The sequence below is a fragment of the Pituophis catenifer genome, unplaced genomic scaffold (assembly GCF_029215685.1).
Source record: "Pituophis catenifer annectens isolate HBS135680 unplaced genomic scaffold, rPitCat1.0.hap2 SCAF_1, whole genome shotgun sequence".
NCBI classification, from domain to species: Eukaryota; Metazoa; Chordata; class Lepidosauria; order Squamata; family Colubridae; genus Pituophis; species Pituophis catenifer.
In genome coordinates this window covers 325,077,063-325,221,241 of record NW_027256881.1, presented here as the reverse complement: position 1 = coordinate 325,221,241, position 144,179 = coordinate 325,077,063, and the positions used below count along the sequence as shown (strand labels likewise).

General features: G+C 40.9%; 2 protein-coding genes across 4 annotated transcripts in view; both read right to left on the bottom strand.

The window, feature by feature from the left end:
- The window catches only part of PYGL (glycogen phosphorylase L), a 45,396-nt gene extending 13,507 nt beyond the window's left edge, over positions 1–31,889 (bottom strand). The window contains exons 1-14 of one of the 2 annotated variants that reach the window (XM_070942999.1): positions 31,822–31,889; positions 23,821–24,081; positions 21,192–21,293; positions 18,017–18,095; positions 16,920–17,023; positions 14,559–14,690; positions 12,478–12,589; positions 11,289–11,371; positions 8,085–8,228; positions 6,573–6,665; positions 3,346–3,492; positions 2,551–2,714; positions 1,580–1,694; positions 11–112 (exon numbers count right to left, since the gene is read on the bottom strand). In XM_070942999.1, coding sequence (XP_070799100.1) covers positions 11–112; positions 1,580–1,694; positions 2,551–2,714; positions 3,346–3,492; positions 6,573–6,665; positions 8,085–8,228; positions 11,289–11,371; positions 12,478–12,589; positions 14,559–14,690; positions 16,920–17,023; positions 18,017–18,095; positions 21,192–21,293; positions 23,821–24,063 — 1,620 coding nt within the window. In that variant the 5' untranslated portion in view covers positions 24,064–24,081; positions 31,822–31,889. Of the gene's footprint in view, positions 1–10; positions 113–1,579; positions 1,695–2,550; positions 2,715–3,345; positions 3,493–6,572; positions 6,666–8,084; positions 8,229–11,288; positions 11,372–12,477; positions 12,590–14,558; positions 14,691–16,919; positions 17,024–18,016; positions 18,096–19,838; positions 19,942–21,191; positions 21,294–23,820; positions 24,082–31,821 lie in introns of those variants that run through there. The other variant, XM_070943008.1, reaches the window with a different exon arrangement.
- A 14,267-nt stretch (positions 31,890–46,156) lies between these two features.
- TRIM9 (tripartite motif containing 9) lies at positions 46,157–111,879 on the bottom strand. Of its 2 annotated transcripts, XM_070931682.1 has the most exons (13): positions 111,040–111,879; positions 89,780–89,875; positions 83,107–83,229; positions 68,326–68,436; positions 65,945–66,098; positions 63,633–63,790; positions 63,132–63,270; positions 59,381–59,569; positions 53,046–53,081; positions 51,695–51,718; positions 49,561–49,864; positions 47,602–47,764; positions 46,157–46,219 (listed from the first exon to the last, which is right to left on the bottom strand). In XM_070931682.1, exons 1-13 carry the CDS (start codon positions 111,877–111,879, stop codon positions 46,157–46,159), a joined length of 2,400 nt encoding a protein of 799 aa, XP_070787783.1. The 2 variants fall into 2 exon arrangements, with proteins under 2 accessions (XP_070787783.1, XP_070787784.1); XM_070931683.1 differs by lacking the exons at positions 51,695–51,718; positions 53,046–53,081; positions 59,381–59,569.
- Positions 111,880–144,179: the final 32,300 nt, after the last annotated feature.

The following is a 144,179-nucleotide window of genomic DNA, read 5'->3' as shown; positions in this document are numbered from 1 at the left end:
TTCCCCTTACCTGCTTGACTTTGGCCACCTCTCTGATGAAAACATCATCATTCACAAACCGATGCAGCTTTGTTAGCTGACTCAAATCTTTCACGTATTCTTCCCCTATTTTCTGTACAAAGGAGAAAGAGATTTCACATATGCATCATCTCAAAAGACAGAAATCTTGAAGAATCCCCTTGTCATCGCCCACGGATACTCATTGCGGCACCTACTGCATCTAAGCATATTGATCTCTCAAAAAATACTTTAGGCTCAATATATGTGGCTCAGGGTTGAACTGTGAAGTCCTTCATTCTCTCCGAGGTTACTTTTTTACTTGCCCAAGGAGCTGCTGAACCAATTCTACAGAGGAATTAATGAGTCTGTCATCTGTAGCCAGTGGTGGGATTCAGCCAGTTCGCACCTATTCGGGAGAACCGGTTGTTAACTTTCTAAGCAGTTTGGAGAACCGGTTGTTGGAAGAAATCTTTTTTTCCCCCCACTTTACAGGGCTAATCCTGTAAGGAAGGCAGGAAGGAAACATTCTGGTGTTGTTTCTAGCCTAATCTTTGTTGCCCTGCTTACAGAAACGGCCTCTCTGGTTAACCCTTATTACATTGTAACAGCTAAGGTGAAATGCCCGTCAACGTGAGTGACGTTGAGTTGGGCACGCCCACACGGTCACATGACCACCGAGCCACACCTACCTAGCTGGTCATTAGGACAGAGAACCTGTTATTAAATTATTTGAATCCCACCTCTGTCTGTACCTCTATGTCTGGTTTGGTTCTGCAACTCAACAAGGCAGACACAGACTTCAGCGGATAATTAGAACTGCAGAAAAAAAATTGCTACCAACCTGCCTTCCATTGAAGATCTGTATACTGCATGAGTCAAAAATAGGGCTGTGAAAATATTTACAGACCCCTCACATCCTGGACATAAACTGTTTCAACTCCTACCCTCAAAACAACATTATAGAGCACTGCACACCAGAACAACTAGACACAAGAACAGTTTTTCCCCGAACGCCATCACTCTGCTAAACAAATAATTCCCTCAACACTGTCAAACTAGTTACTAAGTCTGCACTACTATTAATCTTCTCATCGTTCCTGTCACCCATCTCCTTCCACTAATGACTGTATTACTGTAACTTTGTTGCTTGTATTCTTATGATTTATATTAACTGTTTCCTAATATGATTTGATTGCTTATTTGTACCCTATGACTATCATTAAGTGTTGTACTTTATGATTCTTGATGAACGTATCTTTTCTTTTATGTACACTTAGAGCATATGCACCAAGACAAAGTTCAGTTGACTTTTGAAAAAGCACCTTTGGGACACCCATGACTTCTATGACTGAGAATCTCCATAGATGCCTACAAAGACTATTTAACCAGAATGATAGTGGATGAGTAGACAGCAGAAGCAGATATCCTACTTATAAAGTGTTTTCAGAGCTTTGAAAGGAGATGGAAATTGCCTGATTATACATCAGGATTTTTTTTTAAAAAAAAAGTATTTAAGGTGCATATACAAATTATTACAATAATTATTTTGCTAAGCAGAGAAACTGAACATTTTTTTTACCTCCGCAATTAATTCTGCAAGTCCTGGGTTGCAAAGCAGGAGCCAGCGACGAGGAGTGATCCCATTTGTTTTATTCTGAAACTTTTCTGGCTCCAACTCTGCAAAGTCCTTGAACCTGAACAAAAAACAAGGACGTGTGTTCATGGAAAACCCTCAAGATTGACTAGTTAAACAGATGTGACAGAAGACATTGGCCATCCAATTTTTTAAATTTTCAATTAATACTAATTGCATAATTACCCTACACTTTTTTAAAATAAACTTATTTTTTGAATAAGTAGATTGAAAGCTCATAACAAGACTGGTAGCAACAGCATCATGTTTTGGTGTTATATGTAGTACAAAATTATTTCACAAACCATTACTGTATTGACAATTTATTTGCTCACATAAGGTTTACGTTCACATGATCTGCTTAATTAGGTCATTTAAAGAACTAGCAGATTTAATGGGACTACTTGCACAGAGTCTTAAGTTTTTAACCTTGAATAGAATACGATTCAGTATATTGTAGGTAGTTTGAAAATGGGTCAATTCAGTAACTATGTAAAGTATGTTGAATATCCAGTTCATTACAGAAGAACAAAAGTGGCCCACGTCTGAATCTTAATGTAGCATAAATGCCTACCCAATTATTCATACGGGTCATTGAAGGTGTCAAAATACTAGAGATGAGGTAACTTTGGGAAAATTTGTCCTGCAGTCTGTCACCAAAGAATGCATATGGCAACAGACAAGAATTTAATTATAGAATACAAAGTTTGGGAGGGCAGAAAATTATCAAAACAACAGACAAAATTATATATTAGCACAGACTCAGTGGCACCCAGAGTTCATCCCTAAATCTCAAAATTGATCCCATAGTAGAACATTCAGAAGTCTAAATCAAATCAAAAACTTTTCTGTTGGCAAAAGTAAAAGTAAATTGTCCCAGGTTGCTTTACATAAACAAAATGCACACCACTACTCACACTTGAGATTTGACGATATCTGAGTGAATCTTTGCAACTCCATTCACAGCGTGAGAGCCAACAATGCAAAGGTGGGCCATGTTAATACGCTTGACCCCTTCCTCTTCAATCAAGGACATCCGCCTGAGACGGTCAACATCCGTGGGAAACAGGGCTCTGATTTTCTGAGTATGTGTGAAGGTGAAAAGCAACATCAGTTAATTCTGTTCAAGTGCATTTCCAACTATCCAATTCAGTCTGGATTTTAGTAAGAAAGGATCTTTGGACTAACCACATTTTATTTATTTATTTATTTATTTATTTATTGATTTATTGATTGATTGATTGATTTGATTTGATTTGATTTGTATGCCGCCCTATCTCCATAGGACTCAGGGCGGCTCACAACAATTAAGAAATACAATCCCAATCCAAATAAAAACACGTTAAAAATACATATTAAACACATAAAACACATTAAAAATAATCAAAACCCCATCAGTCCAGGCTGGGCAATTTGAACAGCCATGTTTTTAGTTCGCGGCGGAAAGTGCGAAGGTCAGGGGCCAACCGGAGCCCCAGGCAAACGCCCATTTTAAAGGCAAATGCTATGCAACTGGCATAACTTTTTTCCATTTCAACATGGCTATCAGAACCGAGATTTATTGACTGAATCAAAAACTCAATCCAACTTTTCCCGCTTGAAAAGGGACTTGGGGGAGGAGTCAGTTTTCATAAAGCCGTTCCTTTATCTTTTCTTAAATTCATCCAGAAAATTAAGAGCTGTTAGAGAAGGTTTAATGAAACCCTACTTACATCCAAATGCCTCTGATTGATTTCATAGATAATCTGCAAGTGTCTTGGAAGCAGCTTCTCCACCAGCTCGACTGGCCAGCGTTCAAGAGCTTCAGGAAGAACTGTGTGGTTTGTATAAGCAAAGGTCCTTGTAGTGATATCCCAGGCCTTGTGTTTTTGAAGAGAAAGATAATAAAGCAAACTGAGAAAAACAATTTATGTGCTTATTCTTGTGCATCCTCTCCCAACACCTACACCTAAGCCATGTACTTTGTATCTGAGGATATAGTTTTCTTACCAAAATGCAGAAATCTTACATTGCATTTCTTACTGTTGAGAATTGTGCATATTATTTTCTGGAGTGTCAGCCAACCCTCCCAGTTTTTTGTTGTATGCAAATGTGATAAGCATCCCTTCTATCTTCTTGCTTAAATCATATTGATAATGTTGAACATAAACTGTCCAGGACAGAACCTTGGGCTATCTTACTATACACCTCTTTGAATGTAGACATAGATCCATATAGTTTGACCAACTAAATCCATCTGGTAACAATCCATTTCACATTATTCCATTTTATCATGAAGGTGGCGATGGTCAACTCTATCAATTGCCTTATTTATTTATTTATTTATTCATTCGATATCTATAGCCACCCATCTCATCCAAGTGACTCTGGGTGACTTATAATTCTAAAACTACAAAACAATCCAAGCTTTTGAAAACAATAAAAACACCCAAACAGTACATCCACGGCATTCCCCATTTCAGGTGAGAGTAATGTTGGAAGCTGGGAGTTAACTAGAACAAGAGGGAGGGGCTACATTCCAGAGGAACAAGAAACAGCAAACTTTAGATTATCTGGGAGGAAGAGAGTCAAGACAGCTTCCTTGGAGTATAATTTAGTGATACAAATAGTTTGCTTTAGTTTGGCATCTTTCTTGTTTTTTGGAGCCTGACAAAGAGATCGTCAACCTGCAAAACGTCTTCAACTGAAGCCATGCTTACTGCTACTTCGTTTCTTGATTATCATTCAAGGGAAGGGGCGGGCGGGACTTAGGAATGTGATATCTCAGATGTCTAGTCATAACATCCACCAGCCGGTGTGTGAACCAAGGTCATGTCAACAGACACCTGTCGAAACTGGGCGGGAACCTACGCCTGGACTGATTGGCTCATGTGACCTGAGAGACCTAGGGGTGGGGGTGGGGAAATCCTATTCTTTTAACTATCCCTGTGCGCGGGAATAATTTAGAGCTAGCTTCACCTTTCTAAGTGCCAATATGATATACTCATTAAAAGGTTTCTCAAACCTGAACAAAGAGTCAGAGTCCTGATTTCCTGGAGTTCATTACTTGGAACCATGACAGAGTTATTGTATAATATCATCACCTACTTTGTAGAGGTGAAGGAGGCAAAAAAAGTAGTATTTCTCCTCCACCATTGTGTTTTCTCTGTGTCCTACAATGGAGTTCCTCAAGTGGTTCAAGCCATTTTGCGATCTGACCTTGGTCAAGATCACATACAGTCCCCAGTAGACACTGTGTTATATAGCCTATACGCTTTGGAAGACAAAATCAATCAAATTCATCATGTCAATACTTTAGACATATTCAGTCCCTTGTTTGGCTAGACTTCTTTGGATGAGTTTCAATTCTTATACTCTGAGAATGTAAACAAATTGATTGAGTTTGGCAAACTACAAATTGGCTTGCTGCTTGCTCCTCATGGTACATCACATGTAGTAGAAAACGGTTGCTCAGCTGTGGTCACAAAGTCATACATTTCTCCATATGAGATTGTTAATCCCAGCCACATTAAACAATCATGCCTGGAAAATGCACAGGGCAACCATGTGATCCTAAGAAGCGACGCTGTCGCTTTAAGGAGTTGGAGGGATGGTTATGCTCATTCCCTTGCACCCTCGAAGTAGCTTTTGAATCAAATTCAAAATAATTATATAAGTATAAATACAAATATATTCTATAAGTGGCAAATCACTTCCCAAAAAATTAGCATCCCTGTTCATGAAATCATTAGGAGTCAAGCTCAACTCAGAAACTTTACCATACCACTATAAAATTTTAACTCAGCCAAAGAGACTGTCCAATGTTTTTTGGCTTTTCACTAGAATCCAAGTAATAAGACAGTGGGTGACAAACGTTTAACTACGGTAGCAACTGCAGTTCTAATACATCTAGATGTGCAAAGTAGGGAAATACAATATAGTACTGTATGTGGCAGCAACTGATGCCTTGCCAACAACACCCAGTAGGTGGTGCTAGTGTGAACTTCCACCACAGTGGAACCCTTTCTAGCAGAACTAAATACCTTCTAGGCCAGGGTGTCAAATTCACAGCTCGCGGGCCAGATGCTTCACACGCTGCCCACGCCCAATTTAGTGAAGGGGGTAAAAATTGCGATATGTCACAAGACAACGCAAGTTTGACACCCCTGTTCTAGGCTGAAGGGCACCCGTAGCCTTAAGTGGTTTATAGGGTGCCACGCTCCCATCAAATTGGAGGCTGGGCCAAGTCAAAGATCAAATTTAATTTAGTTTACATCTACATTTAATTAAATCTTATTAATGGACTAATTAGTAGTTAATGGACTAATACCACACTTCCTCCCAGTATGCATCTTCTCCCTTTTTTGTTAATTTTTAAAACAATTCTAGTGCAAATATTTATTTCATCATGTTGCTTTTATGATTGTAAGAAGTCTGGAGATTTTGATAGCAATCTTTGAAGCTATATTGGAACTGAATGCAGCCTAAAGCGTTATTGCTTTACAATAGCCTTCATCACCATGGAACTGTTATCATGTGATAAGATTATACCCTTGAGACAAATCTGAGGATATTAGTACCACCTAATTAGTACCCCTATTCCCCAAATTTTGAGATCTAAGACAATGACTGTATGATTCAATTTACACAGTATGATAGACTAGGTCAAACTGAGGTTTAACATGTTCCATGAACCATGTCATCAAAGCGTTTTATTTGTTTGGGCATTGCACAACAACTTATTTTTTTTTTTTTTTTTTAGATTTAGGGTTCAGCATATTTTGTAAACCAACTTGTGTTTGTCTGAAAACTGGAAATAGGAAGCAAAAGAAGACTTGAAGCCATGGCACAGAGACTACAGAATTAGGCTGAAGCTGAATTAAATGAAGCCCCCTGGAAAACATAGTGAAGGTTTTGTAAATCCTAGAGACAGAGCCGACAACAGAAAAATGATCCCAACCTTGGACCAGGGCAGCTTCTCTATATCCAAGAAGACACGCATCAACTCAGGAATAGCCATGGAAGGATGTGTATCATTCAGCTGGATTGCAACCTATTGAAAAACAAGAAACGAAATATATTTTTAAAAAAAAATCCAGAGGGAAAAGTTTAAGCAGGAAAATGGAATCAAATCTATCAACTCGCTGGATAATTGCAAGAAGTAAGGAGCTAAAAGTTAAGTCAAGCTAAGGAAAGCAATGCATGCCACCATTACTACTATCATATATTTCCCAGAAGAACCTAATAAAAAGATTTTTGGGCAAAAGCACTGGTTAAACTGCATAAGTAGTCAAACTATTCTCAATTTGCTTTTGTTTTATGTGTTAGATTCACATCTTCCCTTTCCTCTAGGACATGGATGTCAAACTTGCTGCGTCATGTTGCTGCAACATGACATTTTATGACGTTTTCCCCATTTGCGGAAGTGGGGTGGGCATGGCCTGCGTGTGACGCATCTGGCCCGTGGGCCGCCAGTTTGACACCCCTGCTCTAGGACTTAAGGTGGCCCACTTAATACTCCCATCTCCAATTTTATCTCCAGAGCAAACTTGTGAGATTGAATGGAGTGACAGTGTCTGGTCAACATCACCCAAAGAGCTTCTAATGCTGAGTGAGTCTAGATATGATCATGGGTCTTGCTGGTCCTAGCCTAATACTTCCTGACTTCATCCCACTGGTTTTCTACACCCAAGACAGGGGTGAAATGCTACCCATTTGGGCCGGTTCGCCCGAACTGGTAGTAAAAAATGCTACTAGTTTGCCGAACTGATAGTAAAAAATGTAAAAAAAAAAAAGTTCCAACAATCGCATGTTGCTCAGCTGATCATTGGAACTTTATTTTTTACTTTTTAGGCATTTTTTTACTACCAGTTCGGGCGAATAGGTAGTAAAAAAATGCTTTAAAAAAGTTAAAAAAAAGGTTCCGATGATCGCGCAGCACAGCTATGATCATTGGAGCCTTTTTTTTTACCTTTTAAAAGTATTTTTTAACTACCTATTCACCTGAGCTGGTAGTAAAAAAAAAGCTTTTAAAAGGTTAAAAAAAAGGTTCCGATGATTGTGCAGCACAGCTGTGATCGTCAGAGCCTTTTTTTAACCTTTTAAAAGCTTTTTTTTTACTATCGGCTTGGGCGGATAGGTATTAAAAAATGCTTTTAAAAAGTTTTTTAAAACGTTTTCCATGCGCACCACAGCTGATCACCTCCCCGCGCTGTTCTACTTACCTTCCCAAGCCTCCTTTTGGCACGCACTGCATGTGCGCACGTGCAGCTCATGTTTGGTGCACAATGCACATGTGCAGCTTGCATTTGGTGTATGGCACGCATGCGCGGCCAACGAACCAGTAGTATACCGGTTCAGTTTTCACCACTGACCCAAGATGGAATCTCACTTCACTACCAAGTTCTGCCTGCTAGACCATGATATGCCTCAACCCAATTCCCCCCAGATATATCACCCCAAAAGCAATGACCTGGTCTGGGAATGAATCAAAAGCAGTCCGGACACTTTCAGTAGTCCCAAACTTGGAGGCTTTGTACCGTCGGATAATGTCTTGCAAGGTGGCAGCTACCACAAAGTATTCCTGCTTCAGGCGCAACTCCTTGCCTTCAAAAAACTACCAGATGAAGAAAGAATGTCAGGTTGGTAAGAGGAGGATCAAAGTCCATTAATGGCATTTATCACATATTTATCATGGCAAAGAAATACCTGACTGTGCTACATTTTCTTAAATTGCCATTGCCCTTCTTGGTCCCCAAAGCTTCTATAACATTATATAAGCAGATAAGAAAAGCAGTTTGGGTATAATCAATTTTAGTTTTAGCTACATGGACAAGGAGAGGCTTGAAGAAAAGATGGCATTATCTGTTTGATTTCAGTAATTTCCCTCTCCCTTGCAGTGAGCCAGCATGAGGTTGCCTCCTTCATCCGATGATGAGCTCATAGGCAGCTATAATATTACAGTCCTAGATCAGCACACAGCTGTAGATAAAAACTGGGAGAGGTGATTGGGGTAATTGTCCCTCTAATGTGTCCTGACCCATAGACCAGACAAAAGATGCCAACTCTGATATCTCATCAGTATCATTTCATTTCTCTAAGACTTTCAATTTTCAAAAGGAGGTCCAGGTAGTCCTTAAAGTTACAACAACCTCAGAAAAAATTATTTACAACCTGCCCTCGCCCTTAGGATGTTTGTGCAACCCGATAGTCACGTGACACAGGTGCTCACATTTATGACTAGTTGTAGCATCCTACAGTCATTTGTAATCTTCCCAGCCAGTTTTCGACAGTCAATTGGGGAATTTGGATTCATTTAACTGTGTGATTCATTTAATGACTGCAGTAAAAATGATCATAAAATTGGGTCTGCTCACATGATGACTCGCTTAACAACCACATTGTTTATCAATTGAAATTCTCATCCCCATTGTCATCGTAAGTCGAGGACTACCTCTAATAACTTAAGAAGAGAGTTAGATAAATTATGGGGAAAAAGGGGGTCAATCAATGGCTCTTTGTTATTATGGGAATAATTGAAATATTTTGAATCTCTAAATGCCAGGGGTAGAAAGCAACTGAATAAGTGTGCTATTGCCTTCCTCTCTTTTTTGGCATCTTCCTGGAGACCTTTGATTAGTTCTTGGGGGATTGGAAGATTGGCATGGACAGCCCATTGATTGGATCCATCCATGCCGTTACAGTTGTAGTAACTTCATTTAATTAATCCTCTCAACCTGAAATACTGCATAGACTGGGAGTGTGCAGCAACCCGATACACATCTAGAAACATTGTCGTTTTAACCAGTCATGTGCGACTCTTGACAATTTTATAGGCAATTGCTCTCTGTTCTACTTGTCAAGCACAGATTCTTTCAGTTGTTGGATGTTCATCTTTCTATCACTTTTGATGTTATCTAGCCAGCATGTTCTTTGCTTGCCCCTTCTTGTTGAGTTAGTGCTATAAAGTGTTTTGGTGGGATTTTTTTACAGGGCAGTTCACCATTGCTTTCCCTAACCCTCCCCATTTATCCAAGCTTGAGACCGCCAGGTGGTTGATGAAGGGTAAAAACATTACTTTTGGTTTCATCTGATTATTTTAATTTAAATTCTCAGCGTTGGAAAAAAGGAAAACCAGGTTAATAATCACAGAAATTAGTATATGTTCTAGGGGTTAGCAGCAGAGTCTGTGTGCAAAATAGGCTAATAAGGGGAAAAATTCACACGGTTAATATATGCCAGAGATTTCAGCTTTACTTTGCAAGGAATTGTATGCTTTTTAGTATAAATTTGTTTAGGCGCCTTATGAATGTAATTGGTAATTTTGCATAAGTCCCTCTTGGTTTCCACTTCCTCTTTATACAGTGAGATACACTGTGGTTCTGTTGTGGGTTTGTTAGGGGAAGTGTTGCAACACTTCCTCTAACAACTTCTACTTGAAAATTGTTGATCCATCAGTCTGGAGTCAGAGATCATCTATATGCTGATGAATACCCAATTATACAACTTGATCCTAGGGGCACCAAAGATGCTGTCAAAGTCCTGACCCAATGCCTGGAGGTGGGGCAGGTCTGGATGGGGAGGGACAGACTTAGGCTTAATCCTAAAAAGACCAGATGCCTTCGTTTGTCCTCTGGACCCTCCATATTTCATTATCAATAGAGTAGCATTACTGCATGTGTGACTGATGCACAATCTGGGGGGGTTCCCTTGGATCAAAACCCAGATGGCAGCTGTGGCCAGGAGGGTCTTTGTGTGGCTTTATCAAGCATATGAAGTGTGACCATTCCTGGACTGGGAGCATCTTCAGACAGTCACTCATGCCTTGGCCACCTCTTGATTGGTTACCATAAGGGCTGTCCTTGAAGACCACTCAGAAGCTACAGCTGATCCAAAATGCAGTGGGGTGGGCTCTGATGGGTGTGTCACATAACACCATTGTTTCACAAGTACATGATTTCCCAGTTGGCTTCTGGGGCAATTCAAGGTGCGGATTATCATCTATAAAATCATCTATAAAATCCCACAAGTGTGCACTTTAGCTTAGTTACTTGATGGGGCACATCATGTTTGTGTTTGTGACATGTTTCCATGTTTCTGCTCATTGGGTTCTGCTCATAGGTAGAGCATGTATGCTTCATGTCCCACCTATCAATCAGTGTCATCTGGTGGGACCTAGGAAGCATTTCTTTACAGGGATGGCTCCAGGGGTGGTATTCAGCAGGTTCTGACAGGTTCTTGAGAACGGGTAGCGGAAATTTTGAGTAGTTCGAAGACCTTTCATAAACTGTTTAAGTCCTGGTTGATCTCCCAGGCTCTGTGTTAGAATGAGGACGGGCTCCCTTTTAGTTGGTTATGGGCTTGATGACTTAAGACAGGGGTGGGCAATTGTGGCTCTTTTACAACCTGTGGACTTCAACTCCCAGAATTCCTGAGATAGCCAAGCTGTCTCAGGAATTCTGGGAGTTGAAGTCCACAGGTTGTAAAAGAGCCACAATTGCCCACCCCTGACTTAAGACAACCAACTCTGCAACTCATGCAAAAAAGGCAACTCGCTACCATGTTTGGTTCTGAATGATTAGCACGGTGCCCGCTTAAAAAGTAAACTGATCACAGCCCCCATTCCTTTCATTCCCTTCCCACGAGCAGGCCACACTTCACAGTGCTTGGAACTTACGTTATCATTTGGATAAAGGACGCGGGAGATGTTCTCCGCCAAGTTTCTGTCCAACACCGCTTGAATGTAATCACCAACATTAACTGCACAGAGAAGTTGAAATAAAATATGCATGACTGTTCAGTATCAGTGGGAGGGGGGAATGGAGAGTTGAAAAAACATTTTTTTTCCCTATTTATTTAGCACAGAATTATTTTAGGAATGTCCAGGGCTTCTTCTTCCCAAAACAAGGCATTTGCTTTAACTTTTAAAAAGTAAATTTGCTAAGTGAACTACCAAGTTTCCTTTCAGCTCTTCAAAAGGAGTCCTTTATCCCAGAGCTCTCCTCAACCTGGTGTTCTTGAGTTACGTTGGGACTATGACTTCCAGAACTTTCAGCCATTAGTCATACAGATTGGAAATTTGGATGTCCAGGCTGTGTAGAGGCTGCTGTGAACTATAGATCATGATGATTAAGGTTTCCTATCCCTGGAACCAGGGATGTTTTCTTCTCTCCTATGCATTCATGTATCTAGTTATTTCCTAATTATTTTCTTGGCAACATTGCTAAAGGCAGAAAACAGCCTGTACTCTTCTTAGGAAAGAAAAAACCCTGACAAGAGGGTTAGGAGGGAGAAAATAAACCTCTTTCCCCATTATTAGTTTGACATTATACTAGTTTGCAGAAGAGAAACTCAGAATTCTGTTTTTCACAGCTATCAGCAGGTCAGAAAAATGTTGTATCCTTCCCCAAATCCCTGACACTCTCCAATCTGTATTTGGGTTTGAGAAATGCTGATTACACTAGGAACTGTGGCCACACACTTCAATGACTAGGTAAAGGAAGATCTATTTCTTTATGATAGATTATTATGGGCTATAATCTTCAATTCTGTCAATGCCAAGGTTTAATCCGTAATGAAGGCCACCATGGATGGGCCCATAATGAAAGCACGAAGATTAATGGAAAATCCCTTCAAAATACAAAATAATCATGCAAAGTATTTGTTTTTACACAAGTGCAATAGACATGAGCTCTTCTATTCTTCCATCATTGTTTTCCAGTGGGGAAATTACCTTCAAACTTTGGCAGTGTGATCAAAGTGGGCCTTGGTGACTTGTAAAACTAGGTCTGCCCAAGCCTGAAGAGAACATTTTTCCTAATAATTCCTCCACGCAAAGAATGAAGAAGAAAGAAGACAATACTTACAATCACGGAGATTAAAGTCATTGGGCGCTCGAGCAGACCAGAGTCTCATTGTGTTAACTGTGTTGTTCATATAACCAGGAATAGGAGTATCATAGGGCAAAGCCAAAACAACCTAAAGATAGAGATTGCTCCAGTTATAGTGGGTTAAAAATGGAATGTTATTCTAGAGAAACCAGTGGTGGGATTCAAGTAATTTAACAACCGGTTCTCTGCCCTAATTATTTATTCCAACAACCAGTTTGCCAAACTGCTCAGAAAGTTAACAACCGGTTCTCCCAAAGTGGTGCAAACTGGCTGAATCCCACCACTGAGAGAAACCCATTATAATGTTCAGTGGTTTCTGTCACATGCAAAAAATAGTTCAGTTCAGAAGATTTATTGCTCGAATTGATATACAAGAATCTAACTGCAACTAGAATTGCATTTGTGCAACAATGGAAAAATGTTGAGATCCCGTCTGAGGGGAATGTAATTAAGAAAATATTAGAATCTGCAGAAATGAACAGTTTAACACTTATTATTAAGGATAAAGAAGAAATTAAATATTTTTTGATATGGGACATATTCTATCGATGGCTAGATAACAGAAACAGTAGTTAGAAAGGAGGAGATATAAAAAGAGGAAACGGTAAAGTGGAGAGTTGTTAAAGAAGATTATGTTAAGTGTTAAGTATTAATGTTATTATATTATTACATTATTATATTATTAATATGATGGAGATGAATTATCACAACAAAGATGTGTAATATGACTATCTAAACATAACTGTACCCAGAACACACACTGTTTGATGAAAATTGAATGTTATATAAATAAAACAAATAAAACGTGGGGAAAAAAAGAATCTAGTCAACTAATGGTCAACACTAAATTGGTATTAGATAAGAGTTAACAAAATTCAAGTGGGGGGGGGAACTGGACTTAGAATGTTTGTGGACACATAATGATTCTAGGCTGAGTCCTCTCTTGACTTGCTCCCAAACTTTCCTTGCTGTTTTCCTACAGTTCCTTCCAGTTATGGTTGCCTTGTGACTTCTGTGGATGTGAGAATCACTATCTTACAGGATGCCCCTATGCTACAAAATATAATTGTCATTTCAATGTATATTTGCCACCACAGCAAAAAAAAAAAAAAAAAAAAAAAAAAAAAAAAAGACCAAAAACAGGCAAAGTTTATTCTAAGCCAGAGATCCCCACGTCCTTATTAGGAACTGGACCACACAGCTGGAAGTGAGCAGTGGGCAAACAAGCTTCATCTGTATTTGCAGCTGCTCCCCAGAGCTAGCATCACCGCCTCAGCTCCATCTCAGCTCATTAGGCATCAGATTCTCATTGGAGTGCAAACCCTACTGTGTAAACTGTGCATGCGAGGGATCTAGGCTTCGTGCTCTTCCTCCCCACCCATCTGTCCATGGAAAAATTGTCTTCCACAAAAACAGTCCCCAGTGGCAAAAAGAATGGGGACCACTGTTCTAAGCTACTTAAGCATTTTAATGAAGTGGTATATGGATTTTAAACCAAAACTACTACTACTACTACTACTACTACTACTACTACTACTACTACTAATAATAATAATAATAATAATAATAACAACAACAACAACTTTATTGTCATTGTACATGTATACACAGTATACCCATACAATGAAATTCACTTAACACCCAAAGACCAGGTCCAACACACATAACAATCCCCAAACACACTCCCACCCACTGCAATTCTCCACCCCTGAACCACCCAAACATCCACACAACAGACCAAGTAATAGTGTCCAACAGCTCACTGATGGTGGCCCTTTAGTTCATTGTTGAGTGCAATTATAGCTCTGGGATAAAAACTATTCAGAAAACGTGTACCTACCCCCCACTTAGGTTTTGTGGTGCATTTAGATACTAATCTTATGTACACAAAGAATTTGGGCCACCAGGCATGATTCTCCTCTACAATCTGGCTGCACAGTAGAATTATCTGCTTAAGATCGCACAATTAAGCTTGATGGTTGCAGAGAACATTTGAAATTCTCCCACCCCACAACTATCATGACTGAAATATACTTCCCTTCTCCAAGAGGCATTACCTGAGTATCAACCCATCTCACACCAGTCTGTGTATTCTCCACTCTTCCATAAAAATGAATAGGAAGCATGTACTCTGGACGAGCCTTCTCCCAGGGGTTTCCATGTCTTAGCCAATCATCAGCTTCTTCCACCTGCAATGAGAAAAAGCCAAGCATTAGTAAGATACTTCAAGCTATGCAGGACAAGAAGAAATGAGTCCATTGGTCTTTATTTGTCTTCTAGATCATTTGCAGCCATATCTTTTCATTGACATGATCAGGGATGGAACTTGTATATGGAAAGCACAAATTTCCCATTTCAATCACTGGCTCTTCTTTTATGTACACTGAAAGCATATAAACCAAGACAAATTCCTTGTGTGTCCAGTCGCACTTAGCCAACAAAAAATTCTATTCTATTCTATTCTATTCTATTCTATTCTATTCTATTCTATTCTATTCTATTCTATTCTATCCTATCCTATCCTATCCTATCCTATCCTATCCTATCCTATCCTATCCTATCCTATCCTATTTTAAACTCTCTTCAACAGCTCATTATTCTCATTATCATAGCTCATTATCATAATTGGCACTCATGAGTTGAATATCGATGTACAAAGAAAACAGAATTCTCCTCTCCTTGCTCAAGAACAGATAATTTCATTTTCTCTTTGCACTGAGAATCTCACTACTGTACATTAATGATCCAACAGAACTTCCTGTCTGTCACCTGAAGAAAGTTCTCACTGAATCAAGAATTAGCCAATGCATGCTATGTTGTAATCCTTTCACCTAAACCCCAGTGATCTGCTTGTCAACTTATTGCTTATTTATTTTTTGTTAATCATTATCTTAACCCAACTCCTTCGAAGTCTTTGAAAGAAAGACAGAGCACAAATCTAACCATTTACAGGTTTCCCTCTTTTATTTGCACAGTCTAGGAATTCAGACTTTACTGTAAATGTTCACTCTTTTCTATATAGTTCTTTGAATAAATATATTCCTTAAATGAACAAAAGTAGAGCAGGAAATGAATTTGGCTGCAGTATGATGGCATTTGGCATTTTTAATCAAAATATATACAACAGTTTACAAATCTATCTTACAACAGAAAGCCAAGATAAATTCCACCATAAAAAGAATCTAAAGAAAACTCACACAACCAAATACAGCACCAAATAATAAAAATATGCTACCAAAGGCCAGTTAGATAAAAATTTCAACTTCATTCCAACATGTTGACATTTTATAACTACTTCCAGTGACAAAATGAAGGTATTTATAACATCCCTGAAGGTACTTAGATACTAGACTGGATATTCTCTAAACTAGTACAATTTATTCCTTAGGCGTTTTATTAACCTGCAGTTCTTAATTAGATCTTTGATGGTCAAGATGGGTGCAACTGCATTCATTCCCTCTTGTTATATGAAGAGGTTCATATAGGCCTCTTGAATTCTTTGATTTCGGAAACTCCTGAACCTTTAGAGCAGGGGTGAAATCCAGCAGGTTCTAACAGGTTCTGGAGAACCGGTAGCGGAAATTTTGAGTAGTTCGGAGAACCAGCAAATACCACCTCTGGCTGGCCTCCGAGTGGGGTAGGAATGGAGATTTTGCAATATCCTTGCCCCAGGAGTGGGGAGGAAATGGGGATTTTGCAGTATTCTTCCCCTGGAATGGGATGGGAATGGAGATTTTGCAGTATCCTTCCCCTGCCACGCCCACCAAGCCCGGTAGTAAAAAAAATTGGATTTCACCACTGCTTAGGAGTATACCATACAGAACACTTCATGCAACAGAACAAACAGAATGATTTCGTTTACTTATGTGTAAAGCCCTTGCACATATTTTGCTGCTTTTAAACCAAAATCTTGCTTAAGATTTTACCATTGTTGAGATGGCCATTTTTATCCACCCTTCATTTAAGATTTGCATCTTATGTTTTTATGCTTAATATGGATTTTTATATTTTATATATGGTTTTTATCTAATTGTTGTGTGCCACCTCGAGTCACTTTTGATGAGATTGGCATCTATATAAATTTGATTAATAAAAAATACATAAAATCATCTTGGAGACCCCGTCTTGAATTAAGCATGAAAGCTGAATGGCGACTTTGGGCCAGTCCCTCTCTCTCTCATCCCAACACACCTAACAGGATTGTTGCTATATGAAAAATAGAAGGAGGAAGGAGTATTAGGTATTTGCTGCCTTGAGTTCTTTATAAAAATAATAAAAGTGGGATGAAGTAAATAAAAATAAAAAGACCCAGGAAAATATGTATTTCTGTAATCTCCATGTGTCATAAAATAGTCTTCTTGTCCAGCATTTGGAGTGATAATGTTGGATGGGAAGCACCTCCAATTGTTCGTAGTTACCTGCCATCCTTCTCTGATCTTCTGGTTGAAAATGCCATACTCGTAGCGTATTCCATAACCGTAGGCTGCAAGGCCAAGGGTGGCCATTGAATCAAGGAAGCAAGCTATGGGAGGGAAACAAAATTGGGTTCAGCTCCTTGGGCAGCATCCACCACACCTCAACACAGTTTCATTCAACCAAGGATTTAGGGAAGAAAGTTGCTGAAGGGGAAGAAGTTAGAATCTTCCACCATACACACTTTTCACTGCTTTATTAAAAACTTTAAAACAGGGCCCAGAGAAGGCATACCCGGAGGGCATCATTTTGCCTAAGTGGCATGTTAGATGTTTAAAGAGCCTTGGTGGCGCAGCAGACTAAAGCACTGTTAAGTAACACCAGCTGCCTGCAATTACTGCAAGTTCAAATCTCACCAGGCTCAAGGTTGACTCAGCCTTCCATCCTTCCGAGGTAGGTAAAATGAGGACTTGGTTTGTGGGGGCAATAAGCTGACTTTGTATAAAAAAGAACATCGCTTGGGGGGGGGGGGCCGAAAGCCCTACTAAGCAGGTATATACAAAAGTATGAAGGCTATTGCTTAACGCATTGTAAGCCGCCCTGAGTCTCCGGAAAAGGGCGGCATATAAATAGAACCAATAAATGTATAAATAAATACTTGAAAAATGGGTAGGGCTAAAACAAGGAAAATGGGCAGGGCCAAGACAAAACTGAGTACAAGAGAAAGAGAGGAGAGGGAGGGAGGGAGGGAGAGAGAGAAAGAGAGGAGAGGAGAGGGAGGGAGGGAGGGAGGGAGGGAGAGAGAGAGAGAGAGAGAGAGAGAGAGATCATTATACATTTTAGTCCTTCTTTCCAAAAGCATTACAATCACTCAAACGGAATACTATTTCCAGATTTGGATGACAAGTAGAGAAGGAGGCCATCATAAATGCATCATGGGAGTCATGAAACCCACAAATGGCTTGGCTTGTCCATCCCTACTGCAGTCTTAATTTGACTTTAAAGGAAGAGCAAAAGAAGGGACAGGTTGTCAATAGGCCATTGCTACATCCTAGCAATGATGTGTATGCAATGTATGTATGTTTATGCAATGACTGCTTACCTGCCAGCCTGCCAAGACCTCCATTGCCCAGACCAGCATCTTCTTCAATCTCTTCCAGCTCTTCTATGTCCAGCCCTAGCTAAAAAAAACCATACAGAGACAAATGGAATCCAATCAAAATTGTGCTTGGGTGTTAAAAAGTCAGAGAGGGATGGAAGAGCTGCTATAAATATAGTATATACCCATGATGGCGAACCTTTGGCACACGTGCCAAAAGTGGCACACAGAGGCCTCTCTGCTGGCACGCGTGCCGTCGCCCCAGGTCAGATCTCCATAGCGTTCCTTTCGTTAGCTTCTGTTCCCCTTTAAACGACGAAACAGAAGCTCGCAAAAGAAAAAGATCTTACCTCTTGCTGTGCTGCCGGTGTTGGGATGCCCTGCCTCCCCCCGTCCAGCTGATCTTTGGGTCTCTGCTGCACATGTGTGCATGACCATGCACATGTTTGTGTGTACGCATGCACCTTTCGGTTTGGGCATGCACAGTTTAGGCCAGTGATGGCTAACCTTTTTGCCATCCCATGTCAAAAGCAGGGGGAGTGCGGGGTGGTCATGCACCTGCGTGCCCACACCGATAATTCTATGCCACCTGCCCCCCCTGTGTATGCGCGTGACCCCCCCATGCTCCCCCTGTTTTTGGCATGTGATGGCACAGTGGACCCGGTAGGCCTGTTTTTCACCCTCCCCAGGCGCCAGAGGCTTTCTAGGAGCCTGGGGAGGGCAAAAACAGCCTTCCCCACGCCCCCGGAGGTACTCCGGAGGCTGGAAACAGCCCATTTGCTGACTTCCAGTGGGCTCAGAAGGCCCGAAAATCAGCTGGCCAGCATGCGCATGCATGCTGAAGCTGAGCTAGGGCAACACTCGCGTGCCCACCAATATGGCTCTGCGTGCCACCTGTGGCATGCGTGCCATAGGTTCGCCATCACGGGTTTAGGCACTCGGTGTCTAAAAGGTTCACCATCACTGGTATATACTATACACTGTACTACTATAAATACAGTTTCAACATTTAATAAATAAAAATAAAAAATATGAGAAAGGCTTTTGCCATTAAGATTGTCCAAGCTTGCTCAATTTTTCATAGCATCAGGTTCAGAGATCTGCACAGTGGTTCTGAAGGAATTCACCACAGTTGGCTAGAATTAAAATGGGAAAATGCTTGAAAGAAAAAAGCAGTTTTACTGTGGATTAGTCAAATTTCTGCAAGGCAATCTAGCTTAACTGCATGTATCTCTTGCATATTTCCAAAGTTTCCTTCTGAACATTGCTTCATATAGTGGTTCATTACAAATAACGGAATTCACTCCAGAGTGCATTCAAACAGAAAAAGAAAAAAAGAAAGGAAATGTAGACTGGATTTAATCCTTCAACAGATCTACAAAAAAATGAGGACATCTGCAAAATCAAAAGAAGTGCTCAGAATTAATTAGGTTCATGATAAAAGAAGAACCAAAGTATGGTACCAATTTGCAACATATATTGCCCTATGTGAGCTAGGAAGAGTTTCCACTTAGAGAAAGTCAAGCTCATTTACCCTCAATTTAAAGAAAAGTAGTCATTTCCCCAGAAGGCCTTATTGCAGAAATACTCTATAAACCACAGTATCCTCTTTGGCTATTTGGTAACCAAGACAAGTTCACATAACTGACTTGCTATGAACATGGGGTCGTATCTTTTTTCTGGCTACCCTGGAGGCATGAACAAAAAGCCTGCAAGCCTGCGTAGATTTCTTTCGCGTGGAATGTTAGATTCTACACAGCAAGCATTGTAACAATGCTGTTATTAAAAAACACTCTCATACACAAGATCACAGAAAACATTATACCTTTTAGAGCAGGGGTAGATCATATTCTGATAGCCAGGTTTACAGCTAACATTTTAGGGAGGCGGTGTTGTGGCTCTGTTACCGGAGCCTGTGTCATCGTCAGGAGAAGACTCCGAGAGTGAAGGGAAGGAGTTGGCAAGGCCTCCCTCTCCAGGACCCTCCTCTCTGGCAATGCCTTCAGTGTCCGCCGAAGGGCAAGAGATAGGGCCAGGGCCAAGCACGTCCACGCAGCCACAGATGGACAGTGATGAGGGTAATGAGTCTTGGCTGGACCCACGCCAGTGTCACAGAGATAAGCGCGCGCAACAGAAGAAAGGGCGTGCCCGAGATTAGGCTGAGTCACTGGACCACACCCCACAGGATATAGAAGGGAGCGTGGTGGCCAGTCAAACCTTGTGACGAACAAAGCTGAAAGCTTCCACGCCATTCTGCATTGCTGGACTTTTGCTTTAAGACGGGGTTATCTCTGGACTTGATTGTAATTATTGAGCTGCTTTCCTTTGATGTATCAGAAGTGGGGAGAAGTTATCTCTCCTCTTTGTAAATAATAAATTCTTGGCAGGCAGCCACTAGGTTGTTGCCAAGTTCCGTTATCATAAGGAAAAGGATTTTGCCGGCTGGTTTGGTCTTTAACTCCTGAACGTCTGTTGGTGTGTGTGCGTGGGGTTGGGGACAGAACATGCGGAGGAATCTTTTTTTGAAGAGTAATTTTTTAGAGAACCGAAAATAGCATTGCCTCTGTTTTATAGGCCCACTCTAGAATTAACACTGGATTTCTCATTTGTTTCCCAAGTGAAAATGACAGGAAATTTTGCTAGCAGTTTTCAGTAATCGTGGCTGGTGGTATCTGAGGGCCACAAAAAGAGGACCTAGAAGCCACATGCTAAGGAAAGAGGATGCCCAACCCTGCCTTAGAGTTGTTAAGAGAGGCTCCAAGGTACGTAAAGTGATACAAATGAAAAAATAAGTACCTCCCTCCCCAAAATCTGAGCAACATTTGCTCCGATTTAAACTTCAGTGCCCACACACGATTGCATTTCCTGCAACGAGCAGAATCCAGCTTTGGTAGAAATTTTTGAAGAGGACACAGTTCCAACGTGGGAAAAATTAGATCTTAAGTGGGAAAGCTATGGAGAAGACATTATTGAATTTCAACCAGGGGTGGGTTCCAAATCCCATTGCTACCAGTTTGCACACGTGCGCACTTGTGTGCATGCACAGCACTTCTGCGCAGAAGCGTCCAGGTGGAGCTTCCCGCCACTGCTGCTACCGGTTCGCCAGAATAGGTAGTTTATCAGAGACAGCCTTCCTTGCACCTTCAAAAGGACATGACTGGCAGCTTTCTTTCTTTACCTGATAAATTGCCTCATCACAGGCATTCTGTAGTCCTAGGTTGATCATGGTATTTTGCAAAGTCCGGCCCATGTAAAATTCCAAGGAAAGGTAGTAGATTCTCTGGGAGAAAAAAAAAACAGTATATAATAATATCTCACTCAGCCTAGAACTCCTGATTCCATGACTGCAACCTATCCACATTTGGAGGAACCTAAAGAGAAGCTCCTCCAACAAGCCAAAAAACAAACAAACCCACCAATGGAACAACGCCTTGGAATGATCTCAATCAATGGAACCCCAAGTCAAAGGAATGCAGAGCATCTCCGGGCCCATATATCAGGGTGCAAAACCTTTTCAGAGGCCAAGTTTCTAAGTTTCACTCAGCTACTAAGTGGCATGCTAGTTAGAGGTCTTCACTAAAAACAATAGTCTATATGGCTGAGACAGTATTTGAATTGCAATTCAATGTAATCAATATGCAATCTAGTTAATATGATTATAGCCATGATTTCTTCCTTTGTTGTATTAACTATTACATGCAATAATTATCTAATAAGCTCTGGAGTCTCTGAGGGTTGCAGCTTTCAAGGTCTAGAAGAAGCCCTGGAAAGGCTCAGGCAGCAGATTATGGGGAATAGTCTTCTCATCCAGAAGCTCTGCAGAACCATTGATATTGAAGTACAGTAGTTAGCACTGGGCTAGATTAGTAAGTAGTAAGATAGTACAGGTGGGTTTCTATGCTCCTGGGTATATTTCAGAATTTTTATGATCCACTTGTGGACTTGCTTTTTTTGTTTCTAGGACGGGTACAAAGAACGCTGAACTTGGTGGACCTTATCTAGAAAGGACACCGATTCACTTGAAGGACTATTGTGAAATCGGCTCAAACTCACCTTTGGCCCAGATGATTCTACACCACTTTCAAGGATTAGTCTAGCAAAACCAAATGCAATTCATTCATTGCCAGCGGTGTGCGGAGTACTCCGAAAGTATTTCCCCCGCTAGCTTTGCTTTTTCACTGTTTAGTAAGCAAACTTTTTTTTAAAAAAAATCATCTCAGAGCCAAACACCTAACGGTAATCTTGCTGTTATAGATTTGGCTGGCCTAACTGAAGTAAATAAAGGAGCCAGGCCAGGCCCTTTAACAAATACAAGGTTTGATTAAACTTAATTTACTCAAATGTGTGCTTTTTTTTTTTTTTTTTTGATGTCCTGAACATTCAGTTCAAAGATGACAGATGAAAGACAAGGATGAGCATTTCCTTGCATCCCCCAATATAGATTTGGAAATAAAAGAAGGAAGTTGCCCTCCCCACAAAACCAAAGTGAATTTCCCTCCCCCCAAAAATCTTACCGTAGTTCCACACAGTATGTGACATAATCTCACCCCATTTCCTTTATTGCTTTAACCATTTTTAACTTCAGTCCTCCCAGAACCTATTGTTTGACTCCACCAGTATATTGTTCGGCTCTATATTAGGAACTAGGAGAGTACAGAATCAATTCAAAATCTGCATTTTAATTCTGAGAGTAAGTTTGCTGAAGCTAATTTTAAATACACATTTTCTCTGATTCACTGGGCTGTTATCTATGTATACCTGCTGTATTGTACCGTATGTACATTGGCTCTCCTTGAATTTCACTAATTATAGAAAGAGTGACATCGACACTTAAATCGGATGCAAAAGGAGCAACTTTCCTGCCTGCATCAGAAACACTTATTTTCTTTTCTGGCATATTTATAAATAAATTATGACAAAGGATACATTCCTGCTTTATTTTTTTTTTCTTCCAGGTATGCCAGTGTTTTTTGTGTGAAGTAATAACACATGTTATTTGTTTTGAATGATGAATTCCTTTGATCATTTAGGCAGGAAGGAGGGGGAGGAATCTTAAGAGTAACCGTGTTCTTTATTTCGCAGTTGAACAGACAAGGAATTTTTATGTACATGGGGATCTCATTTAACCAGATTGAGTTCAACTAATATAATTAAACAAACAAGCAAACAAATAAATAAATAAAACAGGCACTTGCACTAGCCGGATAGGTATTTCTAAGAAGAAATTACAAGACATGGCTTGTTCTTCTCCCTCCCCCCCAAAAAATGCCATTCAAACATATACTGTCTCTGAATGTGAGTCTTTTTCTAGTTACCATCCTCTGCAGTTACCCTCACCTCCAATTGAGATGAGACTACAACTCCCAGAATTCCTGGCCAATAGGGCCAAAGCTGCAAGCCGTTTTCAGTTGTAAACCCACTACACTGAAGAGACCGCAGGCTAATATCTTTTTTAAAAAAATCTTCTAATCTGGTGGACATCGGATATTTGAAACATGACTGATACATTGATTCTGTCTTGTATGAAGAACGCTTTTTTTTTTCTTTCCCAAAGCTTGGGAAGGATAATGCTTCCTTGCCTTCTCCAACTCTCATTTAAAATCTCATTTTATTGGTTTGGGTCAAGGTTCTTTTTCATTCTAAATGTCAACAGAGAGAACTCATACTGTCATTCATGGAACATGTGCTGCCTCAGAGTCCCATAGAACATTTTCCATGCTGAATGAAGACTTACATAAAATGCTTGACCATTTAAGCTAACCAATGAATTTTTAGCTTCCCAATCTCTCCCACTTTATTTGTCTCACCTTGGGGTCCTTTTCATAGTAGTATTGCTGGGTGCGGATCCACCTGCCCACCAGGTGATCCCGTACAGTGTGGGCCAGGGCAAAGTAGTAGTCCCGAGGGGTGGCCACATTGCGGTCCTTAACAAGGGTAAAATGTAGATGTCGGTTAAAGCCCTTTTTCAGCTCAGCCACATTCTCCACTCCAACAATGCCACGAATGCTGATCTGTTTACGCTTCTCCTGGTCGGTGAGGGGCCGAGACATGGCTGCCAAGGCTGTGATCTGGAGAAACAGAGCAGAAAGATTTTAATTTGATCTGCTTTCAGCACCAACAGAGCACTGACCTCTGCGTCCTGCAGCCAGCTTCTCTCCTCCTCTCTTTGGGACTAGGTTCTGCTTGAAGGGAGGAGTTTAATGCCAACAGTGTCCAGTTTTAAGCAGGCCTCCAAAGCTGAATCACAACCTCTCTCCAAAGAGGTAGGTGTGTGTGTGTGTGTGTGTGTGTGTGTGTGTGTGTGTGTGTGAGAGAGAGAGAGAGAGAGAGAGAGAGAGAGAGAGATAGACAGACAGACAGACAGACAGACAGACACAGAGAGAGAGAGAGACAGAGAGATCCGCAGCCAGACTCAAATGCATTAAGTTGGGTCCAACTCAGATTATCTAATTCTTCATATTATATTAGAAATGCAAATAAAACCACATTTAAAGAAATGCCTCCAAAGAAACTTGCCACATCTGAATGCTGGCCCTATTCAAAGAGTGCAAGAGAGGCAAAAAGAAGAATCCTGAATTCTGACTACGGAGAGATTGTAGGACAGAAAGGGAACAGAGAAAAGATCTGATTTCTTTGTTTTCTGGCGTTTAATCAAGAGACAGCTTACATAGGGAGAGCCAACACTTCAGCTAAAATGTTAAACTGGGTGTAATTTACTAGGAAGAGATCCGTTTTAGTCTGTGGTGGCCAATAATCAGGAGGAAAATTGAAAGCTGAAAAGGTGCCTTTTCAGTCTAATATATTTTGTTAAAAGGCATAAGGTTTTGTCAGCTGCATCACATTTCATCAGAAGTATAGAATGGCTAAACTGATGGGAAGTTATATACATTGAAGTGAGGGAGGGGAAGACAAAGTGGTTATACCAGTGCAAGTTAAACACAGGTGACAGATTACAAATACCACATTTTCCAAGCCATTGGGAAATGTTTGTTAACACTTTCTTAGTGATATGTGCAAGTTCAATAACGATAATGCAACGCAGCTAGATCAATTCCCAGGAAGGTCCTAATAAACAGGTTAACACCCCAAATCAAGGGTTCTTAAATTTTTTGTGCCATGGACTCCTTTGAGATTCTGATGAAAGCTAAGGTTCCTTTCCCAGAAGTATATATTTAAATGCATAAAATATCAGGGCATTTTCTTCTCCTAAGACATTGCATTACAGATCTCAATATCTCTTTGGGGAAAAAGAAACTTTTAAGAGCAAAATCAAGCATGAGACTGCAGAACTCTCATACATCAATGTTTATGCTTTTGAAAAAAAAATATGTTAGTCTAAAAAATGCTACAAGTATCCCAACTTTGATTGAAACATACATTCATTTTGTTGTCTGGTATGGGGCAACACTATCGCAGCATAAACACCACAAGAGGCACAATTCAATTACTGAAAGGGCATCCCAGCCAAGAGAGGTGTGTTATTTAATTGTAGATTTTCCTTTTCCAATGTGATGCCCTCCAAATATGTTGTACTACAACACCAGTGGTGGGATTCAGCCAGTTCGCACCACTTCGGGAGAACCGGTTGTTAACTTTCTGAGCAGTTTGCAAACTGGTTGTTGGAAGAAATCATTAGGGCAGAGAACCAGTTGTTAAATTACCTGAATCCCACCACTGGCCATATCCCTTAGTCACCAAGGGAAGTGACTCATCCTTTCTGCCAAATATTAAGCCTAGGTCTTTTCCAATCCTCATGCTCTAAGGCCAAGCAAATCCAGAATCTGTTTTGAATTTTTAAGATATTAATTTCTACATTAGATGAGATGATACGATGTATTTGTGGCTATGCCATGGATGCAAAAATATCCAGCGTTGGATGCAAGGCTTTTGCAGAAGGAAAAAAAATATCACTAAGTAGTAGGAGTTTATGTTGCCAAGTATCATTCTATTGCCTTTATAATGGAATATCTTATACTGCAAATAAAACTTATGGTAATTAGAACCCATTTTGGATTAGTTGTCTAGATAAATTCTTAGGAAGGTGTACAGCTCCATACTATGCATATATCTACATAATTTACTCTCAAGTAAGAATACCACATTAGCATGACAATGTTTGCGTCGGAGATGCGTAAGATCTCCGACCTCCGTGTATTTTGCTGTGCCCTCAAGACCCTGTTGTTCCGCCAGGCCAGGCTATCAATGTAATGATTTTTAAATTGGGTGTTTTAAATTTTTGGGGTTTTAAATTTGAGCAGAAATTATTTAATAATTTTAATTATTTTTAACTGATGTCTGTCTTTGTGCTTTTAATAGGCTGTATACCGCCCTGAGTCCTTCAGGAGAAGGGCGGTATAGAAATAAAATTATTTATTTATTTATTTATTTATTTATTTATTTATTTATTTATTTATTTATTTAATATGCTAAATGCTATAACTCTATAGTAGATACACTTTTAGACTCTGCAATGAGCTACAAAGTTTTTTCGTGTCTGATTTATGGATATTATTATAATAACTAAAGAACATAATTAGACCATAATTTCAACAGTTTATCTAGTCAGTTCTTTGAGATGCTAACAGAAATGCTTCAGTTTGCTTAATAAAGCAAACTACCAGTTATTTTATCCAGAGGAGTTTTGTAATATTTATCCAAATCAAAATCAGTTCTTGCTTATCCATCTATCCACTTTTGAGGGTAAGTTTTAAACTCTTGATTTATGCCATTTCTTCCTTATTCTTTGAAAGATATAAGGGAACCCATTTGTTCAGCTGTTTTCAAACATTCGTATTAACATTTTAATTAAAACAAATACAATATGAAATAGCATTTCATTCCAAGCTTTGCCCAAACACAAACAATCCTGCACATGAGATCTTTCAAGATGATGCACTTACTCTTATCAAAAATTTATAGTAAACAACTGATTATGAATACTTATTTGAAAGGAAAATGACCCTATAATAAACATTCTTTCTCTCTCTCTCTGTGTGTGTATTTATGTGTGTATATAATATACATATACATATACATATACATATACATATACATATACATATACATATACATATACATATACATATATACACACACACACACCCTAGTTCTGGAGATTTTACCTTTCCAGCCACAAATGTGCTCATAAAACTCATTCATTTATCTGTTGGTATATATTCCAGAGGTGACCACTGAAAACAAACAAAACAAGAGCAAAAACTGGAGAGAATGAGAACAACAACAAAAATAATTAAATTAACTCAAAATAATTGTAATTGATTTAAATGCTACTATTTACAAATAAAGGCACCCATTAGTACTATTAGTGGATCTCCCATATGCAAATACAAAAACCATTTTCAAAAATTACTGTTGCAAACACATGCACACACAAGTACACACATATACAAGTGAAAGTAGGACTCTGCCTCAGATTTCTGAACTTGCTTTGTTGAAAGTTCCACTGAGTCCCATTGACTTTTAGTCCCTGTTAAGTTTACATAGACTTCGGCTGCTATGCAGGGAATGGATCCAGTTAGCTCAGTTTATTCCATTAGCGTGGAATCTGGGGAATAAATCTTTTGGGTATTTTGCTGGTTTACTTCTGTTTGCAACAACACTGGGTGAAAGAGTTTATTGTAAGATAAGGGAACCTATGCTTTACAATTAGATAGTAAGTGGCTCTTGCTTCCATGAACGCAGGCTTAGAACTTCCCTTTCTATTTAGTCATTATGGTATTCTTCATTATCAATCCTTACTCCTGACATGGGTAGAGACTGAGTGTCTGTAATGAAGAACTTTCTGTCCATGGATGCTTTCCACCAACAGACTTTTTCTTCTCTTTCAGTAATTTACATCTCCCCCTTCATTCTCCCTTTCAACAACACCTTTCTCCAGAACTGTATTCTCAGCAAAACTAAGAAGATCCATCTCTATCCACCCATCCAGCCCCATTTACAAGTAATTATGCAGAAAAATAACCTTGTCTACCTTTCAGGTATAAATACCGTATGTTTATATTTGATGACTGTTGGACTTTTGTCCAACAGGAGGAAAGAATTGCTCAACTCTTTTCATGTCCCTTTCTACTGTTTTGGATGAATAAGCGTACCAGGGTCCTTAATCCAAACCTTCCGCTTTCTTGTACATGACTTGACTATAAACTTGACTCATCTTTGTGCCTTTTGTGTAAATCTCTTCTGGTGTATTTATATTAGTACTGATCTTAATTGGGTCCCTACCTTCAGAACATTCCTTGACAGTTCAAAGGCTTGTTTTTTGGTCATGCTTTTTCTTCTGGAATGGATAAAACACAAAACAACCCTTCTCAAAAAGGTTGGAGATGGGGGTGGGAAGAAAGAGAATTTAATATAGCTGAAGGAATGCTATGATTCAAGAAGTTTTTTCCCCATTATGATTCTTTATGGAATAGTAGAAGAATGATAGGAAAGGAAGAAGGGAAAGGACCAAGACCTGAGAAGAAAGTTTGAGGTGTTGTTGCAAACTGTGGGATGTTCTGGATGGAAGGGGATGTGAGGTGATGAGGTTGGTTGAAAAAGAGACAGTCAGCTGCAGTGAAGAATCCAGTTCCAAACACACAAAAAGCTCTCTCTTGTTCTCTCCCTGAGAAAGGCCATTCCAAATAATCCTAACCATTAGTGAGGGTATTTTCTCCATAATTTATTTATACATAATATTTCTATAACCATCTGCTCCTAGGTTAAATAGAAAATTAACTTATTCGTGCTCCCTGAGATGTTCTTCATGGTATTAAAAAAGTCTATCACTTTAATATGGACAGCTTAGCTAATAAAAATGATAAGTGCTGCTAAAACTGTGCAGCCACAAAGGCCGTACAAGCCAAAAGCATTTCCTTGCAAGGAATCATCTTTCATAAAAAAAAAAAAAAAAAAGAAAACAGGAGAGTGGCAATGGGAAGGACCAGTGGTGGGATTCAGCCAGTTCGCACCACTTCGGGAGAACCAGTTGTTGACTTTCTGAGCAGTTTGGTGAATTGGTTGTTGGAAGAAATCATTAGGGCAGAGAACCGGTTGTTAAATTATTTGAATCCCACCACTGTACAACACCCTTCATCTCCAACTACCATGAGCAGTAATGATAAAAGTTGCTAAAAATGTAAAAACTGGGGGAAAAAGAACAACCCAACAATTTCAAAGCTGATTTGCAAATATATGACATACAACAAAACCAGCAGAAGTTTTAGATTTGAAAAATTTAGATTACAACTAGTTTGACCAGTTTATGGATCAGGGCCGCCTCTGGCATAAGGAACCCAGCAGAAACACAGTACAGGTAGTCCTTGACTTGCGACCACAACTGAGCCCAAAATTTCTGTTGTTAAGACAGACATTTGTTAAGTGAGTTTTGCCCCATTTTACAACCTTCTTTGCCACAGTTGTTAAGTGAATCACTACAGTTCATAAGTTAGTAAACCAGTTGTTAAGCGAATCTGGCTTCCCCATTGACTTTGCTTATCAGAAGGTCGTAAAAGGTGATCACATGACCTTGGGTCACAACAAAGGTCCTAAATATGACCCAGTTGCCCACTATCTGAATGTTGATTACATAATCATTGAGATGCTGCAAAGGTCATAACTATGAAAAACGGTCATAAATCACATTTTACAGTGCTGTTGTAACTTTGAACGGTCACTAAATGAGCTGTTGTAAGTTGAGGACTACCTGTATGTTCTCTCTGAGCCTAAGTGGCACAGTGGTTAGAGTGTAGTCCTGCAGGCTACTTCTGCTGACTACCAGCTGACTGCAATTTGGCAGTTCAAATCTCACCAGGCTCCAGGTTGACTCAGCCTTCCATCCTTCTGAGGTGGGCAAAATGAGGACCCAGGTTGTTGGGGGGCGAAATACCTTGTTTCCCCAAAAATAAGACCCTGTCTTATATTTTTTTGAACCCTGAAATAAGCGCTTGCCGCTATTGCCATGCACTCAAATGCCCAATTGGGCTTATTATCAGGGGATGTCTTATTTTGGGGGAAACAGAGTACTGACTCTGTAAACCGCTTAGAGAGGGCTGTAAAAGCCCTGTAAAGCAGTATATAAGCCTAAGTGCTATTGCTATATATTCAGAAAGAACATTTTTTTTTTGCCCAATTCAATTGGGAATGTAGCCATATAGCCCATATCACCAGTTATATCTACAAAAGAAGATTAAGCTGAGTACTTCAAAGCCTAGAACAGTTTTTCTCAACTTTTCTCAACTCACCTTAAGATATCTTGCCTTTAATTCCCAGAATTCAGCCTACTGTTAACATTCACACATGTTAAAGTGAGCAGAGTTGAGAAACACTGCCTTAGAACATTCACACAACATACCAAGCCTGCTTAGTTTTAACTTTACTTTGATTCTTCACAACTCTGTGGGCTGGTCATCTTAACTGATGATTTGGGGCATTTGTTCACCCAGAAAATGAATTAGAAAAGTCCCTTCCACTGGGTTCAATGAGATTTATTGCCCAGCAAAGATATTTGTCTGGAAAACACCACTTTGGATTGAATCCTAGGCAAAAGCTATTTATACTTTACATGTCTCTCTTCCAGAAGCTAAAAGCGGTGCACGTAATTTCTTCCTTCACATTTTGTACTGTACACCCAGGGGTGAAATTCAAATTTTTTCCCCTACCAGTTCTGTGGGTGTGGCAGGGGAAGGATATTGCAAAATCTCCATTCCCACCCCACTCTGGGACCAGCCAGAGGTGGTACTTGCCGGTTCTCCTAACTACTCAAAATTTCCGCTACCACTTCTCCAGAACCTGTTAGAACCTGCTGGATTTCACCCGTGTACACCTATAACATCTGGTGCGCCAGGGAACTGCCCCATAAACAGATGGGAATTTGAACTCAGTTCTCCCCAATCCTAGAGCAATAGTACAACAGAGGTCTCAAATGCCACTAAGACATAATTTATTTCACCACATTCTTCTATATAGGGCAGAACTTGGTGGATATGCTCAAACTAAACCACCAAACCTGGTTGGAAAAAGCACAACCCCATCAGTTCCCACCTTTTGACCCAAGACAAAAGCAAACACCTTAGGGACTAGCTTCTATTGCCAAAGAGCGTTTTTCACTTTCTTCCTGCAGAGGTTGTGGGCGTTGCACGGTCGTTATTTACCTGTCACTTTTTGTGCAGCGATTTTCCTACTCGCTGACTTCCACCTGGAGGAGGAGGAGGAGGAGGAGGAGGAGGAGGCAGTGTAGAAAGGGGGCAGAGCTGGGGTGAAATCCAGCAGGTTCTGACAGGTTCTAGAGAACAGGTAGCGGAAATTTTAAGCAGTTCGGAGAACCAGCAAATACCCCCTCTGGCTGGCCCCAGAGTGAGGTGGGAATGGAGATTTTGCAATAACCTTCCCCCAGGAGTGGGGAGGGAATGGGGATTTTGCAGTATCCTTCCCCTGCCACGCCCACCAAGCCTCGCCCACAGAACCTGTAGTGGGGGGAAAAAATTAGATTTCATCCCTGGGGCAGAGCCTCCCTTCCTCTTCCATTGACGGGGCGAGAAAGGGGGCTGGGGTCGGGGGCCCAAGAAGCCCTTCCTTCCTGGCTTCCCCCCCCCCCCCACCTGCACTTCGCAAGAGAGATCGGGGGCTCTTTCCTCTGGCGCTCCGACGCTAGGTAACTACTCCCGAAGCCCTTCCGCGTTCCAGGAGCCACAGGGCGTGTCCCCAGACCCACCCTGCCTTGCGCCTTGTCCACGCAAGCCAAAAAGTCCACGGCAGGGCAAACACAGAGGCCGATCGGTGCTTAAAGAGCCAAGACACCCTCACTCTACCTGCTCTCGATCCTAGGACGGGGGGATCTCGTTCCTCCTCTCTTCGAGCTGGACTTAGCCGAAGTGGGTTTTCTTCCAGGAAAGGGGCAGACCCAAAGCCCTCTTTTTTATAGACTGCCATTCGTCGGGTTCCACGCCTGTCCGGAGCCTGGCACCGCCTCCTCATCGTTGGATGGGGAAGTTTTGCTTGCCCGCGGGGTGGGGCGAGGAAGGGAAGGGACGGGCGAGGCGAGGCGAGCTGGGCTGCCGGTAAAGGAAAGCGGGAGGTGGATTCGGTGCCTTGAAAAGGGCGTGATTCGGCCTGCCCGATGCGCGCTCAGCCGTCTGGCTTTCTCCTGGCTCCAGAGCTGGGCTTCTAGGGCCCGTTTTGGAAGACTGGCGTTTGCCCGAATTGGGAAGGCTGGCAGGATCTTCTTGCCATGTTCTGGAAGAAAAGCGCCGGGAGAAGACGTGACAGCGGAAATCAGAAGAGCTGAAGCCGAAGAAGCGTTTGGAAAGGAAAAGGCGGGAGTAAATGTAGCCTTGGGTAATAGGAGGATGAGGAGCGAGCCCTGCTGGCGAGGTGTAGTTCAGAGAGAGCGGTTCTTTTTTCCTCAAGGGCAAAGGAAGGTTGCGAGAAAAGAGAGGAACCGTCAAGGTAGTCGTCTATTCTAGGGAGATTCTCAATCATCCAGGTCATGGGTTTTTGTTTTTTTTTAAATTTGATTTATATGCCGCCCTTCTCCGGAGACTCAGGGCGGCTTACAATGCGTTAAGCAATAGCCTTCATACTTTTGTATATTTTATACAAAGTCAGCTTATTGCCCCCACAAACCGGGTCCTCATTTTACCTACCTTAGAAAGGATGGAAGGCTGAGTCAACCTTGAGCCTGGTGAGAATTGAACTCCCAGTAATTGCAGGCAGCTGGAAGCTAAATGCTACCTTTAACAGTAGCATTAATCTGCTGCTCCACTCAGGCTCCCAAAGGTGCTTTTTTTTCAAGAGGCAATTGGACTTTCTGGTTTTTCTTTGAAGACGTGTCGCTTCTCATCCAAGAAGCTTCTTCAGCTCTGACTGGATCAGGGGTGGGTTCTACCTACCTTTACTACCGGTTCGCTACGGGCCGCACGTGCAGAAGCTTCTGCTCATGTGTAGACTTCTGATGAAGTCGTGGTCAGTGGGTGGAGCCTCCCGCCGGTTGTACTACCGCAGTGATGGCTAACCTTTTTGCCATCGCGTGCCAGGAGAGGGGGGGTGGGGGAGGGACGTGCGCGCACGTGCCCACACGCATGCATGTGCAACCCCCCCCGCTCCTGGCACATGATGGCCTGGTAGGCCCGTTTTTCTTTCTTACCTGGTTCCAGATCCTCTCTATTTATCTGGGAAGGGCGAAAACAGCCTTTCCCACTCCCTTGGAGGCCCTATGGAGGCTGAAAGGGCCCATTTCCCAACTCCCGGTGGGACAGGAAGTGACCTTTTTTGCTGTCTCCAGCCTCCAGAACCTCTCTAGGAGTCTCTAGGAGCCTCTCTAGGAGTCTCTAGGAGCCTCTCTAGGAGTGCCATAGGTTCGCCATCACGGTACTACCGGTTCTATAGAACCGGTCCGAACCCGGTGGGGAGGGCAACCCACCATTGGACTGGATCCAGTCAGAACTGAAGAAGCTCCTTGGATGAGAAGCGAAAAGTCTGTGAGGAAACCAGATTCACTTAACCACCATGTTACTATTTGAACCACTGGGCTGATTCATTTCACAAATGTAGCAAGAAAAGTCGTAAAAGGCAAAACTCAACGTCATTTCTCACTTAGCAACATAATTTTTGGGCTCGATTGCGATTGTAACTTGAGGACTACCTGTATACTGTGCAGTAGTTTACCTCCATAAAAATCCTTTAGGCAGGGGTTTTCAACATCTGTTGACTAGGGAACTATCTTAAGATCTGTCTGGCATGTCCACTAAGCCTACACTACAAAATTTGCTAGAGTTTTGGGATCCTTCGTCCCTCCCCCAAAGTAAATATACATTGTCTGGGGGACACGAAAGCTATGCAACAAAGCATATGTGGCTTGTGGTCAGAGATGGGATTCAGCAGGTTCTGACCAGTTCTGGAGAACTGGTTGCAGAAATTTTGAGTAGTTTGGAGAACTGGTAAATACCACCTCTGACTGGCCCCACCCCCATCTATTCTCTGCCTCCCGAGTCCCAATTTAGGAAATGGGGATTTTATAGTATCCTTCCCCTGGAGTGGGGTGGGAATGGAGATTTTGCAGTATTCTTCCCCTGGAGTGGGGTGGGAATGGAGATTTTGCAGTATCCTTCCCCTGGAGTGGGGTGGGAATGGAGATTTACAGTATCCTTCCCCTGCCATGCCCACCCAGCCATGGCTACCAAGCCACACCCACAGAACCAGCAGTAAAAAAAATTTGAATCCCACCACTGCTTCTGGCTTATGCTTTTTGTGTCTTACCTTTTAAAGAAAGACTGTGAGACTGGCAGAAAGGTGGCCATGGGCACAGAGCCCTCCTAGATTCCTGCCTATCAAGCATCCTGACCCAAGGATCTTAAAATAAGCCATTAAAACTTAAGTAAACTAAAACTTTTTAAAAGGGCGGGGGGACTGGGAATGTTGCAAAACCCTCACTTTTATTTATTTACAAGACTGCCTATAGGCTTTACTAGGATGATAGTATCTCTCTGATAATTTTTTAAAAACTATAAATGTCAGGCATGACAGTCACGCTCGCCATAAAATTCATGATATGCCCCTATCCTTTTTTGTCTGTTTTCTCTGACATCAAAATGCAGAAAATGTAGTCAGAGAAGAAACTGGAAAGCAAAGATTTAGGACCATAGAACTGATTTGTGGGGTTTAATGAAGGGATAGTGTGTATCTATATTGGAGCCAGGAGAAGCAGAAGTAAGGGATAATGAAAATTTAGTTGCAGTTAATGGCTGATACAATATGTAACAAAGTCTGTAGAGTCATTAAACTAAGGACAAAAGCTTTTGTAGACACATGCGATTTTTTGTTCTTTAAAGTATTACAAGATACTCTTTTTTATCCTTTGGAAATGTTGATAATGGTTGGTTGTATAAGTAATAAAAGAATTTAGTAACAGTTAGTTATCTCATAATGAGATAAATACAATGTTTAATTAATTGCCAGAGGAAAACCTGCTAACAAGAGTGTGAGTAGTCTTGCCAAGTAGCATCATCTGGCTGATCTTGTGAAGACTGGAAATAAACTGGATTTGACCTGGTTCATACTTGAATGGATGCCATCAGCAAATATGGGGATCAGAACCCTGGGAAGTTGAAAAAACTTTCACTTCAGCAGTTACTTTGGAGCTGGGTTGGGCAGCTAGGGCACCTTTACAACCTATGGACTTCAACTCCCAGAATTCCTGAGCCAGCATGGAGGGATAAAATGTGGGGTGTCGTCACGTGATCATCATTTGCCACTCTCGCAGAGTGCTTCTGACAGAGTCAATGGGGGAAGCTGGATTCGCTTAATGACTGTGATTCTCTTAACAACCACAACAAAAAAGGTAAAATTGGGCATGACTCACTTAATAACTGCATTGCTTAGGAAGGAAGTTCTGGTCCCAATCGGGGGTGAAATCCAGCAGGTTCTGATAGGTTCTGGAGAACCTGTAGCAGTTCGGAGAACCGGTAGCAGTTCAGAGAACCGGTAGCAGAAATTTTGAGTAGTTCAGAGAACCGGCAAATGCCACATCTGGCTGGTCCCAGAGTGGGGTGAGAATGGAGATTTTGTAATATCCTTCCCCCAGGGGTGGGGAGGGAATGGGGATTTTGCAGTATCCTTCCCCTGCCCACCTTCCCCTGCCCACCAAGCCACGCTCACAGAACCAGTAATAAAAAAATTTGGATTTCACCACTGGTCCCAACTGTGGTCATAAGTTGAGGACTACCTGTATGATCAAGGAATTGTTAACTCCATAAGTAAATGTTCTGAAGTTAAACATGAGAATACTGTTCTGCATTATATTTCCAAAATCATGGAATTTGACTATTTTTGAGGAATATTGATTATATTGGGCACTGAGACTGTATTAGCTAGCTGTAATGTATGGGTTAAGTGGTTCTAGGAGAGGACCTCTTGAGTTTTGAAGATTAATATGAACATCTTTACTTGGGCCTGGTACTTTAAAATGCCAGTCCCCTCTGCTTGAAAGGCTGTAGGAGACAAAAAACTATAAGAAGCCAGAGCTAATAGTTGCTCACCAAGGGGTACATCTTGATAGCTACTGAGTACCAGATGAGAAAAAGGAAGAGCTTGAATCTCTAGAGTTGTCCTGTTACTAACTGTCCCTGTAAAATCCAAGTGGAGTCAGTTTTAGGACATGGTTTGCAGTTACTTAAAACATGACTTATTGTTTGTGAATAAATATGATGCTACAAAATACACAGTTCTTTTCAAAAGAAGCCAGATAAGGTAGCTTTGTAATTTGGGTGGTGCTCATAGAGGGATGTGGTGGCCCAGTGGCTAAGATGCTGAGTTTGTCAATCGAAAGGTCGGCAGTTCAGTGGTTTGAATCCCTAGTGCCGCGTAACAGGGTGAGCTCCCGTTACTTGTCCCAGCTTCTGCCAATCTAGCAGTTCAAAAGCATGTAAAAAATGCAAGTAGAAAAATAGGGACCACCTTTGATGAGAAGGTAACAGCGTTCCATGTGTCTTTGGCATTTAGTCATGTCGGCCACATGACCACGGAGACGCCTTCGGACAGTGCTGGCTCTTCAGTTTTGAAATGGAGATGAGCACCGCCCTCTAGAGTCAGGAACGACTAGCACAGAGGTGCGAGGGGAACCTTTACCTTTACCACAGAGCTGGGTGTAAGATAACCAGATTCTGAGAAGATTGCTGCTGTAAATCATGTATTTGAGTGGTTAGTTATTTATTAAATTTATATGCCACCCATCTGACTGGGAAGCTTAACAACAACATAAAAGCAAACATAGAAAATAGTGAAATATAAATATAAGAATGAACAAAAATTAAATAAATTAAAATGGGGTACAATGGGGGGTGGAGGTGGGATTTTTTCCTAGTCATTAACCACTCCCAGCATGGAATGCGCCTGTCAGGACCCAGGGGCCAAATGGCAGAGTCAGGTTTTGAGACTCTTATGGAAGACCAAGATGGTGGGGCTGGGGCAGATCTCACCTAAAAGGGCACAATGCTCCAGAGGGTAGGAGCCACAGCAGAAAAGGCCTTTCTCCTGGACCCCACCACTTGGAATTCCTTGACTAATCAGGTGTAAAACATGAATGCATGTGTGCGCGTGTGCGCGTACAGTATATATAAGGTAAAGGTTCCCCTCGCACATATGTGCTAGGCATTCCTGATGATATATATATATATTCTGGGCTTTTTTCTTTTCTGGCAGCCAGCAAGTTCCAGCTGCCAGGTGAGAGACTTATATAGATCTATTTCCAGCTCGTTAGCTTTCATCAGTAAGCCACACCCACATCTCATGTATCCTCCCTGTAAAGGTATAGTATCTATTTTCTTACTTCTCCGTAGGATTTATGTGTGTTTTTCCTCTAGCCAGGTTTTTCCTACATAACCAAGGTTTTTCTGCAGCCCTAGCTCAGTAGAATCACATCCACTCGATTATATATATGTGTGTGTGTGTGTGTGTGTGTGTGTGTGTGTGTGTGTGTAACGGTGGTGGGTTGCTCCCAGTTCGGACCGGTTTGGGCGAGCCGGTAGTGGTGATGATGTGACGTCAGCAAACCAGTTCTCTTTGACTGTGAGCTGGGCCCTCCCACCCATCCCCACGTTATACCTACCTTTATTTGTTGTTTTTTAGCCCAGCTCATAGGCGTGGCAGAGTGGATTGCTGCACCTCAGCTGGGCATAAATCTAATGCGCTTGCACGGAGTGAAAGTTCAGCGATCGCATGCAAAGCGCATGCGCGAAGAGAACCTATGGTAACACCGGTTGGAACCTACCACTGATATGTACATATGCAGGAATGCCCTGAACTGTTAGAAACGTTATGAAACTGAAAGCATTAAGTGTATTTACCAACCGAAGACATTATTAATGCATCTGACAAAATGAATTCTGGACAAAATTCTATGTATTCATCTGATACTCTTGCTGTACCATGAGATGCCAACCAGCAGTTGACCAAGATAGAATGTGATTTAATGGGCTTTCTTGTTGCAATACAAACTCAGCATATTTTAATTCATGCCATAAAGCAAAGCTAAGTAAACAATGGTTTTGAGTGATAACGTGAATCCGAGCTCTGTTTGGAATGCAGTAAAAATGGTATAAAGCTTTGGAAGAAAGCAACATCTTCTTTGCAGAACACCACGCATATAAATAATTAATAAATAAGGCATGGTTACACTGCCATCGTGTGGAAAGCAACAAGACATGGGGCCAGGGTGAAATGAACAGGCCTATAGATTTCTCTTGAGCCTGCATTTTTTAATTGTATGGGAGAACACTGAGTTCATGTTGACCATTGAAATGAACTGAATATTGCCAATTGATGCCTCCAAATATTATTTCCTATTCATTTTGATGTTTATCAATTCAAAAAAAAAAACATTCTGCTGTTATGAAATTTTGATGCTGGCTGTTCTCACAGGTAAAACTTAAATACACACCAGCTAAAGTATTCATGTGGAGAACCAGTTTGGCATAGTGGTTAAGGCTTCAGGCTAGAAACAGGAAAGTCGTAAGTTCTAGTCCTGCCTTAGGCACAAAGCCAGCTGAGTGGCCTTGGGCTGCTCACTTTCTGTCAGCCCTAGGTATGGACAAACCACTTCTGAAATCTTACAAAGAAAACTGCAGGGACATGTCCACTGCCCAGACAATCACCAGAGGACAATACTAACTGGGCACCACACATCCGCACAAAAGTATACATCTAGAATTTACAGAAGTTTTTTTATTTATTCATTTATTTATATGCCGCCCTTCTCCGGAGACTCAGGGCGGCTTACAATGCGTTAAGCAATAGCCTTCATACTTTTGTATATTTTATACAAAGTCAGCTTATTGCCCCCACAAACCGGGTCCTCATTTTACCTACCTTAGAAAGGATGGAAGGCTGAGTCAACCTTGGGCCTGGTGAGAATTGAACTCGCAGTAATTGCAGGCAGCTGGAAGCTAAATGCTACCTTTAACAGTAGCATTAGTCTGCTGTGCCACTCAGGCTCTTGCTGAGTTTTCTTCTCTTCTCTTAGACCTTAGAAAATATGCCCGGTACAGTATCAGCAGAGATATGTTATGTAAGAGACATCCAGTTTGCTCTTTGTGATATTTTTCTGGAGGTTTAAAATGTTTAATTACATTAGCTATTGGATTTATAAAATGATTGCATCTTCTTTCAGGCCCTACTGCAGGTAACTTAGACTATTTTCTGAGATGTTATTTATGAGCTGAGAGATTCTGAGGAAGGAAAGCCATCGGCAGCTTGGTATTTCTGCTATTTTCCCCAAAGATAAAGAGGATTTCTCAGTTTGGTGGGAAAGTACCTGGGATTGTGAAGATTTGTGCCAAATATGTACACTCACAAATGTACACTCAAGCTCATATTTTGCCCCAATATTCATACATTAAGAATGACCAGGAAACTGAAGTCATCACAGCAAGTCAGGACAACATGATGCGTGAGGGAAACAAGGAGATACTGGTATGGGTAGACATGGTGGGAGTTTAATAATTTCTCTATTCTGACACATTAACGTTACCATTTTGTGGCAACTTTGGAGCAGATGAGGGGGTCCACCAAGGGAACGGGCTTGGGGGTGGTTATAGAGCCCTAGAGGTGCAGGTTGTATCCATCTGTTAATTCTGGCAAACAGATAAGCATCCTATTTTTCTTTAATATGTTTGGAAATTAGTATTCGCATTGACAGGGAGACTAGTATAGATCTATTTCAAGCTATTTAGCTCTCATCAGCTAGCCATACCCTTCAGGGATTCGAACCTGGGCTTGCCTGCATGTTAGGCAGATGTATTAACCTCTAAGCCACAGGTTCTCCTCGCTTTGTCAGCTTGTACCGGGGGAGATTAAATGGGTTTTCTATCGAAGCAACCTCATCAGCTAGGTTATGGCTAGCTGATGAGAGCTAAATAGCTTGAAATAGTATTCAGCAAAGAATAACACAGTGTAAAGAAGAACTGAAAAGAATATTAATTTAACAGATGCTCTTTGAAAATTCAGATTCCAGCCAGGAACCTCAGAAATATTCAAGTAACATCTTAAGATTCAACATTTGCCCAGCAAGGTAGATTATTCATAAATAAGTATTATTCACAAAAGTATGAAGGCTATTGCTTAACGCATTGTAAGCCGCCCTGAGTCTCCAGAGAAGGGCGGCATATAAATCGAACCAATAAATAAATAAATAAATAAATAAATAAATAAATAAATAAATAAATAAATAAATAAATAAATAAATGTTGTAACTATAACCAAAATAATCAGTTTTCATAAAAATATATTTAATTTCTTTGTTGTTCTGTGTAATGCCCCAAAGCTGTAGGATGTGGCTGCAAGACCTTTCCATGATTTACTCCTTTTAATTCCTAGGTCTCCATATTTAAACTTTTTTTTCCTTTTTATTTGCATTCCTGGCATGGGAGGATAGGCTCCATTTAGATGCATCCGTGGATATACCTGGGCTTCCAATCTAATTTCAGCTCCATGGGTGTCCATAGAGGAGAATAAAAAAGGCAAAATGATGGCTGTAACTGCACATTCTAGTCCCCACCTTTTTCTGCTGTGTACAAAAAAGAGGAGGGGTTGCACTGTTGTTAATGTTGCCAGGTGTCCACTATTTGAGCGGACAGTCCACTTTTTTCACATTATGTTCACTATTTTTTTTCACAAAATAGTGGACATTTTTTTTATTCAAAAGCTTTATGATGAAATTAAAATGTAATTTAATATTTTACATATTATTATAATATATTTGATGTTTTGAATTTTAAGTAAAGTTTTGAAGTGATTATTTTAATACGTGTTAAAATGTTTGTAAGAAAATATATAATTTAATTGTAATTTTTTTTTATTTTTTTACTACTTAACACACACACACACACACACACCCCGCTTGTCTGCTATTTTTTGGAAGCAGACCTGGCAACCCTAACTGTTGTGGCCACCATCTTGACTTTTTAACCGCTGTGAATATTAGCAATAGCACTTAGGCTTATATACCGCTTTGCAGCCCTCTCTAAGTGGTTTGCAGAGTCAGCATATTGCCCCCAAATAATCTGGGTCCTCATTTTACCCACCTTGGAAGGATGGAAGGCTGAATCAACCTTGAGCCTGGTGAGATTCGATCTGCCAAACTGCTGGCAGCTGGTGATCAGCAGAAGTAGCCTGCAGTACTGCACTCTAACCACTGCGCCACCGTGGCTCTGGTAAATATTGCTGGTATTATAGCTTTCCTGTTCAAATCTGAACACACACACACACACACACACACACACACACACACACACACACATTTCCTCAAATAAACATCCAAAAGGCAGCAGAAATTTGTAGTTCTCCACCTATTCTTTTTATTAGAACAATACATAGTTCTGGAGGGCAGCTGTTTAGAGCTAACAATTGCCAATGACATGTTATGCATCACTAGGAATCTATTCTAAGCATCAGGAACATTGTAAGGAAGCAGAACTGATGTCTGTGGAAAACAGGGCTGTAGTGGCCCAGCCACCAAGCCTCTTTAGAAATGTAAAACCGTGAGGAGATATGTGTCATCTTGGAACCTGACTCCTTTGCAGCAAAGAAAATTAACAATATGAATGCAAAATAGAACCCATTGAATAAATTAGGTAAACATAAACAAGGCAAACAAATCAAGAATACCATCACCACAGAGAAAGATGAATACTACAGGGAAGGAATCCTTGGTGGGAACCAGCAACCTATTTACAGACATGTCTTTTCTTGTTTTGTTTTAGAGTTTTGTTTTATTTTTGTGGCCATGTTGTTACACATGATTTTTTTTTTCTTCAGCTCCTCCTTGGCTTATCTCCACTCCTCATTAAAATAATGAAAACAAATCATTAATAATTTAATGATATGATACAGTGGTAAAGAAAAAAAAAACTATTTCTGTTGTCAAACACAACTGGTTTTTTTCTTGCTTTGGGGTGTGTATGTGTGTGTTTGAGAAAGAGAGTGAGAGAGAAAAAGAGAGAGCAAGCACTAAATTGAAAGCAAAGACTATGGACATCAGCATGCTATCTGTAGTTGGAGAAAAAAAATACAATGACAGCAACCATAATGAACGAATGTGGGAAATGTATTATGTACATAATTAGCCTAAATAATCAGTCACCTTCAAGGGGGGAGCAAGATCCATTGGCACAGCGTGATAAGCATAACTTTCAGAGGTGACTTCCTCTAAAATAGCACCAATCTGAATCCCCCAAATGGGCCACATGCATTGACACAGTAGCAGTGGAAGTCCCAACCTGTGAAGGACCATCCACCACAATCTCCATGAAAGTGATGTCAAACTCTAAAACCCACAGCCTATATGGGCAGCACAATCTCTTTTTGAGCTAGACCAAGCCATACAATTATTTAACTATTTCTAACTGCCATGAAACTACTAAGTTTCAAGAAGTCCCTTTCTTTTCAGGTCCTTCTCTCCAAGTTGAGGGACTTCAGGAGAACTCAGGTCTACACCATCAAAACACTCATTTGTACTTTGTCTCCTGCTGGAACAGCATCTAAGCTGTTTCCAAGCTCTCCCAATTTCTACTATCTGATATTCACTTACTACTTTGCTACCTTGTTCATTGCTGGATGTAAACTTATAACAAACTATTATCTTACGGCATTGCCAAGCAAGCTTCTAGATCTTCCAAAGAAAGTAGCAAAGTTCCACAGAATACATACAACTGTACGAGTACCTAGGCCATAACTAATTTTTCATGCTAATGAATTAAATGTGCACCAATCTCCGCTTATATTAGGCACTACTACTTCTCCGATTTTGCACTATAGCCAGACATAATGTAGGTCTTCTGGAATGATAGGCCACTGCAAAACCATTCATTCTAACCCAGCAGAAATATAGGATTGCAGCATTACAACTGCAAAATGTTAACAATGCCAGGATACGGAAATAAAGCAATGATCAAGATAAAGGAGAATATTAACAAAGTCATGGAGCATCTCTTGATGACCCAACATGAATTGGCCTGGTTTCACAGCTTAGGAATCTTGAAATGGTTACCATGGCAGAGTTCATGTCTTGAAAAGAAGAACACACAGAGGAGTCATCTTTGCTTTTCCATACATTAGCCACAAACATGTGCTCAGTCTGATACAGCATGCCCTCTTTTTTAAATAGATGCAACACTTTTAACTATAGCTATGAAAAATGCTGTTATCTAAAATGGCTGACAAACTGCTCACATTTATGTCTGGGAGAAAAGACGTGTGATAAGCGCCAGTGTACAATCAAGAGAAAGTCATACCCATATAATAGTTTGCTTACAGAAACAGAAAAAACACCTCAAGAGATACTTCCCCCATCCCCATAGTTTATTTAGAAATATTGTCAAGAAATAATGCTCTGTGTTTATATGATCAGGGAAATCCCCTTTAAGAACAATAACAATAGCAAAATGGTTGCCTTGTATCTTCCCAAAGTAGTAAGTGACATCTGTAGGAAGCCATAAGTCAAGTGGGTTGCTTTGCAAACCATCCAGGAATCCAAAGCACGGGTCAGCATCCAGAATCCCAACTGCCTTTGCAGGAGTCCGAGTCTTGGACAGGATTCTCCAAAATGGTGCTTTCCGCATGTGACTGCGTTTTTCCCCAACTACCATGGAGCACAGCAGATTGGCAACATTTGGTCTTGGTTAGGTTGATGGCTCAATAGGGCTCTTCAGATACAATCGTATGCTGAATTTATCTGAATCATCTGTTTTCCCTGTTAGCTTGTCACGGAGAGGTAGAACCATCTTGAATGGTTTGGCGGAAGATAATAGCTATCTATGAATGACACCCACTTGTTTTCTCTAGCAGGATGTTGATTCTGCAACATAGCTAGGGTTTATTGCATTTGGCTCCATTATTTTGTGATGATGATGATGATGATATAGGAAAGTCTGGCTTTGGATATGACAAAACTAATACAAACTAAGAATCCTAGATTGTTTAGATCCCCCTTGCTTTCAACACACTCTCAAGACTGGAAGGAAAAAAAAAAGCTGAACTAGATTATTTGAACAAAAGAGAATCAAAAATATCTGATGCAGTTGCCATCTCAGCAGCAAACCAACCATGGTTTCAGTTGCAAAGTTGATTGCAGCCAACTTTGCATTTATCTTCCGCTTACCCAGCTGAACCTGTCTTCTATGATCTGTGGGAAATAAAGTGAGGGAAGAATTCCTATGTAAGCTACCTTGAGATCCAAGAGAAAAATGTGATGTAACTCTAATGTTGTTGCTATTGTTGTTGCTATCATGAAAAACAAACATGGCAGCCTCACTGCATGTAGCCTAGAGGTTCCTGATGTTGTTCAAAAAATAAAACACAACAACGGAGAGGGAATGAAGAGAGGAGTAGAGGGGTAGAGGAGAAAGAGGGGAGAAGAGAGGGAAGGAGAGAGAAGGATAGAAGAAAGGGAAGAGGAGAGGAAGAAAAAGAGGAGAAATGAGAGTAGGAGAGAAGGTTAGGAAGGGAGGAAGAAGAGAAGAGTGGGGGAAGAGAAGGGGAAGGAGAGGAAGGGAAGAAGAGGAGGAAGAGGAAAGTTGAAAAGGATAGGTTGCTGGGGTTTAAAGAAGAGATGGAAGGGAAGAAAAGCAGTCCATCTTATTTTAATTACTTAAGGAAGAAAAATGAATTAATATGGAAACCAAAGATAATGTGTATGATTAATACTGGTTAAGAGTCTATATATGTATGTATGTTTATGAGGAAAAAAAAACCTTAGTTTCCCATTTTCTGCATTGGTGATGATCTGCTGGGGCTATTGTTCTGATCAAAAAAGTGATCTATGAATTAAAAATGAGGAATTAATTCCTTTAGTAAGTGTGTGGATGTTGTGAGCTCTCTTTGTTCCAACACAAGTGCTTGCCTACCATTTCTGTGGAAATTATACAATCATCTTTCTGTTTGCTTTCACTGGAAAAATAAAACACTGACTTTTAAAAACTATTAATTCTGCATGGCTTTGTATATAGATTCTCAATCTTTAATCTCAGGATAGTCCATAAGAAGACACAAGGCATCCCTGTCATGGGTACCAATATAAACTTATTTTTAAAGCAGTCAATAAAAATGTAAAAGATTGGGCATTCCTGCTCCAAATTAGTCTCATGAGATTTGGTGATCTTGTGAGGTTTGGGCCATTTTTAAAAATCAATTTTTTATTTGGTTCTGGGATCCTGTGGCCATTATATTTGATGTCATCTGCTTATGCGATAGTCTCCGAAGGATTTTGTGATATTTGGAGACACACGTAGGCTTCCATAACTAGCCAGGATGATGCCAAAACAAGATATGTGCTGTGGTGTCACAACATAAACTCCACCCTTTGATATCTACATTGCAACACTGCATTGCAAATACGGCAAAGGTGGAACTTCCATTGTGGTATTCATTATTATTATTATTATTATTATTATTATTATTATTATTATTATTATTATTATTATTATTATTATTATTATTTGTCCCTACAATCACCAACTACATGGCAACCCAAGTCCGATACTTTTTGATGATATTCTTCATTGAGAAAGACTGTAAAGGAGGAGAAGGTGGAGATGAAGCTAGACGGACTCAGAGAAAGCAATTCTTGCAAGCCAACAGGTCGTAGAAATGTTTGGCGTGCCATTTTTGAACTTAACCCACAGCAATATGACTACAACCATCTCTTCTCTGGGAGTCAAAGTGGTTCAACCACATTTGCTATGTCATGACGTCTGATGTGAATTCAAGGAAAAGGAAAAACTCTTTAGGAAGGAATAAAACCAAACTGGAAACAAAGAGTTACACCTCGGATTGTCCAGGAATTTTGTGATCAATCAAAAAGCAAAAATAGCAAAGCTAACTCACGCACAGCATGTGGGGTTAGAAAAACTAGGGGGTAGGGGGGTGGGAGTCAATTGCTGCACCTTGTTGAGGTGCAAAGTCTGCTTTGTCCTTGTTTTTCTTTAGTTTCTGCCCCTCTGCTTTTTTTATTATTATTATTATTTAAAAAATGGTTTTTGCTGCTTTGGAGTTGCCAGATGACCAGATATTCTCCTTCTTGCTCCTGTGAGGTCAATTCTTGAAGAAGGTCAGTGCAGCTCTCTTGATGTGTCCTGAGAAAAAGGCATGAGGGCGTCTCTACTGCAAGGATCCCCGTGCATTGTAGAAGTCCGGGACCGGCAGGCCAGTGTGGAGTGTGACCTGAAACCAAGCCAGATTGGACAGTGTGTGACCTGGAGAGCATTTTGAATCAACTTTTAATCTGGTAGATTTTGCTTTTCCATGGCCACAGAACCAACTCTCGTAGCCCTGTTCATAATAAACTCAACACTATTCATTCTTGCATACCAGGGGTGGGTTCTGCCGGTTTACTACCGGTTGGCAAGGGGGCCGCGCGCACGCTGTTCTGCCCAAGTGCAGAAGCTTCTGCACATGCGCAGAAGCATTTTGATGACATCGAGGTCGGTGGGTGGAGCCTCCCACCAGTTTTACTACCAGTTCTATAGAACCGGTGCAAACCGGGGGCAACCCACCACTGCTTGTCACCCATGGAAGAGAGAACCAGGGAATACTGTCTCCTTTAAATCTGGAGCTATCTTGGCATATCATAGGCAGGGATAGAAGACTGATTGTTGAGCTCTACCGCCCTCACTCTCAGCCAGCACTCTCAGCCAAAAGGAAGTGACAATGATAAACAACATTGCTGGACCTATGGTCTAGGCCAGCCTTCCCCAAACTAGTTGTGGTCCGCCAGCAGCCTACGGACCTGGCAGCGGAGTCAGACAGTGAGGAGGCTGGACCAGTCCTGGAGTCAGGGGAAGGCCCGGATGAGAGCTCTGCGTCGGAGGCAGAGATGGGGCCAGGACCATCTGGGTGCGATGCATGGACTCCGGAGCCTCCAGAGGCGTACAGCGGAGAGGCAGAGGAACAGGAGGAGTCTGTTCCTAGTGCACGCATATGAAGAAGGCAAGAGCACCTGAAGCAAAAAGGGCGACTCGGGAGTAAGGCCAGAAGATGATTGGCCATTCCCATAAGGCTTAAAAGAGCAGCAATGAGCCATTGGGTTCTTTGTAGAAAAGCAACGTTGATTCCAGTGCTTCTTGTCAGTGTCTCTTGAACTTTGCGGGGTTTTTTGCCAAGAAAAGCCTTTGGCAGGTTGCCAAAGACATCAAAGGTTGGTGATAAGGCCGTAGGACTGGTTATGAAGAATTTGTTTTGGACTACGCTGAGAATGAATTAATTCTCAGCTGTTTTAATAAAATAAGTTTGTTCAGGACTGAATTGTGTTTGGTAATAACTACGTGGGCCTCGGTCACAACAAAATTATGTGTTCTAGTAATATGGAGTTACTCTTGAAAATTTCAGCCAGTGTAGCTATTGCTCAATTCTGGAAATTGAAGTTTACACATGTTGAAGGTGGTCACTTTGAGGAAGATTATTTCAGGTCTTTTGCTTCACTCCAGTTTTTGCCACCTCAGCCCTGCATTTTATTCCTGCCATCCTTATAGTTGCTGTCTACCCCCATTGCCACCGCATACACCAACTGGCATTTCTCAACCAGCCAGGACTCAGCCCATCCTTACTTGCACATTCCGGTTGAGACTGACAGCAGGAAAGAATATACCCTCCATATTCTCAAAGGCCACTGGTCCTTGCTGGTCTTCATTGATGGAGAAAGTCAAGGTCCTCCTGGTCAAATCAAGCAAGATGCCTACAGTGGCACCTTTGGTAATACCTCCTTCAGTCCTGTTGAAAAAAAAAAGCCAGTTAGCATCTATTTAATTTACACATCTCCTTTTCCAACTTAAAGGTGGGTTAGATGGGTACATTTAGTTTTCACAACAGTTCTGGGAGATAAGTCAGACTTAGAGATAATGAATGCCTCTAGTTTTTCAGTGAGATTTATGGTCCAATTAAGATTTAAACCTTCTTTCCCCATCCTTGTTCAATGTTCTTGACCACTGTTGCATGTTGACATTTGAGGGGCCATCCTTCAAGCACATCCAAGTTGGTCTTTTAGATGGCATGGCTCTTTGTGGAGAATGTACATGTTCCACTAACAGAGGAACACATACATTCTCCACAAAGAGCCATGTCATCTACTTAGATGCCCAATAAACAACCCAGTGTTTCTAGTCTAGTGACTGCACTGTAGGTAGGCTGAAGAATTGGGAACAGGATTCAGCACGGGCAAGTTAGAATTGAGTATGGTAATATATGCCTTAGTTACGTCAAAATTGTATCTCTATAATAACCTCCACCTGGGCCTGTTTTTGAAGAGTCTTTGGGTTCTTTTTAGTCCAGATTCTTGGTCCAGAATGTAAAATGTTAGTTGGGATTTATTACACATTGCTTCAGGCTGAATTCAGAATTTTAATGATTATACGTAAAGCTCTAAATCAGCTGAAGATCATTCTGGCTGGAAATTATATTTAAGATCTATATACCCACTTACAAAATCACCTGGCACAATCTACCCACCAAGGCAGAAATATGGAAGAGGATTGGGAGTGGGGAAGAGAGATAAAACATTCTTAGTTGTTGAAGAATATTTATCTCACAGAATTTAGGTTGTCCCCAGTCTAGCTATCTTTCATCAGAGGAGTAAAGACAATTTTATTCCAGCAAGCTTTTGCTCAGCTAAGTGCTTAACATTTTATTTAAAGATTACCTGTTATCTGATGGCTGTGCTTTGTTGCATTTTTATTGCAAGTGGCGTTTGGGCTCAAGAAAATAAAAACAGGCCGAGCACCTTCACTGCCAAGGTGGAAGACAGATTAAGGTACTTTCACATGGAATGGATTCTGGATCTGCCAGACTGTGGTTCCCCTTTAAACTTCCTTGAACTGGAAATTATTTTCCTTTCTGTCCTCTACCTCAGGATGGGAAAGTTCTGACATGCTCCGAAACATTTCCACTATAGGTAGCAAATGGTGATGTTATAAATGCCAATTTGAATGTCCCGATTCAGGACGGAACAAGTGGATTAAGGAACAGAGTCCCTTCTGATCAGGGGTGAAATGCTCCGGTAGCAAAAATCCCTATGCCTGCCCCCCCCCCATGCCCATGCATTTTTTCTACAACCTCTTCCGCCGAAAAAATGCTTTTAAAAGTAAAAAAAAAGAGCCTCTGATGATCGGGCGGCTCAGCTGGGATCGTCAGAGGCTTTTCAAAGCATTTTTTTCTGCAACCTCTTTGGCCAAAGAGGTGGTAAAAAAAATGCTTTGAAAAGTAAAAAAAAAAAAAAAAAAAAGTTGGCCATGCCCACCCAGTCACATTACCCTACCACCACCAAGCCACGCCCACAGAACCGGTAGTAACAAATTTTACATTTCACCCCTGCTTCTGATTCACTAAAGTTGTTGACTTCAGCCCAGTTAGAAGAACAATTTGGTCTAGCATATGATGGACTCTCCTTTTCAGAAATACAATGTTGCATGCTTTTTATGAGGACAATTTAGTCCCTCATCCCCAGATATTTTAATTCAAAAGATTTGAAGTGCACAAAACAAGAACAACAGAACCAATTTGGAGGCAGGTACCTGTTGGTATGTGAGTTGTTATGCATGAACCAGCTTCGGTTATTATCCACATACATGGCCCAAGCTTTGTCATCTTTCCCTAGCATGACATCCTTGAGAACATCCATTCGGGCAACTCCAAAAGCTGGATCGGGGTGGTTGTCATAGCGATCGATGGATAGCTCCCAGTAGTGGAGCCCTTTGGAGAAGCCAGTTTTGCCCAACACAACCCGGTCGTCATAGCTGTTGCAGGTAACTGTCAGGTTGTCGTTTGAGAAGATGATGTCGGAGTGAGCAGTGCTGGGGTCAAACGAAAACCAAGCCACTGCAATGCACACAAGCGTGGAAGAGTTATCAGGGTGACTATGGTTGTAGGCAGAGACACACAGTTGCTGCAAAAAGCATTGCATGCTGCCATGCAGGGGGAGAATTTGGGTCTGCATTCAATAAAGACCCTCAAAAGGATTTCACTGAGTGTTTCTGCAGCAAATCCAAACTGTGGGACCGAGAGGCAAACTGGGTTGGCTTAAAAAGCAAGAGGGTTGGAAAATGTCTATTCTGGTGTTTTTCAACCTTCAAAACTTTAAGATGTGTAGACTTCAGCTCCCAGAATTCCTATGCTATGCTATGCTATGCTATGCTATGCTATGCTATGCTATGCTATGCTATGCTATGCTATGCTATGCTATGCTATGCTATGCTATGCTATGCTATGCTGGCTGGGGAATTCTGGGAGTTGAAGTCTGAACATCTTAAAATTATCGAGGTTGAGAAACAGTGGTCTGTTCAGAGAAAGCTCTGCTAAAAAGCCTAAGGCTTAGTGAATGGAAGAGCTGAAATGAAATGAAAGACCAAGAATGTGGCCACATATTGTACGACATTCACCGTGTGAAGGATATCACATAGCATCAGAAAACTAACATGCATGGAGCTAACACGTATAATAATCAACCTGGTGGGATTCTATCTGTGGATTTTAGAGTTGGAAGGGGCCATTCAGGCCACTGAGTTCAACCGCTTGCTCAGTGCAGGAATCTAGATTAAAATGCATCCCAAATACATCCTCTTTAACATGGGACCCACTGTTAAACTGGGACACATTCACCTAATATGCAGCTAATGGTTTTAGAAGGGGTCACAAACACATGGGTAGGCTGTATTGCAGATATCCAAGTTAAATCAGCTTTGTAAATTCATAAATCAGCCTTTCATGCACATTGGGAGAAAACGAACAAAAGCACAAAAACAAAACCATTTCACTCAGGGTTGAGACTTTGTAAAAATATTAACTGTTATTCTATTCTGATATTTTAAACACCTTTTTTAAAGTGGCACCAGGAAAGACAATAAATATTTTAGACCTGGCAAGACTTCGGACAGTGATGAGCCAAGAGAATGTCAGAAATGAAAAAGCCATATCCTAAAGCAATTTCTATATCACCTCAAACAATGTAGAATCATCACATAAAACTTCCTTATTTGCAGCTACTATATATTTACTTCATGAATGTCAGCCAGTGGGCCAGAACTTGGTACTGCAGCTCCATTAAATAGCAATAGCACTTAGACTTATATGCCGCTTCACAGGACTTTACAGCCCTCTCTAAGCAGTTTACAGAGTCAGCATCTTGCCCCCAACAATTTTGAGTCTTCATTTTACCGACCTCGGAAGGATGGAAGGCTGAATCAACCTTGAGCCTGGTGAGATTCGAATTGCCAAACTACTGGCAATCGGCAGTCAGCAGAAGTAGCCTGCAGTACTGCATTCTAACCACTGGGCCACCATGGCTCTTGTTTAGTTTCAGAGCTGGAATGGAGATATACAGTATATTGCAAAATGAGAGGGCAGAGAAAGGCAGTTTGCAGCGTGAAATACAAAGGAGAAATGGTAGCTCTTAAGAGAGGTTTTAACACACCTGGCCACCTTCCTCCTTTAATTGCCTTCCTGACTCTATAGAACTTTTTTGTAGCTACCTAGCACATTCCACCTGCATAGTTGAAAAGACACCACAACACAAGAGGAACATAATCCTTGGTGTCATGCCACAAATATGTAAAATAAGCACACATATCCAGTCAATGCCAATCAATGCAGTTTGCCTAAACACACACGTACGCACACATATGTTCCCCATGCACCCAAGAGAGCTCATACCTGCTACCATTTTTTTAATATCAACTGTTGTCATTCCAAGTGGAATGCATGAAGGAGAATAAACAAGTAAAATTGGCAATTATACACAAACCAAAACTTCCAATTAATGATTTTTACAATATTCACACATGGAGGTTAACTGCATCATTTCTCTCTTACTTAGCTCAGCTTCCAGAGCTGTTCCATCAGTTGGGTGATAACAAAAACCCTATGTAATTATACAAAAGGAACAATGAAGACCACATAGCTGTACAGATGGGAAGGGAAAGGTATGAGCAAATCAATGTAAACCAGGATGGGTTATTTTTTTGTTTGTCTGGACCACCTGCCTTTCCAAAAACTCTTTCAGAACCAAATGAAAATTGAACATTCCTCAGTTTCCATATGATTTAATAAAAAAGAATATTCAGGCCTCGATTTCTTTATTGCAATAGCTGAGTCAAAGTTCATGGAATTTGGTTTAATAACTCAGTCACTCCTTCTGGACTGCTTCTGAGTCAACGGTAGTGGGTAAAAGTCTACCATTTGTAGCCATGGTCATTGGCTAAAAATGGAGTCAGGTTTTGAAGAGGAACCTTGAGTTATTGAATGTTGGTGGCAAGCCACTGACTTCTTGAGGCTTGAGATTTGATTTTTTTTTCTTGACTTGTTATAGCTGATCACAACTTTTCCCCAGCCCTACGTGAACTTCCAGCCTGCAAAGTAAATATGAAATAGATGCATTTCGCAGAATGCATCTCATAGACTTGGAATAGCCTTGCCTATGCTTGTTTTGGAAGCCCGTTTTGCTTCCTAATCATGTAGGATTTTCACTGTAGAATTCCACAGCCCTTGTGTCATAGATTTCCCTTTACCTGCATGCTTGGATGGGTGTTTTCCACTCTGGGCTACTATTTTGAATGTCCCAGTTAGATGACCTAATCAGTAGAAAAGCCTCAGATCTGTAGGGATCTAAATCCTGTCTTCCTGGGATCTAAGAGGATTCAGGAACCTCTTAGTATATTATAGGAGAGTGTAGGAATTTATGTAAAATGTATGTAGGAAGCATGCATGATGTTTTGACCACTGAAATGAATGAGGGAGAGTATTAATTAAGTTGCATATCCATTGGAGCCTGTTGCCTGTTCTGTCTTCAACAAACTGACCCTTGTGACCTCCCAAGTCTCTCTCACTTTGAAATCCCCTCCACGGAATATTCTGCAGTTATCACCCTTGTCTCAGAATGGTCACACACTATAGCAGAACAGACATTGTCTTAGACTGAATGCAGATCTTTGCACAAACAAGAAAGTTGGAGAAACAAGAGACCAGAATAAAGGCCACATCACTGAAGTGGAATAAATATACTTGCCTAATTGGGAGAAAGGTCCTGACTGAGCCTCAAAACCTATAAAGAGATACTACATTTCACACACTGACGCCAAGAAATTGCAACCAGACGCGAGCAACGCTGGGTGCTTGTGTTCATCAGGTATACAGGTAGCCCCAGTTCTATTCCCAAAGCCTGTCCTTATGTCAAATGTGTATATAAGCCAGAACAGCACTATTTTTAATACTGTGTAAATAATATTGTGCAATGAACTTTAACCACTGTGTATTTAACTTGAATCACTGGGTATTTAACTCTAATTTTGCTACAATGGGCTCCATTCTTAACTATGGGTCATCCTTAACATGGGGCGTTCTTAACCCTGGGTCTCGTACAAGCAAACTGCCAGGTTTACTCCAAAGCCTGAAAACCTGATGTAAAAACAGAGCTGTTTTCCAAAGGAGTTGGCCTCTGGATGACACACATGAACCAGGACCTCCAGAATTCCCTGTTGGCCTTTGGAACTAAGTGGCAGCAGAGTCACAGCAAACCAAGACAATTGTTCTTCACATTGTGCTTCGTTAGTTCAATGAAGATGGAGTGGATCAGTGGAAAGTCTCAGCCATGTAAAATGAAATTTCCACATTCAATGGCGGTGTACCCCAAAGTATCAATTTCTAGAGAACGAGAATGGCTGAAGCTTTGCTTGTAAGGCTTCTCCAGAGCACCTGGCATGTCCCTATGATGGAATGAGATGCTGAACTGATGGAATGAGCTGCAGAGTTAGAGGTTCTTAATACAGGTGTGGAGTTCAATATACCTGCATTGAAAATTTCTGCTTTTATTTCCTCCTCTTCCTCCCCCTCCCCCATTAATTTTCTTTTCCAGTGAAAGCAGAATTAGAAAGAGTTCCACCTTTTTCTCTGTCATTCTTATGTACTTTTTCCCCTCTGAGCATTTAGACTTAGAAAACAATAATGTGCACAGAAGTAAGCAATTGTATGCATAATTTAGTTTGCATAAATGTGTGCTTAGAAATGTGGCGGTAGAATTTTGCACATGAATATGGAAAATGCAACACAGCCCTATTTATAAGGATCCCATAAGGCCTTTTAATTTTTAAATGATTATGAACCTTTACCAGCTTGGAAAATTGTGAACTCATATATTATACAGTACATTTTCTCCATAAATAGCACAAAGAGAAGCACACATTTTCAATTTGGGAATGAGACCCTCCAACCCCCATCCCCTCCGAACGTTGCGCCCAGGTTAACATTAGACTCCTGCAAAATATATAAATTCCACATACAGGAAAACAGAAAGAGTCATTAACACTTAGTACACCGGATCAAAACATTCAAGTATGAAAATGTTGAAAGCCAAGGCAATGGGATGCAGAACCCATAAAAGCACAATGGGGAAACAGTATAACAAAGATAACAAAGGCCAGGGGGCAGCCCCTGGCGTAGCCCAGCAACTGAAATGCTGCATCGTTCCTCCTTTGAAAGCACAGAGGTGTCAGAACTATGTTCCTTCATTTATGACAATGTCAGGAAGGACCCAATAGTGGGGTAAGCTAGTGATACAGGATAATCCAAAGACACTGGCTATTGTGCAGAGCTAATCATAACTACAGAGGGACCTCAACTTTGCTTAAGTCTCAGGGCATACATTAAGAGTGATGGCTTCATATACTCTTGGGGCAGGGGTCTCCAACCTTGTCAGCTTTAAGACTTGCGGACTTCAACTCCCAGAATTCCTCAGCCAGGAATTCTGGGAGCTGAAGTCCACAAGTCTTAAAGTTGACAAGGTTGGAGACCCCTGCTCTTCGGAACCTAGTCTGACCATGGATCCAATTTGTCCACACACTCTTCCCTTAAGGCCCACCAGATTTCCAGTCCTACCTGCCTTTCTTGTTTTATAACTGGTCCCACCATTTAGTGTTGAAAGCACCCTCCCCCGCCTCCCCAGAGCTGCTGTAGACCCTACAATATATTCTGAACACTCCAAATGTGCCTGCTGGCTTAAAAGGTTAAAGACCTCTGGGAAAATCCAATAACTCTGCATATCTCAGAAAGAAGCAGGAGGTTATGACTTGAGACAAAAGCACAGAGCCAGTATTTGGAATTGCTTTCTTTCTGGGGCAGCCCCTTGCTAAAGATTGAAAAATGACAGGATTCAGCACTAAGGTATTTTAAAGAACATATTCTGATTAGGCTGCCTTCATCTCACTTCCAGTTTAAAATCATGTTTTCCCTCTTTTCCAGACACATTTTTTTTGCTGTGGACATGATACATACAGCAATTCCTTAAGAAAATGGCTGATGACCCAGACATAGAGTGGGATGTGCCCAGTTCTCATTGGACATTTTGGGTTTCTCCAGATGCTAGGCATTGTCTTTCATGGCCAACTTTGATTTGGACTGGAGAGAATCCTGGACATCTGGCTTCCACAGAGGTGTTTTTCTAAAACATGGGTGTCAAACTCAAGGCCCAGGGGCCAGATCTGGCCCACAGGGTGCTTTGATCTGGCCCACGGGGCCACCCTGGAAACAGTGAAGGACTGGGCTGCAGTGCCTCTCCCAGCGAAAACAGAGCTCGGGAGGGCTGCATGCGGGCCCCCCGAGCTTCATTTTCACTGGCAGAAGGTTGCAGGAAGCCATTGCAGCCAAAAATGGAGCCCACGAGGGCTTCACGTGGCTCTCCCGAGCTCTGTTTACACTGGCAGAGGGCTTGGGCCACCACAGGCGCTCCTGACACAACTGACATCGAGCTGGCCACACCCACCCTGGCCACACCCACCCCGGTCCCCCAAGATCAAACACAACCCTGATGCAGCCCTCAATGAAATCGAGTTTGACACCCCGTTCTAAAAAAATGTCCTACTGACACTTCAGAATACATGGGTTTGTGCTCTTTTCAAAGAGCAATAGGTCTGTATTTAAACGCAGGTTTACTGGGTTATTTTGAAAGAGTGCTAGATCTGTATTTTTTTTTAAACAGGGTGTTAGTACTGTATTGCATGGAATGTCTGGGAAAGAGGGCTGGCTTCTGCTGGTTTGGGCCCAATGAGTGCACAGTAGGATTTTTTTCTAGTTCTGCTGAGAAGAGTTTTTGCATCACTATACTTTTATCTCTTTTTTATTACAGTCCTTTGCCTAGTTGTATGGCAAATTGCTTACTCTTTCCAAGTTCAGCCAACAATGACCATTCACCGCCAGCCTTGATATCTCCTTGAAGTATTTACCAATTTGGGATAAGTAAGTGACAGCAACCTCAGCTTTATCAACATCTTGCAATTGACATCTGGTATATAGTTTAATATAAAGAAGGGCCACAGGTGACATGATAGCAGTGTTCCAATATCTCAGGGGTTGCCACAAAGAAGAGGGAGTCAAGCTATGCTCCAAAGTATCAGAAAGCAGGACAAGAAGCAAAGGATGGAAACTAATCAAGGAGAGAAGCAACCTAGAACTAAGGAGAAATTTTCTGACAGTTAGAACAATTAATCAGTGGAACAACTTGCCTCCAGAAGTTGTAAATGCTCCAACACTGGAAGTTTTTAAGAAGATATTGGATAACCATTTGTCTGAAATGGTGTAGGGTTTCCTGCCTGGGCAGGGGGTTGGATTAGAAGACCTCCAAGGTCCCTACCAGCTCTGTTATTCTATATTCTATATAAAAGGGCCCATGTAAAAAGAATTGGGGTGAAATTGACAAGAACGACATGGCAGAGAATAACTGGATGAAGTGGAAGAAGGTGCCTCAAATGTTCTTCATACTTTCTGACCAGTCAATTAATTTATTTCAGAATGCAAGTCTAATAGTCTTCCTGAAGGACACTAGAATCATGTTCAAAAATAGCCTGACTGAAAGTTCACTGATGCAAACACTCTCTGTTCCTTCAGTTTATCGTGTGGAAAATTTAAAAGGCAGCTAAACTTTCCATCCCAGGAAATCACCTATATTGATCACGCCTTAATCAGAGTGTTTGGGACTTGTTTTCCTGAAGGTTCTCCAAGGCCAGTGGGAAGCTGATATATCTTGGAGAAACTTCTGCTCCAACATTTTGTGGCTGTTGGCATGAATTGCAAACCCGGTAAATAATTGGAAAAATCACAATGGACTGATTTCATACAACACATTAAATGTAAACCACCCTTTCCAATTACTAGTGCTATATTATTGCTTAGCATTGTTATTATTACATGTTTATTACTACACCTATGAGTCCCTTTGGAGAGATGGGTGATGTAGAAATGTGATAAATAAATAAAAATAAAGTAAATAAATGTTTCTGTAATCATAATAATCCATCAGTGCCTTGTGACATAGCACTAAGTCAGAGTCTGGCTTATTCCTGAACATGATGGGCGCCTTGTTCAAATTACTCTTAGTTACTCATATGTAAAATGGGGATATTGATGACCAAACTATGCTTTCAATTTAATTCATGTTTACATTTAACGTGCATACTTTAAAAAGTGCTAGTAGTATCTTTCAGGGAACTACTTATGGGGAACCATTGCAATAGAGAAAGGAGGTTTGGTAAAAACAAAATGTGAATTCCTCCCTCCAAGCTTACATTGTGTTTGGCTCTAAGATCCTTTTATAGATTCAAAGTTGGTTTGAATGAATTTCTGAATAACTGAACACTTAATAATTGTATGAGTAATAACACATATGTGTCTGCATCCCAGTGTGTAGCACTATTTTGGATACAATGAAACCCAGCAGAATTTAACCAATGAAATGTGGATCACACTTGATCTCATCGGATCTTATCTGCTGGTCCTTCCAAAAGTACTGTATTAGCAACCTCAACCATTTGCAGAAGAGAGAAAAAGCATATTTCAAGCATTTAACCAAAATAGTTCTTTAAAAAAATATTTGTACATGTAGTTTGGGGAATGTGTCAAGATAGGTCATCTGGGTACTCAGCAGATGCAGTTCTACCAAAACTATCCTCCCATGAAACTTTCCACTCATAAAAATAATGTGAGAATCAGGTCTGTGCAGATAAATTAATCTAATGCCCACCACTACACTGCAGGTCAGCTATAACAACAAATGGTTCTCATTGACCTCTTTAGGGAGGGGGTGTTTGTGGGGAAACCGAGGAGACATAGAAGCCACATCTTTCTTCTACTCCAGATTCTTATGGTGGTTGTAGTAGCAAGGCTAAGTTAACAAGTCTCGCCCTTCTTCTAAAGTTTTCCCTAAGGCAGCCTTTTCAAACATGTTCCGTAGAGAGGGTCTATCAATATCTACAGAAAGGAGGAGAACGGAACAACTCGGTCTCTATGTCCATGTGCCTCACAATAAATGTCTCAATCATGAATAATCATGGTATCAATAATGATAAATCTAATATCATCTTATCTCAAATGCTATCTTAAAATCCATTAATATACCTAAGCCACGCAGTAAGAAAAGGAAAGGGTTATCTGTCATAGAAAAAAAGCCAAAATCCCAATTATCGTGTTTCCCCGAAAATAAAACCCTGTCTTATATTTTTTGAACCCCAAAATAAGTGCTTATTTTTGGGGAGGTCTTATTATTTTGGGGCGCGTGGAGCAAGATGGGGCTCCTCTTGCCGTGTTACCTGATTTCCAGCTCTGCGTTTAAATATTTTCGGGGAAGGTTTATTTTCGGGGGGAGGCTTATGAGCACATGAGCTCAAAAGCCCGATTGGGCTTATTATCAGGAGATGTCTTATTTTTGGGAAAACAGGGTAGGTTAAAATATTTATTAGGCTAACTCTGGGGTTGCAAAATAGAAACCTGGAAGATTTCTGGTAACCCTCAAAGTTGCCTAATACAGTCGCCTAATGTACATTTTGGAATCAATATATATTCTAAATGTTATTTGCACCTGGCCAATTTGCATATGTATGCGTGTGTTTGTATATATGGATATGTTAAAGGGGATGGGCAAAATGGAGCTTCTTTATTCTATGAAAGGCAAATGGTGAACTAGGGATCCATGCCTATTGCAGCCAGCCCGACAGAAGCAGCTACTTCACTAGTTCTGCGAGGTTTTCTTGCTTGCTCACAAGTGCATTTCAATGTACCACAATCTTGTCACAGAGAGACAAACATGTCACACATCTACATCATCAGTCTTCTCCACAGGTGGAAAGCAGCAGGCCACCGACAACATAGAACACTTTGGTCCCATTTCATATGGATGTCACGGGCAGGATGTGGGGGCAGGAAGAGGGGACCCCCCCCTCAAAAAAAAATATCCAAAAAGGAAAGCGAAAGCAAAACAGCAACAAAACAAGAACCACACCCTGAAACAAAAACCAAAAAAAAATATATGCCCAGAAGCGCAGCTTAAGAGGCAATGCTAAGCGTGCTCGGTTCACCCACCGGCCGAATTCAGAGATTGTAAAGAGGAGTGCAAACTCATTTGGTGGGACGAGGATCTTAGCTCAAAGTAGGATCTCCCCGGAAAGCTGTTTTGCAGGTTAAGGGTGGAAGAGAAAGGACTTGATCTACGCAGCGGCAGCCTTTCCAAAGGCACTGGGAATGTCAGGGCCTGCTCCTCAGGTTCGGAGTCTAAATGTAAGATCAAGGCAAACTCAAGGTCAGATTTCTGTTGAAAAACTGTATGCCGTTACATAGACATACTTCCAACAAGCTACCATAACCACCATTGGCGTCAATGCAGTGGGAGAGGAGGGATTGCTGTTCTAAATAATAAGATTACAATTCTAGAACAAAAAAAAATAAAAAATGAAATGTCAACTTCCCAGTGGGTACTTACAGAGTGACTACGGAGAGGAGGAGGAGAACTCTCCCCCCACATTAACCTGGATGTACAGGTAGTCCTTGACTTATGATCGCAATTGGAACAAGAATTTCCGTCGGTTAAGTGAATCATGACTGATTTTACAGCCTTGTTGTTAAGCGAATCACTGCAGTTGTTAAGTAAATCATGCAGACATTAAGCAAATCCAGCTTTCCCCGTTGATTTGTCAGAAGCTGCCTGGGAAAGTCAGAAATGGTGATCACATGACCAGGGACGCTACTACCATCATAAATAAATGCCAATTTTCAAGCACCCAAAATTTGATCACATGACCATGGGGGGATGCTGCAATGGTCCTAAGTGCAATGAGTGGCCATAAATCACTTTTTCCAGTGCTGGTTTCAATTTCAAATGATCGTGAATTGGATAGTTGTAAATCGAGGACTATCAATATTAAAACGTTGCAGAAGAGGTAGCAAAATTAACTAGCACAGGGAGTTTTCCCCACTACTTTCCACGCAAATCTCTAGTGTGTTTTCCAGTTCCTGCTATTTCTATGTTTTTTTTTTTAAAAAAAAAGCCTAGTTGGGGAATTTCCATTTCTTTTCTCCAAAAGTTGTTCAACACTCATTTTCCACTTTTCTTCAGAAATAACTATAAGAACCTTTTGTTATTGCAACTAACATATTAAAGATAGGGAAAGATTCTGCACAGTCGCTGAACATCTGAATTCACAAGAAGCCATGGTTTGCTTTAAGCATAGTATATTCAAGAAGCTAAAATGGCTGGATTCATACAACACACTATACAAAAAAAAAATTAAGGCTTGGTGCTATGTCCTAACCAAGCCAATACATCTCATAATAGCAACTGTAACAGTATGAAGAATGATTCTTTAGATGTACAAGTTGGGATCAGGTCAGTCCAACAAAGCAGATCAATTTTCTGTGCATAATTTCTGTGCAGCGTAATCTGAAATAGGTATCCCAGGATCCTTTACACGAAGGCAGAGGATGGTAGAGTGAAAGACTGTCATATAGGCACCAATCACTTAATACGCAATGACCAGTCGGTGCCCACAACATGCATTTTAAACATGAGTTTACATTGCAAATACAACAGCAATGGGGATTTGTTATTCAGGAGGAGAACATTGCATTTTTCAGTGGTGGGACTGATGAGCAAACCTAGATGTTTAAAGGTCTAAATTTCAACTAAATGAAATTTTAGTTTGAATTTCACTCTACTGAGTCTTTGCTCGATGCTCCAATTTCATAAACTACAATTCAGGAAAAGATGCTCTTTACTTGATTGGGCTTCTCTAGTTACATCCAAATGACCTCCCTAAGTTCTGATGGTAGATGTTGCTTGAATGCTTGAATTTCTTGTTCAGTTATCCCATTTTCCTTGATCAAAATGAGCATGTTTCCTAGAGTCCACATAAAATTTCCCAGAGTTACAATTTCCAGGAGAAATCGGTTTGGTGTAATGGTTAAGGCATCAGGCTAGAAACTGGAAGACGGTAAGCTCGTCTCACAATGAGCATCCAGCCAGCTGGGTGATCTTGGGCTAGTCACTTTCTCTCAGCCCTAGGAAGGAAACAGTGAGAAGTGTCCAAGAACTTGGCACAATTGAAGAGAAAAAAAAAATCCAGGTTTGCAATAGATACTACCTATTCTTATGCTCAGCTTTCATTATCAGGAATTTCCACATGTTCGGTTTATTGATAGCTGCAGGTTAACATTTCTAGTCTGATAACCTTCTCAATCTCCCAGGTCATAGGGGGGAAAAAATCGAATTATCAAGAAGTCACAAACTTTTCTGTAAGAAGCTTGAATCACTACAAAAGCCGAGACCTAAAGACAAGTGGCCACATTGGCAATCATTTATTGTTCATGCCTACATGTCACAGCCCTTCCCTGTGTAAATTAGTCACCACTTTACTTGAAGGATTGTAGAAGTTATAGTATTAGTTCACAAACAGCACCACTGGAGCAATGTCTGCAAGCCATGGAGCTGTCTGAGGTCCTGAAATAGCTGATACTACCAGGTTCATCTTACCTGTTTTAAAACCACTAACCATGTCTATTTCAAATAGATTTTCCCACCTATCAATTTATAACCAAACTAGAACAGCATAGGGGAGCAAAAACCACAGATCAGTGCTATCAACAACTGGGAAAATGGGGCAATAATGGAGCATATGATAGACATATTATTGACATATAATTGATGCACCATGTCCTCCATCTTTAGAAAAGCAACTAACAGAATGCATGACAAATGAATCTTATAATGTGGAAAGGCTGTACATGGTTTACAGAATAAGGCTTAATCCTATTCTGGAAGATAATGGGAAAATACCATCTCAAAGTTGTAAAAATTATTTAGTAATAAAGAGTAACCCTTAAAGTATTTTATGTCTTAACAATTCACCTTGGGAATGTCTCTTAAGTAATTAAATAGAAAAGACTGTATCGCTAAACAATAGAAGGCAAAGATGATAATTAGCTTCACACAATACTGAAATACTTCAGCTGATGCATTCTTAAAATAGATTATATTTAATATATTCATTTAATTTATTAGATTTGTTATAGTCACCCACTGAAGAGGACTCTGGGTAGCTTACACAATATATTTTCTCTTTTCTATATATCAAGAAAACTTTCAAATTTCAAAACTTTTTGAAATATAAATCTTTGTATAACATGTTTTTCTACAAATATTATCCTAATTTGTCACTATGGAGGACACCAACTTAGAAAACACTGCTCTAAATTTTCTTTTGTACATTCTGATGAGGTTTTATAATTCAAACACCAGGCAATTAACTGAATTATTATTATGTTAGTCAAAGCTAAGGCACAAGAGATTGCCAAGGTCCAAGAGAGGCCAGGGAGAAGTCCAAGAATTAAAACAAGTTCACATACAGACACAAACCCTCTATGAATTTCTGCATATTCAATTCATGCACTCCCTTCCCCAAGTGCTTTTGTAATTTAAGAATGAACAAAAAGGTATCCCTTGACCAACTTATCATTCTTTCTCTTGTTACTTTTGGGGTTGGACGAAATGAGACTCCAACTTGGCAAATAGAATAAAAAATGTGGTTCAAACCAGCAGTGCTGAGATGGGCAACATCTTGTTTCCTTCATGTGCACATAGAGAAAAGTTACATTCTATGAGATTTTTTTTTTCAACCCCCCCCCCACACACACACTTGCACTGATGATGTTACCTAATTGGGTAACGAAATGTCTGCAAGCAAACAACCAAGTTCAGAGAGCACCAAAGATTCAATCATTCAACCCTGAGCTACATACAGTATATTCTCTTCTGTTGAAAAGCCTTCCAATCAGAACTTACCCTCTGAAGTCTGCAGGATCAATGTCTTGCTGTAGGGGCTGACCCCTGTCTTGTTGAAGGCCTTTACCCGAGCACTGTAGGTGCTGTTGAAGTGCAGACCATCCACAGTGCACATTGTCTCCTTCCCAACGTAAACCTCCTAAACACGAAACACACAAAATTGCCTTGTAGTGGGTCAGATTACTTCTTTTCCAATTTGTCAAATTCTGATTTCTCTGGTAGTAATTCTTCCAAATAGCAAAGGGTGTTCTCATGTTTCCCAACGTGCCATTCTTAAATTTGGGCATATAAGGGATAAAACTAGCCTTCCCTAACTTGCTGTCTCTCTGGATTGTAGAGTACAATTGCGAGCAGAAGGCTAGATTAGATTTTTGCATCAGAGGTGAGCTAATTTTTCCAGGTCAAGGGTGACACTTGGAGCTCCAGTCAAACATAGTTTTGTTCATCAGGTAGCCAAATTCCTTTCCACACTCACCTCACATTTCTTTATTAATTGCTTACCCTGAACTGACCACCATTCCCATCATCCAGTTCCAAGATGTAGCCTTCCACCTGCACTGTGGACAGAGGTGGCTGCTTCCATGACAATGTGGCACTGTTGTTATGGGTACAACATTCTTCCAGTTGAAGGATTGGTGGTGCTGGCACTGGGGAGGAAGCTAAACAGAAATTAGTGTAACCCCGACTTCTACCTCCAGCCAAGATGCAAATTGCGGCTTCTGGATTCTGCAAGAGTTAGCTTGGTCCTGGAGGAGAGATCCAAGAATATTTCACTTAATAGCAAAGATATGCAATGAGAATACTTCATCTGGAGAACATCAACAGATGTTCTGTGTTTAAAAAAAGAAAAAAAAAGAAAAAAGAAAAAGAAAAAAAGAAAAAAAAACAGATGTTCTGTGTTGCTGCAAAACTCTGCCTATATATCATGTTTTGGAATGCCTTTATTGAACATCACGAAATAATCTCATTCTGAAGGGTCTCTTGGAAGTTTAGAAAGAGGCTAACTTCCATGAGCCAGCAAGTTGTGAGCTAAAGAATTTGGGCTCATACACCAACTCAGCTAAAATGTTTTAGTCTGAGAGCAAATCTAGAAATTAACAGCTTCAGAAAGTTCATGAAACGTGTTTGTTGATTCTGAGAAAATAAGCTAAAGCCTACTTTTATTTTCTATTTTTTAGAGAATGCTTTTTATTGTTAGATTGTTGATTCAAACCATGTTTGAAGATAGTTTTCAATTTTTTCTTTACTTAGCAGCCCTGCCTGTTGTGGTTCATTGTGCTCTGGTACAAAGGCAGCACAAGAAGAATCAGATCAAAGGAAGAATGTGATTAAGGATATGGATGCAGAAACATAAAAGGGCAAATAAAGAAGTCCCAGTAATATATTTCCTCTCTCCCTGTCAGGAAAAAAAAATGGAATTCAGAGTGGTAAAATCTTTGTATGCCCAACACTGTAGCAAAGAAGCTTGGAAGAAGTTATGTGCATTTAATATTCTGAGAAACTGAAATTGTTCTTAATGAATGTAACATTTCCTAGGTTACTGAGCTGTTGACTACAATTAAGCCATCCAACAGTATAAGACTTATAGCAGCAAGCCCATCCTGTTAAAATCTCCAAACTCTGAGCTTTCAGAATTGTTCTTAATGGTTTCTTAATGGATTAAAAAGTTCAGGGCAGGCCTGGTTTAATATTTGGAAAGGAGGCTGCCAGGGGAAATCTGAGGTTAGGTGAGATTGGGACTGTTTCCTTTTAGTGATGTTGCCACCCCATTGTAATCTTATTCGAAGATCAATTACAAAAGGGAAATAAGTTTCAGAGATAATCAATTTTACTTTGGAGTTCCCAACCTCTGCAAAGATTCTACCATTGAAATTCAGTAGCGAATCCCAAATTATTTATGTATTTTAATTATCTATGAAAACAAGAGAGCAAATCCCAAATAATGATAAAATTTCTTATTGGTTTCCAAAATAAGACATGTAAGACACTAGTTTGGTTTAACTCATCTCAAGTGAGTAAAAACCAAAACCCCACAGAGGATGGACTCTGTCCCTTCACGCAATAGGATGTCACAGCTGTGGTTGGTTAGACTCAGTTATTTTATTCTGACCCTCCACAGCTGAGACATCCTAGATGTATCTATTACATAAACTCTGTTAATACAGTATATTACAGGATTTGTTTGGTTTAGTGGTTAAGCCACTGGGTGAGAAGTAAGAAGACCTGAGTTCTAGTCCTGCCTCAAGCATGGAAGCTAACTAGGATAACTTCAGGCAGCCACTTTCACATAAGGAAAAAGACAGTAGTAAATAATTTCCAAAACTTCTACCTAGAAAAAAGTTCTAGGTAGTCTTGCCTGTGTAACTGCCAGGAATTAAGACTGATGCAATCCCATACCACCCCACACATTACATAGGATATAAATATGTAAGATTTATATAATATTACATGTATATAATATGTATTTAGTTTATGTGAGGCAGAAAATTATTTAAGGCAGAAAAAAAATCACATCTATTGGTCATGCATCCTCTACTGTGTTCCTGGTGGCCCAGGGCCAGCCTAATTTCCTTCTGAGATGGAATGAAGGATACTGATAGGCAAACATTGGATTTGGAGTTCAGATTAGACAGAGGGGATGAGACCAAGAATGTATGAGAGTAGGACATAATTCTTTCTCCCTTTCACTCTATTTAAATCTGTGGAACCTTCATTATTTTAACATATATTTAATGATATGGATATTTAAGATAGCTTTGGATAGTACTTTACGTCAATTGCCACTTTGGAAGCACACAGATAAATACATTTACATTTCATTTGCATGAAGTCGAGTTGATGGATGGACTGCAACAAAGGAGCACTATCCAGGTTGAGGTCGAAGTCTGTGGTCATCCTTGGGGAGAGTGTCCCTTTCCCCCACTGATCCTCAGTCAGGTGCACCCTTCGTATCAGTGCATCAGAAATCTGTTGAGAAGGAAAAGCCAAGAATCAATATGCACCATAATCAGATTTATGCATAGATCTCTGTGAGAGGCCACTGGGAGAAGAACAGCTTGGGAGGATAATAGCAATAGTACTTAGGCTTATATACCACTTTACAGTGCTTTACAACCCTCTCTAAGCAGTTTACAGAGCTAGCATATTGCCCCCAACAATCTGGGTCTTCATTTTACCGGCCTCGGAAGGATGGAAGGCTGAGTCAACCTTGAGCCGGTCAGAATCGAACTCCTGGCAGTGAGCAATGAGTTAGCCTGCAATACTGCATTCTAACCATTGCAACCACCATGGCTCATAAACCTCAATAGAGAAGGCAAAACTCATTTTCAATCTCAGTATGTTCCTGGTTGCACCTAAACCTAAATGAGAATGTGAGTTCTCAGTTAGGTGCCCCTATTAATGAAATAAATAAATCAATATGGGTGCTTGCTTATCTCCCTAAGGGGATACAATGCATTACAATTCCCATTATTCCCTGTCAGCCAACCTATGGTGGATCAGACATTATTGAAGCTGATTACATTCCACATAATATGTGGTTTTATGCATTGGAGAGAGACACTGATGACAAAGGCATACACTATACAGTAAGTGGTGCTGTTCATTATGAGATAAATGTAAAGCCTAACAATTCCGATATGTTTTGGGATCATGTTAACTCACTGGGGGAAATGTCAATTTCACAAAAAGGGATAAAACTTTAAGAACCTGCTGCTTCAAAAAAGCTCATCAAGGACTTAGCTTGAAATCAGTCAGTCAATCAGTACAGTAGCTACTACGTACCTGTATAGATGTGCAAGGTAGAGATACAGTGACACCTTCATTCACATACACAAGATCACTTAATAGGACTATTATGACATAGCTATTTAACCCTGAGGATCTTAATGTCTATGGAGATTTTCAATCATTAAAGTCATTGGTCATGGTTGTCCCAAAGGTGCTTTTCAAAAGGCAAGTGGACTTTCCTGGAGAAAGTCCAGTTGCCTTTTCAAAAGCACCTTTGGGATGACTTGAGGATTTTTGTTTAGCCATATATAGAACCAAACTTTTGAGGGGAGGAGGGGAGGTACAAATGAACTCCCTATAGTCAGCCACTTTTTCCAATGTTGTTCATTCTGTCCATAATTGAGATTAAGATCTATACGGCCATTTTGTTTTTCACCCTTACCACCAGTCACATGGAGTGCAGGAGAACCTAAAAAGGATTGATATAGACTCTCATGATGCCACCATGGCTTTAATTTGTGGGGGTTTTACTCTCATGAAATATCAGCCTCTCAGTATCTTTTGTGGTTTCTAGGAGGTCAGAAAAATTGATGAGGGGTTTACTGATCAAATCATCCAAAGATTATCTACAGATCTGCCACACTCCCCAAGAAGCTGAAGAAGCTTCTTGGATGAGAAGTGAAATGTCTTCAAAGAAAAAGCAGAAAGTCCAGTTGCTTTTTTGGGGGGAAAAAAGCACCTTTTGGATAATCATGACCTGCATGACTGAGAATCTCCATAGAAACACTCCCCAAAATATTTATAGAGAGAGATTTTATTCATTTGCCTAAACTACAAGGAAGAAAGAACAGGGTGATCCACCAAGAAGGAGTCAAAAAAGTCAAAATGGTGATCCTAATTATGCAATTGAAGCTCTCTCCTTTTCTATCACGACCCAGGTAAAAAGGGACATGGCTTTAATTCTGTCTAATTCTTGACAGAATATCTTAAATACTTAAAAAGACTAAGTAGCTTATTTTCTCAAGCCAACTCCATTGTTATTTCTCTTCTCAAGGTATTATCCCTTTAAAGAATTTATGTCCCTGAGTCCAACTTCTTGTAAAATAGAAAATTAATCCAGGCAGGGAGGCGCAAATAAGGATGAAATTGTAATGACTTCCACTGGATTCAATGGGAAATAGATTTAGGTGTTTGGAGAGATGCATTAAAGCTATCTTGTCAAAGGACCCTGAATAGCCTTCCCCCCACTTTCATATATTCTTGCCTCAACAAATTTTGAATGAGAGGATCACAGCACAATCCCAACCATGGACTGATTAGTTTCCATTCTATTCCTTAGAAAATTGTTGTGACATCATGAAATGGGCCTTTTTGAAACATCACAACAGCTCACAGTGGGCGAAGCCATGAGAAAAGTCAATCCATACTTCCCTAACTGGAAAGAAAAAAAAGTAAAACCAGTCACCTGCAAGAATCCACTGGGGTCATTCTCTTTGATGACCTCCAGGCAGTATTCCATCAGCCCCGTGGTCTGGCGCAGCTTCACTGTGCAGTGAGAGATCTGATCACGTACCACCTGCAATAAAATACAGAAATTATAAAGACCTGCTTAGACCAGGTAGAGATGCTTTTGCAGATAAGGGTGATGGTTGGAGGATTGTGGGAGACTGTTCTGGCCAGAAATGCAATGGATCACTTATTCCTCATTGCCCCGAGCTGATTTTGCTGGGTGCCTCAAAGTCTAAGAAACCTTAAGGGCTTGGAATTCTAATTCCAGCAACCACCACACTGTCTGCTTAATTCTAGCCTGGCACAAAACCACAACCTTTTCCTCAAGCCATAGTATTTGCTAAATGTGCTTAGAGGCAACAGGGTGCAATCCTGATGGAATTTGACAGCAGCCTGATAGGCATTCAGAGTATATGGGGGTTAACCATCCTGTTGGCAGTGATTCTATTTGAACAATTGCTTCTCCCATAAACAAATAAATTGGCTGCGTTCTTACTAAGGCATAAGAGGGTTTTATATGGCTTTGGTTCAGCACGTGGGGTGAATCTGGCCAATGATAATTTCATCAAAAATGATTAAATAAATCATAGCTTGGCAGTGTGTAAACCAAATCACTCTTAGGAGTGGGAAAGAATCCTGACATTTCTTCATCCACACTTTCTAGTTTTAGCATTGTCAAAACAAATTTCCAAAGTTGAGATCATCCAAAGGCCTAGTCAGGAGTTCCAGCCCTACCTCTATTCCACTGGGCACCACTAACAGAACTGGCACCAGTTATATTTCCTCATAGGCAAGGGCATTCAGGGACCTATGCATTGGAGCAAAGGAAAGAAACTATCCCAATTGCATCTCTGAAACTATCAGAATCTTGTCTTCCAAACTTTCTGAGTTGTCTCTTTATTGCCAAGTTTCTATCTTCAGAGGCTGGATAGCTGTTGTGTGTCTTTGCTCTTGGAGGACAGATATATCAACAATGGCATCAAAAGCTTCTGGTTCATTATGAACAAAGGAAACTTGGAAGAGGATTTAAATAAGCATTTTCAGGCTCTGACAATATAGAGCATTCATGGTTGGAAAGAAAAAGAGAGGTGTTGAAATTGGACCCTGAATCTGCTCCAGTTCCTCCACCTTTAGTATTATAATCCTGGCATGGTTTTCTCCAAACATTCCAGAGTGCAAAAAACATCTGATGATTCAAGATTAGGTTTGCATTTCTCATTATATACCTCTCCCCCTCTGAAATGAATAGAAATGTGGGGAACCAGAAAGGCTTTGGGCCATTGGACTTCCAGAGAATTGAAGTCCACACAACTTAAAGTAGCCAAGGACGAGAAACATTGCTCTAGAACAGGAGTGCCAAACTCAATTTCATTGAGGGCCAAATCAGGGTTGTATTTGATCTTGGGAGGCCAGGGTGGGCGTGTCCAGGGTGGGCATGGCTAGCTCAACGTAACTTGTGTTGGGGGTGCCTGTGGTAGCCTGAGCGTTCTGCCAGCGAAAATGGGCTCGTGACCTCTGTTGCCTGAAGCCCTCCCGAGCTCCGTTTTCACTGGCAGAGGCACAGCGGGCTGGTCCTTTGCTGTTTCCTGGGCGGCCCCGCAGGCCAGATGTAAGTACCCCGTGAGCTGGATCCGGCCCCTGGGCCTTGAGTTTGACACCCCTGCTCTAGAATTTTACCAAATTCTCTCCTAAGATGTTTACCAAGCAAATACTCTTTCACCAGATTAAATGAAAATGGGTAGAGAAGATGCAGGAGAAGCTCTTTCCCCCACACTAGATGTGCTGTTGAGCAGCTAAATAAACCAATAGGAAGCCATAGGAACTACTCCAAATATTAAATGGGTCCAGTGGCTTAGTGGAAGGTTGGACTAGAAGACCTCCAAGGTCCCTTTTCAACTCTATTATTATGGAAGGGTCCTGGTCAAAACCAACTTAAGAAAGGAAGCCAGCCACCCAGAGGTGGGTTTCAGCAGGTTCTGACCAGTTCTGGAGAACCAGTAGCGGAAATTTTGAGTAGTTCGGAGAACCGATAGTAAAAATTCTGAACTGGCCCTGCCCCCTTCTATTCTCTGCCTCCCAAGTCCCAGATGATCGGGAGGAAATGGGGATTTTGCAGTAACCTTCCCCTGGAGTGAGGTGGGAATGAAGATTTTGCAGTATCCTTCCCCTGCCATGCCCACCAAGCCACGCCCACCAAGCCATGTCATGCCCACCAAGCCACGCCCATCAAACCACACCCACAGTAAATAATTTTGAAACCCACCACTGCAGCCACCCCATCAATTCCTTCCCCTTTCCTGTGCTGCTGAGCGGGAGTTTGCTGGCATTGCCATTCCTAGCCTTGAAACCAGAAAAGGGAAGGGAGCTACATCTCACACTGGCTTCGCTTAGGGATTTCACAGGAAGGTAGAAAGAGTGGCAATCAGGGCCGGATTTTCCTATAGGCTAACTAGGCTTCAGCCTAGGGCCTCAAGATCAAGAGGGGCCTACACAGTGGTGGGATTCTGGGGGTTCTAGGGGGTTCGGCCGAGCCCTTTGTTAAATTGCTGGCTCGCCCGCCCCTCGCCTCCCACCCGCGTGGCGCCAGCCTACCGTAGCCAGCAATTGTGGCTCTTTTACAACCTGTGGACTTCAACTTCCAGAATTCCTGATGCAGCTTGGCTGTCTGAGGAATTCTGGGAGTTGAAGGCCACAGGTTGTAAAAGAGCCACAATTGCCCACCCCTTCCCTAGCCTGAGTTCCGCTGCCTGGGATCCACGTGGGCTCCGGACGCAAGAGAGCAGGATGGAGAAAGCAGCTTCCAAGCCTTCACTCACCCTCCCTCTCTGCCGTTCGCTTACCCCGCCCACTCCCCATCTATTGCTGCCTCCGATGGCTAGAGGAAAAAAAAACTTCAAATTCTTGCCACGGGGCTTCAAAGGGCCGCCCTAGAGCCAGTGGTGCAGCCGAACCCTTTGTTAAATTGCTGGCTTGCCCCGCCCCTCCGCACCACTATTTATTGCCAATAAATAGTGGTGGGCGAGGGGCGGGGGAGCCAGCAATTTAACAAAGGGTTCGGTGTTTTTTTTGTAATTTTATTGGCCCCCGGAGCTTCAGCAGAGGCTAATTAGCCCTTGCTTAGATCGGCTCCTGACCCCCAGCTGATTTGCTCTCAGCTGTTTTGCTCACGGATCTGCTCCTTGCTTGCAAAGAGTGCTGATTTTTTCCCCCCTAGCTATACTGAAAAACGAAAGAGAAAGTAAAGCAGGCTGTTGGCTTTGCACGTTGGAAAATTAGGCAGGCAGATTTCTTTTTCCTCACCAAAAAAGGTAGGTGCAAACAACAGGAAATTTAGGGAAAAAGAGGAGATTTTAAAACACAAAAGAAAAAAAGCTCTATTTAACTAGGGAATTGTAATAATTGAGATACTATTAATTGTATATTGTGTTGAAAGCAAAAATGGTTAAGTTGTGGTTTGGAGGAATATATGGGGGAAATTATTTGGTTTATTATTATTGGTAAATATAATTAATGGATTTGCAAGAAATTGGATTGCATGGAAATAATTGGAATATTCATGTTCATATTGATTAATATACAAAAAAGGTAGTTATATAACTAATTGATTTATATTAAAATGTTGAATTCATATTAAACAACTGTAATATTACATAATTAACCAATGTGAGGATGGATATAAAAATAGATGACAATGGGAAGGGGTATAATATAGAATAGAAGGGAAAAATTGAATTTGATTAAGATTAGAGATGAGGATGAGGGTAATATTGGTTTTTTACAAAAATAGATGAGGAATAAATATGGCAAAAAGGAAATATAGAAATTGTAAATTTAATTGAAATGACTAAACACTGTTTAAATTTGTGAACCGGCCAAATACTCTGTTCAAAGAAAATACATTGTATGTTTGTATGTGTGTTTCTAATTATTGTTATTTATTCATATTTGTTCTCTTTTATTCTTTAAAGTTTAACAATTCATTCTTTATCTTAATATCTTTATATTTGTTTGGGGTTGGCTTTCTTCCCTTTCATCTTTTTTATTGTACAGCAATCTTTCTCCTCAAACCTACCACCTCTCTTTTCTTTCCTTCTTACTTTCTCTTCCTCCCCCTCTTCTTCTCCTCCCTACTTCCTCTTCCTTTCTCCTTCTCCTCCTCTCTTCCTCCCTCTCTCTCCTACTCTAATTTCCCTTCCCTTCCTTCATCCCTCTCTATTGCTGTATCCTTTTATGCATATGGACTACTCAGAGGGCTGAAAAAGTTATTTCTGACTGGTCCTCGCACTTTTGAGCAGTCCTCGAACTTACGACTGTCCTCACATTTTACATTTTTGCCCTATCTTGTCACCATGGTGAAGAGAAGCAGTTGTGAAATGAGTGACATGGTTGTTAAGAAAGCTGCACAGGCATAAATGTGAGGATGGTCATAAGTGTGAGGACCGGTCAAAAGTGCGAGGCCCAGTCAGAAATGACTTTTTTCAGCCCTCTGAAAAAAGTCTATGCACATAGCCACGCCCACCCGGTCACATGACGAGCTACCCACGCCTACACAGTCACGTGACCAGCTAGCCACGCCCACCCAGTCACATGATTGCCAAGCCACACCCCCAACTAAGCCACGCCCACAGAACCTGTTGTTAAAAAATTGAATCCCACCACTGGTAAAAGGGCCTCATAAGTGGAATAGCCTAGGGCCTCTTTCAATCTAAATCCGGCCCTGGTGGCAATGCTTCAGAGAGGGATGGCCTTCTGCATTGTAATTTAATTCCACAGTTGACCACTAGAGGGACTCATGTGACATCTTCAAATATGAAGCTCAGGAACATGTGGAAGTGACATTTTAAAGGCTTTCAGGATCAGGGACAGCTTTCCGCTGACCCCATTCTCACAAGGTGCATAACCCACTTGGCTGCTAGCCCAATCAGCCCAATCCTGATTGGTGATTGTATTAGCATGCAACCATTTTAATGAGTAAAAAAAAAGGAAACATTTTCCAGCTACAAAACCACTGATGAATCTTACAAGTAGCTTCTCATTGAGTATTTCAATTGGGAAAAAAAAAAGGGGGGGGAATACAGTGACTTTTTGGCTTAGTCTCCACTCTGTTTCATATCTCATCCAAAAAGCATGTTGTTAGGTAAATCCTGTCCTGATCAGGTTTTGATCCTGATTGCCACACTGGTTGCTCAAGTGAATGACAAAATACAGCGTTTTCACTGCATTTTCCTTTCACTCTGATCTCTTAGAAACACACAAGAAAGAAATGTTCTTCTTCTTCTTTTTTTTTTTACCATCACACTTCTTAGAGTGCTGCTCTAGAAAGAAAAGGCAGTCTGCAGTGTAAGATCATAGCTATATTTTAGGAAAGAAATATTCTATTATCTCCTTATGTTCTTTACAGCTTTAAGCTCCTTGTTCTTCCCAGATAATGTCATCATTATTTCCCTTGTTTACTGAGAGTTCACATTTTCAGAATACCATTGGAGGAATCATCATCTGCTATACATTGCCCCAAATGTATGCATCTTAGGGAGATAGTTAACTAATTAAAGGTACATCTCTATGCTTTTTTAAATTGTATCTCATAATGATAGAAACCAGGGGTGAAATCCAGCAGGTTCTGACAGGTTCTGGAGAACCAGTAGTGGAAATTTTGAGTAGTTCAGAGAACCAGCAAATGCCACCTCTGGCAGGTCCCAGAGTGGGGTGGGAATGGGGATTTTGCAGTATCCTTCCCCTGCCATGCCTACAAAGCCATGCCCACCAAGCCACACCACGCCCACCAAGCCACACCCACAGAACCTGTAGTAAAAAAAATTGAATTTCACCACTGATAGAAACCCCATATTCAGTATATCGTGTGAGGACATCCAGGCAACAGAGTGAGGAAAGCCACCCCTCCTAGAAGAATGAAATATTTTGAGAAATATTTTTTAAAAGGCAGAATATTATATTTCCCTAAAGGAGAAACATGTTTTTAAAGACAGAAAGCAGCCCCCGAGTCTTTCTTAATAGCCCCAACAGGACTGGGCCAGCCTATCTACAAAACAAAAGACCTTCAGCTCCTGGGTGATGGGATTAAGAGATGACCCTCCAGGACATAATAGGATTAACCCACTGCCATCTAGCCACAAAGCTCACTGCATTGCACAATCTCCTAAGGACATTGTCTCACCCACCAAATTTAACTCAGATAACCTATACAGCTAGCTATGACCCCTACAATAGCCAATAGAATACATGTTCTTGCACAGGAACAGGAAGCTCAAGTGCAAAGCCCAAGAGAAGGTATTAAAAACCTCTCACTCTCAACTCCATGTCTTCAGCTGCACCAGAGAACCATGTGCTTGGTGGTTCTGCTTCATCATTAAACCATCTTTCCGATCATCCTCTATGTTTCCACTGTCTTTTTCCCAGCTTGGAACTGAACCGGATGGATATTTCTTCCAACAAGGGCATGGTTAAGCAACCCCTGCCTTAGCATGATGGCTGAATCAATTTTCAAAGTCATTTGTTATTAGTCTAGCTGGGCCAGATAAGCCAGCATTAGGGAATTCTTCTGTTATTAACAGGCACTTAGCATTCATTGGAGAAATGCCAAAGATGGAAAACCTAGCTTTTTTTAAAAAAAAATCTCTCGTCATCCTTTTAAAAAAAAATTATTGATGCAAGCAGTATACTATGAAGCAAAGCAGATGCCAAAGCTGTGGCTATCATCCATCTTCATTTTTCCAGAATGACTCCTAAATCAAAGCACGAAGGCATTCTGGGAGAAATAAGGAGCCAGGCAATCATAGCCTTGGCTTAGAGTGACAGTCTGCTGACTTTCTGAAAAAGAAACAAAGCTGCTCATCTACTACCCAGTAAACTCCCCTAATAATGGTCCAGTCTCTGGGGGGCACTTTATCACTGCATTGGGCCAGGCTTCACAGAGCAAGTTGACCTTTGGATGGTTTGCCTGTAACCAAAGTAACTGTTGTCCTGTGAGTGTTAATCTGCATGGAAATTGTTCAGATGGATTATGTGCACCCAATGAAGGGTCACGTGGAAAGGACCACCACATTTTTAAACCAACTTTGACCCAAGTCACATAATCCACTCAATTAGCACACCCTCAAGTACACACCTTATGCAAACATCATCGTTTAACTAGCGGCGGTGCAGGAGAGGTTAGCCTTACCCCCCAAACCGTCCTGAATTTATTTTGGATTAAACTCCTCCCCTTGTCAACTGTGTCATTTGAACACCGTGACTCAACTAAATAAAAGTGGGCTAATTTCCAACATCCACTATAGCCAGTTTTCAGGGGTGAAATCCAGCAGGTTCTGACAGGTTCTGGAGAACCGGTAGCGGAAATTTTGAGTAGTTCAGAGAACCGGCAAATACCACCTCTGGCTGGCTCCAGAGTGGGGTGGGAATGGTGATTTTGCAGTATCCTTCCCCTGGAGTGGAGAGGGAATGGAGATTTTGCAGTATCCTTCCCCTGGAGTGGAGAGGGAATGGAGATTTTGCAGTATCCTTCCCCTGGAGTGGAGAGGGAATGGAGATTTTGCAGTATCCTTCCCCTGGAGTGGAGAGGGAATGGAGATTTTGCAGTATCCTTCCCCTGGAGTGGAGAGGGAATGGAGATTTTGCAGTATCCTTCCCCTGGAGTGGGGAGGGATTGGGGATTTTGCAGTATCCTTCCCCTGGCACAGCCACTGAGCCATGCCCACCAAGCCACACCACACCCACCAAGCCACGCCCACAGAACCGATAGTAAAAAAAAAATGAATTTCACCACTGCCACTTTTCCAAGAAAGGGAGAAAAAACAAACAAACACCAAGGCTTACGATTACAATGCCAGTAGCATCCCACAACCCACCCTTCATAAATATTAATTAGCTGCAGCAACCTGGCCACGCCCACTGCTGCCTGTCCAGCCAATGCAGAAGGAGCTACCGATAGAACTGATTGTGAATCTCTTGACAGGTAGATTTTGGAAGGCTCTGGGTTTGCAACCAGGTGACTTTTAGTCTTTTGATACGTGCTGGCAGAACTACCAATAAGGAAAACTGGCCAAATTAGTGGTGACAAGGTTAGGTTGGTTTTTTTTTATTTGATTTATATGCCACCCTTCTCCGGAGACTCAGGGCGGCTTACAATGCTCTAAGCAATAGCCTTCATACTTTTGTATATTTATACAAAGTCAGCTTATTGCCCCCACAAACTGGGTCCTCAATTTACCTACCTTAGAAAGGATGGAAGGCTGAGTCAACCTTGAGCCTGGCGAGATTCGAACCTGCAGTAATTACAGGCAGCTGGTCTTAATAACAGGGTGCTTTAGACCACTGTACTACCAAGGTTTGCTGTCTGAATATGGCCTGCCTGTATGTAAAGTTCTTTGGAACCTCTGTCCAGATGCCATCTAAAGAGAAGTGAACCACCACTAGCAGCTAGAAGAGATTTTTCAATGATGGCACCTGAACTTTGGAATTTTTCCCCCCAGAGAAGAGGTTTGCCCTTGTTTTTGCACTATTACAGAAAATACCCTTTCTTCCATAATCTATTAAATAATGTTACTTTCTGTAAATGGGTTTTTATGCCACTTTCATGATTTTATTTGATACTGGCTTGCACCTTGCCAAGTTTGTATTGATTGGGTTTTGTTTTTAAATTATAAAACTACTCAGGAGGCAAGTAATAAATCTTGTAATAAATCAATGCCAAACATGTTATCCACAGCCAAAACATTTGAATGCATCAACAGAATGATACCAGCAATTTTATTTCATCAACCACAGGGCTAATCAACATGTCTATGTACTCCTGAGTTGAATTCAAGTCCTGGTAACTACAGAGACATAACTATGCAATTTTCTTGGCAACAGTATTGAAGTAATTGATTAGCGCTTATTTTCAGGATATATATTTTTTTCAATTTCCCAAACTAGTCTACAGCCCTCCAGTTGCCTTTTAGCTCTAACTCCTACCCCACTCCTATTACTAACCAAGTCAAATCCTATTTAACATGGGAACCAGAGGTGGGTTTCAGCAGGTTCTGACCAGTTCTGGAGAACTGGTAGCGGAAATTTTGAGTAGTTCGGAGAACTGGTAGTAAAAATTCTGACTGGCCCCGCCCTCATCTATTCTCTACCTCCCAAGTCTCAGCTGATCGGGAGGAAATGGGGATTTTGCAGTAACCCTCCCCTGGAGTGAGGTGGGAATGGAGATTTTACAGTAGCCTTCCCCTGCCATGCCCACCAAGCCATGCCCACCATGCCATGCCATGCCATGCCACGCCCACCAAGCCACGCCCACAGAAACGATAGTAAAAAAATTTGAAACCCACCACTGATGGGAACCCAAACAAGGTTAGCTAAATGTTACCACTTCCTGAGACCAATAAATCTGCTTATGAAAGCAAATTACTGTTGTGTACATTTTTTCCAAATCTCTAGATTATTTCAAAGAAATGGTCTCTTAGCTCTAAATGTCTTGATGACATTCTTTAAGTTGCTTAAAGAATTGTACTGGCATCTCATTTCTTTAATCGTGTCTCTCTGGCAATAGAGAATTAATAATTTGGGTATATTGTGCACAAATCCCCTATTCTAGGGAAACAAAACAAAAAAAACCCGTAAGTCCCAAGCCATCCAAAACTGTACTCTAACTAAACGATGCTTATAAACCACAGCAAATATGTTTGCATAATTGGTGCCAAACTATACATGATGCTTTTTATTGTTCTAGTTTATTATGCAAGGCACTGAAGGGTTGTTTGGCAAGGCCTAATACCAAATTCCCCAACCTGGGAATTCTGAGAACATGGGAATGGGGAGAGAGATGATGAAACACGCATGGTGACAACATCATACTAATGCAACAAATTATGTACTTGTAGAGGACAAAATAATATATTGTAATTGCCACATTTATGTGAGATTCCACTGCATGCATATTGTTTTGGCCTCATTGCAGTTTGCTATGGATGCCGCTGTATAGGAGTTGCAGTCTTAACACATTGTGTTGTGGCCTGTATGCGGCCTGTGCAGCTAGTAGCTGATTCAGACAGCGAGGAGGCTGGTGTGGTGCTGCACCAGCAGCCTGTGCAGCTGGAACTCGAGTCGGACAATGAGGAGGCTGGAGAAGATGTGGTGCCAGAGGTGGGGATTCAGCCAGGGCTTTCAGAACCTCCAGAAGCTCCCTTAAGTGAAGAGGACGAAGAGGAGGAGCCTCTTCTCGATGCACGGGCGCGCAGAGCTGCCAAAAGGCAGGAGTGGCTTCTCAGGAGGAGGTCTCCTCGAGAGTAAGGCTTGGGGTTAATTGGCCACTCCCTTAGCCTATTTAAGGAGGAACGCCAACTGAAGCAATTTGCAGGGAACAATTTCATTCACATATCTTCGTGTCTTGTCTTGCTTATCTTATCAGCTTCCTGCAAATTGCTTCTGGGCATTCTGCCAACCAGAGTAAGCTTTCAGTTTTTATTCTTTGAATTCTTGGAAGCTGTTAATGCAGTTAATTAACAGCCGTTGTTGTAAAAGACTGATTTATTTAGTAAACCAAGAACAGACTTTGTGTGTGCTGCGTTCTTTGGGGTCCATAGCTGGGGCAGAACACATTGGGACACACACACACAACATGTTTAATGTAGTTCATTTATTTGTAGCTTAGTGTACTAGTGAACCCAGGCATCATGATTTGTAAAGTGTACTGTATGATAGCCTGTTAAGTAAACCTATCCAACTGTCCTTTATTGAATAAAAAAAATCATAATTTGCCATTATGGGAGAACAGACATCAATGACACAGACAAATGTCCTTCTGCACAGCTGCCAAACTCAGACTGCTAAAAGTTTTAAATGCCCCCCCCTCTCTCTCTCTCTCACTCTCTCTCTCACTCTCTTTCCCTCCCTTCTACTTCATTTCTCTCCACTCCCTTGCAATTCATCTCAGCACTTAACAAGCAAGTGGACCTAAGGTGATCTTCAAAATATCCGTCTTGGGCATGGAGCTGCAAGGGAGATGATTAATGACTGAATTCCCTGCTAGCTAATTTTACTGAACAAGATTCTGCCTGACAAGTGGAAGGAGGAGGCTGTGGCATAAACCCAGTTCCCCACAGAAGGACCAAAAAACAGCTCTGTATGCGAGCAAGAAAAATGAGTCGATAAATGATCAGGGATTGCCTTGTTCTCCTTTTTAATTTTTCTCCAGAGCCATTTTCTTTCCATCTGAAAGGGTAGCTACACCTGGTCATCAAGTCAGCGCTTGGTGCCAGAGCAAGAAAATTAAGGCAATATATAAATGGTATGATGTGGTGGCCTAGAAGTGAAGACGCTTGCCTCCCACTCGAAAGCTTGAGAGTTCACTCCTAGGCGGTGGCAGATGTTTCTCTATCAGAGTGCAAAGAGAAAATATCTGCTGTGAACTCCATGTAGGCATCAGGAAGGGCATCCAGCCAGTAAATATTCAGCTCCATTCAGTCGTCCTGACTCCACCCCAAATAAAGGGATTAAAGGGCCATAAAAAGAAAATAAATAAATAAATAAATAAATAAATAAATAAATAAATGGTAAGACCTACCTGCATGCAAAAGAAGCAGAAATGTAGAGAATGTTGTCTAGAGACTCAGAACCAATAAGGGTTCCCAAAAAAGTTTGGAAAGAAAAACCTTAACCATGTTGAGGTGGTACTGAAGCTGGGTGTTGCCCATAGTAATATTAATGGGAACATCACTGACCTTTTGAGTTTTGGCAAGAGTTTGAAAAGATTGAATTGCCCAAATAAGTCTTTGTTTTGCAAGTTGGAAATGATCAAGATTGGTTCTCAAAAGGCTAAAATATGTGTGTCAGTCTTGTCTTGTCTAACTGGGACCCCTTCAGGTGGGTTGGGCTGTAGCACCTTCATTCATATTGATGAATGTTTCTGTTATATGTGGAAGATTGATCCATAGGGTTGAATGTTTTATTTACACAACTGGTTTTTTTCCAGCAGTAAAATATCTGAATCCTCAATAATTTTATAGCTAATAAATAACAAAAAAGGGGATAAAAAAACCCAAAGAGGGAGACTTGATGTTTGTTGACAATGTGTGATTGTTGAGTTAATAAATGCTGAAGGAAAAACCATTTATGTTCAAGGCATTTAAGAGTCCACAAAGCTTATTATCGGCTTTACAGAATTAACTGTTTCTTTCTCCTATTCTCCTGTTGTAGTAGAATCAGGAAGTACTCCACCCCGTCTATTTCCCAGATCTGAGTAGGACATACTAAACCATAGAATATCATGATTTATGCACTGCCATTATTCACGCAAGACACTTTTCAATAATTAATTAAACTTATGCTTATTTAATTGACCTAATTTTCTGAATTCACACAAAAGACTGGACCACAAACTAATCACATAGACTATGTTTGCCAAACCTACTGAACTAATGTTATGGTTGGCTAATAGGTGGTTCAGATATCATACCAGAAGAGCCACTAAAGGCAGCAAAAATGTTTGTCTGCCTTCACATGTTGTGATGAGGCAGAAGCTGCCTCACAGAACACTGTTATCACTGATTATTGAGTAAACCACAATTGGCTGGGTTTGAACATGTTAAACACACATTAAAATTATAAAAACAGTGGCTGGATTCCCACACTATACCACAAACTAACAGTCCACATGTTGACTTAGCATGTTGTGGGAACTCAGAGTCTATAGTCTGTAAACCATGATTTAATGCTTTCCATGAATCCAGACAATGCTAACCTTAACCTTTCTCTTATGTATTACTTAAAAGGAAGAACATTTGGACAGTCATTTGTCTGAAATGGTATAGCGTCTCCTGCTTCAGCAGGGGGTTGGACTAGAAGACCTCTAAGGTCCCTTTCAACTCTTATTATTCTGTAATTCTGACTCTGCTCTATAAAAGCCAATAGTTAATGGAATGGGGGACATACATTTAAGGAATTCTAGATACTGTGAGTGAAATGTCTCTGCTTGCAAAGAAAGGAAAGCCAGAAATCTCTTGGTTAATTTTTTTTCCCCCTTGTTCAAGAAAAGCCATCTGGGTCAACTGGCTGGAAAAGATCTCCGTGCTTTTTTAAATGCCAGGGGAAAAACCTATAATACCACTGACTCAATGCAGAGAAACTTTCTAGGGTTGCCCTACTTGTCTTCCAATCTGCCATTAAACATCTCACAAATCCTTTTTTTTTCCACAAGCAATCCTCTTTCCATCAGTTTTCTCAGTCAGCCACAAACCTTTCCCTCAAAGAGGGCCATAACGTTTTCACAGCAAATGTACATTGTGGCCAACCGGTTGTCTCCCCCTTTCAGATTTACTCCTCTGGGTTTATCTGTTGCTGGTCATTAGGGGCCACAGCGTCATCCCTCTTTCCCTCCATCCTAGGAGGTCTCTATGGCAACAGCTGCCATGGCAAATATTCAGGCCCTCCCTCACATGGACTCCTGCGCCCACTGCTAATTCATTTCAGCTCCTGCATTAGTCTGAGTGCTGCATAGCTATAAGGAGCCTTGTTTTTTCCCTGGTGGATTCAGAGGTACTTGGGAGGCAGAAAGAAGCTGAACCGAGGCACTCTAACTAAAGCATTAAACCAAGGAGTAAGAGGAAATCAATACAGCTTTGCACGCTTCAGAGAGGATTTGGAAGAAGTCTTTGGACCGCACAAGATGAACGTAGCATCTTTCTGCTATTCATTAAACAAGCCTCGAAAAAAGGTGCATTTCCTTTAAAAATGTAGTAACATTAAATAGATTCCTGATGCAATAGTGTGAGTAAATGCAAGCTTTTTTAAAGGATTTGGAGTTGTTCCAAATATATATATTGAACTGAGGAGTCCTAGGTGTTCAAATAGGAACCTTTGTTATTAGATGAAGAATGCACCAAAGACAAATTCCTTATGTGTCGAATCACACTTGGCCAATAAAGAATTCTAAATCTAATCTAAGAATACTGGGTGTATTAGATGAAGAATACTGTGTACACATATACACACACTTGCACTATTCTTCATCTAATAGCAAAGATTCCTATTTGAACATTTAGGACTCTTCTAAGTTCATGCAATGTGTTTACTAATAATTCATTAGTATTGAACAAATCAGCATTTGTTCAATAACACAATTTTCTGGCTATGGAAGATAATCATAAATTTAGCACATGAGCTATGATTGACTAGTTTGTACTTTAGTGGTTCTCTGAAGTTAGTGTGGCTGTTCTAAGACATCATGTATATTTATTTGACTTTGATTGAGTGTATTGTGCAAAGCATCTAATTGTGTTTTGTTACCAATAAATATAGCATGGCTTTGCATAATGTATGAGTCCCAAAATGCTGTCTGAATGATTGATTGACAAATTGATTATGTGCCTTCAAGTCAGTGTAGACTCTTAGCAATTGGTAGATAGTAGATAGATTTTTCTTCATGAAGATAAAATGTCTGAAGGGAAGGAAATATTTAAACAAGGAACAGGAAATGAAGCAAGCAATCCTATTGGAAAAGAGGTTAGAACAAAGACTTTTTTTGACCAAGTTTCCTACTGAGCCAGCAGATATAACAACATATTTTGGCCATTTTCAATAGGACTAGCTGATTTATTCACCCATAAACTGCAACGGTATCTCAAGGCTTGACACACCTGGCACCTTACATGGACACAGAGGCATTTTTCTAGCCATGTCCACAACCTCTTTCACCCGAGAACAGTTCACTGCTTAAATTTCATTACCCCAGACTTACCTTCAGTTTGTGTTCATGTTCTTTGTTGACCCGTGACAACAGCTGGGCTTTCCGTCTGTTGAGAGCATCAATAAGAGCATCACACTGGGCAACCAGGCAAGCTTCAAACTCCACACTGTTCTCCTGCAATCAGAATAAAATACTCATCAGTCAAAGCAACAGGAAGGTCTAAAAGCAGCTGACTTGTTGGATTTGCCATCACAAGAGACTGATTTCACTCTTTCCTGCAACAACTTCTTGAGATCTTCAGCCTCATCTGGATTTTTTTTTAAACCTCTGGCTCTTTGTTCTCTTCAGACTGCTTCTAGGAGTCATTCCTGCTGGGTTCACATACGGTGTCAGGCTAAGTTAGATAGTTTCTGATTCAAGGTGTTGGATGAAACCAGACAGTAGATTGAATTCATGATGATTCTCTGTGTTGTGTCTTCTTGCATTACACAGCAAGCTAAGTCTAGCTCAATCTACATGTAATTAATTGGTGCTAGACAGTCCTGAAGTAAGATGGCTGCTCTGATCATATTACAAGCAGCCATCTTTGTTGTGATGGAACCATTGTCATTTCCTTCATGCATGCATGCATGCATGCACGTGTGTGTTGGTATACACACATATATGCAATCAGCATGGGCTGATGATATATGGAGTCAGTCTTATCTCTTTTCTATCTTTGTTTCATTCCTATAGATGTCTTGGTAGCTAGTGGTAAGGGGAGTTGGGGGAAGGAAAAAGAAATGCTTACAGCAAGTTATGTTCTTATCTCTTTCTCTCCACCTGCCTATCTTCAAAAATACATGGAAGAAGTCAGATAATAATGGACTTATTGAATTATTGACTTCTCAATAATGGAGTCAAACAACATACATTGGCTGGATTATAAATAACCCTACAAAAGACCCTGCTGACTTGGGAGAGACAATAGAACCCAGTCCCTGGCTCAGAAATGACCAACTTTTAAATGATATATTTAAATATATCATGCAAATGGAACCAGCCAGTGACTGCCAGAGACACATCCTCACGAAAACAGTTTCCATTATCTTTGCAGGCACTAATTAGTCTATGTATGTACACGCAACAGAACACTTCCATTTTTTTTTTACTTTCAAAAGTAATTTCCAGATAAAAATCATTTTCAAGTAAAATATTAATATAAATAAACATTCACATAAGGTTTTAAAAGCATTTAAAGCTTGTTCAAAGCATGAGGCAAGGTAGGGAAGACTGATAAACTGATATTGAATCGCATATACGGTAGTTCTTGACTTATGGCCACAATTGAGCCCAAAATTTCTGTTCTTACGTGAGACATTTGTTAAGTGACAAATGTCACTTAATTTGTTTGCCCCATTTTACGACCTTTTAACAGTTGTTAAGTGAATCACTGCAGTTATTAAGTGTGAAAAACGGTCATAAGTCACTTTTTTCAGTGCAGTTGCAACTTTGAATGGTCACAAACCAAACAGTTATAGGTCGAGGACTACCTGAACATATTTCTCATTTCTATCTTACACTGTTTTAAAAGCTGCTATTCCAAACAGAAGGTGTTTTTTTCCCCCACTTTATAATATTTACTTTAAAAATATCCTTTCCCAAAGCACTTTGCAGAATCAGTTGTGAGGTTACAAGTTGCCCAAAGAGTCCCTGAGAAAGTTTGCAGAAGGAAAATTTAGAATATCGGTCTCCCGAGTCCAAACGCATATTCATATTCTCAGACTGAAACTTCATAGGATAAAATTCTGATTTGGGCAGAATTTGGTTCTTCCGAGCCTGCAGTAGTCCTATTATTCTAATTTGGCTCATATAGAAATTCTTCTGAAACCCGAGACATTCCTGGAAATTGAAAGCCCTGATTAAAACTTTTCGGTCTCTATCAAGCAATGATTACTCTCTTAGGGGAAAACCACAAGTCTCAGAAGGGATGAGTCGCATGGCGCATGGACAAAGGGAAGACAGGAGAAGCAGCTCATGGAGGAATGTGTCTCCACCGAACTGAATAAAGAAGCATGGGGGAGGCAGCCGCAAGAAAAGCGGGAATGAATTGGCCACAGAGTTGATGGGACTTGATGGATGAGACTCCTGCTCACTCAAAATGATGGAGGGAGGAGGCAGCACTCAAGAGAACCAACATCCCTAAAGAGCCAAGACAAATGATCTGTGCCACCGAAATTTAAATTGATTCTGACTGAAGGCCTGATTCCATCTGAGAGAATGCAAAGCATTGATGCAACAAGCTTATTTCTTTGGGGTTTATCAGGTTGGGTGGCAGAGAGGCAATGAGGGAATTTATACTGTGCTGGATCTTTCAAAGAGTACCCCTTTGTTCCTCCTTTCCAGCATTCTCCTCTCCCTGAACCCTTTGTTCTAGCAAGCAATTTCTTTATATATACTGCTCAAAAAAATAAAGGGAACACAAGCAGAAGACATCCGAGATCTGAATGAATGAAATAGCCTTATTAAATACTTTGTTCTTTATATACAGTAGTTTATACACTGCTCAAACAATTAAAGGGAATACAAAACTACTATATGTAACGAACAAAGTATTTAATAGGTCTATTTCATTCATTCAGATCTCGGATGTCTTCTGCTTGTGTTCCCTTTATTTTTTTGAGCAGTGTATATATTATTTATAACACAACACAATATAACAAACACAAAACACAAAACACATAATATAAATTCCTTTTTTACAACTGTTTCGTAATGGTCATCTTCTTGTTCTAGCAAGCAGTTTCTTCCCACTCTGGCACTCTCCATGTTGCCCACTGCTAGCCAGGGGTGGGATTCAGCAGTTTGGGCCGGTTAAGGTGAACCGGATGCTAATTTTACATCTGGTTTGCCGAACCGGTAGTTGCAAGGACTGGCTGGCCTCTCCCACCCCACCCCTCCCAGGAGTCTCCATGCAGCCTGTTTTGGATGCCAGGTAAGTGCAGCGCCCACGCGGAGGCTCTGGGAGGGTGAAAAATGGGCCTCCCTGAAGTTCTGGAAGTCCAGAAATGGACCGGTTTTTGGCCTCCGGAGGACCTCCGGAGCCTGGGGGGGAGGCCATTTTCACCCTCCCAGAGGCTCAAGCAAAGCCTCCGGAGCTTGAGGAGGGTGAAAATGCCCCCCCTCACTGTGGTGCAGGAGACTGAGTAGGCCATGCCCACCATGGCCACACCCAGGCAGAGAACCGGTTGCTAAAATTTTTGAATCCCACCCCTGCTGCCAGCCCTATTATTCCCAACCAGCATCTGCTAATGACAGGGATAGTCCAATACTACTGCAACGCTCTCTACATGGGGCGAGGCTCCAACTGGCGCAGACTGGGGCCACGTGGGTGGTTATGGGAGTAACATGGCGCTCCTGTATGACACCTCTCCTGCGCGAGCTGCACTGGCTCCCGGTGGTCTTCCGGGTGCGCTTCAAGGTTTTGGTTACCACCTTTAGAGCGCTCCATGGCTTAGGACCTGGTTATTTACGGGACCGCCTACTACCACAAGCAGCCTTCCACCGGCCAGTACGCTCTCATAGAGGGACTCCTCCGGGTGCCGTCAGCTAAACAATGTCGACTGGCGGCCCCCAGGGGGAGGGCCTTCTCTGTGGGGGCACCCACTATCTGGAACGAGCTCCCCCCAGAGATACAAAGGATCCTGGATCTACGCACTTTCCGCCGTGCTCTTAAGATTCTCCTATTCAGCAAGCCGGCCTGGCCTAATTTTCTCCCGTTTTAAAATTCTTTTAAATCGAAATTTTAATCTGTTTTAAATTATTGGGATTTTTTAATTGTCTCGGGCTAAATTATTTAATCTGGTTTTAATTATGTCTTTTAACTTTTGTATCTATGTATTTTATTCTGTGCTTGTTCACCGCCCTGAGTCCTTCGGGAGTAGGGCGGTATATAAATCTAATAAAACAAAACAAACAAAATCACAGCACATTGGCATTTTCTTGTGGCTAGACATGTTTTCCAATACCTTCATCCTGGTCATTTGCTGCTATGGCAGCCAGAGTGGGCGGAAGCTGGGAGAGAGGCTATGTTTAGAATGCTTTTCCAATGGGCACTAAGAAGATTTGCTAAAGGAATAGGGCACAGGGAAGGAGATAATGGTTGCCAACAGGGCAGGATCCCAAAGGAAATGGTCCACTTATCCTCTCTGTGTAGCAAATGGAAATTGTCACTTTTAGTGTGATTTCTGATACAGTGCAGATAAGCTAGGAGGGGAAAAAAGATCAGCTGCCAAATACAGATGTTATTATCAGATTGTAGAGACATAGAAGAATAGAATAGAATAGAATAGAATAGAATAGAATAGAATAGAATAGAATAGAATAGAATAGAATAGAATAGAATAGAATAGAATAGAATTCTTTATTGGCCAAATGTGATTGGACAAACAAGGAATTTGTCTTTGGTGCATATGCTCTCAGTGTACATAAAAAGACAAGATACATTCATCAAAAATCATAAGGTACAACACTTAATGATAGACATAGGGTATAAATAAGCAATCAAATCATACTAGGAAACAATATCAATATAAATTGTAAGGATACAAGCAACAAAGTACTTTTGGAGGGTGTGAATTAAGTATACGGAGCAGGGGTGGGTTCTACTTACCTTTACTACCAATACGCAATGGGGCCGTGCGCATGCGCAGAAGTATTTTGATGACGTCAGGGTCGGTGGGCGGAGCCTCCCACTGGTTTTACTACCGGTTCTAAAGAACTGGTGCGAACCGGGGGCAACCCACCACTGATACTGAGCTTATATAGGTGATTTCAATGTGTTAAATATGATTCTATTTTATAGATGGTAGTCAGTTACTCCAATAGAGCAGTTTTTCCTCAACCTGGGCCTGCTGGCTGGGGAATTCTGAGAATTGAAGTCCACATATCTTAAAACTGCAGAGGTTGAGTAACACTGCAGTAGAGTATTATTCCAAGGAGTGAAAATTGATTTCGGAGCCTGACAAATATGTTCCTTAAAATTCCCAGCCACTTTAAAATGTGTGAACTTCAACACTGAGCCATGGTGGTGCAGTGGTTAGAATGCAATACAGCAGGCTAATTCTGCCAACTTCCAGGAGTTCGATTCTGACCAGCTCAAGGTTGACTCAGCCTTCCATCCTTCCGAGGTTGGTAAAATGAGGACCCAGATTGTTAGGGGCAATATGCTGACTCTGAAAACTGCTTAGAGAGGGCTGTAAAGCACTGTGAAGCGGTATATAAGTCTAAGTGCTATTTGCTATTGCTAACTCCCAGAATACAGCAGTCAGTAATGCTAGTTAGGTATTCTGGGAGTTGAAGTTCACACATCCTAAAGTTATTGAGGTTGGGAAACACTACTCCAAGGGGAAAACACATCCATGGACAAACACATACAATCAATAAAATGATGATTTGTTAATACAGTAGTAACATCACCATCACCCTTATTCTCATTATTACTAATATTATGGAATGGACAATTTAACACAAAAGACCTTGATCTTTATTATTGACTAAGAGTCAGTGAAAACTGCTCAAGTTTGCATCCCATATTATGCCATATTTGCCTTATCCTGTAATCCAAATTTAGACCGGGGTCAATCAAGATGATTACAATAGAATGCCTTGATCCCAATCTATAATTACAGCCTGGCTGTTATTAGCTTATTATATCCACAGTCTAGTGTATCACCGAAAATAGAGATTTCACCAAGTGTCGGCTTTAGTCTCCATAGTCTGAATTTAGAACAAAGTCTGTACTGCAAGAGACTTTCCACTTCTCCATCTTTCTTTAGACTCTCCACCCTGGTTGCATGGGAAATAAAGCTGTTTTTATTTGTGCAATTTACCCATCAAGGAGACAGAGAGGTGGATAAGATCAGCCCTTTCCCACTCTAAATGCAATGAGTCATCTCTCAAATACACCCCCAACCCATTTTTTGGTGTTTTGTTAAAGAATTGGTCATCACAAAGGTGATTGGGTTATTGCTGAAAAAGAGGAGGCCTGGCAATCTGTTGTCAATGGTGATTTGCTATGCAATGGTGGTTTGATTGTGTGTGTTCCAAGCTCAGGGAATTGAATGCCACATAGTGGCTGCCACAAAGAAGAGGGAGTCAGGATATTCTCCAAAGCACCTGAGGGCAGGACAAGAAGCAATGGGTGGAAACTAATCAAGGAGAGAAGCAACCTAGAACCAAAGAGCAATTTCCTGACAGTTAGAACAATTAATCAGTGGAACAACTTGCCTCCAGAGCGGAGGTGGGTTTCAGCAGGTTCTGACCAGTTCTGGAGAACCAGTAGCAGAAATTTTGAGTAGTTCAGAGAACTGGTAGTAAAAATTCTGACTGGCCCCGCCCCCATCTATTCCCTGTCTCCTAAATCCCAACTGATTGGGAGGAAATGGGGATTTGGCAATAACCTTCCCCTGGAGTGGGTTGGGAATGGAGATTTTACAGTATCCTTCCCCTGCCATGCCCACCAAGCCACGTCCACAGAACCGTTAATAAAAAAAACTGAAACCCACCAGTGCTCCAGAGGTTGTGAATGCTCCAACACTGGAAGTTTTTAAGAAAATATTGAATAACCATTTGTCTGAAGTGGTGTATGGTTTCCTGCCTAAGCAGGGAGTTGGACTAGAAGATCTCCAAGGTCCCTTCCAACACTGTTATTCTATATCTATTTCTATTAGAGTCAACACAGTACCTGGATTTGTTGAACCATGTTTCGTAACTGTACCAAGAATTCTTTGGCTTCTTTGGCTCTGTCTGAAAGTCCATTCAGGGCCTGGGACAGCTGGCTCTGCAGGAAACAAGGAAGGAAGAGGAAATGGGAATCAAAAGGACATTTATTTCCATATACGTTTCCTAGATGTACTGATTTATATCCCAGCAGATGATCAGAATTCCTTCTTTTCCATTTCAGTCCCAAACGTGTTAGCGAACCAAGGCATCAGTTGAAGCCCAGAGCAGGAACTTAATCAGAATTGATTTCCACCAAACTGTTAAACGATTTAGTTTATTATATTCCATTGCACTCCTTTCATAAAAATGGTCGCAATCCAGTTGGAAATGTTATTCTTATTCTATTCAGACTAGCAAGATGGAAAGCCAAAAACAAATTGAGTGATCCCATGACTACAAAGAGGAAAAGAAAGTGCAGGAAGCATAAAGTAATTCTGCATGCACTCAGTCCAAAGTACCAACGCTGGAGGGAATTAATAAATTGTAATTCAGTCCATTGAACTAAATGAAGACAGGATGAAAATCTAATAAATACACAAGACAAAACAAAACAAAGCAGAATTTGGGGCTGTCTTCCTTAAATATAGTTATAGTTGAGCAAATCAGCTCAAAGGCAATATTGTACTATATTGGGATCTAATAGCCTGCTTCAATTGAAGGTATCAGATTGGGAAAGGTGTAAATGCTTATAGATACATTAATTTTTAAAAACTTTTTCAAGATTCCTGGTTGTTTTTATGTCAATAAATCTGTATATTATCCCATCCCCAACTCTTGTCACAGAACAGATAAATCTCCAGGTAGGATCATTCTAATAAGATCATTCTTATTGATTGCTACAACTAGTACTTATAATACGTTACCACAGTATTTTTTTTAAAATAATTCTTGTGAATTTTGTAATTATGGTCTTTTTAAAAAAACATGTTTTGAACGATCTCGCTCTCTTAACAACTATGTTATAAGTATGCCTGCAAACATTGTCTCCTCCTGACCTATGTTGCTCATACTCTGTATTTTGAAATATACAGTTAGTATATCCTACAAACTGAACTGAAGGAGGTCATCAGTGCTTCCTTGTAGGGCTGGCTATAAAGTTAAATGGGTGATAGAAGGTGGAAATTGGTGGTGGTAGCCAGGGGTGAAATCTACTTACCTTCCCTACTGGTTTGGAAATGTGCGCTCCGTGCGTGCATGTCACATGCAAATCTGGACCCTCTGTGCATGCGCAAAGCCTTCTGAGCATGTGCAGAGAGTCAAAAAAGGTTACTTCCTGGTTTTAATGACATTAAACAATGTCTGGGCAGGTGGGTGGAGCATCATGTTGCCATCGCAAACAGGTAGCATTTCACCACTGGTGGTAGCCTCTTGGCTGTTCCTTATAAATGCATAAATAGTTGTATTTGCTCTACTTCATGTCTTGGGTCTCTAAATTATACTGTTGTCTACTCTAAGGCCTGGGTCTTTCAGGGTGATACCCAGGGCAGTGGTGGGTTCCTCCTGGTTCAGCTCGGTTCAGCCGAGCTGGTAGCGGTGACGATATGACGTCACCGAACCAGTTCTCTTTGTTCGGGAGCTGGGCCCTCCCGTCGGCCCCCATGTTATTCTTACCTTTTATTTGGCCCCACCCCCAATCTATTCGCTGCCTCCTGAATCCCAGCTGATCGGCTAGAAGGAAAAAAACTGTTTAAACTCTTGCCAAAGGGCTTCAAAGTGCCGCCTTACAGCTGATCAGTGTTAAAAGGTAGTGTGGTGGTAGACCAGTACGCTCGAAAAACAAATGGGTAGACCAGTGCGCTCCAAAAACAAATAGGTAGGCCAGTGTCTCCAAAAACAAAAGTGGTAGACCGGAACGCTCCAAGAACAAATGGGTAGACCGGTACAGCTCTGTAAGCAGTTAGACGTAACTGTTAGACGTAGCAGTTAGGGTAAGCCTGGTAGACCAGTATCTCTGCTAAATCCTAAAGAATTGTCACATGACCATCAAACCATGCCCACAAAATAAGCCACGCCCACAGAACCAGTAGTAAAAAATTTTAGAACCCATCCCTGGCCCAGGGATACCAAATGTCAGATGTCATCTCCCTTAGCATGTGATGGGCTTCTTGCTCTCCTTGGTGCCTACTTGATGCAGAATTCAAGTCAATCTTGACTCCTTGACTTGCTGAATGCCTGGACTAGTCCCTGAATTTTCTTGGCAAGGTTTTTTTGGAAGTGGTTTGCCATCATCTCCTCCCTAGGTTTCAGAGAAAGTGACTGTTCCAAGGTCCTCCAGCTGGCATTGTGCCCAAAGCAGACTACAGTGGGTTTTTACCTGTTGCCTTCATCACTGTACAAAACTATAGCAGCTCTCTATTATATTAGGGTTCTTTTAATTACAAAATAAATTGTAATTGTTTAGAATATTAATTGAATAAAAGATTTGAAAAGGACCGTGGAGATCTTCCACTCCAACTTCTTGCCCAGTGCAAGAATCCACTCCTAGAACATTGAGGTAGGAGAAGAGCAAGCAGAGTTGGAGGGTGGAGTTAAACACATCATTAGTTTGGAGTCCTTGGATTGTCATAAAAGATCTAAATCCAACTCCCCTTGAATCTCATTAGCCTTATCTAGCACCAATTTAGTGTTGACTAGATTCTTGTATATAGACTTGAGTAATAAATCTTTCTGAACTGCAACTTAACCTATGTGCTGATCCTTTTTGCCTGGCAATAGCAATAGCACTTAGACTTATATACCACTTCACAGCCCTCTCTGAGTGGTTTACAAAGTCAGCATATTGCCCCCAACAATCTGGGTCTTCATTTTACCAACCTCGGAAGGATGGAAAGCTGAGTCAACCTTGAGCCAGTCAGAATCAAACTGCTGAACTGCTGGCAATCGACAGTCAGCAGAATTAGCCTACAATACTGCATTCTAACCACTGTGCCACCATGGCTCTTATATACAATCCCCAATAAATGGCCATTCAGCCTCTGGTGAATATCTCTGGTGAAGGTAAGTCCACCTCCTCTTGAGATAGCTGTTTTGTTAGTGCATAGCTCTTACTGTTGGAATTTTTTCCTGATGTCCAAGCAAAAACACTTCTTTGTTATTTAAACCCATTGTCTCTTGTTCTGTTTTCTGGAACAACAAATAAATATGTCGGCTCCACCTTCTGCAACACAGCTTTTTGTTATGTCAGCACAGCTATCATGTCTCCCTACAGTCTTGTCTTCTCCAGGCTAAACATACCCAGCTCATCCAACTGTTCCTCAAACGTTTCTCATAATTTTTTCATAATGATCAAGCTGCAAAGCAAAGGCTTAACCGCAAATGTAATATGTATTTCCAGTAATGCCTCTAAGTTTCAATAAAACCTAGAGGTTTGTTTACAAAACTAAAATGATGAGTGGCTTCAGCACAGTCTTTTCTTTGGAACAAAATACATACCGTATTTTTCAGAGTATAAGACGCACCTTCCCCCTCCCAAAAGAGGGTGAAAATCTGGGTGCGTCTTATACTCCGAATGCAGCCCCGCCCAGTTTCTCAAATGGAGGTTTCAGAGGCTAAAAAAAGCATCAGAAATGAAGCTTCAGAAAAGAAGCCCCCAAACAGAGTTTCAGAAAAAAAAGCCCCCAAACAGAGCTTCAGAGGCTTTTTTTCTGAAGCTCTGTTTTGGAGGCTTTCAGAGCAGGGGTGGGTTCTAAAATTTTTTACTACTGGTTCTGTGGGCATGGCTTGGTGGGGGGTAATGTGACTGGGTGGGCGTGGCCAACTTTTTTTTCCTTTTAAAAGCATTTTTTCTACAACCTTAAGAGGTTGCAGAAAAAAAGAAGCCTCTGACGATCGGCTGAAGAGGTTGTAGAAAAAATGTTTTTAAAAGCCTCTGACGATCCCAGCTGAGCCGCGCGATCATCAGAGGCTTTTTTTTTTTACTTTTAAAAGCATTTTTTCAGCTGAAGAGGTTGTAGAAAAAATGCTTTTAAAAGTAAAAAAAAAAAAGCCTCTGATGAGGTGGGCGGGGTAAGCGAGCAGCGACCTGGCCGGGGACCGGTTCGGAGGCATGGCCAGCCAATGTTATTACCGGTTCTCCGAACTACTACAAATTTTTACTACCGGTTCTTGTGAACCGGTGCGAACCAGGAGCAACCTACCACTGTTTCAGAGGCAGGAAAAAAAGCAAAAAAAAAAAAAAAAGCACAGAACTCACAACCAAGGAACCTCTGGGAACAGCTGATTGGGGGTATTCCGGGAGGCTGATCCACCTGCCAATCAGCTTTTTTCTTATTTTCCTCCCCAAAAACTAAGGTGCGTCTTATACTCTGAAAAATACGGTAAATAGATTACTGGAAGGCTAGGAATGTTAGTGCAGTGCATTTTGCACTTTAAAAAAAGAGGCAATTTGATCTGGTGATGAAGGCACTAGGTTAGAAATTGGGAACTGTGAGTTCTAGTCCTGCTTTAGGTATGAAAGATGTGTGGGAGACTCTCTCCCAGGGCCCAGTCATTCTCTCTCAATCCATCTCACCTCACAGGATTGTTGCTGTGGGTAAAATAGAAGGAGGAAGGAGTATTAGATATGTTGTCAACCTTGAGTTATTTATAAAAACAATAAAGGCAGGATTAAAAAAAAAACTTTTCAAAAGATTACCAGTTTGCCTATTGTTGATTTATGTAGACTCCTCCACACAATGTTAACCATTAAAAGGCCACATGCAGTGGAAATGTCATGCCTCAAAGCTATTACGCCACATCTAACTTGACATTTAACCCACATTCAGGCAGGCAGACCCAACACAGCTAGATTAACTACTTCACTGCAGGCAACAATGAACATACTCAGGAGCTGCCTTAGAAATCATAGTCTGTGTTTATTTCTCTCCCCCAGGGTTTAAATTCTAGGTCTTTTCGTTCCACCTTGCAAATCAATAATAAGAGGTTGTGGGATGGGAAGATTGAGATAGTAATGGAAGGAACTGTAGACTTACATAAGCAAGGGACAGAAGGGATGTGTGTTGGTATCTTATCTCATAAATGTCAACTCAATCTAGCTGGTAAAAAAAAAACTTTGGAGAGACTCTGCCTTAACAAATTGACAAATTTGTGAATTAAACAAATGAAATAACAGTTGGAAAGTCCTCTTGCAGTTTTCAAAATTTTGTTTTCATCTGCAATATTAGACTCAATATTAAAGGCATGATTTTATTTTTAACCCCATACAAAATGGAGGTGAAGGAGGGATATTTTTGTGGGCAGGTCTCTCTTGAATGGTTCCTGGAACAATTCTGAGAAGAGAGCAGTTGCTTCAGAACTGGAATTTCTTTTTCTTTTTAATTTTTATAATCTATACACTTTTAGCACTCAAGCTCTTTCAGTCAAGATGGTGCCTTGATTGCTAGAGGGAAAATGACAAGAAAGCAGTAAATGGAGCTGAGGGTGGCAAATTACCTTCACTTTAGTTATCTGCTCCTTGCAATCAATGGCTTCCACATTATGTAAATTGGGCATTAAGAAGATGAGTCAATGTAACCTTTCCCAACCTGGTGCCCTCTTCATACATTGGAGCTAGCTCCCAGAATCCTCATCTAGCATGGCCTGAGGAAATATAGTGCAATCTGATGACTTGAGTCCAAAATGTGCATCAAAAAACCAAGGAAGATTTTTGATGAGTAAGATTAATCATTATTAATTGTTAATTATTATTAATGACAATGATTACTCAATTATTGATTATTATTATTAATAATAATAAATTATTATTATTAATATTATAATATTATTTAATTATTATTAATTGTTATTAATTATTATTAATGCTGAGTAAGATTAATGAGTAAGATTAAGGGACGCGGTGGCTCAATGGCTAAGATGCTGAAAAAAACTGAACTACCATTTCATATGGTTAAAGTCCAATTTGCTGTTTAAAAACTGGCTTGTAGTAATTTTCACTTAGCTGTAATTATTGAACTTTTAAGTTTTGTTTGTTTGCTTCTTTTAGTTGTCCTTACATCATTGTTTTATTTGAAAAGCATTTGTTTTTCTTCTCTTTTGTAGTTGTATAAAAATGATAATAATAAAAAGGCCTGCAAAAGAGTTGCAATGAAGCACATTCAACTGAGGTTAGCTACAGACTTCACCACAATCAGGGATGAAAGATCTGGAGTTCAGCGGTTCGAATCCCTAGTGCTGCGTAACGGGATGAGCTCCCGTTACTTGTCCCAGCTTCGGCCAACCCAGCAGTTCAAAAGCACGTAAAAAATGCAAGTAGAAAAATAGGGACCACCTTTGGTGGGAAAGTAACAGCGTTCCATGTACCTTTGGCATTTGGCACATGATCACGGAGACATCTTCGGACAGCACTGGCTTTTCGGCTTTGAAACGAAGATAAGCACCGCCCCCTAGAGTCAGGAACGACTAGCACATATGTGCGAGGGGAACCTTTACCATTACCTTAAGATTAATCAGCAGGACTCAAAGGCAAACAAGTACCAGAAACCATTAAACTGGCAATCTCCATGTTTTTCAAGAAGTAGAGCTGCTGTTTCCTTACTGAGTTGGCCAACCCTTTGCTTAGCTTTCCTCGGCCTGCTGATTTCCAGATGTTTTGATATTATAACTCCCAGAATTTCAATCTATTAACCACACTTTCTGGGAATTCTGGAAGCTGCAGTCCACTCTGGAAGGTCTCATGTTCATGAAGCTTTCTGGTTCCCAGTTTTTGGTTTCTAGGCCCAAAACAGTTTGGAAAGGAATATAAAATAAAACAATCAGTTCCTCCCAAATTTCCATAATACTCTTCTGGGAAGTTGCCTTAGGAATATTTTTCACAACTTGACTGTCTTCTTTTGGAAAATGTTTTCAAGGATCCATTCTCTTCAGTGCAACATAAAGGTAACAATCATGGGAACTTTTGTACAGTATTGAAAGGAAAAGACAACTGAAAGATAAACTTTGGAAAAGATGCTTGCGTAGGATATGGAGATAAGATTTTTTTTTTATCCTCTCCCATTTTTCTAATCTACAATTGTGATTCTGCCCTAAAGAAAGTGATCTGGTACAAAAAAATAGTGTTTGCTTAGGTTTAAGTTTTGATTTGAAAAAAGATTTCAAAAATTGATGCAGGGCAATATCAATCAGGTAGCTCCCTTGTGATAGTTACAATAGGATTCAATGGGAAGAAGCAGGGGATACTGAACACTAAATGCTGCCAAAAAAGCCAATGCAATCCTAAATTGCATTAACAGAGGGATACAATCTAGATCAAGTGAAGTACTAATACCACTCTATAAAGCCTTAGTAAAACCACACCTAAGTTTTGGTCACCACACTATAAAAAAGATGTTGAGACTCTAGAAAAAGTGCAGAGAAGAGCAACCAGGATGATTAGGGGACTGGAGGCTAAAACATATGAAGAACATTTACAGAAACTGGCTAGTCTAGTGAAGAGAAGGACCAGGGGAGACATGATAGCAGTGTTCCAATATTTGAGGGGCTGCCACAGAGCGGAGGGAGTCAAGTTGTTTTCCAAAGCACTTAAAGGCCAGATAAGGAATAATGGATGGAAATTGACCAAGGAGAGATTCAACTAGAAATGAGGAGGAACTTTCTGACAGTGAGAACAATCAACCAATCAACCAACCAATCAACAATCAATGGAACAGAGGTTGCCTTTGGAAGTTGTGGGAGCTTCATCACTTGAGACTTTCAAGAAGAGATTGGACTGCCATTTGTCAGAAATGATGTAGGGCCTCCTGCTTGAGGGGGGGTTGGACTAGATGACCTATAAGGTCCCTTCCAACTCTGTTAATCTGTTAATCTGAAAAAGCCTATCACCTTCAGGTTTCTCTTGTTTGTGGGCTCTCAGAAGGAAAAGGTAGACTGTACTTCTGGTCTATGTTCATGTGGCATGTTGGGTCAGATAGTGATCTTCGTTGTATTATTTATGATTCCACATGGGAATCATTGGGTGGGCTACTAAATTCTGGGATGATTGAAAGGCACAAACCATAAATAGCCATCTTAGAACTGACAGGTCTGGGATGAGTAATCATCAATAGAATAGAACATTTGTAGCCCAGCTCAGTGCCTGATCATGTTACCTAGTTGGGTAATGAAACAACTGCAAGAAAACAACCAAGTTTTGAGTGCATCAAGGACCCCAAATTGAGTAATCACATTTTGGAAACAGCAATTGTAAGACAGAGAGATGATGTCTAAATATTCTAAGTCTAAATATTTTTAGCCTATAAAATGCTACTTAAATGTCTGGGGCATTAAGACTCATACCTGGGCACCAAAATTGAGTGTCAAATGGCCAAGCAGTTCTTGGCAAGTAAATGAGTCTGCCTTGCTGTAGATAAAAAGAGCAGGGATTTTATGTGCTGCAAAATATAAATCTTCTCTTCTTCTTTAGGTTTGTCAATAGTCTTGGAATCATCGAGACAGGCTAGAAAAGTTTTCCTCTCTCTGGCTTGTTACAGCCAGAGGTATGGTAGATTGTTAATCCTTTTAACAATGAGAAACAAAAGCAAAGAGAAAGTTTCAGAATTAGGGTGTAGGGTAGGCGAAGATGAGAGATTGGCAATGTTGATATGCTCAGCTTGGAATCACACAGTCTAGGGGTAAAAAGACTTTTTCTCTCCAGAGCAGTGGTGGGTTGCTACAGGTTCGTCCTGGATTGGGCAAACTGGTAGCAGCGGTGGCAGGAGGTTCCGCCCGCCCGCCCAGACGCTTCTGCGCGCACACACACACGAGCGAACTGGTAGCAAATTAAATTGAAATCCGCTACTGCTCCAGAGGGTAGTAAGTTTACTCATAGAGAACATGCTGCTAATGGGCATGGTTAAAGCCACTGTTGGGATATCCTTTGACTTTCTTTCAGAGGGTTTTTGAAATTAGGCCATGATCAATCTCAAGTTTGGGCCCAATGGGAAGGTCAATAGAAAAGTGTGTGGTATTTCTCCAACCTGATGTCTGAAACATCCACTGAACTGTGGGAAGATCCACCACATTTTAAGAAAATCTGTCCTAAGAACCTTATTCCCCCTTGTAAAATTTATCCTCGTTTTTAGAGGGTGGATTTCATTCTTTCCATTTCATTCCCTTTTTAATTTCTGCAAACAGAAAAAAATATGAGTCAGGAACGGTCATTGGAATTGGAAAGATTATCTTGTGTGCAGTGACTGGAAACGGTACTAGGTTAAAACCCTGTTTTTTCTTCCTCCCGTTCCATTACCCCCTTCCCACCTGCTCAGGAAAAAAAAAGTGCTTTGAGATGAGAAGGCAAATGGATGAAGCAGAAAATTAATAGACAGGAAAAAGACCATGACCTTAGCTTGGCAGGAACATTCAATGCAATGCTTTGCTACTTCTTTTCTGGACAATTTATAGCAATGTCATCATTAAGAACAAGCTTGCCAGTGGCTGGGTTTTTTAATTATAATGACACCATTCATCAGCCTTGCCCCATTTAACTCTCCCACAAAGAAATGTAAAAAAAAACCCACTTCTGGGGGGTTATAAGGAAGCTTTTTAAGGACTAACCAATTCCAAGGAGTGTAGGAATTAGATCTATAATCACTCATAAACCAAGGGATAATGGAGGTGGGTGAGTGGGTACATAGCCCCTTTGTTTTCAGGAGACGGGGAATTCTTGAAAATGAATTCTCTCACAATGTTTAGAACTGGAGCTGCAATCCTATATGCGTTTATTTGGGAGTCACATCTATTTCATTTAATAATACTTACTTCCAAGTAGTCAGGCATAGGCTATGCACACTATCTTCTAAGTACCTTTCATTGCCATCACTAAGATGGAATAGAACAGGATAACAGAATTGGAAGGAACCTTGTAGGTCCGTGATGGTGAACCTATGGCACGTGTGCCACAGGTGGCACATGTAGCCATATCGGTGGGCATGCGAGCTCAGCTCCAGCATGCATGCGCGCGCCAGCTAGCTAATTTTCGGGCCTTCGTAGGGCCTCCGGTAAGGGTGGGGAAGGGTATTTTCACCCTCCCCAGACTCCTAGAAAGGCTCTGGAGGCTGGGGAGAGCAAAAAACGGGCCTACTGTGCCATCGCGTGTCAGGAGCAGGGGGAGCGGGGAGGGTCGTGCGTGCATATGCAGAGGCAGGGAGCATAGAATTATGGGTGTGGGCACGTGCGCATGCGACCCGCCCCAACTCCCTCGCTCCTGGCACGCGATGGCAAAAAGGTTAGCCATCACTGTTGTAGGTCATCTAGTCCAACCCCCTGCTCAAGCAGGAGACCCTATATCATTTCAGACAAATGGCTGTCCAATCTCTTTTTAAAAGCCTCCAGTGATGAGGAACCCACAACTTCTGAATCGGGGGTGAAATGCTACCGGTTCAGGCGAATCGGTACTGATAAAAACTACCGGTTTGGGCAAACCGGTAGTAAAAAAAAAGCTACTGGTTCGGTTAAACCAGCAGTTTAAAAAGCTACCGGTTCCTCCGAACCGGTATTTCCAATGATCAACTGTTTAGCTCTAGCAAAGGTTTAGCTTTGCTAGAAAGCAGGAAATCCTGCTTTCTAGCGAAGCTAAGTCATGTGCCACAGCTGATCCCCCCCCCGCTTCTACTTACCTTCCCAAGCCTCCTTTTGGTGCATACTGTGCATTTGAGCATGTGCACACAGTGCACATTTGGTGTGCATTGTGCATGAACACACAATGCGCATTTGGCGCACAGCGCGCATGCGTGGCCAGTGAACCAGGAGCAAACCGGTTCGGATTTCACCACTGTTCTGAATGCAGTCCATTTCACTGGTTAATTGTTTTCATCATTAGGAAATTTCTCCTTAGTTCTAGGTTGCTCCGCTACCAGATTAGTTTCCATCCATTGTTTCTTGCCTTGCCTTCTGGTGCCTTGGAAAATAATTTGCCCCCCTCGTCATTGTGGTAGCCCCTCAGCTCAACTACCTTACAGGGTTGCTGTTGTGAGGAAAATAGGAGATGGAAGGAATATTAAGTATGCTCACTGCCTTGACTTATTTATGAAAATAATAAAGGTGGGTTATAAACAAATAAACAATACATTTAACGAATTAAGTGTGTACAACAACGGCCTGTTTATCAATTTTGAAATGATTGATACAATCGCATCTAAGCTCTGGCAACTGCAGCTTGCAATTCCAAGATTTAATAAAAGACACAAAACTTAGCATTACAAAAGCCTGGATTTTTTTTTTTAAAAAAAGCACTTTGATTGGCCTGTTTACATAGAATTATGTGCAAGCAAAGCACTTTAAAATTTAAGATGTCAGAGAAATTAATTTATTTAATTATTTGTATCACTCTTGTGGGCTAACAGCAATACCACTACAATAAAAGGTCCGTGATAAACCCCCAAATTAAAGTTAATTAAGTTAAAATTAAAATCAAAACATCCAAGGCAAGTGAAAATTAAAGCCTACTGAAACTGGAGCATCATTTCAACAAGCAATAGAACTAACGATGCCAATGAGTATACTATATGCATATTTGTTTTATAGGTATAATTTAAGATGGCTATAAAATCTGACCTCCCTTAGCAGGCACCTGGGATTTTACTAGGCCAAAATATATCCAGGGTATAGTTAAGGATGCTAACCTTTTAAAGTGGTATATACAAAGCCACAGTACTCATGACAGAAAGTGTTACCTTTATAAAATGTAGAAGGAAATGTACAGTACATAGTTGTTTCTGGTCAGTGCTATTGAAGTTGGTTCTTACTATGCTCAATTTCTGAATAATGGAACGGGACCATTTGCATAACTTCCAGGAAAAAATGCCATTCACTGAATGAAGGTCTGAACACAGCTTTGAAACCACATATTACATACCACCGTGCTCTTTCCTTTCAGGGTAAACAGAGGGAATAATAAGACTGGTAAACCAAATCAAATAAAGGCCTGATGTAAGAGAAAGAACAGAAACATAGCTCAAAATTAGTTCATATTCTCACCACTCACTACATCGCTCCATATATTTCTATCTTTGCAAACCATCCTCATTTCATCCCTGTAAATAAACCGCACATTATGGACAGATTTGAACCAGGGATGAAATGCTCCCAGTTTGGACCGGATCGCTTGATCCGGTAGCAATGGTGGCAGGAGATTTGGAGAACCGGTAGCAAAAATCCCTGCCCCCCCCATGCCCAGCTGAGCCACGCGATCATCAGAGGCGTTTTTTTCTACTTTTCAAAGCATTTTTTCTACAACCTCTTTGGCCGAAAAAATGCTTTTAAAAGTTAAAAAAAAAGTTGGCCACGCCCATCCAGTCACATTACCCCCACCCCCACCAAGCCACCCCCACAGAACCGGTAGTAAGAAATTTTATATTTCACCACTGATTTGAATCCAGCAGGTTAGAAACCAGAAGACTGTGAGTTCTAATCCTGTCTTAGGTGCAAAGCCACCTGAGTGGGCCTGTCATTCTCTCCCAGCCCTAGGAAGCCAGCAATGGCAAACACTTTTGAAAATCCTTGCCAAGAAAAATGCAGGGAGTAGTCCAAGCAGGCACCTGGAGCCAAAAATTGATCTGAAGGCACAGATCACCCCACACCCACACACAGAAGGCTTTTCAAATAGAGGTAGTCCTCAACTTACAACAGTTCATTTAGTGACAGTTCGAAGTTACAATGGCACTGAAAAAAGTGACTTATGACCGTTTTTCACACTTATGACCATTGCAGCATCCCCATGGTCATGTGATTTATATTCAAACGCTTGGCAATTGGTTCATACTTATGACGGTTGCAGTGTCCCGGAGTCATGTGACCTCCTTTTGTGACCTTCTGACAAGCAATCGGGAAACCAGATTCACTTAACAGCTGTGTTACTAATTTAAGAACGACAGTGATTCCCTTAACAAATGTGGCAAGAAAAGTCATAAAATGGGACAAAAGTCATTTAACAAATTTCTCACTTAACAACATAAATTTTGGGCTCAAATGTGGTCGTAAATGGAGGACTACCTGTAATCCAAGAGACCATTCATAGGATTTAAATGGGAAGAACGGGAGCCAGTCTGGCCCTAAAATCCAGAAACAAAGAAGTTCATTCTTTTTCCTCAAGAATGCCTGTTAGGTATGAGGACAATTTAGTAATATTCTCTCCCCCTCCCCCCTTCTCATTCATTCCAGGCGTCTTTCATTCAACCGCTCTGAGAGATTATTTTTAAAAAGATGGATTATTTTTTTTCAGCTTTTGAGAGAGATGAAATGGTTTGCCTTCCTGTTTCTTCTTGAAAAAATATTCCAGCACAATCTGACTAAATCATTTGCTGCTCCCTTTGGCGTTTCCCAACCGTCAGATTCCTGTACTGTCCACTTCGCCTCTTGTGTCAAAGGGATTCCTGAGCTCAGATGACCTTGAAGAAGATCCCGCCACCCCCAGATTGTAATTAGCAAGCCATCCTTTGTGCCTCGATGCCCACTGTTGCTTCAGGGAGAAATGAGATTACTGGAGCAGAGTGAAAAAGCCTCTAGGAAGGGAGAGAAGCTAAAAGGAAAGCAGGAGGAGCTGGGTGGAGGAAGGGAAAGGGCAAGAGAACAGAGAGAGGATTAGTTAAAAGCACCAGCCGTTCAGCCAAGGGCTCCCAGCTTCAAATGTCAAGGGAAAATAGAATGCAGAATGAGGTACTATAGTTAGGTGTGTTCCAGAAAGGAACATATTACTTTTTCTTTGGTGTACAATGTTTTTCCGGCATTTGATTGCCCGAGGAGGTTAAAATGTGCATATCTCTTTACAGGCCCATTTGGCTGTACTGGAGCGTGGAGAAGAGAGGTATGCCCAATTGTACCTTAATATTTTCCCTCTCGCACCTATAAATATGTGCCCCTCACATGTGCTGTCCAGATATGGGTCACACAGTGTGCTAAGCCATAGCATGGATGAAGGATCTGTGGGGGCGTGATTGTATTCCTGTGCCCCAACCTCCACAACATTTGCACAGTGTTGTGCCTAATACTAATGGGTTTGGCATCCAGGCATCCTCACTCCCCCAACCAAACTGATTCCACATTTAGCTTTAATTATACTTTGCTTGATGAGCAAATTGTACTCCCTCTGGTCCCACTGGGTATGTGACTGGCTGAGGGTGGGCTTTTAGAAAAGCAAGTTGGAAGGAAATGCAGCCATGAGTTTGCATATGTGGGAGAGAAAGAGTGTGCGTGTAACAATAATTAGGAAATACGCCGTCTCTCTCTACACCGAGCAGAAAACCCAAGCAATATCGGGAGCCTATTAGAATCTTAGCTGCTGTGTATTGTCACCAATCCCTTGACATCTCTTAGGCTCTTGATGGACCTACAGTTGATCATTCAGGGACAACAAAAATAGTATTACTTTAATTCACTTCAAAAGGATGATTATGATTTTTAAGCTGTGCTTATGTGGGTTAAATGTGGGCAATTATACCTTGGTTGCATTGCATTCAATCAATCAATCAGAATAGAGCTGGAAGGGACTTTAGAGGTCTTATAGTCCAAACACCTGCTAAAGCAGGAGACCCAATACCAGTGGTATTGGCGAACCTTTTACTTACCGAGTGCCGAACAAGAATGCGAAGCGCGCGCTGCGTGCACTCACGTACCATCCGTGGTAACGTGCGGCTGCTCCCCGTGTGCTGCGCACGCAACTGCACCATCTGTGCATGTGCACAGCTTTCGTGCATGAACGCATGTGTGCAAACGCTACCTGTGCATGCACGCACAATCTCACACACATGCGCAAACACATGCACATGTGCAGGAGAGCTCCGAAGACCAGCTGGGCCCCCTGAATTGCACACATGCACGCCAGAGGCCTGAACACCAGCTGGGGTGTGCATGCATGCACATTTTCAGGTGAGCTTGGTGACAGCTCGCGTGTCCGGAAAAATGGTTCTGCGTGCCACTTCTGGCATGCGTGCCATAGCTTTGCCAACACAGCCCTATACTATTCCAGACAAGTGGCTGTCCAGTCTCTTCTTAAAGACCTCTAGTGATGAAGCACCCACAACATCTGAAGGCAAGCTGTTCCACTGGTTGATTGTTTTCACCATTAGGAAGTTTCTCCTTAATTCCAAGTTGCTTCTCTCTTTGGTCAGTTTTCAGCCATTGTTTCTTGTCTTGCCTTCTGGGGTTTTGGAAAATAAGAGCCTTGATAGTACAGTGGCTTAGTGCACCCTGTCATTAACACAGCTGCCTGCAATTTCTGCTGGTTCGAATCTCTCCAAGGCTCAAGGTTGACTCAGCCTTCCATCCTTTCTAAGGTAGGTGAAATGAGGACCCAGTTTGTGGGGGCAATAAACTGACTTTGTATAAAATATACAAAAGTATGAAGGCTATTGCTTAACGCACTGTAAGCCGCCCTGAGTCTCCGGAGAAGGGCGGCATATAAATCAAATAAAAAAAAAAGTTGACCCACTCTTCTTTGTGGCAGCCCCTCAAGTATTGGAACACTGCTCTCATGTCATCCCCTAGTCTTTCTTTTCTCTAGATTAGTCACACCCAATTCCTGCAACCATATACAGTTTATAGTATGTATATAATTTAGTATACAATATGTCTGTGTGGGACAGGAAAGTTGCTAAGGGCTGTGATGAGCAGAACAATCATGCCAAATGGATAGAATGAGACACTTTTTGTGGGTTTTGAGAAGGCACTTAAAGAGCAACAAATAAGAAGAGTGGCCTGTATATTAGTTTTCAAAGCAGGCAACTACCATCACCATCTCTTGCATATCCATAATACGGGGTTTAACCACCTTTATATTTACCCAAATATCAGGTGCCAGTGTAGAGGGTTAGTCCTCATGTCCCACTAAGCACAGAATAGCAAGACTTCGCTAACCATTTTTAAAGAAGATGAATATGACTATATGAATAGGTTTTGCAAAAGGATGGCTCTGCTGGTTGCAATTAACAGCACCTGCCACTAGCCCTTGGCATACAGAAAGTATGGCTATCCAAAACTCTTTATTGGCAGAAACAGAATGTCCCTTTATTGGGACAGAATGAGCAAGCAACAGTGGACAGAACCTGGCTCTTGTTCCTGGTTTAAATTGACCAGAGTGCCAGTGGGCCGTTGTTTTTTTGTTTTTAATTAAAGTGTTTGTTTATAATGTTCAGTCAGGCATTAGCAGCCAGAGGCACCTGCAGGAGCCAAGTGCTCAGATTTTCCAGCAACCTTGGCCAAAATGGCCTTGGAAGGCATTCCCCAGTGAGGGGGAGGGGAGAGAATGTGTATAGAGGCATACAGCAATTCCTGACCATGTTTTCATCAACAGCATTGATGAAGTGTTATCCATGAAGTGTCACAACTTGTAATGGACTGTGAGGATAATGCTGAAGAAGAGGAGGAAGAAGAGGAGGAAGATTTCTCTTATCTGACCAAGGCAATGGTCAGATAAATCTGAGGCCAAAGCTAGAATGAGGATGGAGAAAGCATTTCAGATTTGATCCTCCCTAGCATTCTTGTAGAGTGGCAAAAGTCTATTATTGCAATCTTACAGTAAAAGTAGGTTTACTATTCATGGCTTTGATGTTCAAGTCTGGCCTAACTCAAAGGGTTGACATAGTTCCATAGACACACCCATGTAGGGTTGTTGTTTAACAACAGTGCAAGTACTGCTTTCATTTGAGGATGTTTTCTTTGGAACCTCCAGCCTTGAGTTCTCCACCTTCAAATCTACTCATTGTTTTCTAGGATCAGCCAAGGAATAGATTTTTACAGCTATTACTATTGAAACCAATCTGGATTATGGGCTAATATTTGTGCATGTGTGATAAAGTGTAGCTTCATTTCTTTTGTGATTAATATTTATTAGCTGACTTTAAAAGCACTTGAAATTAAGCTATGGGAATAAAAAAATGGGAAGGAAAAATTAATCTTGATCTCATGTAACAGACATTTGGGGGGGGTGCCTTCATCCAGATATGGTTGGTGTACCAATTATAGCCTTATAAGGATGTTTTGGTATCCATGATCCATGTCTTTAATTATAGACTTGCTGGTCTACTGCAATGCAGTCTTTGTGGGGCTCCCTTTGTAGATAATCCAGAACGATAGCTGGGACAAAGCACGGTAACCAGAGTCCTGGTGAGACAATCTCACCAGTGTAGAATAACATCTATTTTATACTCGTAACACTGACTAGCAGTAGACTTTGAACCCAATTTGAAGTTCTGGTCATTATTTTTAAAGCCTTACATAGCAGAGCATCAAGATATAACAACCAGCACCTTGCCAGAATAGAATCTGTAGGCCCAGTTTAGTCATCACAAGAGAGACTGTTTTAAGTCTGCCCCACTTCCAGATTATATGGGGAGGTAACCAAATGGCAGATCTTGTCATAGTTAGCCCACACATTTTCATAAGCAGGCTAAAACCTATTTCGTTGTGCTGTAAATCCAATTGATTGGGGCACCATAATGTTTTTTTTAAAAAATAGGAATGAGAAGTCTACGATATCAGCTGATATCTGTTAAAAATGTGTTTGTTTTTATTCAATTGTTTACTGCCCAGAAGCCTTTGGAAGTTGAGGTGGCTTAGCAATATGAAATAAAATTAGTATATGGATAAAATAAAAGGTTATTGAATTTGCACTGATGCTCAAGGTATAGTTTAAACTATTGTTATTTGTGTAAGCCGTTGACACATATAAATTATGAGGAATTCCTTCCTTCTGCTTGCCTGAGCAGTAAACATTGTCCTTTGCCAAGACAAACAGAGCTTTGTTCCTGTGCTGGTTGTGAAGCAATTTCCCATGATTAAAGCATGTTAACAGGCCCCTGACACTATAGCCAGCTCTGAAACGATGTCAATATAGCTACAAAGGTCAGTCCTAGGCTGCTATTTCGACAGGAAAAGATTATTGGCCAGAGGCCACAAAGGGCTTTTTACATTATATCCTAATGGGCAGAACCAATTGGAAGCAAAGGAAAGTAGTTGAAAAGTTCATTTTTCCTCTCTATTAGCAATTTCCAATTTTGCGGGGCCCTAGTGAGATGCTCTCAGACCCTTCTCCTGCATATAGTTTTTCTTTTTACTTTTTTCATCTCTACCCACTTATTTACCCTCTCCTTTCAGCCTTAATTTAAAGCAACATTTCTCAACCTCAACAACTTTAAAATCTGTGGACTTCAACTCCCAGAAATCCCCAGTCAGCAACAATGCCTGGGGAATTCTGGGAGTTGAAGTCCACATATCTTAAAGTTGTTGAGGCTGAGAAATACTGCTCTAAAATAATTGCTAAGGAACAGACTATGAGACCATTGGAGGACTCTGCTTGACTCTTCACAGTCTTTGCATACAAAGTAAAAAATGAGACCAGCAGCCGAACTAGGAGACCAAAAGTCAGCAGGTGATACTTCGGCAGGTGTCTAACAAGTTAATCCATGGTTTCGATCCAGCCAACCTTGGCTATAACCCAGGGGTACTTAAACAAGTTATGGTGTCTTCAAGGTGTGATCAATAAAGTTGAGATGGTGGCTTGGCTTCAGTGTGCCGTTGAAGCTCCCCTTGGTTTTCATTTGGGTTAGCTTCCATGAAGTGTTTGTTGTTTGTTGTGTTGTTTATTTTAGCCGATTATGGGCAGATGTTACAGGACAATCACCTTCTGCACCAGATCCTAACTACGTAACACTGCAAATATCAATTCTATCTCTGTACCCAGATAGCACAGCAAGGAGTAGTAAAAATGCCTGTATGTTCCATAGGTATATATGGGATGAGGGGATACTCATCCTCTTTGTAATCAAATATCTCTGCCTCATTACCTCAGAAGGTGTGTAGCCAGATCCTATGTGAAAAATAAGACATGGGTGACAAGCATGTGGAAAGGAGAAATGGACATTTAAATGGGAGATAAAAATTACATCCCTTTTGCTCTCCTCATTTATGTTTCGAGGGATAACTCAATTCAAACCAAACAAAAACACTACAAAAGCTCAGGGTGGAGGAATTGAGAAAAAAGTAAAATACGGATTACAATATATGGTGTAGAATCTTTTAACTAGAATTCTACCTGATGTAGTCATAAGAATTATACAGTGTCCCAACAGTCTTAGTGCAGTTTTAAGTTTTTAAAGCTTAAAACTGCACTGACTTTGGGGATATCTTGTATTGTAGTGTTATCCATAACACATTATAAACACTAATGTGTTGCTACCCTATGAAGTGAAAATCTCCACTTCAGCTTTGCACATATTGGTCCTGCTTCTAGTACGTCATGAATATGTAGCCCACTTTGTGAAGAAAATGCATTACCAAGTAGCAGAGTAGCGATAGGGAGAAATCAGGTGCAAACATGTCTAATTCCACATTTTCAAAGCAACACACAACCTGAAATTTAGTTATCATTCAAAATTAATAATTCTCCCAATTATGCAAGCAACACACCACAATAAAAAGGAAAATCTGCACAAAACCCCCTATATATTTGTGAGAATTATGTACAAATTTCTATTATGGAAATTATTTGTAAAAAGTAGATTCACTTGGACAATAGACATATATAAGTAGAACTGTGCACCTAAACTAGTTTTTTCCCCCCTGTATAAACATTATTTTGGAAGATGAGGAATTTTTAAATTGAACACATCAGACTTGATATACAGTACATGAAAAAATTAAAAATGGAGAAACTGAAATAGGCAAATACACCTTCCTCGTGGCAGACGAAGCAATTCACATTCAGAAAAGAAATCTATTCTTATACAGCTTCTTTCTGCTTCTTCTTATACAGCTTCTTTCTTCCACATCTCATCCACACATTCTGCTACCTTTAAAGTCTCCCCCAACAGGTTTCATTTTAGTTGTATGCCCCTTTCTCCAAGGACCTTTCCTCATCAGCTAGCCAGCTAAGAGATTAATTTGAGACAGACTAAACTCTGAGATCTATGTCAGTGCTCAATGTTAATACTGGTGAAGGGACTGTTTTGAACACAATCTTCCTTTAATTGTGTCCAAAATATCTTCTCCATTTATAGAATAAACAACACACTTCATTGCGTATTTGGAAGTAGGAAGAGCCATTTTCTATATTCAGACCATTTTTTTCACTAGTGATTTATAATGTTTTCTAGCATCATCCAGCCATCATTGAAGCAATATAAACTCTGTCCTCATTACCATTATATTAGCACAAAGAGAGTTAGGTGATGGTAGAAGCCCTGCTCTTCTTATTTCAGGGACTAGAATCTGCCTGGCAACCTCTAGCTGTACAAAGATTCTGTAGGGAAGTCCATGATAACGTTGCCTAAATGAGGACAAAGGGACATTTAAAAGGAAATGGAAGGCCAGTTAATTTTAGGAGTAATATGAGCATAGGATACTGGGGAAATGCAGCAATCTCATTCCTGATTTTTTGCCTCTTCCTCCCCCAGCTGCATTCATCTGTCAGTGTAAAACTCACCCCACCAAGCCCCCCAGTATCTTGTTGCTTGCTACTGCAGGCATCTTGGTGCAAACACTTGAATGGCAGCCAACAAAGAAGATGGGCAGGCCAGGCAAAATATGTGACACACCAGCGCAGGTGTTTCTTGGATACAAAATCAAGATGCATTCTCAGAACACATACACGCGTTGGCAGGATAGGCAGCTAGCAGTCCAGGAAAGAGAAGCAAAGACTGGGAAGTGAAATCTGTTTACAGCTAGGAAGACTGACTCATTAGAGGTAGGAGGAAGAATAAGATGGAGGAAATCAAGGGAGGAAAAATGATGAAAAGGTAAAGAAGGAGCTCTTTGATGATAATGAAAACTACATATTGCATAAATGCTTAAAATACGGAAGAGGGGGGGAGAGAGGTGGAAAAGAAAGATAGGCTAACAGATTGATGAATGAGTCATCTAGCCATGAAGGATTATGAATTTAGTATTCGGTGAAGAAATCAAGATCTGAGGGAAGGAAGACCAGAATTGTTGCTGTGTTTCACAGCATGCCTTCAGGCATTGTTGGGCTACAGCTCCATCATTGGCTGAGTATGATGGGAGTTGTACTCCAGTAAACATTTATGGAGAACCAGTAAAAAAAAAGGTACATAAAGACAGGAGGATTGGAATAAAATAGTTTTAGAGAAAAAGTAAGAGAAAGAAAGACAAGTGTAAGAAAAATGGAAGAGAGATCAATGGACACTTAAGAAAAAGACCACAGGGACCCAGCGCAAAGGCTGAATCGAGGATTTTCATCCTTTGCCAGGGTATCCTATCATACTTGCTTTGTTCATTACTCAGTGCCCCCAACACAGGACTGACCTTATGTAGTTTCCACATGGCGCCCAGCGCCTTCACCTCATGACTGGAATGCTTGCCTTCCTCCAGACACTGGTAACAGACAGGCATCTTGCACTGCACACAGTACATGCTGTGATTCTCTAGCTCATGGTCAGTGCAAGTGGAGATCTTGCGTGGACTGAGCCTCCGGCTGACCCGGCCCTGAGCTGGAGGCACCAAACGGTGCTTAGCCAGGGGGCCCCGTGGTGGATGGCAGCGCAGCCGGCATGGGTCACAATAGAAGACGTCGCACTGTTCACACATGACTGTGGCCTCCTTGGGTATCTTCTCACACAGTTGACAGCGCAGAGCAGCTGCTTTGCTTTGCTGGTAACGGTCAATGACACCCTCCAAGACACGATTCTTGGGAAAACCACGAAGGCCCCGCTCATCCAGAATCAGGCTGCGATGGCACTGCGGGCAGGTGAGGCAGGAATTGCGTGGCACCGGTGCCAATGAGGCAGTGGCTGAAGCCGGTGGGAGATGTGCAGCTGGCGGGACAGTTGGAGGGAAGACACGCACACCATTGGGTGACTTCTGACATGGTGTAGTGGGTGCACTGGCAAAGCCCCCATATGAGCCATAGCCGCTGTCTGCCTCACTGTAGAGGCTCATCTTGTCCAGGTCCAGGTAGTCATAGTCGGATGAGGAGCCAGCTGACCCCGAGGCACGTCGGCTCTGAGGCGACTCCGTCTCTGGCGTCTGCACCAGGATGTTTCGGGCACATGCCTGGCACAGGTTGTGTGAACAAGGTAGGATTAGAGGTTCCCGGTAGAAGGAGCCGCATACCGGGCACTTGAGCTCCTCTTCCATCTCTTCCATGGGCGGGGGGTTGTCTCTCGACGCCTTCTAGTCGCAGGTTCAGCGGCCGCCAGTAGGACAGGGGCTGGACAGTGGGCGCGCTTTCAGTACCACGGACAGCGAACCCGCCAAGCGAGCCGCGCTCGTCTCCAGCTTGGCTCACCTCGAGCCAAGCTAGATAAGCAATGCCAGCTCTGAACTCCTGCAGCCTTCCCACCGCTTCGGGAGCTCCGCCTTCTTGGCTCATCATTGGCCGTTTGCGCCGAGCGCTGAGACGCCATTGGACCACGGCAGTCTCCTAGACCCCCGCCTGCTTTGGGATACTTCGCTTCGCCGGCTTGCTTTTCACCCCCGCCCGCTCCTCTGCATGAATAAGAGACAGGCGGAGGTAACTGCTGTGGAAGGCGGAGAGCGCCTCCGAGCCTGATAGATATCCTCGGACTTGCAATTGGTGATCATGGGGCGGGGGGGGGGGGGAGGAGAAGGTGTGTGTGTGTATGTGACAATGTTTGGGGTACACAACACGGAGACACTCCTTGCAAAGGCCCCGTTCCCTTAAACTAAACAGTTAATTCTTAGTCTCGTTAATAACCGCCTCCCTTTTTCTCCTGCCGGAAATAGAAGATTTAATGGCAACAGCCTTCCTTTTCTGTTTTCTTCCTTCGCACCGGTTGGCATTCAGAAGTACCCCGCCTCTCAAGTAGTTTATCGGAATTCTCAAATTGATAGGATGGGTTGGTCAGAAACACGCAATTCCCAGCCGGAGATTGCTAGCAGCGAATTTTGAGATATTTAATCTAACGTATCTGAAGAGCATCCGGTTGGGGAGATTATATTTCATTTAGAGTTATATTGGATGCTCAATCTTGTTGTCCTTTTCTTTGATACTGTCTAATTTTAAGTATTCAGAATATCCATCATCCATCATAACATTCTAACAAATTATGCCACTGGGTAAAAGATGATCTGATCTATTTGCTGGAAGCCCAACTAGGATTAAAAGAAGGAAACAAAGACAATTCTTGAGTCTTATTTATACTGCCATTTATTATGTTATATAAACCTCTATCATGTTCTCTCCATACATTTGTCTAAGAGGGCATTCACAGTTCAATAACCGAGGGTACGTTCTGTACATTCAGTCATCCATTCATTTTTCTTTCTCTTGATTGTAATGAACAGAATTGTGCTGAATGCTAAAATACTGAATTTAAATACAGTACATATGCTCAGTACAACATTCCTTATTTCGTGTTCACATGTCTGCTTGATCATTGTTTCCATTTTTTCCAAAGGGAAGGGATAAGGATGTGATATTATTCAGAACAATGCACTTTTCTGTTTACCAGGCTTCCAATCCCTATATCCTAGAAAGGAATTTGAAACCAACCTGCAATTATCTTCATAAACTCAAAAGGCAGAGACACACACACGAAGCTCAAAAGCAGTATGACTATTCAGGATAATATGTTCCATTACCACCACAAACCTCAGTTGGTCCCCAGCATATATTTTCAACATAACTATGCTAGAGGAAGTAGCATAATTTCAGCAAATGTAATTCTAACCCACTAGTAAGAAATGTAATACAGGAATGATGCAAAGATTTCTAAAAAGTATTTGACAATGTTACTTGTTAAAGGCTCCCAATGCAGCATTGGGAATAATAATAAGACAAATATTCTCATGAACTAGTAAGAGATTTGAGACTAAAAGAGAGAGTAAAAGTACACAGGCAATTTTCACTATGGAAGCATATGTAAAGTGAGGTCAGCTAAGAATTTAGTTTTGAACTAGGTAGTTGCCTTCACAAATAATCTGGAATTGAGTGATCAGTGAGACCAGTCAGCTAGCCAAACTTGTTCATAATGATATTATTGAAGGAGGTAAGAACAAAAAGAGTATTACAAAACTTCCCAAGTTTCTAAAAATAGCAGCATACAAGTTTGAGGTGTTTTTTTTTAAAACCACGGAACTCAAACTTTTCATGTTTTTTCCTAGAAAAAGACATCATTCTAGGCAGCATGAAGGTCCAATAGAAAGGCTTTTGTTTTGTTTTTTAAGAATATAAATTTAGGCTGGTAGATTAGAAAAATTCCAATATGATGGCATTTGGGTATCTGAAACTAAAATCCCCAATAGAATCCACTTTGCAACAGCTGTAACCAAACAATGACTACATCATTGGCAATTTGGACTCTTACATTCAGATCCCAGATCCCATGATTCATACCCCAGTTGTAAAGGACAGCTTTAATTAGTCAAATTATTTTTTTTCCTGCTAGCAGGAAATCCCAATTTCTTCACTCTGGCCTTTTATTTTATTTTATTTTATTATTACCCGACCATTATTATTTTTATAAATAGCTCAAAGCTAAATTGATGCTAAATTGATGCTTTAATGAATATAATAGGGAGAAACACATGGTCATTTTTGGCTGGAATCAGCTACAAGATCCTGTGTATGTATTATTGAAGTCTCTCTTGACAACAGTTTCCGGATGCTCATTTGTAATCATGATTGCTTTTTTTCTAGCTGCATTCTTCCCCTCATTCCAAATCTACCTTTCCTCTGGTGAGAAAAAGAATCATCCCCCACCCCTTCTCTTTTTCTCTCCTGAGGACTGCCTTGATCATTTTTCATCAAACCTGGATAAGAAATGTGGGAGTGTTCTGTTTAACATACAAATTGATTACCAACCTGCCAAGAACTGGGGAAAGCACAGTCTACTCTTTATCTAACCCTTTCTCTTGGCCATATATATCATATAACCCTGAAATTTGCTCCCAGACACACCATCTCAGCAACTTTATTACTTAGCTAAAATAAGGCTTTGGATCATACAAAATGTTGATTGTTCTTATTTTGATTATGAAAGCAACAGTACTTTTAAATGTGACTGTAATCATTCGTTGGTTGGTTGCTAACTCTTCGGAGAGATTCAGGAATGAATGGAAGCTGGAAAGATTTCCTGATTCCTTGGGTATGCAGTTTCTGTTTTGTTTTTTGTTTTCTTATGTGTCTTGATCTAGAACAGGGTCGGCAACTTTAAACACTCAAAGAGCCGCAAAGGTCCTAACCGGAACCCCCCCCCCATTCAATTCTGGAGCCGACTAGAAGTCTGGTTCCCCCCACCATAGAGTCTCCTCCTAGTGCGGCATCCTTTTTCCTCTACCTGTCCTAACTGAAAGCCCAATCAATTGTGGAGCTGACCGGCGACAAAGAGCTGCAGCAGAGGGATGAAAGAGCCACATGCGGCTCCAGAGCTGCAGATTGCTGACCCCTGGTCTAGAAGCAAGATCTTGCTGTTGTGACAGGGCTACTGTATGTCTCCTTTGGTTTTTTGAAGACATAATGGCACATCTTAACATCCTGAGACTCTTTCCATTTTCAAAAGCAACTTTCTAAGCTTTGTGATAAAACAAAAGAATGAAAATGCATCTCAATCTTAAATTAATAAAGAAGAAAATTTGGGAACACTCATGTAGGTTTGCTGCACAAAGGATAACAGGACTCTGTTCATTAATTAGATGTGGCAGTAAAGAGGATTAAAAAACACCAACTCACGGGAACAACCAGTTGGCATACAGCATTTTCTAAGGAAATTATGGATCATACAAATGTTCTGACAGCAGTTTGAGGAGGAAGTGGGTTGAGAACACTTTTGTTGGCAACGAAATGCCAGAAGCAAAAACTCTTTGCACTTTTCATCCTATTGGTCTCTAGAAGGAAAGTGCAAAGATAAGTGACTACTTTGTTTTTGCTCTGCTTCCCTCTGATTGGAAGTCTGAGACTCTAAGGTTCTTCCCTTTTCCTTCTTTCTTCTCCTATCCTCTGCCACAAAGATTTAACAGAATAACAGTTGGAAGGGACCTTGGAGGTCTTCTAGTCCAACCCCTGCTCAAGCAGGAGGCCTATACCATTTCATACAAATGGTTGCCCAATCTCTCTTATAAAAACCTCCAGTGTTGGAGCATCCAAAACTTCTGGAGGCAAGCTGTTCCATTGATTAATTGTTCTTACTGTCAGGGAAGTTCTCCTTAGTTCCAGGTTGGATCTCTCCTTGATAAGTTTCCATCCATATTGATTGTATATTCCCTATTTATCCCATATTAATAGAGAATAAAGCAAAATATTTTAACATTGAATGCATTGAATTTTTTTTTTGAACAATGGACCAAACACAGGAAACGTCAAACTGTTTTTAGGCTATGTCCCTGAGAAATTAAGGGAAGGGTGTGAACAAATTTAACCAAATTCCTTGTATTTGTGGGATATCCCCATATTAAAGGCGCCAGTAATGCTAACATGATGTGTGCATGTTTATTATAACTTTATTATGATGCTTAATGTTGTGTATGATTCTGGCAAAATCTTAATAGAGGTGCAGCCCAAAATACATGGAAAGGGTTAGATTATTTAACTGCAGCTGAATGATTATCTAGTTGATGAGACATATGCTATCTATCTATCTATCTCTCTATCTCTCTATCTATCTATCTATCTATCTCTCTATCTATCTATCTATCTGGCTGGTTAGCTATCCATCTATCCATCTGTCCATCTGTCCATCTATCCATCTATCCATCTATCCATCTATCCATCTATTCATCCATCCATCCATCTATCCATCCATCCATCCATCCATCCATCCATCTATCCAGCTAGCTAGCGGGTTTTCAAGTCCCTGCAATTTTCTAGCTTTGTGCCCAAGGCAGGACTAGAAATCACTGTCTCCTGGTTTCTAGCCAGGTGCCTTAACCATTATATCAACGTGGCTCACATTTCTTTAAAAAAAAATTTTTTTTCTAAATTATTTTTTCTTATTCTTTGGGTCTTTAAATAGTTTTCTTTAGATACTCTTAAAGGGTTGGCATTTCTCAAATATTTATGCTCTGCTAAATACAAACCTTAGTGAATTAACAGAAGGTTCCAATCAAGGTTTCTTCAAAAGCAATTTCTCTGCAATGTTAAACGCATGGAAACTATTTATATAGTAATATGCCACTAGGCTTTGTTGCTTGAGTTGGTCTTTCTTTCAGTTCAGAATAGGATATTCAGTCTTTTTTTTTATGTATTGCTTTTGTACCACTGCCCTGTCTTGAATTCTGAAATTGGACCACTAAAGGCATTTTTATATATGCTAAAATGAAAATCCACAATAATTATATAAAGAGAGTGTGATGTAGCATAATCAGTAAGCTGATGCAGAGGTCAAATTAGTCTTTATCACAATTAGGGTTACAGAAGATGAAAACAAATGAGTAAAGGTTAGATTCCAGAAAATAAACAGCCAAGATTCTAGAGAGATCTATAAGACAGACATGAATCAAGATACAAGAATAGCACAGAATTACAAGTTTTAGATACTGCTTCAAGCAGAGGCTTTATGCAAGAAGCTATAGTCATCCTATCATTATCCTACTCTTAACTAGTACTCTTGAAACTTTGATTGCAAAGCTACCAAGATATACTGTGCTCCTTGCAAATAAATCTTTGTTCCCAAGGTGCTCCTCTCTTTAGTATTCAATCTTTGGGTATTCAATTGGATGACGGCACCATTTATGTTAATTGGGCATTAATGAGGCTAGATTAAAACTGGAGCAGAGGGCTCTGATCTAGAGCCTATATTGGGGCTAAATTGGATCATCTGCCAACAATGGGTATAATGAGGCAGGGAGGCACCAATGTAAACTCCAACTAGATATCAACAGTTATATAACCATTCTATTCCTCCAGTGCAGAGGTCTCCAACCTTGGCAACTTTAAGACTTGTGGACTTCAACTCCCAGAATTTCTAAGCCAGCCAGCTTTGTTGGCTGAGGAATTCCGGGAGTTGAAGTCCACAAGTCTTAAAGTTGCCAAGCTTGGAGACCCCTGCTCTAGTGCAAGGGTGTCAAACTGGATTTCTTCAAGGGCTGGATCAGAATTGTACTTCTCCTCTGTGGGTCAGCTGAGGGGAGGGCAGGGGGGAGACCGGACAGACAGACACCTCCTGCTATACCTTGCCGGTCAAAATGGGGCATGGGGGGGCGTGCGTGGCCCTCCCATGCTCCGTTTTGGCCAGCAGACTGCTGCAGGAGGCTATCCAGGCCAAAAATGGGATGCGGGGGGTTGCACGCAGCCCCTCTGTGCCCCATTTTGGCTGCCAGAAGCACTGTGGGCCAGTTCTTTGCTATTTCGAGGCCGGCCATATGGGCCAGATTTAAATACCCTGAGGACCAGATCCGGCCCACGGGCCTTGAATTTGACACCCATGCTCTAGTGGAATAAATGGATTGGGGATCCAGCAATGCAGAAGTAAAGAGCTAGTTTGGTGTAATGGTTAAGAGATCAAGCTAGAAACTGGGAGACTAAAATTTTAATCCTGCCTTTGATACAAATCCAGTTAGGTGACCTTGAGCCAGTCACTTCTGTAATTTTAAAATCTTGTCAAAGCTGCAATGACATATCCAGGGTCAATGCTGACTTGAAAAACCAACAACAACAACAATAGCAACAACAATGCAATGTATCCATGTTAGCATACCATCCTGAGGTTGCAAAAGGACCATTTAATGCAGAATCATCACTAAATAACAACAAAGGGAGATACACAGCTCTTTCTTTGCTTTCCCCTGATGGTCATCCAAGTCCAGGAATGCAGTCTACCTGTGTTGAAGCATTTCCTTATAGATACAAGACCAAAGATCCGTTTCCTTAGTGTAGGCATAGTGTTATGATTAATGTTGACTTTTAACAAGAACAGGGCATCCGTTAAAACACTCTGAGCTCATTAATGAGTGCCCTCTCCATTCTCTGGGAAAGCTGCTTTCCTTGCCAATATGTATGACTCAGCCATTTTGCATGAATCATGCCTCCTTCCCAATTCGGCAATAAGAGCATTGTGCCCAAAGTATTTCTTGTCCAAACATTCTCTATAAAGTTGGATTAGTTCATTATAAAATAACAGAAATTGTTTTTTTACTTCCAAGGGTCCAAAATTAGGTTCTTCATTCAGCCAAACAGATAAGCAGAGTGTAACAGAAATGACTTGTTTTCCCCCCAGCATCTGATCTTAGAAGTGAACTGCCCCAGGCAATGAAAATGCCTTTACAGCCAGGGGTGAAATCCAGCAGGTTCTGACAGGTTCTGGAGAACCGGTAGCGGAAATTTGGAGCAGTTCAGAGAATCGGCAAATATCGCCTCTGGCTGGCCCCAAAGTGGGGTGGGAATGGAGATTTTACAATATTGTTCCCCTGCCATGCCAACCAAGCCACGCCCACCAAGCCACACCACGCCCACCACACCACACCCACAGAACTGGTAGTAAAAAAAATTGGATTTCACCACTGATTACAGCCCCAATTCATCCATGGAGTCCATCAAACAATTTTGGGTAAGTCACTATCTCTCAGCCTAACCTATTTCACAGGTTTGTTACAAGGATAACGGAAAGAAGTGTGCATGGATGTGTGTGTGTGGTCTTAAGTACTGGCAAGAATGCAGTAAGCGAATAACCATTGGATTCCTGATCTCTGCTATAAATTCATCAAATTTGCTATTAAAACCAGTTGTTAATCATCTATTACACTGTAAGACAATTAACTCTACTAATTATGAATGCACATTTTGTACAGTTAGGTTTGGAATCTACCCAAGTTCCATTCATTGGATCATCCTATCAGAGAGAGAGAAAAAATCCCTTTAATCATTGTCATTGATTTATTAAATGTGTAGGAAGTCTCCATCACAGCGTCTCCTTCCTTCCTAAATGAAAAAGGAAAGGTCTGAGACAGAAGTTCCCCAGCTCAAACTGTGATACAGGTAAAAGGTCAGTTGTGACACTACAGCCCATTAATCTTAGGAGCCCTATCACTTTCTTCCAAATTGTCAGACACCTTTTTAATTATTCCTAATTTGAATCAAGTAGTAATTAAAAACTGGCCTGCTGGTTTGCTAATGACATTAAGTAAGTAGCTTATCTCACTCCAGCAATTAGGTTCCAACACTCTCCCTCCCTCCCTCCCTCCCTCCCTCTCTTCCCCTTCCTCTTCCTCCTCTCCTCTCTCCCTCCCTCCCTCCCTCCCTCTCTTCTTCTTCTTCCTCCTCTTCCTCTCCTCCCTCCCTCCCTCTCTCTTCCTCTTCCTCTTCCTCCTCCTCCTCTCCTCCCTCCCTCCCTCTCTCCCTCTTCCTCTTCCTCCTCTCCACCCTCCCTCCCTCTCTCCCTCTTTCTCTTCCTCTTCCTCCTCCTCCTCCCCTTCTCCCTCCCTCCCTCCCTCTCTCTCCCTTCTCAGAAGTCATCATTGGATAAGAGGAAACATGGGTGGGATCAGAGACAGAAACAAAGAGCTGTGAGACTATCCAGGAACTAGATGCTAAAATGAGGCAGAAGCAAAGAGCAAACTAGTGGCTGAACTAGAGCAAGTGGGCATCAAAATATCTTTTTCAACTTCAAAGTAAATTTGAAAAGAATCTGTGCATCAGTGAGAAGACATGCAATGGACTTGTAGTAAGATTACATAGTTCCAGTTAACCCAGACAGAATGGTCAGATTGTGTAACTAAGTTCCAAGGAACCTGTCAAAAACAGCAGTGATTCGTTCAACCATTAGTTTATTGCCCATTTACATACATAACAACACGCACACCCAGGAAAAGCACCAAGAGGATAGTGAAAAGAAGGACATCTCATGGATTTGCCTCCCTATAAGAAATTGATTCCAGAAATTAAAGAATAATGCTTGGAATCTGCTCACTTTGATAGTCAGAAAAATTGACTTAGACCAACAAAATTTGCAGCACTTAGAGCCTGCAGTTGTAGTACCATAGGTCATCAAAGACATGGCCTTTCCAGCATTGTACTTTCTATCTTTTATAGTTGTAAGATCCGTGCCTTGTGTTTAGAATAGCAATTAGGATTTGAAAAAGGACACTGCCATAATGTCTCATCATATGAGTGAATTCCACTATCAGTCCTATCCAGGAATAAAAACAGGTCTACTTCTGCATATCAACTCCTGGAGAAAAACAGGAAAAGACAGCTATTTCTCATATTTTTGGGGGAGCTTCAGGGAGACATCTATTGGTCACTTTTGGAAACAAAAACAGGACTAGAAAAGTTTTAGTCTGTTCCAACAATTCTTCTTAGTTATAGATGATTAGTTATAGATGACAGTACCCTCAACCTATGCTATGTGATTAGATATAATGCTGTTCAAAATTGGGAGAATAATCTAAATGTTTCAAGTAATATTTTTTAGCCCTAAAAGGTTCATTACAGAGGCCTGCGAAACATAAATCTGGACCCATTAGCTTTCAGCTGCTTCACTGGTGATATATCAACACATGAATGAGATTAATACCATTTTACTCAAAATTACCAATCAATTTAGCATTTTGATCTTCTTCCCAGCAGTTGCTTACAGATAGCAAAGATAATCCATGATTTTCAGGATATAATTTATTTTTATAGTCATATCATTAACTCCCAAAAGCACAAATGTACCTTTTAGAACATTGAAAGAATCTATTTAAAAGCTATTCAAAAAGAATAAAAATGGTTGTGGGGAAAAATCCTTTCCAGGACAGTCTTCTCTTCATCCTCCCAAAATTTGCTTCCAATTAGCATGTTAACTGGATATGGAACACTAATTTTAGTCAAGGAAATTTTAAAGTGTTTGTGTAATTTAAAGAAATAACATAGCCAAGTAAGGAAAGTATGGATGCATGCAAAATGACTGCCACGTTCTTTAGAGCAATTTTCCCTGATTTGATGCTTCCACCTGGGATCATAAACTTCCAAGTCCTATGATTTTCAACTAACATGAGTCATCATTTGTTTATTATCCAGTGTTCATCACAAAAATCTTTGGACAATACTGATTTTTTTTTAAAAAAAAATTGTCCATCAAGGCTTGAGTGGACCAAAAGCTCTGAGGACAATGTATTCAATGAGCTAGATAAGGAAAAGTAGGTCAGCATGTTAGTTTGTTGGTGGAGAATATTCAGGATGTCTGCAATCTAATTTTGTTCAATCTGTTCCACTGTAGGGTTTTTAGGATACACTGAGTAGGAGGCAACAGAAAAAAAAGTTAATTTTCTCTCCTATCCTGCTGCTGAAATTTTATTGCTGTCATAGCAACCAAATTAGCTAAAAATAAAAAAGTATTACCTTAAATGGCAAATTCTGGCACACTGCATCCTGTCATCGAATATATCCATCTTCAAATCTGTAATCATGGTTCTGTAACAGTGTTCTAAGATGCCACATTTAATTAGCAGAGGAGCTGAAAGCAAGATGTTTGAAGGCCTTCAAACTGCAGGTTACAAAACCAGATTCTTTATAATTAGGCATTTGGAATAGCGTTTTCTATACAGGTTGTGTTTAATAAAAATAACTGTTCCAATAGAAGATAATATATGCTGCTCATATGTAACTGAACTGTGGAGTCCTTGATACCCTCTGAGCTTGGTCATTTGCTTAAAGACACTTTATTATCTGATTGAGTAATGAACCCAGCATTGATGATGTTACCTAGTTGGGTAATGAAATAACTGCAAACAAATAATCAAGCTCAGAGAGTACCAAGGACTCTACAAAAATTATTATTCAGGATATTACCATATATGGTCTTGTCTCTTGCAAATACATTTGCATACCAGCTGGCACAATTTTAAAAAAATTTCTTGACATCCCAAGATCTCATCAGACTTTTTGTCCTGATCTTCACACATTTTTGAAGGGTGTTTTTGAGTCAGTGTTGACTTCGGACAACTGCCTGGACAAGGCCTAGCTGTTTCCTTGACAAGAAATGGCTTACCATTGTCCCTTTCCTGGCATTGAGAGAGAATGACCAGTCCAAGACCATACAACCAGTTTTAGAATTAGAACTCATGTTCTCCCATTTCTAGCCTGATGCCTTATCCATCACACCAAACTTGTTCTCTTGTCTTATTTATTTATTTATTAAATTTATATGTTGCCCATCTCATTATGCAAAGCGAGTCTGGGCAGCTTTACCCTACTCTGTGTCATATTTGATTTATGGAATGTTGTAAATCAGAATGGGTTTAGCTTGTGCAGCATAATAAGCCATAAGTGTCAAATTTAACATTGCCTGAACTACTAAACATAGATAGATCTCCTCCATGATGATCTGTCCCAGTGGTGAAATCCAATTTTTTTTTTACTACCGCTTCTATGGGTGTGGCTTGATGGACGTGGCTTGGTGGGTGTGGCAGGGGAAGGATACTGCAAAATCCCCATTCCCTCCCCACTCCAGGAGAAAGGATATTGCAAAATCTCCATTCCCACCCCATTCTGGGGCCAGCCAGAGGTGGTATTTGCCAGTTCTCCGAACTACTCAAAATTTCCACTACCGGTTCTCCAGAACCTGTCAGAACCTGCTGGATTTCTACATATTGACTGGTGGCCATACTTGCAGATTCAATCCAGATACAAAAAAGATATAGAAGAATTTGGTATTGAGGTGGAAACAAATAGATTAGACAAATTACTGATAGGTCCAGGAAAAAAAATACTATCCAGACTATACAACTATCTATTAGAATTTGACAGAGTGGAAGAGGTAGTAAAAGAGCCAATGATAGCAGGGTCAAAAATATTGGATATAATATAAATTTGGATGAATGGGAAACGATCTGGAATAGAAATTAGAAACTAACAAAAGTGGCAACATATAAAGAAAACCAATATAAAATGTTATACAGATGGCACCTAGCACTTGCGAGATTAGCAAAAATCTATCCAAATGTAAGCCCCAAATGCTGGAAATGTGGATATCACCAAGATACCTTCTTTCATATGTGGTGGTCCTGTCCCGAAGCGAAGAGGTATTGAAGAAAAATACAAAATTGGCTACAAGAATCAACTAATGAAAAAATTGAATTGATACCTGAAACATTTCTCCTGGGAATACTAAAGACTAAATATGGGGGGGGGGAAAGAAGATATTTAATTATACATATACTCACTGCAGCAAGAATAGCATATGCCCAATATTGGAAAGGAAAAGATATACCACCAGAGGAACTTATTATTCAGAAAGTTTTAGAGTGTGCCGAAATGAACAAATTAACGTTAGAATTAAATGATAAAGAGGATTCAGAATACTATACGATGTGGGATGATTGGTACAGGTGGATTGACAACCAAATAAAAAAGAGACGAAAGTTAATACAAATTTTAAGATACATATATGTATCTAGAACTATGAAACATAAAGGAAGAATTGATCTAACCTGTGTGAAAAAGTAACACTGTCTGACTGATTGTATTGTATTGTATTATAATAAATTTCAATTAAAAAAAAAAACCTGCTGGATTTCACCCCGGATCTTTCCCCAACATAGTGTCAGTGCCAGTAGTCAGTCCCTGAAACTGCTGGAATTATGCAAAATCCACCTTGAAAAGAGTGAAGAGAAGAACATGTACCATGGCCAAAATAATTTGCAAAAGAGATATTTTTTCAGGAAGATTTGAAGATCCCTGTATCAGGATCTTCAAAAGAATGTCTTCTGCTTTGGAGAAGATGTAACAGACAAAGCTGCCCTTCTTCCCCTGGCTCAGTCTGGGTAATTATTTGTAAATAAACCAGAATCAACAACATTAGCAAGTATTGTGGGCCCAATTGGCAAAAGAAAGCTCAGGAACATATTGATTGGAAACATGCAGAAGAGACCTTCATCTTGCAGTGGATAGACAATGATTAAAATGATGATGAGGATGATGATGAGGATGAGGATGAAGAAGAAGAAGAAGAAGAAGAGAGGAGGAGGAGGAGGAGGAGGAGGAGGAGGAGGAGGAGGAGGAGGAGGAACCACCAGAATTATAAGAATGCCTGGATCACAGAAAGAAATAGCTGCTTCTCAAGGAGGCTGATCTGGAACTTCTATTCCTTGGGAAGACAAAACAATGCAACCTACTGCTTCTGTGCCTTATGGAAGGGGGAATCCGCATGAATTCCTTTCTCATCTCAGCTCACGTCTGCCAAAGCGCATGTTGATTTAGATTATGTTTTGGTGGCCTAGAGAGGCTGACACCGTGACCAGAATCTATTGCAGTTGCCATGGCAGCAGAGGCACCACAAAAGGCTTCAGAGACCAGCTTCGGGCTGCTGATAAAACATGCCAGTTACCAAGGCGAAGCCTGCAGGAGGAAAGCTGCTCCTCTGCTTTGGTTCCTTAGTGGAGCCTGTGTAACTCAGGATGGATTTGTGGCAGGAACACAAGCATGGAAGAGGAGGGGGAGGGCCACGTCTCCCTGTATCTTGGCATTTATTTATTGGTCTGGAGCCCTGTTTTCACTGGGGAAAAGGATGCCTTGTTGAGCTTTTGCATTTATTTATGAGGATAGGGCTGTCCTCCTTCCTAAGAAATGTCAAGGAATATCAAATTAGACTCAATAAACTGAGTGTGGATGTATTTTGATCTGGTTTCCCCAACTTGGGTTACTCCAGATGGCTTCAATTACACCAGTCAGAGTCCCTTTTATGAAATGTGCATTCATATAATGTGTTTAAACCAATCAATCAATCCCATACAGGCCTATCAGCACGATCAATTCTGCAAAAAAAGATTTACAATTAAACCTTTTACACAATTTGTTTCTGTCTCATATGTGTGTGAAACCAACCATCATATTCATGCCGGTTCATTTATTGTTCCTATTTATACTTTTCTGTTTTGCCCTTAGGTTACTCAACACAAGATAGAAATAGATGATAGATAGATAGATAGATGATAGATAGATAGATAGATAGATAGATAGATAGATAGATAGATAGATGATAGATGATAGATAGATAGATAGATAGATAGATAGATAGATAGATAGATAGATAGATAGATAGATAGATAGATAGATTTTTTACCCTCTCGGTTGATAGCCCAGGCCAGTCGTCTATGGCTTATTCAAAAGATCACAAAATAAGTCCTCTTTTAGGTACAAAAAGTATCTTAGCATTTCCCATATGTCTGAAAAACTACCTTCTGGGTCACTGGAAAAGACAGAACTAAAAGTGTCAGCTGGTTGAGGAAGTGGGTCATTCTGCTCCATCATGCTCCATCATATTTAATCATTCTGCCTATATTATATCTGTCCAAGGACTTGGTTTTAGTCTCAAAGAGAGAACAAACATCCTGCTTAGTACAGGTCTCGTTCATGTTCCTAAAGGAAATAACAGCTGTGAGAATGAAATGGCCTTCCAGTTAGAATTAAGGGGAAAGGGTCGGTTGGAACCCTAGCATTGGAATTAGTTGTTTGGGTCACATCAAAGGGCTCTACACATTCTAAATAATGTATTCCATTGATTTGGCTGGAAATTTTTATAAAATAAATGCACTCACATTCATCCTTGTGCAATCCAGACAAGACTTGTTTGAATTGAAGGCTGCTCCAAAATGAAACAGGAAGCCATCCTCTTATGAAGCAATTAGCAGTGCTCTAATGTGATCCCCCTCCTGCGCGAGCTGCACTGGCTCCCGGTGGTCTTCCGGGTGCACTTCAAGGTTTTGGTTACCACCTTTAGAGCGCTCCATGGCATCGGACCGGGGTATTTATGAGACCGCCTTCTGCTACCAATAGCCTCTCACCGACCAGTACTCTCCCATAGAGAGGGGCTCCTCAGGGTGCCATCGGCCAAACAGTGTCGACTGGCGGCCCCCAGGGGGAGATCCTTCTCTGTGGGGGCATCTACCATCTGGAACGAGCTCCCCCCAGAGATACGGAGGATCCCGGACCTGCGCACGTTTCGCCGTGCTCTCAAAACTTTTCTATTTCAGCAGGCTGGCCTGGCCTAACTCTCCTCTTTTAAATTTTTTAATTCGTGATTTTATAAATTGGGTGTTTTAATCTGTGTTTCGGCCAAAATATTTAATAATTTTAAGGGATTTTTAATATTTGTATTATCTGTATTTTATCTTGGCTGTTCACCGCCCTGAGTCCTTCGGGAGTAGGGCGATATAGAAATTTGATTAATAATAATAATAATAATAATAATAATAATAATAATAATAATAATAATAATAATAATAATAATAGAAACAATTAGCAGTTGAATGTCTATGGAGATTCTCAGTCATCCAGGTCATGGTTGTCCCAAAGGTGCTTTTTCAAGAAGCAACTGGACATCTTCAAAGAAAACCCAGAAAGTCCAGTTGCCTCTTGAAAAAGCACCTTTGGGACAATTATCAGTTGACTACTTGACTTACAACTATTCACTCAGCGACTGTTGAAAGTTACAACGGGCACTGAATACTAGAGTTCCTGGTTTGTAAGGAGTAGAAGGCTTTGCTTCATTGGCTTATGAGGAATCTCCAGTATCAAGGCTGGAGAAGGATTTCTGCCAGAGTTTACAGAAGGCAGTGACCAGAAAATGGTTTATAGTTAGTTTGCTTGAAATAAGCAAATGAGAAAAATGGTGTTAATATATTCCAGTCTTGCCCTCCAAAACATGCCGTGTATGTTATGAAAAATGATAGGGAAGTAGTAAAGACTCTGGGTAGTATTACAAATAATGGATGATGTAATCAGTTAATTAGTTAGGTGCTATCAAATCTGGTCAAAATCATAGCCACTGTATGAAGAAAATGCCTGCCAACTTATTTTTTCTCATCTTCTGTCATCTCGTGTCATCTCATCTCACGTCATGTCGTCTTATCTTTTTATTCATTTTACAAAACTTGCAAGCTGCTCCAATTAAAGCTGATTTGTAGTAATGCAGAATTCTCATATTTATATTTAAAATTAAAACCCCAAAAAATGTAAACAATATAAATAATAATAATCTAACAATTTAGTGGGGGAAAAACAATATGTAAAAAGTGAGAGTGTAACAATAAATAGTCCAAAATTAAAACGCAATTCCTCACCAGAAGAAGCAGCCACAAGATTCCAGGCCAATGTCTTGAGGTAATAATCATGTTTTTTATGGATTGTCTAAAAGCCAGGTGGGAGGGGGGCCTTTCAGGTGTCTAAGGATAAACTATGCCAGAGGAAAGAACGTCAACTGAAAATGCACACTTCTGAGATCCCTGCAGCTAGTAATCCCTGAGAAAAAAGATCCTGGAAAGAGTCCATCCACTTTAAATGTATTGGGCGGGCAGATGTTACTGGAAGAAAGCAGTTCCATAGATCTTGATCTTTCTATGGTAATCCATAGCTACTGCAAAAATATTCCAGTGATCTCCTTGCCAGCCTGTCCACTTTATCTATTGTGTTCAGTTATTCTATTTTCCCCAACCTTACCAAACACAGTTATTTTTTCTAGTCAATCATCTGCTTGCATTACATGCCAAAGTAGGTGAGCCTCTACATGTTAATCATCTCAAGAGAACAGTCAGTTTTTATTTCTTCTGGACCCAATTGATCCATTCTTTTTGATATTCATGTACTTTTAGTAACTGTCTCAAATCCATCATTTGAATGGATTCGTCATTTGAATCCATCTTCTTGCATTTATTCAGAATATTTTTGTCATACAAATATTCTTATGAACATTCCCTTATGTTCTTATCTAAGTTTGGTATTGCCTTCTTTACAAGGATTATTCTACCTTTTACTTTTCCATTGAAATGCCCATCTTTACCTATTCCTGAATCCAGGAAAACAAAGCTATTTACCACTTATTTGCCATCTGAGAGTTCATTAAGTTACTGATATTGTGAGCTACAGCATATTAAGTCATAATGAAAACATGGTTAACATGAATGTCCTAAGCACCATTTGTTATAAACTGTATGGTTTCAAATAGTCATTGGAATTGAAATTGAAAAAAAAAGAAAAAAAAGGATGACCAGTAGCTAGGTGGATGGATTGGGCCAGGTTGGAAAGAGATCAATCTGGAGAAAGTACATGCTAAGAATTGACACTGACTTGATAGCACATAACCGATAAAAAAAAACCCAAAATCACCTGGGTAGAGTTGGGCAGAAGGAAGGTTTGGGATAATAGTCCACACAGTTGATTCCTACCTGAGAAATCTAATTTGTTACATGATCATGTTGTCTCTAAAAATATAGCAGCTGGGTGCCACCAGCTGATTTAATACCAGTAGAGAGGGGCCTTGATTATATACTGGACCTCTGCTGTTATTTTCATTAATCAAAAATGTATTTTCTCCTGCTACATACCCAATATAATTCTCTCTCTCTCCCTCTCTCTCTCTCTCTCTCTCTCTCTCTCTCCCTCCCTCCCTCCCTCCCACTGAAAGAGAGAGAGAGAGAGAGAGAGGGGGGGGGGGATTATATTGGGTATAACTGAGTCTGGAATTCTCTCTCTCTCTCTCTCTCTCTCTCTCTCTCTCTTTCAGAGGGAGGGAGGGAGGGAGAGAGGGAGGGAGAGAGAGAGAGAGAGAGAGAGAGAGAGAGAGAATTCCAGACTCAGTTATACCCAATATAATTCTCTCTCTCTCTCTCTCTCTTCCTCCCTCCCTCCCTCTGAAAGAGAAAGAGAGAGAGAGAGAGAGAGAAATAACTTGTTGGAATTTGTAGGTGGAGAACTTTTGAAGTCATATCCAACCATAATGCGAGTAGGGGGGCACAGTTTCTTCAACAAATAAGCTTAATTTTTTTTTATATGACCACTGAACAATAGGAGATCAGAGGCTCTAAAACAAAATAATTTTAGAAGAAACTGAATTTAATTGCCCCCTTTTAAAATAAATCACTCTACAATGGGGAAGGGCTCCCCACTTCCCAGCTGGTGTAGTCTTTGTTGTTGAATGTCTTCCTAAAGATGGTTGAGCAGTAGAAAATAAAGTGGGCTCATATATTACACTAAGCCAAGGCTTAATAAACATAGCTTGGATGAATTCATATAACAAGCTCAACAAAGTGAAGCCAAAATTGATTTTAGCCAACGGAAATTTGAATGTTTTTGCTTACAAATAGATTGTTCCAACTTCAATAATTTTACTTCTATCATTCCTTAATTTTCAGAAACACACATATACATATACTGTATATATCTGAAATGTATACATTTGAGCAAATGTTCTTCATCACCAGTTGCTTTGCCTTATTTGTGCAAAACACTTCACTAGACCACTTTCATGTCAACATTCACACAATATGCTAACATTGGATCTTTGTGGCTGAGCATGTTGTGAAAACGCAGCCTTCTTGCTTATGATTCAAGGCATTGTGCAACCCCAGAAAATGGATAAATTCATTAACCAGATTAAGTGTGCTGTGCGCCAATGAATTCCTTGTGCCTTCTCTCCCAGAGCCTTATGTCCTGCAGCTTTAATTACTAGTTTATTAATAGAAGGAGGAGAGTTGGTTGTTTGGAAACAGACAATTTGGTTATGAAATATATGTCTCGCTATCTATTGGTATGAATCTGGAAGGGAAGCATCAACATCCTTTATGGAGAATACTGTGAATCCTTGGTTAGAGATCTGTAGCTATTTGCAGCACAGCTTCCCTGGCAAGAAACCGTCGTTATAAAACCAATCCCTCGCATAGATATAACAGGAATGCTTCTCCTTAGGCAACTCAATGACAGCTTTAACTGCTGGACAAATCAGATTCAACTCTCCCGATTTCCGTTTGATGGGGCACATACGCCCTGAGAGGAAAGCACTCAGAGACACAATCTGAACAAAATCCATTCATTAGAAACAGAAGAAAGACTGTTTACTAGTTCAGCACTGTTTTGCTGGAAAGAAATCCAGTCCATTCAGGACCCCAAACCTGGGAGAAATTCTGGATGAGAGAAGTTTTGTAAGGATTCCTAAATGTCAACTTAATTCTGGAGCCCTGAGTTTGTTCATAGCACTTTAAAGGACACTTCCCTTATATCAGTGTTTCTTCACCTTGGCAGTTTAGAGATGCATACGCTGAGCTTGTCAATCGAAAGGTCAGCAGTTCAATGGTTCGAATCCCTAGTGCTACATAACAGGGTGAGCTCCCGTTACTTGTCCCAGCTTCTGCCAACTTAGCAGCTTGAAAGTATGTAAAAAATGCAAGTAGAAAAAATAGGGACCACCTTTGGTGGGAAGGTAACAGCGTTCCGTGCACCTATGGCTTTTAGTCATGCCGGCCACATGACCACGGAGACGTCTTTGGACAGCACTGGCTCTTCGGCTTTGAAACAGAGATGAGCACCACCCCCTAGAGTCGGGAATGACTAGCACATATGTGCGAGGGGAATCTTTCCCTTTTACCTTAGACTTTAATTCCCAGAAATTTGGGTGTGGAAGTCCATGCATCTTAAAGTTGCCAAGATTGAGAAACACTGCCTTGCACTATATTTTGCTAGTATAATACACAAATATGAAGCAAGGTTTAATGGGATGTCAACACGATGCAGATTACTTCCTGTCTTCTCAATTAATGTGGATTGGGAAGAACGGAGAAGAGAAGGAGAAGAGAGGAAAATTAATAGCAATAACATCATCACTCCTAAGCAAATTGTTAGACAGATGGCCGTGGGCCTTGAAACATCTTGTTGGAACAGACCAAATGTGGGCTCATGGATAAAAAACACCAAACCCATAGCTCTATTTAATAATTTTACTGGGACTCTCCTCCCTCAAACTGGCAGCCAAACAGAACACTTAAATAAGAGCTTGTGAATAACTCGGTTAAGGGCAACGAGTGAGAAAATTCTGCAGCATTCAGATCCTTGGGGAGGAAAATCTCAGTTTTTTTAAAAAAAATTATAATAATAAAGTGACATTTCTAGAGTGTGGGCAATGCTGGCTGGAATCCCAGAAATCAAAGAAGGTGATCCTTTCAGGTGCTCAGAACAGAATCAGGGCTAGCTCTGTCATTAGATAGCTGACAGTTAAAGAGAGAAGGAGCAGTACTGATCGTTTTGGAGGATATAATTATATGATTGTAGTTAGAAATTTATCTGTGATCTGTTGTAATAGTGCCTGGGGCACTCTCTGTGTGTGTGTGTGTGTGTGTGTGTGTGTGTGTGTGTGTGTATTAATTTAATTGCTGTTTCTGGTATTTATCCTGATAAAAAGTCAACTATATTGGAGTGGCTTACAGGTACTCCTTGACAGTTCACTTAGTGACCGTTCAAAGTTACAACGGCACTGAAAAAAGTGACCTATGACCATTTTTCACACTTACGACCGTGTTGTGGCCCGTCAGCGGCCTGTGCGGATTGTAGCTGATTCTGACAGCGAGAAGGCTGGTGTGGTGCTGCACCAGCAGCCTGTGCAGCTGGCACTAGAGTCAGACAATGAGGAGGCTGGAGAAGATGTGGTGCCAAAGGCAGGGATTCAGCCAGGGCCTTCAGAACCTCCAGAAGCTCCTTTAAGTGAAGAGGACGAAGAGGAGGAGCCTCTTTTTGATGCATGGGCGCACAGAGCGGCCAAAAGGCAGGAGTGGCTCCTCAGGAGGAGGTCTCCTTGAGAGTAAGGCTTGGGGCTAATTGGCCACTCCCTTAGTCTATTTAAGGAGGAACGCCAACTGAAGCAAGTTGTAGGGAACAACTTTAGTTCATTCTACTTCGTGTCTGGATTCTCTGCAAATTGCTTCTGGGCTTTCTGCCAACCTTAGTAAGATTGTGATTACTTTATCTTTGGTTTCTTGTAGGCTGTTAAGAAAGTTTATTAACAGCCTTTGTTTTGAAAAAGACTGAGTTATTTTAGTAAATTAAGTTTTGTACAAACTTTGTGTGTGCTGTGTTCTTTGGGATTTGTAGCTGGGGCAGAACAGACCATTGCCCAATCATATCACATGATCAAAATTCAAATGCTTCCTATTTATGATGGCTGCAGTGTCCCTGGGTCACGTGACCAGCTTTTGCGACCTTCTGACAAGCAAAATCAATGGAAAGTCCACATTCACTTAACAACCATGTTACTAACAACAAATGCAATGGTTCACTTAACAACTGTGGCAAGAAAAGTTGTAAAATGGGCCAAACTCACTTAACCAATGTGTCACTTAGCAACATAAATTTTGGGCTCAATTGTGGTCATAATTCAAGGACTACCTGTATATGCAAAGTAAGTAAATCTTCATTTAACATACGGGCTAAATAATGTTGCTTCTTTAATAACTGTGGCTAAGGCATTCATTACTTGAAGTGGATTTTAAATGGTGGTTACACACAAGATATAAAGCTATATGGCAAAAACCATCTTTATCAAAGATTTCCTGCAATTTACATTGAATAGGTCTGAAAAATTAAATATCTTATTTATATCTTATATTTTAGTATATTAAATATTTCTGTCTTGGAAGTTGTTTCCTGTTCAGTGATGGCAAGGCAGGGGTGAAATCCAGCAGGTTCTGACAGGTTCTGGAGAACCGGTAGCAGAAATTTTGAGTAGTTCGGAGAACTGGCAAATACCACCTCTGGCTGGCTCCAGAGTGGGGTGGGAATGGAGATTCTGCAATATCCTTCCCCCAGGAGTGGGGAGGGAATGGGGATTTTGCAATATCCTTCCCCTGGAGTGGGGTGGGAATGGAGATTTTGCAGTATCCTTCTCCTGCCACGCCCACCAAGCCATGCCCACAGAACCGGTAAAAAAAATTGGATTTCACCACTGTGGCAAGGTATTATATTTTCATTAGGCATAACTGCTCCGTTCCCATTTGTCTGGAAAGCAGGACTTTAATTACTGGCTTCCTGTATGAATTCCTATATCACAATTGTAAAAATACTACTACTACTTCAATTATTACTACTACAACTACTATCACTAATAATAATAATAACAATTAAAATCCCTATTTTTTCTTTCTTCCTGGTGTTTTCCTGGAAGTGCAGTTTCCTTTTTTTCCCCCAGACCAACCTAATGTTGATCCATATGGTTGTGACAGGAATTGACTGACCAGTTTATCACCAAAGCCTGACATCATGGGCTAAAAGAGTATGACTGGCTCAAAATCACCCAACCAGCTTTCATGCCTAAGGCAGAACTAGAACTCACAGTCTCCTGGTTTCTATCTGGGTGCCTTCATCACTAGACCAGACTGGCTCAATTCCCTATCATTTGGAGGCAAAAAATTGAACAGGAATATTAAGGAACAATTTAAAAATATTCAATTGCATGATTGCTGGTACATGGAACAGAAAGTATCTGCCCCCGGCAAGATTGGCTAAAATGTTTAACAATATGTCCTCAAACTGTTGGAAATGTAAACAAATACCTGGCACATATTACCACATGTGGTGGACTTGCATAAAGGCAAGGACATTTTGGACACAAATCCATATGTGGTTAGAAAAAATGATCAGACAACATATAGATTTTAACTTAAGCCAGAATTGTTTTTATTAGGCATTATATCAGATGGCTATGACAAAGGGACAATATATCTAATATTACATATCTTGACCGCAGCAAGAATTGTATATGCACAGCAGTGGAAGAACGAAAACACCCCTTCAGAGGATGAGACGATAAGGAAGATACCAGACTGCGGAAATGGATAGACTAACGCTAAAAATAAAAGATAAAGGAGATAAAGAACACTATTCAACATGGAATAGATTCTATCAATGGTTAGAAACACAAGATAGAAGTTGGAATGCAAAAGAATCAGATTAGGTGGACATAGAAAGAGATATTATTTTTACTATTGCTATAGGAATGTAAGTATTAGAATGATAGATAAATTGACATACTAGAATATGATGGTCAGACACTATTGTACAACACTAGCATGGTTTAAAATAGTATATATGTTATTCTGTTTTTTACTTTTGTTTTATGGTAAGTGGAATGCCAGGACAATTACACTGTATTCAATATATTCATATGTAAGCAATAAAAATATATCTAAAAAGGAAGGAATTACAGGACCAAGCAAGGTCAGAAAGAAACTTTCTCTGACCAAGATTTCTCAATTTCATGTACTCTGCAGAGCTGTTATCGGAATAATTAGATAAGAATTATGTACATTTAAGAAATGATTGTTTTTTTCTCATTCTGTTTGATGGGAGGATACTTGGTGCTCAAATTATAGGGACATGGTTTAATTCCTGAACCTAGGACCCCCTTTAGTCATTGGTTTAGAAGGCTACAAATGAAGTCAATATTTGATTCAAACTGAGGGGATATAGAAGGTTTGTGAATTTCATTAAGACCCCTACTTTTACATATATAATTCTAGCAGTGATGCTCCTTCCCATCTCCAAAAGCCTGACTTAATGTTAAGATAATAGTCACCACACAGAATATATTAGAATAACTTTCTCAGTGTTACCAAGCAACTGATTTAATTATAAAATGCAAAATAACCAACTCATAGCATAGGTTGGCAACAATAATGAACTGTTAAATACCTGGTATTGCTTCCTTCAAACCGAGTCAACTAAACAGAACTTCCTGGGGATTAAGAAAGCCACTTGGATCCTGTCATACTTTTTGAGGGGAACCCTGAAGATCTTTCCAAATAATATCCCCTCTGTTGATAATACTGCTGCCTATGGCATCATTCTACAGTATTCTAGTATCCATGTGGTTTCCCCATTGCAAAATTCTTGTTCCTATTCTACAAACAATATGGCTGTGCATGCTGTTGTACATCGCCTCTAACTCATTCATTTCAGTTTTACCCTCTCCAGTGCTATTCTATAGCCATTAGCAAGCTTTCACTAAACTTATGTGGACTCTACACTGCAGTATGCTTTTCTCCCCTGTGTAGAATCTACATCAAAGACCTTGGCTCACAGGAAGAAATATTTTCATGGATTCTTCCTGGCAGTCAACTTGTCTGAGAGATAACACACAGAATACATCGAGAAATGTTTTCTTGCTGTTCGTGCCATAACTGTGTTGAAGAAAGTTTTCATGTATGGCTGTTGTGAAGAAGTTGGCCATGAGTGCTATTATGAGTGACATTATAAAGTGTCATGGATTCTGTACAGGCACTCATCATTCAGTTAGTTCACATTTCTTTTATGCTGCTTTGGAGAACATAGGGCAACCTCATTGTGGGGAGCCCCCCCCCGAAGAATGCAATATTTTGAGGAATATTAAAAAAGGCAGAATATTATATTTCCCAAAGGGAGAAATGGAGAAACACGCTTTTTAGAGGCAGAAAGCAACCCCCACATTTTCTTAATAGCACCAGCAGATATTTTGTGCCCATTAAGAAATATTGGGCTAACCTATTCAGAAACCAAACTGAGGAGGCCACTTTTTAGAAAGGCAGATTTAGTAATCCATTCAAGACAGGATATTTTGAAACAAAGGCAGAATGGTAGGATTAGCCTTCACTCAAGATCTAACACAGGGCAAAGCCATTAAGCCATAATAGAATTGCCCAACACCCTCAGAGCAGTCCAAAGTCCAACGTTCAATCAAACTTAGCTCAGACAAACACCTAGGATTTGTACTTTGCTTATAGAGCCAGCTATGACCCCTACATAACCCCTACATGGCCCCATGACAGTCTGACAGCAGCCAATAGAATACATGTTCTTGCACAGGAACAGGAAGCTCAAGTGCAAAGCCCAAGATAAGGTATAACCCGCCCCCCCACTCTCAACTCCATGTGATCAGCTGCCCAGAACCACCCATGTGGTTCTGCTTCATCATTAAACCATCTTTCCAATCAGCCTCCATGTTTCCAGTGTCTTTCCCCTAACTTGGAACTGAACCAGATGGATATTTCTTCCAACATCATCGACTGTACAGTATATGGTGTTAGCCTGGAGCAGTGTGTAACTATAGCACAACTAATGCCTATGCATCTTAAAAACAATTTAAAAATGCCAAAAGGAAAAAAAAATGCAAGACATTTTCCTGGCTGGAACAGTTTTGCTCTTCTCCCAAGCCATATATTAACCACCCTTCAGGCAGTGACTCATACCTTGTGGGAAGAAACTACTGTGTTGTTTGACTTACACAGCTTCTAGCAGCAGGCCTGCCTCCCTTGCTTTCAAAAGGAGAAGGCTTGTGGGGGAAGGCATAAGATGCAGATGCATTAGCCTACCTTGTAAACCACAATTTAAAAATAAATGAGGTGCTAAGAGGAGAAAAGGCTTTGGCACAAGAGTGTCACTATTGCGGATATGTGGCGGTATCTCACTCCTTAGGTCAGGGTTCTTCACACTATTTAGGATTCTGTGAAAACCTGATTGGGTTCCATGAGAGACTAAGCACACATATCCTCCCAAAATCCATTTGAATGTGGGCGGGATCAACCATAATAGTTTTTCTACGGTGTTAGTGGAAAGGGCATGGCTTGTCAGCTGACATTCAAAACCCCTTATCCCAGGTGGGGGAAAGCAGTGTGCTCATGATTCGTGCAATTTGTGTGAGTCTGAGAGAGACAAGTAGCATGGATCTTAAGAACTTTTTTTTTTTAATTGACAGGTTGGACTGCCAATTCTCTCCTTTTTAACACCTACATAGGGTGTTATGTAGGGGAAGGTCATCCATTGGCATGGGGTACAGTATCGTCAATATGTTGTGAGTTGTATATTTCTGCTCCTGGGCCATCCAAGTGAAACTATCAAGTTTCTATCCCAGTGTCCACAGCTGTGTCTGGGTGGGGAAAAACAGTTTTAGCTCAACCCTTCCAAGTGACTGTGGGTTTGGGGGAGTGGTGGGATTGAGCCAGTTCGCACCACTTCAAGAGAACCGGTTGTTAACTTTCTGAGCAGTTTGGTGAACTGATTGTTGGAAGATTTCATTAGGGCAGAGAACCAGTTATTAAATTATTTGAATCCCACCACTGGTTTGGGGTTTTATATATCCTCAAACTGGAGAGATTTAATCCTTGAATCTGGATGAGGTTGCCCTGTCTTGCTTGGATTCAGTGAGCAATCGGGGAATCTTCCTGGATTCACAGCTGCTGCTTGAAAAGCAGGTGGTAGCTATGACCGGAGGGCCTTTGCACAACTTTGTTTTGGTGTCAATTGTTCCTGGACTGCAGGACATATTCATGGTCACTTACATCTTGGATATCTGCTTATTGGATTACTGCAATGTATTCTGCATGGGGCTGTCCTTGAAGACAATCCAAAAGCTTCAATTTGTCCAGAATATAGCATCATAAGTAGTTATAGGCATCCGTCATTATGCCATGTAATAATTGTATAAGCTACAGTGATACACAATGGACTTCCAGATATAATTAAACTTGCTGACTATCACCTTGCAGTTTGAATGAAACTGGAAGATGATAGATAGATAGATAGATAGATAGATAGATAGATAGATAGATAGATAGATAGATAGGATAGACACACAGAGAGATGCTTAAATAGATACATATCCAAACACACTGTTTTGAGGGGTTGTATATTATTCATCATATATTTATTCATCATATTTCTATGCCACCCACTCTCCGAGGACTCTGGGCGGCTTACAACAATCGACAGTATACTAAATAGCATATTGCCCCCAACAATCTGGGTCCTCATTTTACCCACCTCGGAAGGATGGAAGGCTGAGTCAACCTTGAGCTGGTGAGATTTGAACTGCTGATCTGCTGAACTAGCAGTCAGCTGAAGTAGTTATAGTACAGCACTCTAACCACTGTGCCACCTTGGCTCATCTGATATGAATATGAAATCTAGGTTACATTACCTAGTTTCCCAGAATGCCTGATAATTAAATAATTTCTGAAATCTCAGAGGCAAGCCATTTTATTTAGTATGCATTATATTTCAATCTTTCCTTCCCTTCCTCCAGAATCTTAGTCACTTCAATGGCTATCCTATTCTACTGGTTTGTCGGGAAATTAAAATGGGGCAAATAAGACAATCACAGATGCTTACTTGAGCTCATTAGAATGTATAAATGTAAATCATTGACCTGTTTCTCTCGTATTGGATCCCCATCCAAGCACAATGTTTTGCCATGATTTAAAAGGGGCAGTTTTTGGCATGGCAAGAGAATTCCTCTCTCGCCCGCCCCCACCCTGAGTTCATTTACAGGTCTCCCCTGAGACCTTCATATAACGTAAGGCAGAAATTATGGATCAAATCTGGGATCCAATATAATCTATACAATCTAGAGAAGGAAGCAGTTAGCAAAGGAGGAATAAAAACAGCCCCATTCAGTTGGGGAGAATTTCTGCAACACAGAACTGCATCCTATATTAATTTGGGAAGTGGGGAAGGAGTGTTCTCTGGCACACTACTTTGACATGATGCTGTGAAAGGCTTTGTGAGAGTCACCCACACGCTATTTACCCATGAGCACAGGCATTCGTGCGTGGGCAGATGCAAAATGTTCCTTCACCCACATCTCCTTTTATGGATCACAGGGGGTGGGCAGAGATGTATCACCATGGAATATATGTCACAAAGCTCTACTAAAGGAGTCTTTGGAAAATCTCTTCTTCTCCAAAGCAAAGTGATGATTTGGATAGCTTGGCATCCACTAATTTTAAATGTAAAGGTAACTGCTGTTCCTTGCAACCCCCAAAAACACGACCCAAATGCCAAAAGGAGATGCCAGAAAACCAAAAGGAATGAAGTCTTTTTTTATTATTATTAAAAATCTTTCTGTGGGGTGTGGAAAGGTGAGTCTCAGATATTCTTAGACATACTTAATGGCCCACTCAGTGATGCCAAAATGGTAACTGAATTTGGAAGGAGGGGGAATGAGAACTGAACATATTTTAGGGCTTTTCTCCACTTTTACATAACCATAATATAACCGTGAGCTGGTAAACCTTCTTTTTCTGCTGTGTGTGTGAAACACAGCTGAAACACACATTATTATTATTATTATTATTATTATTATTATTATTATTATTATTATTGTTATTGTTATTGTTATTGTTATTGTTATTGATTTTATTTCTATACAGCCCTTCTCCCAAAGGACTCAGGGCGGTGTACAGCCTGATTAAAAGCACAAAGACAGACAAAATTTAAAAATAATTAAAATTATTAAAATTATTAAATAATTGGCTCAATTATAAAACCCCCAAATTTAAAATCCCATATTTAAAACCAATTAAAATCTTTACATTGATAGCGCGGCCTGGTGGAACAACAAGGTTTTGAGGGCACAGCGAAATACACGGAGATGCTACATTAGCTGTAGCAATAGTAGCATTTTCCCTCTTAAGTTCACACCCTCCAATAACAGCCATAAGTTGCGTAAAAGTTTATTTAACACCCGCTAGGTTGGAATGTAGGTCAGGTAATCACTAGTAGGCAGGATCAGTGTGGTGCTTACTTTTCATTTCTGCTTGATGCAGGCATACCTGCCTCCCAATTTAGTTCTTGGTCAACCTTGTCTATGGCCATTCTGCCCTTGCCTTTCTATAAGCTGAAAGCAGTAAGGCTGTAAGTGTCTATAGAGATTCTCAGTCGTCCAGGTCATGGTTGTCCCAAAGATGCTTTTTCAAGAATCCGCTGGACTTTCTTGTTTTTCTTTGAATATAGAAAAACAAACCCATCAGGACAAAATTCAGCAGCCCATGTGCATTTGAAAGACAAAGGCCGCTCTTTTGAAGACAGCAAAGTCCACATTTTGGACAAAGAGGACCACTGGTTTGAAAGAGGGGTCAAGGCCATCTGTGTCAAACCTGAACAGCCCTCTCTCAACAGAGGGGGAGGGATACAACCAAATCTACCCCCTGTCTACAACACAGTCCTTCCAGCAGTTCCAAGAAGGCTCCACACTGATTTGCACTACACAAGTTACCCTGAGGACACAGACAGACCTCCAAGTGGCCTCAATGACTCTCTACAAGAATGCAAATGACCAGCTGTCTGCAAGAAATATAAATCCTTCCATTCCCCACCATCCAGTTAGAGCTGAAGAAGCTGCTTGAACGTCTTCAAAGAAAAACAAGAAAGTCCAGTTTCCTCTTGAAAAAACACCTTTGTGATAGTAAGACTATACTGGGGATCTATCAGAATTGCATAATAACACAAGAGTGCTCAACCGGCAATAGCTTTAACAGGACAGCATGGGAAACATTTCAGAAAGGATCCTCCATAGTCCATATGTTTTTGGAGAGTAAAAGGAAAGGAAGGAAGAAATACTTTCAGTCTTGCAAGTTTCTGTTAATGTAACCTTACCGTAAAAATAGTGCTCTTGGTTGTACTTGTCTGGACTACCTCAAAGAGTTAAGACTTATATAAAGGAATGAAAAAAAGGAAAGGAGCATCTTAGTAGAGAGGGTATTCTAACTCCTATTCTGAGTTATTAATTTTGCTCCATTTTAATTATGAAAGAATAGGGTGTAGGAAAAGGAGCACTTTAATCAGCAGTGGGGAAAGGCCATTTGCCTAAACATGTGGCATTTCTGTTATTTTTATTAAAACGTTCCAGCCTAGTTAACATTTTGGAATACTTCATGGCGCTCCCATGTGGCTCCCCTCCTGCGCGAGCTGCACTGGCTCCCGGTGGTCTTCCGGGTGCGCTTCAAGGTCTTGATTACAACCTTTAGAGCGCTCCATGGCTTAGGACCAGGGTACTTACGAGACCGTCTTCTGCCACAAATAGCCTCTCACCGCCCAGTACGCTCCCATAGAGAGGGGCTTCTCAGGGTGCCGTCAGCCAAACAGTGTCGACTGGCGGCCCCCAGGGGGAGAGCCTTTTCTGTGAGGGCACCCACCATCTGGAACGAGCTCCCCCCAGAGATACAGAAGATCCCGGATTTGCGCACTTTCCGCCGTGCCCTCAAAACATTCCTGTTTCAGCAGGCCGGCCTGGCCTAACTTTCCCTTTTATATTGCTTCTGATTTTGTTTTAAACTGGGATGTCTTGAATTATCTAGGACCAGAATGTTTAGTATATTTTAATTGGTTTTTTAATATTTGTATTACATGTATTTTTATCTTTCACTGTTCACCGCCCTGAGTCCCTCGGGAATAGGGCGGTATATAAATTTAATAAATAAATAAATATAATATAATATAATATACTGATTGTCCAGCCATAACAAAAGGGATAATCGCCATGGATGCAGCCCAACCTGTGATAACAATCTCTGCTGTCTGTCCTAGAATACACAAAGGATTTTCTCCTAATCATCATACCTAGCTCACACATCTTAAGGACCAGGTTTCTAGGCTGCTTAGAGCCCCTCTTCCGTTCAAATTCAGAAAAAAGCCAGCTTTTCATACATGATTCTGAACAGAGGAAGCATTCAAAAGATCTGCCCTCTTCTGGCCCAATAGAAAAACTGCAATTAACTGCAGATAAGGTAAAGGTTCCCCTCACACATATGTGCTAGTCGTTCCCGACTCTAGGGGGCAGTGCTCATCTCCGTTTCAAAGCCAAAGAACCAGCGCTGTCCGAAGACGTCTCCATGGTCATGTGGCCGGCATGACTAAATGCGAAAGGTGCATGCAACGCTGTTACCTTCCCACCAAAGGTGGTCCCTATTTTTCTACTTGCATTTTTCACGTGCTTTCAAACTACTAGGTTGGCAGAAGCTGGAACAAGTAACAGGAGCTCACCCCGTTATGCGGCACTAGGGATTTGAACCATTGAACTGCTGACCTTTCGATCAACAAGCTCAGCGTCTTAGCCACCACATCCCATTAACTGCAGATAGTGGGTGCTAAACAAATAGCTGAAAATGGCACTTGTTGTTGTAATCCAGTTTTTCTTGGGAAACTAAGGAGGTGGATCATCTGAGTTCAGATAATTCAGATGTTCTTCACCAGATATACGAGGACTACAATCTGCAGAACTCCAAGTCATAGAAGCTAGGAATTATTTTAAAAGGTAGAATCTGGGGAAAATTGCACTGCTTTAGAGACCTGTTCTTTGGGTAACATAACTAAGGTTACATCAACAGGGTGGTGCATAGTTCTGATTACTAGAGTGAATTAAGTTGGTTTTTTTAAAAAAGGAGGCCATCTCCAAAGTGCCTGTAAAATGTTAAAGTGCCTTAAATATGCTTGAAGTTCTTTTTCAATTAAGATAAAATCTTTGAATTGAGGTCATTGCTTGATGACCTCAAGACTATGCAATTATGCAGTTCTTGGCAATAATATGGCATGGTTTGCTATTGCCTTTTGTGATTGTTTTTTAAATTCTCAAATTAGTCAGCAGCCCTGCAATTCCATGGTGGTCTCCTTTCCAGGCCCCTTAGTTTCAGAACCAAGATAAGGTCAGCCAGATGCTGCATCCAACTGATGCCCCCATAATCACGGGCAATGCAAATTACAAAACACAGAAACCACCATTTGTTTTTTATTTGCACAGCAGTGCCCATCCTATGTGGTTATAAGGAAAGCCATATCACATTTGGATAAAGATGCTGCAGCTCTTTTACTCTAGCTTCTCCCACAGAACAGATTCACTCCTTGTCAAAAACATTTGTTAATATGTACTACACACAGCGCAACATAGTAAGATTTTGATGGGAAAGGAAGTTGTTACTTGGCGATAGAGGACTTCCAAAGAAACTAGATTTCCTTATTCCAGAGGGAAGGAATAAGGAAATCTAGTTTCACCCGTTTTGCAATTGTAAAGAAATGGGTAAGTAACAAGAGGGCAGAATTGAAGACTTACAAACCTTACTGACCACATGAAGCCTTTATAAAAACAATTGCTACCAACCTACCTTCCATTGAGGACCTGTATACTGCACGAGTCAAAAAGAGGGCTGTGAAAATATTTACAGACCCCTCACATCCTGGACATAAACTGTTTCAACTCCTACTCTCAAAACGACGCTATAGGGCACTGCACACCAGAACAACTAGACACAAGAACAGTTTTTTTCTGAACGCCATCACTCTGCTAAACAAATAATTCCTTCAACGCTGTCAAACTATTTACTAAGTCTGCATTACTATTAATCTTCTCATCGTTCCCATCACCCATCTCCTTCCACTTATGACTGTATGACTGTAACTTTGTTGCTTGTATCCTTACGATTTATATTGATATTGTTTCCTGATTGCTTGTTTGTACCCTATGACTATCATTAAGTGTTGTACCTTATGATTCTTGATGAACGTATCTTTTCCTTTATGTACACTGAGAGCGTATGCACCAAGACAAATTCCTTGTGTGTCCAATCACATTTGGCCAATAAAAAATTCTATTCTATTCTATTCTATTCTATTCTATTCTATTCTATTCTATTCTATTCTATTCTATTCTATTCTATTCTATTCTATTCTATTCTAAGCAGAAGAACACCGACACTGACATCCCCTAAATTCTGCTGAAGATGTTACTAGCCTGGTAACAAAACATTCATAAACCAATCCACAAGCTCAGAGAACGAACCTCCACCCTCAGTTACAGCAAAATCAACCATCCATAGAGCAGTCAGTACAAGATCTAGCTCAGTGCTGACATCTTCTGGGAAAAACTAGGGTTTTTAAGTTATTGTGGAAATTAGGAAAAAAAACTACATAATATAGTAACTACTGTCATAATCCCAGTAGTTAAAATGCT

What these genes read in the sequence shown, in the direction of transcription:
- TRIM9 (XM_070931682.1), bottom strand. Translation starts at nt 111,879, where the DNA reads ATGGAAGAGATGGAAGAGGAGCTCAAGTGCCCGGTATGCGGCTCCTTC. An exon ending in CCATGTGGAAACTACATAAG is followed by an intron (nt 89,876 to 111,039) that starts GTCAGTCCTGTG and finishes TGTTTCCTGCAG; the next exon opens with AGCCAGCTGTCCCAGGCCCT. An exon ending in GATCCTGCAGACTTCAGAGG is followed by an intron (nt 59,570 to 63,131) that starts GTAAGTTCTGAT and finishes TCTTACATTTAG; the next exon opens with ACTCCGAACCTGAGGAGCAG.